This window comes from Nicotiana tabacum, chromosome 12 (genome assembly GCF_000715075.1).
Source record: "Nicotiana tabacum cultivar K326 chromosome 12, ASM71507v2, whole genome shotgun sequence".
Taxonomy (NCBI): Eukaryota; Viridiplantae; Streptophyta; class Magnoliopsida; order Solanales; family Solanaceae; genus Nicotiana; species Nicotiana tabacum.
The window spans coordinates 68,090,623-68,234,801 of NC_134091.1; the positions used below are offsets into that span (position 1 = coordinate 68,090,623).

A 144,179-nucleotide genomic window follows, 5' to 3' on the forward strand; every position below is an offset into this window, starting at 1 on the left:
GTTGTACGCCACAACAAGCCTTCGAGCTATATATATATATTTTATCGGATCGGGTTGCACGCCACAACAATATTGGATCGGGCTGCGCGCCGCAGCAATATAGCGCTTGGTCTGAAGGAGCCCCTCCGGAGTCTGTACACCCCCAATAAGCGCATGTACCTATTGAGAGTGTGTATTGAGGTCTAAGAGCCGAGAGTATGAGCCGTTGAGATGAGTTGAATGACTATTGCCTTGAGAGACTGTACTTGCTTTTATTTATTATTGCACTTAGTTGTTATCTGTTGTTGTGAAATTTCTCAAAGATTCATATCTGTTTTACTTGAGCTCAAACTAATTTGACTTGTACCACCGGATTTGAAAGCATGTTCACTATTTACTGAAAACCTTTGAAATGATCTGTATTTTTATAGTTCGTCACTACTTCTCAGTTCCTTATTTAATTCTGTTACTTGCTGAATTGGTTGTACTCATGCTATACCCTGCACTTCATGTCCAGATCCAGGTGTGTACGATTCTGGCGGTCGTTGCGTTTGTGCGCGGGCTGATTTTTCGAGATTTACGAGGTAGCTGTCGGCGTCCGCAATCCTTGTTTCTCCTTTCTTATTATCTTTTCTCTCTTGTATTGGCATTTGGCACAGACTGTAGTAGACTTTGTTTTCTAGATTGGTTGTTAGATGCTCATGACTTAGTGACACCCCGATGTCGAGCTATCATTTCGCACTTGTGTTTTGGGTTTTTACCCCGTTATTATGTAAATCTTCAGTTAGTTTAATTGCTTTAGCTCACTTCTGTTATATATTGAAAGCATATTGAGAATGTCGGCTTGCCTAGTTCCACGATATGCGCCATCACGACTGGTTAGGTATTTGGGTCGTAATAAATTGATATCAGAGCCTAGGTTGCATAGGTCTCACGAGTCATGAGCAGCTTTAGTAGAATCTTGCGGATCGGTACGGAGACGTTTGTACTTATCTTTGAAAGGCTGCAGAACCCTTAGGAAACTCCACATTCTTGAATTCTTGTCGTGTGAATATGTTGATTCTAGTAACTAAACATCTGTTGTTTTATTCTCTCACAAATGGTGAGGACTTGTACTACTGGGCAGGATGGACAACCACTAGTACCACCAGCCAGGGCCGTGAGAGGCCGAGGTTGCGGTAGAGGCCACAGTAGGGGCAGAGGTGCAGCCCACAGCAGCTGGGGCAGTACCTCCAGATCCACCAGTTGCCCCAGATCAGGACCAGATTCTAGTTGTTTGTGCACCAGCTAAGGCACCACCTGTGCCTATTGTGATTCCAGGGCTTCAGGAGGCCTTAGCTCAGATTCTGACCGCGTGTACTAGTCTTGCTCAGGCGGTCTCTGTTCCGGCCGCAACATCCACTTCTCAGGCCTGGGAAGGTGCTCAGACTCCCGCTGCCCGCACACCAGAGCAGGTGGTACAGGGATTTCAGACACCGAGGGCACCACCAGCCCAGCCGATTACAACTGCTCAGAACTATGTAGCTCCTGCTATGCCTGAGCATGAGCAGTGTAGATTGGAGAGGTTTGGGAGACTCCAACCTCCATCTTTTAGTGGTGCAGAGGGAGAGAATGCACAGAGTTTCTTGGACAGGTATCAGAGGATACTCCGTACATCAGGTATTCTGGAGACCAGTGAGGTGTTGTTCACTACCTTTCAGTTCTCTAGTGTTGCATTCAGTTGGTGGGAGGCTTACGAGAGGCGTAGGTCGGTCAGCTCAGTGCCCCTTACGTGGCAGCAGTTCTCCATTATCTTTCTGGTGTAGTTCGTGCCTCAATCCCGCATAGAGGATCTGCGCAGATAGTTTGAGCAACTTCGTCAGGGTGATATGTTTGTGACGTAGTATGAGATGCAATTCTCGGAGTTGGCCCGTCATGCTATCTGGTTGGTTCCCACAGACAGGGAGAGGATCAGGAGGTTTATAGATGGCCTCACTTATCAACTGTGGTTGCTTATGACCAAAGAGAGAGTGTCTGGTGCTACTTTTGATGAGGTTGTTGACATTGCTCGTCAGATTAAGATGGTTCGCAGTCAGGAGAGGGTTGAGAGGGAGGCCAAGAGGCCTCGTGGATAGGGAGGATTTAGCGGTGCTTCTTCTGGGGTCAGCTCCAGCACGGTAGAGGCCGTCCTTTCAGACATGCTCAGACGGCTCATCCAGTTTAGCGTGGTGCATCATCTGGCCATGGTTCTCACAGTTATCAGTAGGGGCATTTATCTCTCGATGCCCTCCCAGTGCAGAGTTTGTCCCGTGCTCCATCGGGTCAGGGTTCGTCTATGCCAGGTCCTTCTGCCAGTTATCCTAGTGCTCGGGTCTCCCTTCAGTCCCCTACACCAGCACCAGGGAGTTGTTATGAGTGTGGGGAGTTTGGTCACATGAGGAGAGAGTGTCCCCGTATGGTGGGAGGTCCAGCTCCGCAGAGGATCTAGTCTATGTCATCAGCACCAGCCCCTCCACCACCCGCTTAGCCAGCCCGGGGTGGAGCCCAGTCAGTTAGGGGTCGCCTGAGAGGGGGAGGTAGATTAGGGGGTGGCTAGGCCCATTTCTATGCCCTCCCTGCCAGACCAGAAGCCATTGTTTCAGATGCCGTGATTACAGGTATTGTTTCATTTTGCCATAGAGATGCCTCTGTATTATTTGACCCCCGTTCCACTTATTCATATGTTTCCTCGTATTTCGCTCATTTTCTGAATATGCCCCGTGAGTATTTGTTTTCATCTGTTTATGTATATACTCTTGTGGGTGATACCATTATTGTGGACCGCGTATATCGGTCATGTGTGGTGACTATTGGGGGTCTGGAGACCAGTGCGGATCTTTTACTGCTCAGTATGGTCAATTTTGATGTGATATTGGGTATGGATTGGTTTTCTCCATGTCATGTTGTCCTAGATTATCATGCTAAGACTATGATGTTGGCAATGCCGGGGTTGCCGAGGGTTGAGTGGAGCAATTCTATAGACTATGTTCCCAGTATAGTGATTTCATACTTGAAGGCTCATCAGGTGGTTGAGAAGGGTTGTCTATCATATTTTGCTTTTGTGAGGGAAGTTAGTGCAGAGACTCCTGCCATTGATTTTGTTCCGGTGGTGCGTGATATTCTGGATGTGTTTCCTGCAGACCTGTCGGGCATGCCACCTAACAGGGATATTTACTTCGGTATTGATTTGGTGTGGGGCACTCAGCCCATTTCTATTCCACCGTATCGTATGGAACCGGCAGAGTTGAAGGGACATCTTCAGGAACTCCTTGATAAGGGGTTTATTCAGTCTAGCGTGTCACCTTGGGGTGCACCGATTCTATTTGTAAAGAAGGAAGATGGTTATATAAGGATGTGCATTAACTACAGGCAGTTGAACAAGGTCACAGTCAAGAACAAGTATCCTTTGCCATGTATTGATGATCTATTTGACCAGCTTCAGGGGGAGAGGGTGTTCTCCAAGATTGATTTGAGGTCAGGGTATCACCAGCTGAAGATTCGGGATTCGGATATTCTTAAGATAACTTTCAGGATCTGATATGGCTATTATGAGTTCCTTGTGATGTCTTTTGGGCTGACTAACTCCCCAACAATGTTCATGCATTTGATGTACAGTGTGTTTCTGTCTTATTTAGACTCATTCATTGTTGTATTCATTGATGACATCCTGGTGTACTCTCGTAGCCAGAAGGAGCACGCTCAGCATTTGAGGATTGTATTACAGAGATTGAGGGAGGAGAAGCTTTATGCAAAGTTCTCCAAATGTGAGTTTTGGCTCAGTTCAGTAGCATTCTTGGGGCACGTGGTGTCCAGCGAGGGTATTCAGGTGGATCCGAAGAAGATAGAGGCGGTGCAGAGTTGGCCCAGACCGTCCTCAGCAACAGAGATTAGGAGATTTCTTGGTTTGGCGAGCTATTACCGTCGTTTTGTGGAGGGCTTTCATTTATTGCATCGCCCTTGACCAAATTTACCAAAAGGGTACTCCATTCAGGTGGTCGGATGAGTGCGAGGAGAGCTTTTAGAAGCTCAAGACTGCTTTGACCAAGGCCCCAGTTCTAGTTCTGCCATCAGTTTCTAGTTCGTACATAATGTATTGTGATGCCTCGCGGATAGGTATTGGATGTGTTCTGATGCAGGAGGGTAGAGTGATTGCTTATGGTTTGCGTCAATTGAAGACCCATGAGAAGAACTATCCTGTCCATGATCTTAAGTTAGCAACTATTGTTCACGCCTTGAATATTTGGCGGAACTATTTGTACGGAGTTCATTGTGAGATCTACACTGATCACTAGAGTTTGCAGCATCTATTCAAGCAGAAGGATCTTAACTTGCGTCATCGGAGGTGGTTGGAGCTTCTCAAGGACTATGATATCACCATTTTGTACCATCCCGAGAAGGTCAATGTAGTGGCCGATACCTTGAGTCGCTGGGCAGAGAGTTTGGGGAGTTTAGCGTATCTACCAGCAACAGAGAGACCCTTGGCATTGGATGTTCAGGCCTTAGCTAGCCAGCTTGTCATATTGGATATTTTGGAGCCGAGTCGGGTATTGGCTTATGTGGTCTCTAGGTCTTCTCTTTAGGATCGTATCAGGGAGCGTCAGTATGATGCCCCCATCTGCTCGTCCTCTACGACAGGGTTCGGCGAGGTGATGCTAGAGATGTAACTATTGGTGATGATGGCGTGTTGAGGATGCATGGCCGGATATGTGTGCACAATGTGGATGGACTTCGGGAGTTGATTCTTGAGGAGGCCCACAACTCACGGTATTCCATTCATCCAGGTGCCGCGAAGATGTATCGGGATTTGAGACAACACTATTGGTGGAGGAGGATGAAGAAGGATATAGTTGGGTTTGTGGCTCGGTGTCTCAACTGTCAGCAGGTTAAGTATGAGCATCAAAGACAGGGTGGCTTGCTTCAGAGGTTAGAGATCCCAGAGTGGAAGTGGGAGCGGATCACCATGGATTTTCTAGTTGGGCTCCCACGGACTTCGAGGAAGTTCGATGCTATTTGGGTGATTGTGGATCGGCTGACCAAGTCCGCGCACTTCATTCCAGTTGGTACTACTTTTTCTTCAGAGCGGTTGGCTGAGATTTACATCCGAGAGATTGTTCGCCTTCATGGTGTCCCAGTTTCCATCATTTCAGATAGAGGCACACAGTTTACATCGCAGTTTTGGAGGGCTGTGCAGCGAGAGTTGGGTACTTAGCTTGAGTTGAGCACAACCTTTCACCCTCAGACAGACGGGCAGTCCGAGCGCACTATCCAGATATTGGGCCTCTACTTTGCTATCATCACTCGACTATCGTCATCTTTCACTATCTGGTTTGAATTTGAGAAACCATAGAGCCTTAAATGGCACTATAAAAGGGGTCTTAAATGCTCTCACCTAACACACACACACATGAACTCTACGACCTTACAGTGATATCATCTGAGAGTAATTTTAGGTTCAAAAATCCTAGGGTTCCTTATTGTTCTTTCTTTTCATTTTTTGAATGTTGTCGCTGATTCAAACTTGAAGTTCCTGGGGTCTTAAGCAACTAAGAAAGAGTTTTTGTTTGGTCAGTTTCCCTTAAAAAGGTCAGCACATCTCTCATCCTTCTCTTTTGTTCATCTCCTTTGAATGCTACAAATATGTTAGTTATATTCTGAGGATTACAGTTATTTTATGGTGTTTGTGACTGGGTATGTGAGTGCTTATGTTATGTTAGTCTAATGTCCACTTGTGATTATTTGTCCTTCTTTTGAGTCATTAATCGATGATTGACCAAACCATTAAGTGATTCCTGCTATTTTTTGTTCTTGAGTTTCCAATAGTCTATATGTTTGAGTTATAATGTGTTCATGTTCACACGAACTTCATAGCCTTCATTGATCTACAACGACCTTTATACTTATCTGTGGCTTCTCTATAGTTTGTGAGTCTTGGAGTTGAGTTTATTATTTGATAACCATGACTGAAATGAATCTGAAGGTGCTTAAGTTTTTATCATATACCATTTAGCCTAAACATGAAGTTCTAAGTGTTTATATGTTTCTCTTCTCTATACCTATGTCTGTTAAATTGTGAGGACCATTTCTAGTTTGTCACTATGACATTTTCATAATCACATCTAGTTATGGTTGCATATATTGATCTGGTTTTTGTTTGAATTGAACCGTCTTCTTTTTCATGAATCTTTACTGTACATTCTATTGAGATTAATTTATCTTTCCCCCACAAAACAATCATAATCCTGTTTCTTTTTCTTTGTCATAAATGGCTGATAATTTGTTATTAAGTTGAAATTGGTTGTTTCTTGATTAGTTAACATTTTCACCTGCATGTTCAATTCAAAGCTTATTTAGTATAGTACCTCCCTATCTCTAATCCTTTTAAGTTATTATTGGTCTTTAAAAAATTAAGATGCATTTATCTTTAAGATTATCCTCTCTAAAATATAGGACTTAATTACTTTGTTATAATCAAGTGATAATTTGTGAAAACAGAGGCATGATCATTCCATACTTAGATACTAATCTAGACTTATGTTTAAGTTAAACTTGTTTTAATGCAATGCCTTTCCTTTATCTGTAACTCTTTCTCCTCATGTCATGCTTAACCTGATTCTATAAATGTGTAAAGCACCCATGTCCATATGAAGTTATTACTTCATTTGAAGTGTTCATGTAGCTAACTGGATCCTGTATGTTCCTATTTGATTTCTGATTTCATAACTTTACTAGAACCACACCAGTCCTTTCTCTACTGTTAATTTGAAACCAAATCTGATCCTTAAATATTATAAGAACCTTTGTTGACGCTACCTGAACATGATGATTTATTTGAAGCTAACACTATTAGGAGTATGACTTTGTTGAAGACTTTAGGGATTCATGTTTTAACTTGTAAACTTGCAGACCTATTAAGAGATTTGATCATGTCCTAGATATCTTTGATAACCTTTGTAAATGTTTAGCCATGACTGTTTGGTCTGAATCTTCATTGGTGACCTTTAAAGTGTTAAGTGGTATTATCAACCCATGTATGTGCTAGAAGCAAACCAATCAGTTCACATTTGGTTTTCCAGAAACAAGAACTTCTGTATCTGTTGAGTTGTTGCAAGTATGACCCTGTATAGCTTGCCTTTCATTTGAATGTGTTCTTCTCTAATGTTCAGACCTTTATAGCATGCTTGTGATGTTTCTGCTCCTCACCTATGTGTTTTTGAAAGTCAGACCTCTAAATTCACTTGATATATGTTTGTTTGGTATCCAATATAGACTATATGTTCTTATGTTAGGAGGGAAAGTACATTTTTATGGTAAGTAATGCCATGGCATTTAATTTACATTGAAAGGGCCTCATTGGCACTTAAACCTGTAAGGAAAATATGTTTTTAGTGTTTAAGAGTATGTGGGAGCTGAGTTGAACTCTAGGTTGGGCTACTCTCCCCAGCACAAGCATTGCCCTGGGCCTTGAATCCCTTGGAAACTTTGAAGTATCGGGGGATTCAAAGGGAGCATCGACCTTGACTGTAACTTCCTCCTTAACCCTTAACTCATTGACGCATTTAGTTCTTTAGGGGTTTAATGTTTAATGACAACGAAAGATTTTCAATGTGAATTATTTGCCAAGTAGAATTGCCACATTAATATAATTTCCCACAGTATTCAAATTATTGTTTATTTTCTTGTTCCAATTGTTTGTCTATATATATTTCATACATGTTTTGAATATGTTGAGTATATGGGATATACTTCTAATGACCTTCTTTCTTTTTGTGCATGTATACATTTGGGTCTGCTGAGTTCCTAAGGAACTCAGGCCCAAACCAGCTTTGTTGCATTTTTTGAAGGATCCAATCAACTATAGCCGCACCTTTTAATCGCTGGGCCTACCCTCTTGAGGCCTAACCATCAAAGTCCAATCTTTTCTCCCTTATTTCTTTCGTTACTATGCATTGCTTCCATAGCCTAGTTTACTGCTTCATTAGTTTTGCTTACTGCCTTTGTCGTTTTATCATATTTCATTATCATGTATTTAACACTCATATATTAGATTATGTGTTTACATTCATGCTTTAATATCACATGAAACATAGGCAAACTTTAACTAATATATAACTTAAAGAGAATTAGTTAGTAATTAATCTTCGCTCTGCTAATTATAACTTGTTCATCTTGTACACTCACCTCTCTTAAATTTTTTTGAAGTCCAGACTCTAATCAGAAACATCAACCTATTTTCAAAGGAAATCAGAAAAGAATCGCTGGTCTTTGCTAATATGGAATGAAACCAGATTTTTCATAAAAAACAGTAAAGTACTGTCACCTAAATGAATTTTCAAAGATTTGCCATTCTTCAGATTTTTTTAAACCAAGTTACATTTAGAATCACTTTCTTACAAACATCTTTAAAATTATACAGGCATCTATTCTCTAAGTTAATTACTTCCATAACTTAATAATTACAAGCCTTAAAATATGGACTACTTTCAGAACTCTTCTATGATATCACGTCCATCCTAAGTCTTACATCCTTTATATATATACACTCCCTTAATATAGAGTAAGCCATGCCATAGTAGTAATTAAGAATAGTATAAATAACTGATTTCTTAAAATTAGTCTAAGTCCTATGGAGCTACCTCAGGCTGATTTTAAGGGGTTCCTAACACCTTCCTTTTAGAATAACAAGAACCCTTACCCATAATCTCACTGGTTTGCAGACCTACAAGGAATACGACTTGGTAATTAAATAGGTACCCTATTATACCTTTAAATATTAGGTGGCGACTCTCTTTCATCAATAACAGAGAAACCACAAGTTGAATCTTGTCTTGACTAGTGCAAAATAGAGTGAAACAACATGGCGACTCTATTGGGGATTCACACTTAGGTTCTAACCTTAGCAGACTTAGACTAATTTGGCATCTAGATTTATTTATACATTGCTTTGATTATAGTTGAAATTGCAATTACATGCTTACCTGCTTTATTTGCTCTTTATAATTATTTGCTCTTTATGATTATCATGCTTATTGTTGCTACACATTTTCCTTTTACTGCTTTATATATACTGTCATCATATTTCTTCCAATCGAGTCTCGACCGTACACAACCACACATAATGGCACGCGGGGGTTGTCTATTACACCCCTTAGAACCTTCTTTTCAAAGCTCTGTAGTTTCAGAGAATGGCTTTGTCAGGTCAACTAACATAACTTCTCGCAGCCTTCAGTCCAATTCAAAAGTCGAAAACACTCTACTCTAGTAAAATAGGTCATACTGCATAAACCTTAGGTGAGTTGGTCCTTGGCACCGACACACAATTAGGAAAGCCACCTTAATGTCAACAGGTCATGCACCCAACAACATAACTTTTGTGGAAAGACAAACAAACATGACAAGACGCTTAAGGATCCGCAGAAAATACTCACTCAAACATATTTCTTTTACCCACCTCAGAAAATGAAAAACAACTGAAACATCCCTGAAATAGGCATGGTAATGGGAGCACCACATAAGTTGAAACAATGGTGGAAGAATATTCATCGGGAATACGGAGATGAGGTTCGGATTCACCTAGGGGCATTAACTACATTGATGAACATCCAAGCAGATAAGGTGCTCACTCGCCTGTTGATAGAATTTTGGGATCCGGGTAAGGTGATGTTCAGATTTTCCAATTGTGAGTTAGTACCGACATTGGAAGAAGTCACAAGTTTCACGGAGCTGCCATTCAATGAAAGAAAGCCAGTATTGCCAGTAACTATGCCCGGTTACCGGTTCTTGGATGCCTTAGGCCTTGCCAACAGCAGAGGTCTCAGAAGTATCATGGATGGATGGGTGAGCCTCGACTAGCTGTTTGACAGATTTGGGCACCGCGAAAGCTACGAATGGTATTCAGGGGAGTTTCAATGTGACCAAGCAACGTGGGAGAGTCTCAGGCCTATCACTTTTGCAATGGCACTATTAGGATTATTGGTCTTCCCGCAATGAAAGGGTCGTATCAACATCAACTTGTTACTAGTGGTTCTGGCAAACTTCTGTGGCAATATTCAAACTACTTTGGTGCCGATGGTGTTGGCTGATACGTTGAGGGTTTTGTCCGCATGTACACGAGGGTATGCTTTCTTTAAAGATTATAACTTTTTACTTCAGATCTGGGCTACTGAACATTTCTTCCAACGAAAGGCCACCATCGACTACTTCGTGGGCGTCAGCAATATGATCCGCAGCCACAATGAAAGAATGAGACATTGGGTCTCCCCACATGGGCAAGAAGAATGGAGCGAAACGCTGACCAATCTGACAGGATAATGGATCAACTGGAAGATCTCTTGGTTAGGTGGAAGGGCGTCTTGATGACTCCTCATAATTACTTCATTGAGTTGATCATATTTGAAGGCATTCAACCATACTCACCTATGTGGATCCTTAGACAATTTGGTATGATCCAAGATGTGCCTCTGTGGACAAGGACAATGCTATACGAGGATGAGTACAATGGACAGATCCCAATTCCCAAGATAAGAAGCCTGCAAGAAGAGTGGAATGTCCTGGTAACAAGGCCTATGGGTCAAAACTCATGGTGTACTCCTGAGTATTACGTCTGGATTAACGAAGAAGAAGAACTGGCCTGGCCAAGCAGAGAGAGTATAGCCTGGTTAGAGGACCTGGTGGTTGCTTTGCAAATTTATCATGAGATCCTACCACATTACCTGGTGACCACTGCAATGCACCGTTAGGTGATCTCAGGATCCATTGACCATATGTTGCCACCTACAGAAGACGATGACCAGGTAGTAGAGTGCATCCAGATAGAGTCGAGCACAGAGCCAGAAGAAGATCCAGAGGAAGAGTCTGAATTAAACGATGAGGAGGAGGAGTTTGAGGAAAACCCGGAGGAGGATCTGGAAGAGGATCCAAAAGAAGAGAAGGACGTGGGAAACAACTCAGGGGATAGTTACTAGAGTTGGTTGATTTCCCCTCTTTCCCACTTTGTACCTTTATCCCTAGTTTTCTCTTTTACTTTGCAAAAGGGCAAGTTGTCCAAGCCCATGCAGTTCTATGAAACAGTGATGTAACCCTTGTTCCCACTTGTATAAGTCCAAATTATCAATGAAAAAAAATTGCTTCGGATCTAAACGTGTCAAGTCTAAATGTTTGTCAAATATCTGTGAATTAGGCCTACCTCCGACAATGAGAGGTCCCCGTGAATTCTAGGAATACACTAGCTGTAATGCACGAATTATCTACTCTGTGTGATTTCCTGCTCATATAAATGAGGAAACTGGCTCTTGTTCATTTTTCTTTTATTTCTTCTTAATTTTCTTTTGCTTTATTATTAACCCCAAAAAGAAAAGAAAGTTGGTTTGTGTCGACCAAAACTGGCAGAACCACCATACAATCTAAGGTCAAAAGGAAAGATGTCAGCCGCAGAAGACCCAACTAAACATGCTCTGGTCATAGCTGACAGCCTGAGTCGATCAGGGGAAAAAGACAACACTAGGAATGATGAACACGTGGCTAGGATGGCCCAGGAAATGGAGTCCTTAAGGGAGGAGGTACAAATATCAGAGAACGCACCTGGCTGTGACAACACTTCCTCAACTACCTAGATTCCCTTCTTTGGATTCACTTCCTGACCACTTTCCTTCCACATCATGCCAAAATAACAACACCCTAACTTCAACTCCCACCACTCAAGTCATACCTCTGGTGACCTCGGCTAACCCATGAAATCCCCATATACACACTCCTTATGTACCACAATACACTCAGACATCACAGAAAATGCCTATTACCACTAATGCGACTACCCCTCCTTGTCACAGAGTCACTTTTGCTACAAACTAGCACATATATGTGGCACATGCTGCCACCTATGAGCGGTACACTCCCCCTGTATATGCCATTTCTGAACCTACCTTTACAACACCTGTCATGATCAGGGTGCCTTATGAGATTGACCAATACACCGAGATGGAGAGAGAAGCCAGGCGTAAGAAAGAAGAATCAATATCTGAGCAGTTGAAAATGTTGAGAAGGCAAATGAAAAGCCTCCAAGTTGCCCGAGGAAGTGAAAGTTTGTACTACGAGGATCTGTGTATTCATCCAGATGTGGATATGCCAGCAAGGTACAAACCCCCAAAGTTTGATATCTTTGATGGGACGGGGGACCCTCACACATATTTGAGGGCATATTGTGACAAGTTAGTTGGAGTGGGGAGCAACGAGAAGATAAGGATGAATTTATCTATAAGATATTTGACGGGAGAAGCACTCACCTGGTATACTCGACAGGATACGCGAAATTGGAGAACTTGGCAAGATATGGTAGAGGACTTCATGAATCGTTTTCGATTCAACACAGAGATCACTCCAGATCGGTTCGCACTGGTGAACCTGCAGAAAAATCCATTTGAGTCATTCCAAGAATATGTACGACGATGGAGGTTGGAGGCTGCCAGGGCGCAACCTCCGCTAGACAACAGTGAACTAACAAAGTATTTCATCAGAGCCTAGGAGGGAATATACTTTGAAAAGATGATGGGAATGATGGGATAGAAGTTCCCCGAGCTGGTCAAGATGGAGATTTCTTAGAAGAAGGCATAAAAACTGGCAAAGTACAATCCATGGTAGCATTGCAAGCAGCAAGCAAGGCTATCCAGTCAGGGTCAATCGGTAGCGGAAAGAAGAAGAAAGAGGAGGTCTCAGCAGTCGTCCCTTACTACCAACCCAATTTACATCACGGAAGCACCTCTTATTCCTCAAATAACTACTCATCACCACCCACTTATGCTCCAGTCTATAATACCCACCCATATTACCACCCTCATCCATAGTACAACCCTCCTCGAGCCAACAACAACCAAAACCCACAATGATCGTACGCTCCTTTCCAAACCACTACTCATCAGAACCGACTTGCTTATGCACCAGGCCCTCGTCCCAACTTTGAAGAGAGGGGCTCTAGAATGTGTACCTTGATTGCTAAGCCTCTGGCCCAATTGTTCGAAAGATTGAAAAGAGCAGGATTGTATATCCAATCGAGGGAAGGGTTCCTGAACATCCCTCCAAGTATTTTGATGCCACTAAAATATACGTGTACCATTCCAATGTACTCAGGCATGATACTAAAGATTGTTTCAAGTTAAAAAATGAAATTGAAACCCTGATCAAGAGCGGATCCATTCAGTGCACTCCGGCACCACCCAATGTGAATCGCAATCCACTGCCAAATCATCGAAACCAGGGAGATAACATGATCACATTAGACGAAGAGTATGACCTGAAGCGAACAATTATCACTATAGGAAATGCAGAAGCCGCTAGGGTCCCACCTTAAAAGGCTCCGATCATTATAGTACAACTGAGGCTACAGTGACTGTTCTAACTGATCCGCTGCAACCTGCCACTGTTACAGGAGACAAATAAATTCGGGAATACAAAACTATCCCATGGACGTACCAATAAAAAGAAAAGGCCAAAATGATAGACTTTGTTATGGCACATGGTATGACTAGGTCTGGGAGATGCTACGCTCCAGAAGATGTCAATCGAGGGAACACGGGGGGAGAAAAAATTCCAAGGAAGAACATAGCAGACCTAGAAGCCACAAAGTTTTGGAAGAGAATGTCAAGAAAAGAGTATTCTATAGAGGAGCAGCTGAAGAAATCTCCAACACATATATCAATCATTTATCTGTTAATGAGTTCCGACAGTTATAAGGATGCCCTGTTGAAAGTACTAAGCGGGGTAAGCGTACCAAGTAACACCACCAGTGAGGCGTTGGCCGTGACAATCGGGAAAATGGTCAAAGCAAATATGATCACTTTCAGAAGAGACAAACTCCATGTCAAAGGCGCAAGTCACAACAAGGCTCTTCATATCACTATCAAATGCGAGGACAAAGTAGTGTCCCAGGTGTTGGTCGATGGAAAATCAGGAGTCAATATTTGTTTGCTCTCCACCCTGCGGGAGTTAGGAATTTATTTGAGGGAAGTCAAGGAAAGCCGCGTAAGGGTGAGAGCCTTTGATGGTTCACAAAAGGATGTTATTGGAGAAATTTATTTAGCCTAACAAATCGGGCCGGTCGATTTTCAGGTGTTGTTTCAAGTAATGGACATCTCCTCTTCCTACAACTTGCTGCTGGGCAAGCCCTGGATACATAAGGCAGGGGTCGTGCCATCCACTTTGCACCAATGCATAATATTTGAGTGGGGATGCCAGGAGATAGTGGTTCATGGCGAGTGGGGTCACTCCGCCTATTTGGAGTATGTTGTTCCATTCATTGTAGGGATGGACTGAGGTGCCTTCCACACTGTGGAAATCATGCAGACTACCGAGATGAAAAAGACTGAACAAAACTTGGGAATGCAGTCACCATATAGATCCAAGATGGATATGAGGTAGATGATGAAATATGGATACACACCAGGAACAGGGTTAGGGGCCAAGTCAGATGGAATCATGGAGCCAATTGAACATAATGGGCAGAAAGGAAGGGCTGGCATAGGATATCAGCCTCCGAAGGGGAAAGTGCGCACTGTTAGCTCTGGGAAAAAGGTTTTTGTGCCAGAGCATGTTGCAAGTCCGAGAGAGAGTTCAGTACCCGAAGATGACATCATCGACGGGATGTGAAAGCTATTCGTGAATATGATTGAAGAATGTTATGAAGGTACTGACATCAAGACACCGACTATCATGTATGTCAAACCAGGGGAAGAGCTGCAGAATTGGACCGCCAGTCCATATTTGGTTAACCGGGAGTCTTGGTAGTATGGAACTATAAAAGTTTCCTTTTGAAAAGAGCACGGTCAATTGAGTCATGTACCGTGTCTGTACCTTTTTATCACTTGCCTCTTGTGAATGCTTAATACGTTCCCCTTTTGATGAAATAAAAATAATCATTTTCCTAAATATTGCAACTTTATTTACCGTTCTATTTATACTTAGCTTCTCTTTTCAGTAACCAAACCGCAAAAAACTGCATTTCACGATTATGACAAATAACTAAACTGTTGAGCGCAATGACCCAAATTACGAGTATTATGACGAAAGCATAATGCCCGACAATCTCCCGCGAGAAATCGAGCAGTTGGAGAGTTAGAAAAATCCCAACCTTGAAGAAATAGAAGTGGTCAATCTTGGAAGTGAAGAAGATGTAAAAAAACCAGAACCAGCATTCATCTAGAAGATGAGCAAAAGGAAAATATGATTGAGCTCCTCCGACAGTATGTCGATGTGTTCGCATGGTCCTATGATGACATGCCGGGATTAAGCACTAACATTGTCTCGCATCGACTACCCACCAATCATACCAGACTGCCGGTCAAGCAAAAACCAAGAAAGTTCAAACCTGATTTAAGTCTGAGGATAAAGGAAGAAGTGACCAAACAGATAGAAGCAAATGTGGTAAGGGTCACCAACTATCCAAGTTGGTTGGCAAACAACGTCCCAGTACCTAAGAAAGACAGAAATATCATAATATGTGTGGACTACCGAGATCTCAATAAAGATAGTCCAAAGGATGATTTCTCTCTGCCAAATATCCACATCCTCTTCGACAACTGTGCAAAGCATGAACTGCAGTCATTTGTGGATTGTTTCACTAGATACCATCAATTCTTAATGCATGAGGATGATGCAGAGAAGACGGCTTTCACCACACCTTGGGGAGTCTACTATTATAGAGTTATGTCGTTCGGTCTCAATAATGTCGGTGCCACCTACATAAGGGCCATGACGACCCTCTTTCACAACATGATTCATAAGGAGATTGAAGTGTATGTGGATGACGTCATCATAAAGCCACGAAAGAGCTCGGAGCACTTGGACGACTTGAGGAAATTTTTGAATGCCTGCAAAGGTATAGTTTGAAGTTGAACCCAGCAAAGTACGCATTTAGAGTCCCCGCCGAAAAATTATTGGGCTTCATTGTAAGCAGGAAGGGAATAGAACTGGACCCATCAAAAATCAAATCCAAGAATTACCGCCACCGAAGAGCAAGAATGATGTCATGAGTTTCCTGGGCAGATTGAATTACATCAGTCATTTCATAGCCCAGTCCAAGGTAATATGTGAACCCATTTTCAAGCTGCTAAAGAAGGATGCTGCCACAAAATAGACAGAAGAGTGCTAGAAAGCCTTCGACAGAATCAAAGAGTACCTTTCAAATCCACCAAAGTATTGGTACCCCGAACCAGGGAAGCCATTGTTGCTCTATTTGTCAGTCTTGGATAACGCCTTCGGCTGTGTGGTTGGGAAGCATGATGAAACTGGGAGAAAGGAGCAGGCCATTTACTACTTAAGCAAGAAGTTCACGCCATGCGAGGCCAAGTATACCCTGATAGAACGCATTTGTTGTGCCCTGACTTGGATTGCTCAGAAGCTAAGGTATTACATGTTAGCGTACACCATGCATCTGATATCTCGGCTCGACCCTCTCAAGTACATTTTTCAGAAGCCAATGCCTACCGGAAAGCTAGCTAAATTGCAAATTCTCCTCAGCAAATTTGACATTGTGTACATAACTCATAAGGCTATCAAAGTACAAGCTTTAGCTGACCACCTCGTGGAGAATCTAGTGGATGGGAATTACAAACCTCTTACCACATATTTCCGAGATGAAGAAGTACTATTTGTCGGAGAAGATATTGCAGAATCATACACTATGTGGAGAATGTTTTTCGATGGAGTAGCAAATTTCAAAGGAGTCAAAATTGGGGCAGTCCTGATTTCGAAATCTGCACAACACTATCCAGCATCGACAAAGATAAGATTCCCTTGTACCAATAATATGGCTAAATACAAAGCGTGCATTCTCGAGATCAAAATGGCAGTCGACATGAACATCAAAGAACTTTTGGTCATACGAGATTTCGATTTGCTAATACACCAAGTCCAAGGAGAATGGTCCTCCAAGAATGTCAAGATACTGCCATACCTACACTGCGTGAAAGAGTTGTGCAAGAAGTTCACAAAGATTGAGTTCAAGCACGTCCCCAGGATTCAGAACGAGTTCGTCATCGCCCTTGCAACCATATCGTCTATGATTCAACATCCAGACAAGAACTGTATCGACCCTATCGAGGTAGAGATCAGGGATCGACATGCCTATTGCTTCTATATAGATGAAGAACCCGATGGTAAACCATGGTATCATGACATCAAGAGATTCCTTGCGACTAGAGAGTACCCGTAGAATGCTACTAATGGTCAAAAGTGAGCCCTCAAAAGGCTGGCAAACCATGTTTTCCTCAATGGGGAAGTCCTGTACAGGAGGACCCCTTAGGTTTGTTGAGATGTGTAGACGCTGCTGAAGCAACCCGTCTATTGAAGGAAATACATGCAGGGACATGCGGACCCCACATGAATGGGTTCACATTAGCCAAGAAGATTTGAGAACTGGATACTTTTGGATGACCATGGAAAGCGACAACATCCGCTATGTGCAGACATGTCACCAGTGCCAGATTCACGGGGATTTCATCCGGTTTCCACCAAATGAGCTAAACGTAATGGGTTCACCTTGGTTGTTCACTGCTTGGGCATGGGCGTGATTGGATCTATAGAGCTCGCAACATCGAATGGACATCGTTTCATTTTGGTAGCTATCGACTACTTCACCAAATGGATTGAGGCATCTACTTACAACGCCGTTACGAAGAAGGTAGTGGCGGATTTTGTCCGAAATAATATTGTCTACAGTTTTGGGATACCGGAGTCTATCAATACTAAAGATGCTGCTAACCTCAATAGCGACCTCATGAGAGAAATCTGCAAGAAGTTCAAAATCGTCCACCACAATTCCACAGACTATAGAACACAAATGAATGGGGCAGATGAGGTAGCCAACAAGAATATCAAGAGAATTCTGCAAAAGATAGTGGACAATCATAGACAATGGCACGAGAAACTACCTTTCACTTTACTGGGTTATCGAACTACCATGAGGACATCCAGTGGGGGAAACGCCGTACATGTTGGTATACGGCATTGAAGCAGTGATATCCGCAGAGGTTGACATACCATATTTAATATTCATTCAAGAGGAAAAATTAGACGACACAGAGTGGATACATGTCAGACAGGAATAACTCATGCTCATTGACGAGAAAAGAATGGATGCATTATATCATGGTCAGTTATACCAGAATAGGATGGCCAGTGCATTTAACAATAGAGTGAAGCCTCGCCAATTCACATCGGGGCAGTTGGTTCTGAAGAAAATCTTTCCCCATCAAGAAGAAGCCAAAGGAAAGTTCGCACAAAACTAGCAAGGTCTTTACATGGTTCACCGAGCACTATCGGGTGGAGCTCTAATATTGGAAGAAATGGATGGAGAAGTCAACACAAAGCCTATCAACTCAGACGCAATCAAGAGATAATATGTCTGTAGATAAATAGAGTTAGGTTTTTTATGTAACAGAACTACGTTCAACCTGACTTCCCACGGAGGGATACGTAGGCAACCCATGTAGGGTTCGGTTTCTCTTCCCCCTTCTCTTGTAATAGAAAAACCGAATATCACTTTTGTATGTTGCTCAGGAACTATGCCGACTTGACTTCCTCAAAAAGGAATATGTAGGCAATCCTCATCGGATTCAGTCATCTTTTGTAATTGAACTACGTTCTGACCTGATTCCACTTGGATACGTAGGTTGTTTGAGTCCTACTCGGCTATTTTCATTCTTAATCTCATCATTTTGCATCTGTTGTAATCGAACTACGCTTTGTCCTGATTCCATTTGGATATGTAGGCCTCCTGAGTCAGGCTCGGTCCTCTTCATCATATTTCATCATAACCCACGAACTACGTTCAGACCTGATTCTATTTGGGATACGTAGGCAACCTGAAAAGGTTCGGTCTTAACCTTAGGAAACCCTTGTAATGCATTAGTTCAAATTAGGACGCAGTCGCAACAGCAAGCAGACGCGTTGTCAGAAGCATCATAGAAGATCTACATCAGCAGAACGAGCTCTTCAAGAAGATACGCTTACATGTGGAAAAACTTTCGTGACATGTCATAATCCAGAACGATGGCATTTGCCTTAAAAACACGTTATTTTGAAATGTTTTCTAAAGAAAAATATATGTATATACAGTAATCTTTCCATCTACCAAACTTTGCAGCGCAACCATGTCCCAGACCGGGGCAAACCAACAATGTGGTTACCCGAACCAACTCCCCCCCTCCCCCCACTAAGAATTTTTCTTTAAGTGTAGGGTCAGTAGGGACTAAGGAAGCACTAAGACCACACCGAGGAAAATGACGGACCCGCCACTTGCTTAAGATTATCCCTCTTCCTCCTTTACTTGAATTTTTCTGGTAGAGCTAAGGCTAATATTTGAACCATTTGCACGTACCTCGGAATTACACAGCTGGTACGGAAAAACTGTACATAGAAAACCATCTGCTCACCTAATCAGAGCCCCTTGTACAAAACGAACCGTCAACTTCACCAATTAAAGTCATGTATATAGAAAATCATCATCTCAATCAATCGGAGCGCCCTGTACAAATCGAACGTCGGCTTCGCCAATCACAGTCCTGTATGTAGCAAACCGTCAGCTCAATCAATCGGAGCACCCTGTACAAATCGAATGTTAGCTTCACCAATTGGATCCTCGTATATAGCAAACTTCGCCAACAAATCAATTCACATCACCGCTCCGGAGCAAAAGATGCCAGAATAGACAGTCGCAAACCTCGTCATCGATGTTCTACCAATCGATGGCCGCAACTTAGCTTCGCAGTCAAGAGTATCTCTTGAGCATGCTTTTATATCATTTTCTATTATTTTGAATGTTTTGACGTTTTGGTCATGCAGCTTCAGGCATGATTATAGTTTAGTCAATCACTCCCAAGCGGAGACATTTCTCAGTGCAAAGCTCTCCCAACAAGCAGAGATGCACTTTACAAATCAAGCTCTCCCAATAAGCGGAGACAATTTTCAAATGCTCCGATAGCTGAGGAACGGTACACAGCCTGGCTAACAAATCGAGTAAATATCGAGTATCCCGCCATCCCAATCCCAAATAACGGCTCGCCGACAGCCAGGCATCATCATTCCTGTATCATTTACACCACAACCTAATATATTCTGTATTACAATATGTTGGTATGCATGTATTTCGTTTGTTTTGCAGGAACAAACAGTACAACGTGGAACTTTTCTTAGCAGGAGACCGAACTACAATGCTAAAGGGACAACCAACCCAGTAGCGGGCCTAAGATCCCAGCTCAAGATGATCAGCGAAACTAAAAATTTCGAATCATTCAAATCATGCCGCAAAATTCAAGCTACCATAAGTGACTAATCTTCCGTCTTGCCGTATCATCACAATACGACACTGGGAAATTCCTGCAAGTGTCAATTCCCCAAAGTCTCTACTCCAGAACTACATGAGGCCTGATCCTCATTAAACCCGAGGTATGTAAGCAATTCAAAGCCACAATTCAGCCCAATATTCCCAAGTTTTTCTTGATTCTTCCTTAACTCAATCCTGCAATTCACCATCCCCGTTTCCTACAATACTTGCCTAAAAGTAAGGACAAAATTGGCTTTGGTTCAATTTTTTTGCCAGAAAACTCTTTGACTATCTCTGGTCAAAGAGAGGCAGTTATTGACGGCCAATTTTGACACTCCCCTTTTAAATTAATTTATTTACAATAAATATTTTCAAAGTATTTTTCAGCAATGAATATCTATTTTTTACAAATTAACCAAGCATTAGTTTTAAAATTAATCACAAAGCATTAACATTATGTAGTTACAAATATATTTACTATCTTAAGATTATTAAAATAATTTTTATATATACATTACGTAGGTTCTATAATTAATTTAATAAATTACTCTTTAATTTCTCGTTAATTAGATTATTATGTGAAATTCGAAGTTAGTGTTACAATTTAGGAAAATGAATATTCTTTTATAAATAATTAGATTGAAATAATTAGTAGTATATAATAATTGTAATTTTTACCACATTTATTAAAAACTATTAAGTTTATTTAAATTAAATTGAAAAGGGGTTAAAAGACCAAAAGGCCACAATTGCAATTCTTGAATCAAAGGTAAAATGACCATTTTTAAAATTAATCTTGGCCCAATTGACAAGCCCAGTCCGAAAATACACCCAACCCAAACACCCATCTCTTTCCATCATGGCAATCCAAGTGATCCCATTTGCACCAATCACAACACGCCATATCACCCTCCCTCATCACTCACACAAGAAGCACAAACGAATCTGAGTCATCTGTTCCACATATCAGCGACTCACATTTATTCCCTGACATTCCATTAAATCTAAATACCCGCCCCTAGAGATCAAATCCCAACCATCCAAATTATTTTGATCTAACGGCCACTAATTTTTCCACTTAAATCATTTATAAAAAACCTAATTACAAAATAATTGGAGTCGTTGATCAACAGATCCAACGACTCTCGTTCCGTCTCCCATTCTTAACTTGGAGACACCCCAAACCCTATCTCATTTTTCCAAAACAGCTGCCCTAGTTTCCCTTTTCTCTATTCCGTCTCTCAAGCACCATCAACCCTAATCAATCATAGACTTTGCACCAATTCGTGCAAGATCTCAAATCTGGTCTTCAAATCATCCCCTTTGCCCCCTACATCTGTGAATCTAGCCGATTTTTCCATTTTCATTGATTGAATTCGAAATCCCTAAATCTAAAACCCTAGACTTAGAGACGAAAGTTCGAATCATCTGGTTCCTCTTATGTTCTTTCAAATCGAACCATGCATGAAGATTTTCTCTGTACTCATCATCAATATTCATCGTCCAGAGGTCAGACGCAATGACCTCTGGACAATCGAGCTTTGACCGATGAATTTTTAAGTTCAACAGTCGATTTCCCATACCCATGTAAACTCCTCGCTATTTTCCCTCTGTGTTCATTGATTTTACCTCTACTTTGCTATCATCACTCGACTATCGTCATCTTTCACTATCTGGTTTGAATTTGAGAAACCCTAGAGCCTTAAATGGAAATATAAAAGGGGTCTTCAATTCTCTCACCTAACACACATAGACACGAACTCTACGACCTATTACTGATATCATCTGAAAGCAATTTTAAGTTAAAAAATCCTAGGGTTCCTTACTGTTCTTTCTTTTCATTTTTTGAGTGATGTCGTTGATTCGAACTTGAAGTTCCTGGGGTATTATGCAACTGAGAAAGAGCCTTTATTTGGTCTGTTGCCCTTAAAAAGGTCAGCACATCTCTCATCCTTCTCTTTTGTTCGTCTCCTTTGAATGTTACAAATATGTTAATTATATTCTAAGGATTACAGTTGTTTTATGGTGTTTGTGATTGGTATGTGAGTGCTTATGTTCTGTTAGTCTAATGTACACTTGTGATTATTTGTCCTTCTTTTGAGTCTTTAATCGATGATTGATCAAACCATTAAGTGATTCCTGCTGATTTTTGTTCCCGAGTTTCCAACAGTCTACATGTTTGAGTTATAATGTGTTCTTGTTCACACGAACTTCATAGCCTTTCATTGATCTGCAGTGACCTTTACACTTATTTGTTGCTTCTCTATAGTTTGTGAGTCTTGGAGTTGAGCTTATTATTTGATAGTCATGGCTGAGATGAATCTGAAGGTGCTTAAGTTTATATCCTCTACCCTTTAGCCTAAACATGAAGTTCTAAGTGTTTATATGTTTCTTTTCTCTATACTTATGTCTGTTAAACTGTGAGGACCATTTCTGGGTTGTCACTATGATATTTTCATGATCTCATCTAGTTATGGTTACATCTGTTGACTTGGTTTTGTTTGAATTGAACTGTCTTCTTTTTCATGAATCTTTATTGTACATTTTGTTGAGATTAATTTATCTTTCCCCCACAAAACAATCATGATCCTGTTTCTTTTTCTTTATCATAAATGGATGATAATTTGTTATTAAGTTGAACTTGGTTGTTTCTTGATTAGTTAACATTTTCAGCTGAATATTCAATTTAAAGCTTACTCAGTATAGTACCTCCTTGTCTCTAATCCTTTTAAGTTATTATTGGTCTTTAAAAAATTGAGATGCATTTTATCTTTAAGATTATCCTCTCTATACTATAAGACTTAATTACTCTGTTATAATCAAGTGATAATTTGTGAAAACAGAGGAATGATCACTCCATACTTAGATACTAATCTAGACTTAGGTTTAAGTTAAACCTATTTTAATGAAATGCCTTCCTTTATCTGTAACTCTTTCTCTTCATGTCATACTTAACCTAATTCTATAAATGTGTAAAGTACCCCTATCCATATGAAGTTATTACTTCATTTTAAGTGTTCAGGTAGCTAAGTGGATCCTGTATGTTCCTGTTTGATTCCTGATTTCATACCTTTACCAGAACCACACCAGTCCTTTCCCTACTGTTAATTTGAAACCAAATATGATCCTTAAATCTTATAAGAACCTTTGCTGATGCTATCCGAACATGATGATTTATTTGAAGCTAACACTATTAGGAGTATGACTATGTTGAAGTCTTTAGGGACTCCATGTTTTAACCTATAAACTTGCAGACCTATTGAGAGATTTGATCATGTCCCAGATATCTTTGATAACCTCTGTAAATGTTTAGCCATGACTGTTTGTTTTGAATCTTTATTGGTGACCTTTAAAGTGTTAAGTGGAATTATCAACCCATGTATGTGCTAGAAGCAAACCAATCAGTTCACATTTGGTTTGCTAGAAATAAGAACATATGTATTTGTTGAGTTGTTGCATATATGACCATGTATAGCTTGCCTTTCCTTTGAATGTGTTCTTCTCTAATGTTCAGACCTTTATAGCATGGTTGTGATGTTTCTGCTCCTCAACTATGTGTGTTTGAAAGTCAGACCTCTAAATTCACTTGATATATGTTTGTTTGGTATCCAATGTAGACTATATGTTCTTATGTTAGGATGGAAAGTATATTTTTGTGGTAAGTAATGCCATGGCATTTAATTTACATTGAAAGGGCCTTATTGGCACTTAGACCTGTAAGGAAAATATGTTGTTTGTGTTAAGGGCATTTGGGAGTGGAGTTTAACTCTAGGTTGGGCTGCCCTCCCCGGCACAAGCATTGCCCTGGACCTTGAGTCCCTTGGGAACTTTGAAGTGTCAGGAGATTCAAAGGGAGTATCGACCTTGAGTGGAACTTCCTCCTTAGCCCTTAATTCATTGACGCATTTAGTTCTTTAGGGGTTTAATGTTAAATGACAACGAAAGGTTTTCAATGTGAATTATTTGCCGAGTAGAACTGCCACATTAATATAATTTCCCACGGTATTCAAATTATTGATTACTTTCTTGTTCCAATTGATTGTCTATATACATTTCATACATGTTTTGAATATTTTGTGTACGTGGGATATACTTATAATGACCTTCTTTCTTTTTGGGCATGTATACATTTGGGCCTGCTGAGCTCCTAAGGAACTCAGGCCCAAACTTGCTTTGTTGCATTTTATGAAGGATCCAGTCAGCTATAGCCGCGCCTTTTAATCGCTGGGCCTACCTTCTTGAGGCCCAACCATCAGAGTCCAGTCTCCTCTCCATTATTTCTTTCATTACGATGCATTTCTTCCATAGCCTAGTTTACTACTTCATTATTTTCGCTTACTGCCTTTGTCGTTTTATTATATTTCATTATCATGTATTTAACATTCATATATTAGATTATGTGTTTACCTTCATGCTTTAATATCACATGAAACATAGGCAAACTTTAACTAATATAGTACTTAAAGAGAATTAGTTAGTAATTAATCTTCGCTCCTCTAATTATAACTTGTTCATCTTGTACACTCACCTCTCTTAAAGATTTTTGAATCCCAGACTCTAATCACAAACAACATCCTGTTTTCAAAGGAAATCAGAAAAGAAGCACTGATCTTTGCTAACATGGAATGAAACCAAATTTTTCATTAAAAACAGTAAGGTACTGTCACCCAAATAAATTTTCAAAGATTTGCCCTTTTTCAGTTTTTTTAAACCAAGGTACATTTAGAATCACTTTCTTACAAGCATCTTTTAAAATTATACAAGCATCTATTCTCTAAGTTAATTACTTCCATAACTGATGAGTGGTGATTTTACCACTTATTTTAGTCTCTTTTCTTTAGATTTTGCGTCCTTTAATTATAATATGAGGTTGTTTATGGTGTGTATTGCTAGATTTTCAGGTAAATGATGCCATGAAGAGAGTTAAATTCAATTAAAGTGGAATTGAGCAAAAAAGAGTTGAAACAATACAAAAGCCTTAAGATATCTCGCATCTGCGGAAGACAGGTCGCTTATGCGATCTCGCATCTGCGGGACAAGACATAGCTGGCAGAAATCGCTTTTGCGATCGTCTAATTGCATCTGTGGGCAGTGCTTCTGCGCTTAATGATCACATCTGCGATTGCGCGTCTGCGCGTGCAATTCCGCTTCTACAGAGCCAGAGTTTTCCTTCTAAATTCGCTTATGCGACAAGCTATCCGCATTTGCAGAGCCGCACCTGCGAGGATTCTTCCGCAAGTGCGGTCAACAGGCTTCAGACATGGACATAATTTACAATTCACATTTTCTCAACTCCAAACCCACAAATACACGACCTAACTTATTTGAAACAGATCTTTTGGTAGGATCTTTGGCTTATTTTCAGTCCATATACTAGAGAGAACAAGTTTTGGAAGCTAGGGTTCTTGCACACACACTTGGGTCTTGAAGATTTGAAGCTTTTGGTTGAGAATTTCTTACTCATTTGTGCTCATTTCTTCATTTCCTTGCTTTGTATTGTATATCTAAGTGTGTAGTATTTATTTCCAACACTTGAATCTTGTTTATTGAAATATTCATATTTAAAGTATGGATTAAATACCTTGTTGTGCTTATGTATTGAACTATTTTTATTTATTATGAAGCGAGTTGTTGTTTCTTTAATTATTCTTGTTCTTTAATATTTCCAAAGGGATTAGCTAACCCTAGGACTCGCCCATTAACTTTGAATTAATTTTAAAAAAGATAATTTGGGATTGGGAAAGATTAATTAACAAGAACTTGAGACTTTAATCCTCATTTTATAGATTCTACCTAGGGATAGGATTGAACTACTTGTAGCCATATCCGGGTGTGCTTAATCTCTTAATTGTTTTAGGGATAATTCAATTAGGAAGTCTTGTTAGTCTTCGGAAGAAGCTAATTTAGAATTATTACCCGTGGCTAATTAACATAAACTCGCTCATATTTGTTAAATCGTGAAATACATTGGATCGTTACTTGAGTGTAATTCCCGATGCATCCATACTTGTAGTCATTGATCATTTTACTTGCTTTCTAGGCTAGTTTATATTTTCGCATTTAGTTATAGACATTTTCACAATCAAATTCTAAGTGTTTGGCATTGTATAACAAGTGATAATTCTCTTGTATTCCTAATCGCCTACATATTGTTCTCTGTGGGATTCGACCCCGACTCATAGTTGGGTAATTTATATTGCATGCGACCGTGTCCATTTACTTTTTAGTAGTAGATTTGGACGTCATCAAAATTGGCATCGTTGCCGAGGACTAAAATAAGTGGTAAAATCACCACTCATCAACACCCCCAACTTAAAGCTTTTGCTTGTCCTCAAGCAAATCAAGACCACCAATTCAATGAGGTTCTACCATTTAAAGCACAAGTGGCATTGCTATCATAAACAAATCACATTCTCTAATTAAGCACCATACATATGGATTTGGTTGGTACTAATAATTAGGCTCAAGCATGTGATACTCAACCAAACAACTCCCTCATTTAAAATCAACTTTAAGAAATGCAAAGGAGTTTCAAAATAAACAAGTGACAACAAAAAGCCTCAAGAAGTGACTCAAAAGCACTAGTCTACTACATATGCTCAATTTACTCATTTCGGGATACATCAATGTCACCAATCCATCCTAATTCATGTGCTCTCACAAGAAAGAAAGTCCCAAAATCACCATATTTACAATAACACAAGGGGCAAATGCGCAAAGACACTCACTCTCAACAAAGAATTTCAAGTGGTACAAAATATCATGCCATAAGCTTGCCTTTATTTTAATTCACCGCCTATTCAAGAATATTCGGTTAGAGATCCCATAAGGACTTTTTAAGCTTGTAATATAGGTTTAGGGAAGGGTAGGATAAGCATTTAGGATACAAGTGACTACACCCTCCTTGAACACTACTCACATTTATCTTTCTTTTTGCACTTTGCTTCTTTTTAAACCACATCGCCCCTATTGGCATCTAGTTACCAACATAGAACCACCTTAAGGTACCTCTCTAATCTTCTCAAGACTCCATATTTATATATATACATATTTTTCTCTCCCTTTTTTTTATACTATTTTCTTTTGGAGCTTGAGTAACTTCATATGAACAACTTTGAGGTATATGTTTCTACCCTCAATGTACAACCTTACCAATTTCCAACTTGACACCAACACCCCCAACTTAGGCTTTTAGCCTCATTCTCAATATTCAAGGAGGGACAAGTTCAAAATAGGGGATTATTTCACAAAAGGGTAAAGGTTTGTTATGAGGTGGCCAAAGAAAAAGTTAAAGGCTCAAATGGGGTAAACTAGTGATAATATTTATATTAATGCAATGGTAGACTTGAAAGGCTAAAGAGGCTTTTTCAAAGATTACAAAGAATGCCTAAGGTCATCCCTCCAACCAAACATAATTAACATTAGCATTGAAAGACCAACCAGGCAAGTTCTAGATGATAGAAGTAAACACAAGAATTATTCATAACAAAAACTAGCACACATGACACATGAACTAATCAAGACAGATCAATTTCCCTTCTTAACAAGAGCATTTAGAGCAATATCATGCCAACTAGTGGGCAAGGAGTCACCAAATGAGCCAAAAGGTTGTCTCAAAAATTATTCTTCCCCATGCAACTTATTTTTTAAATTTAAAACCAAATAACGGAGGGGTATTCTTAATTCACACTTCACATACAAGAGATTAATTTTGCTAGTCCCAAATAATCCAAAAAGTCTCCACATAACAAAACAAGACTAATTCCCTTAAGAAAGTCATCACGCCATCCATCATAGGGATAAGTCACCCGGTTCAACAAATAAATATTCCTTGGGAAAGAACCGTAGGATAAAGAAAACCCAATGACATTTATTGAAAAGTATATTACTATTAAAAGAGATAAAAATAATATAAACTAAAACTACTGAACAGGATAAAATAAATACTATAGAAATAAAAATAAAAGAACAAAACTACTAAAAGAAGCTAAAATAACAAAAGCAACTAATACTAAATGAACAAAAATAATATAAACTAAAAACTACTAAAGAAAATAAGTAAAGAAAAAAAAATATAAAATAAAATAGAATAACAAAAGTGACTAATCTTGACTATATACAACCAATCACAACTACGCTCGGCAAGAGCACGTGATAATCAATAACAAAATAAGTCCGGCAAGGGCACACAATATTCATACCATAACATACACTCGGCAAGGGCAAATATATAGCATCCATGTACTAAAAAGTATACTCCCTAAATAGTATACTCCCTAAAGCCACCCCCAACTAAAATATTGTAGTATCCTCACTGCACAATATCAAAATAAAATAAGAGTAGTTTGAGAGTCTCCCTGAGGTCTGCATCAGACTAGTAGACTGCAGGAAAAGGGCTAATCACTGCCGTTGAGATCTCTCGGCCTCATCATCCTCAGTGTCATTAGCATCATCATCAGCAGCACTCGACATGAAAGAGTACTCCTCACACTCCCAGCCCCCAACTTAAAGCTTTTGCTTGTCCTCAAGCAAATCAAGACCAACAATTCAATGAGGTTCTACCATTTAAAGCACAAGTGGCATTGCTATCATAAACAAATCACATTCTCCAATTAAGCACAAATAACTTAATAATTACAAGCCTTAAAATATGGACTACTTTCAGAACTCTTCTATGATCTCACGTTCATCCTAAGTCTTACATGCTTTATATATATATACATACATACATACACACACACACTCCCTTAATATAGAGTAAGACATTCCTTAGTAGTAATTAAGCATAGTATAAATAACTTATTCCTTAAAATTAGTCTTAGTCCTATGGAACTACCTCAGGTAGATTTTAAGGGGTACCTAACACCTTCCCCTTAGAATATCAAGAAACCTTACGCATAATCTCACCGGTTTGCAGACCTACACGGAATACGACTTAGTAATAAATAGGTACCCTAGTATACCTTTAAATATTAGGTGGCAACACTCTATTATCAACAACACAGAAACCCACAAGTTGAATCTTGTCTTGACTAGTGCAAAATAGAATGCAACAATGGGTAGTTGTTTTTGATAGTAACCTTGTTCAACTGCTTGTAGTTAATACATCCTCATAAAGTCGTCTTTATTCTTCACAAATAGAACTGGAACACCCCAAGGAGAGATACTCGGTCTGATGTAACCCTTATCAAGCAGCTTCTAAAGTTGTTCCTTTAATTCCTTCAACTCCATTAGTGCCATGCGATATGGTGAATAGAGATGGGCTGAGTGCCCGGCACCAAGTCAATACCAAAATCAATATCCCTATCAAGTGGCATACCCGGTAGGTCTGATGGAAACACATCTAGAAATTCCCTCACTACCGGAACTGACTCAACGGTAGGAGTATCAGCACTAACATCCCTCACAAAGGCAAAGTAGGCCAAGCACCCCTTCCTAACCATTCATTGTGTCTTCAGAAAATACACCACCCTACTAGGAACATGACCCAATGAACCTCTCCACTCCATCCTCGGCAACCCCGGCATAGCCAAATCGCGGTCTTAGCGTGACAATCAAGAAAAGCGTGATATGGTGACAATCAATCCACGCCCAAAATCACATCAAAATCCACCATATTGAGTAGCAGAAGGTCAACTCTAGTCTCATAACCCCCGGACCAAATAGGTATGATAGACACGGTCAACCATAATAGAATCCCCAACATGCATAGACACATAAATAGGGGTACTTAAGGAATTGAAAGAAATATCAAAATATGAAGCAAAATAGGATGACACATACGAATAACTGGAACCCGGATCAAATAAAACTGATGCATCCCTATGACAAATTGGATTAATACATGTGATGACAGCATCTGATATAACAGCCTCAGTCCTACCAGGGAAAGCATAACAACAGGCCTGACCTCCCCCACTAGGACGTCCTCTACCCGCCTATCCTCCACCCGTAGCTGGTTGTGCAGGTGGAGTAGTAACTAGAGCAGAAACTATAGCCTGAGCACCCTGCATAGGTCCACCCCTCCTAGGTCTGGGATTATCCCACACCATGTGCCTAGTATCACCACACTCAAAAAAACCTCTCTACGGGCGTGACTACTGGTAGTGAGTCTGACCCGGTCGACTAGAGTAACCACTATAGGAACCCCGTGCAGAAGGTGCACTGAATGATGGATGTCGCATTTGAGTACCCTGAGATCCCTAATTAGCTGGAGCACCACGAGTAACCTGGAGTTCAGACTGAATTGGTCAACTGGTAAAACCACTGCCATGATGGATCTTGCCCCCAGAGTAGGAGTCCCCGAATCCTCCAAAACCACAAGGCTTCTTAGCCTCCCTATCCTCCCTCTCCTAGCCACGGATACGCTCCAACCTCCTCTTAGTGGTCTCCACAACCTATAAAATGGAGTATTAGTCTCTAACTCCCGCGCCATCCCAAATCCGAGACCATAACTGAGCACCTCAATGAATCTGCGGACTCTCTCTCTTGCAGTAAAAACCAAAGCAGGTGCATGACGAGACAACTCAGCAAAGCTCATAGCCTAGTCATACACAATCATAGTCCCCTGGTGCAACTGCTCGAACTCGGTGTGTAACGCATCCCTGAGTGTCCGGGGGACAAACTCCCTTAAAATTAGATCAGTGAACTGAGCCCAAGTAAGTGGCGCTGCATCAGCTGGCCTACTTTCCTCATAATTATACCACCATCTATAGGCCAGCCCTATCAGCTAAAAGTAGTAAGGTTGACCCCGTTCACCTCCACTATGCCCGTAGTGCGCAGAATACAATGACACTGATCTAGAAAACCATGTGCATCCTAAGAAGTTGTGCCACTAAAATTAGGAAGAAAATACTTCTTAAATCTCTCTAACCTTTTCTGCTACTCCTCCGACGCCACCGGCCTAACCTCGAGCTGAACCGCAATCGCAGGTTGTACTGCATAACACCCAGGGCCTGATCAATATGAGCCCTCTTCTTGGGAGTACGAGCGGTAGGTGTCTGAGCTCTTCCCCTAGCCTGAGAAGTAGCTAGTGTAACTGGGATCAATCCCGCTTGAGCCAAGGTACCAAACATGCTAAGGAAATGTTCCAAAGTCTCTTGAAGTCCTAGGGTGGCAACAGGCACCTCAGGTGCCTGCTCCCCTACCGTAGCTACTGGTGTCTCCTCAACTACTACTCTGGCAGGTGCTCTAGTTGTAGCACATGCACCACTCAATCCTCTGCCTTTACCCCGGCCCCAAGCAACATCGGCCTTGGGAGCAGTATCATCAGTATTAGTAGCACGTGTCCTCACCATTTATGAGAGAATAGATATACAAAGGCTCAAATTCCAAAATCAACAAATTCTGCACGACAGGAATGAAAGAAGTGGAAATTTCCTAATAGTTTTGTAGCCTCTCGAAGATAAGTACAGACGTCTACATACCGATCTGCAAGACTCTACTAGACTCGTTCGTGACTCGTAGAACCTATGAACCTAGGGCTATGATACCAACTTGTCATGACCAAAAATCCCACCTTGAGGATCGTGATGGCACCTAGTCTTCAAACTAGGTAAACTGGTCACTTAGCATTATTTAAAACAACAGAAGCATGATATAATGAAACATAGTTTAACATAATTGAATAAATAGAAATAATACAAGCCAGAGTGGCATCACTCAACATAACTCCCCAGAACTAGGTAGTACAGAGTCATGAGCTCTAATTGAATACATAAGAATATCTCAAAATACAATACTATTCAGATATAAAAAATAACAGTATCAATATAAGGATAGGACTCCAAGGGACTGCGATGGTCAATGTAGCTCTACCTTGAAGTCTCCGACGTACAAAATGCCTCACTGATGATTAGCCCAATCCGAAGTACCTGGATCTGCACAAAAATATGCAGAAGCGTGAGTACACCACAATTGGTACCTAGTAAGTATCAAGACTAACCTCGGTAGAGTAGTGACGATGTTCAAGTCGTTTGATGCTCACTAGAAAAATAACATGTGCAATGAATATATCAAAGAAAATTGATAACAGATATATAACTGAAAACAGTAACAACAATCCTTTTAGAACGTGCAATAACAACTCAGTGTAATAAAACCCATTTTTTATCCCAAAACATCAAATAAAGATGAGGCATGTGATAACACGCAAATGCAGTCATTAACTCATATAAGTGCAAAATAGGAGCTTTTAGAAATAGTTATGTAATAAAAATATCAACCCCGTCACAACACAATCACAACAACAAAAGGACACCCCAAAATATCACATAACATCATTAACTATGCCACCTTTATTCCGACGCATGTGCACACAACAATTATATGCCTCCCTTGTTTCGTAACATGTGCATATAGCCACCTTTATTTCACCACGTGGGTAGCTCGAGATAACGCTACCCTTATTTTTTCCCCATGCACACATCAATAGACACAATCGCATAGCAAAATCCTCGTGCTGACACCCCCAATCTATCCACTCAACATGTTCACAAGTGCCACAATGCCACAAAATAATGATACTAAGTGCCACGATATCACAAACATTGATACCAAAGTTTCACCAAGATATAAGCTCACAACTTTCAACAATAGTGCACATCGACAAAACAATAATCATAAAAAGCGGAGGGGTGTTCAATAAATAAAGCATGACTGTGGCTAAGTCAATGTAATGATCGTGATCAAATAGTCATAAAATGATTTAAACATGTTTCATATAAACTTCATTATCACAAAAAAGGCATATTAATAACCTACGGTCTATTCCTGTCAAAATCACACATAGTGCATGTATACACGCTCGTCACCTCATGTCCACGTCACTTTCACATTATAGAATTCAACAAATTAGGACTAGCACCAAAGGGGTATTTTTCCACACAAGGTTAGGCAAGATACTTACCTCAAATAAGCCGAAGTACTCTAAAAATCCCTTCCCGCATGAATCAACCTCCGGACGACTCGAAGCTAGCTAAAATAACTTAATAATATCAATAGAAGCTAGAGAAAATAAACCCGAACAATAAAGCTTCAGTCTTGAAAAAAAATCTAGAAGTCAACTCGAGCCTGCCTCCTAGAACCCATCAAAAATTATAAATTCTGAACACCCTTTTGAATACGAGTCCAAATATATGTGTTTTATCCAATTCCGACCTCAAACCGACCTTCAAATCACCAATTTTTACTTTAGAAAAGTTTTTACTAAAATCCTCAATTTCATCAACTAGATTCATCAATCAAACACTAAAATCGAGGTTGGAAACATGAAATATAAATAAATCCGAGTCAAAAACATAGGGAGTGACAACCTACACTAAGCTAAGCGAACTAGAAGCTAAAGTGAATCTTTTTTGGCATCTTTTTCTTTGCTTTGACAACGGCTTTGGTTGGTCTTCCTCTTTCCTTCGGACCATGTTTCAAATCTAGCAAAACGTTCGAGCCTTCGGGATCTCTCTTGAACGGCGATCGGTCAGTCCTTTTCTTCTGTTAATGTTGAGACTGGTACACATATTGGAATTCGACTAATCCGGATTCACGTCGCATAGGGCCCATTTGGGGAAAACACTACTTACTAAGGATTTATCCATTCCCATGGATCGAAACTGAGACCTCTGGTTAAAGGCAGAGCAGACTCATCCACTGCACCATATCCTTTGGTGGAACCATATTATCATGCATTCCTTAAACCTTTGTAGTGAGTCGTGTAGGTGACGTTTCTTAATTAGGACCATACATTGGGATTATTTTCTCTCATCGCTAGCCAGTTGGGATGCTATCTCTCTTCTTCTTCATCACATACTTACCCCAATCCAAAATGTGAAAAACTCCCTCCAAAATCGCCCAATTTCAAGCTCTTTAACTCAAAATGTGATAAATGGAATTAATCCCCCATTCAAGATATATTCTGCCCAGCCTTTTCGCTTCTATCGTCCCTCAGTCACATCTGCAACACTACATTTGCAGATGCAGACTCCTCTTAAGTCCCAAAATTCCGCTTCTGCGAACCATCACACGCTCATGTGGAGCCGCTTTTGTGGACAAATACGCGCACATGCGATCGTGCTTCTACGCACACACTGCCGCACCTGCAAAAACTCCCTAAGCTCAACCAATACCGCACATGCGGTCCCATGTCCGCTTCTGCAGACTCGCGCCTGCGGACAAAATGTCGCAGGTGCGAAAGTACTAGAAATGAGCTGCCAACACAACCCCAAATAATCTGAATCCCATCTAAAACTCATCTGAGACCACGTCCATTCACACCAACCAATACCAAAACATAACATGAACCTAATCGAGGTCTCCAATCACAAAAAGCAACATCGAAATCACGAATCGCACCCCAATTCAAGCCTAATGAACTAATAAACTTTCAACTTCCAAAACTCATGTCGAACCATATCAAATCAACTCGGAATGACCTCAAATTTGGCATGCAATTCCCAAATGACACAACGGGACTATACCAACTCCCATAACCACAATCCAAATCAGACATCAATAAAATCAACTCTTGGCCAAACCTATCAACCTTACAAATCTTCAACTTTTCAACTTTCGTGAATTCAAATCAAAATAACCTAGGAACCTCCAAATCCATATTCGGACATATGCCTAATTTTAAAATCATCATACAAAGCTATTGGAACCTTCAAAATACCATTCTGGAGTCGTCTATGCCAAAGTCAAATTCCAGTCAACTCTTACGATTTAAGCCTCCAACCAAGGGACTAAGTATCCCAAATCAATTCAAAACTCTTCCACAAGCAAACCAACCCTCCGGCAAGTCCCCAAATCACAAATACATATATGTATAGCATTAAATAGGGAAATCGGGGCTAAATATTCAAAATGACCGGTTGAGTCGTTACAGATTTGGCATTACTTGCAGAGCAATTATAGATCCTCTAGGTGTAATGTACAGAAAAAAGAGTAATAGTGGCAATAAATAGGCAAGATGCTTGGGGGACGGCTACGAATCGTACTATTTAAACTCCCACTTTATATCTTGTAATGATCTAACCGGTCGTTTTGAGTCCTAATACCATGTTATATGGTTTGAGACCTGGAGTAGGTTCATATAATATTTTATGATTTGCTTGTATGGTTGTTTCGGGTCCCGGGAGGTTCGGGAGTGATTTAGAATATGTAGTTCCTAACTAGAGGCTTAAAGTTAAGAGAGTTGATCAAAGTCAACATTTTAGGTAAACGGATTTGGAATCATGATTTAAAAGTTCTTATAGGTTCGTGTGATATTTTGGACTTATACATATATTTGGATTAGGATCCGACGGGCTCGGGTGCGAATCGGAACTATTGCATGAAAATTAGAAGTTTAAGGTTCATAACCTTGACTTGAGAGTTGACTTTGTGTTGCAGTATTTTCATTTGTATTTTGAGCCTTTGGACAAGTTCATATAGGGTATATGTACTTGTTGGGATGGTTTGGAGGGGACTCAAAGGGTTCGAGTGAGTTATGGCGCATTTGGAGCAAGTTTTTGAAAGATTTGAAGTGCTAAAACGTGATTTTCTACACTTAACCTAATTTCACAAGAGAACTGACCGCAATCTATTAAGAATTTGGAGATGATTCAAAAATGAAAGTTATAGCCTTTTAAATCTAGTTTTCAAAAAATTAACCATTCGTTATTCTAATATATGTATTAAAAGTTATGACTATTTTACTAAAGGAAAGCCAATACTATCATTTTGTAAAATCAGCACTAAAATTTCTACACTTGTGTATAATAACTTCATTTAGTTTCTGGACTTTATTTTATCATTTTGGGAGCTAGAGAGCTCAAATTGAGGCAATGTTTTAGGCAATTATCATCTAAGATGATAGAGTAAGTGGTTCTCCTTCAAATTTATGATTATAACATAAATCTATCATTAGTTTTTCCTTCGACGGGATTCAAAATGGAAAAAGAGGATTTTTGACTTGAAAGTTAAAAAAGTATATTTTGGAGTTTTGAACACCGATTTGGACTTGATTTTAGAAAGTAATTATATATTTGGACTTATGAAGTTATGGGATAACAGGATCCGACTTTAGTTTTGGGTTTGACCACGTAGGCCCGGGTTGACTTTTTGTTTAATTTAAAACATCGAAGCTTTATCATTTAGAGTTAACTTCTATAGATTTATTTGACTTCTTTGAGTACTCTTTAGGCTAGATTGGGCTCATTTGATAGATTTGGAGCTAGAAAAGGCAAATTGTAAAGAATAAAGCTATTTTGCTTAACCTCGATTTTAGGGAATTTTTCTGAAATAGACTTATATGCTAGATGCTACGTGTTAGGGAGTAACACATATGCGAGGTAACGCGCATATATGTGGATACCGAGGTTATACTATACTTGGAATAGATTTTAGGTTTCTCTATGCCTTGTTTTGATACATGTTCTACTTGTTACACACTTTACTTATTTATATGAATATTTGAGCATTATTACTGTTATGCGGCGCCTTCTTGAGATTCTTTGGAAGGGCGACGTAAGGCTAAGTAATTGATGTCAGTGCGATTGTTGTCCGCCAACTGAGGTCCCCTCTATACGCTAGACTAGATTGTCAGTGCCGTACAGGAAAACCAATATCATGAGCAATTGAGAGAGAGCAAAAAAGAGAATTGAGAATGAAAGAAAGCCTGATTGCATTGAATGAAAGCTATTATAGAAAATAACACGGTGTTGGGGGGGAGAGACACCAGTACAGAGAATTGTTTGCTTGCTAGAAATTTTGATTTCTTGGTCCCTCTTAATAATGCTTAAAAACTATAATCCAAAGTTACATGACTTGACCTAAATAAGCTGTAAAATCACACTGAAAGAAAATGCAGTAAAACTACTCTATATTTACAATGAAAAGGACTTAGTCTTCTACAAAGTAGAAACAAGTCCGTTGGCAGCAACTTTTTCTTTAGCATCAAGGTCGGCGTGCGCGGCGCTGTTGGTATCTGCCTGTGACCGGGCACTGGTGATGGCTATCGGTGGGGCGACAACGGCATATGCGCGCTTATCACTTGGAGCTGCCAAGACCACAGGGCTGACCGTGGCGTTAGGCATTGGAAGGCTTGCCAGGACGCCACGGGGCGCGTCCAAGGGGTCATGGGGCATGGCTGGAAAGCTGCCCATGACATTCTCCCCCCACCTGAGTTGGCGACGTCCTCGGCGCCTTACTTACAAGATAATCATCAATTAGGCTCTTGTAGTCTTTGAGGTTTGTTCCCCTCTCCCAGGTGTTCTCCTCTGCATCACATCCCTGCCATTTCACCAAGAACTCTTGGTGATCTTTCCTTGAGGTGTGAATCACTCGATCATCAAGAATAGCTTCAGCACGCCTTTTTCCGGTTGAATTGGGGCCTCGAATACTTGGTATTGTGAGTTGTCTTCGTGAAGGATCCTCCATATCTTCCCAAAAAGGTTACTGGAGACTGGCATGGAAAACAGGATAGATTTTCCACCAAGCTGGGGTATCCACCCGGTAAGCAACTTTCCCAATACGTCTTTCAATGGACAAGGGTCCAATATATTTTTGCAATAGGCGAGGGTCATGGACCCCTGCAAACAAGTATCGCTTTGGGATTTTGACCATCACTTTGACTCCCACTTGGTATTCAACAAAATGGCGATTCTGATCAGCATGCCTCTTCATCCGCTTTTGGGCTTTGACAAGATAGCTGTGCACTATATCCAAATTTTGCTGCCATTCTTTTGAGAAGCTAGCAGCCCGAGGAGATTTTGACATGTTAGGTGCATTCACAGTATGTGGGAGTAGCAGTTGTTGTCCGATAACAATTTCAAAAGTGCTTTTGTTGGTACTTGAACTCTTTTGTGAATTGAAACACAGTTAAGCAGCATCCAGAAGCTTCACCTAGTTCTTCTGCGATCCGGTTACAAAGTGCCGGAGATATTCCTCTAGCATGCCATTGAATCGCTCCGTTTGGCCATCAGATTGCAGATGAAAACTTGAGCTATGACTCAATTTTGACTTGAGGCACTTAAAGAGTTGGGTCCAAAAGTTGCTAGTGAAGCGTGAGTCGCGATCACTAACGATGTCTTTAGGCAGGCCCCAATATTTGACGACATGAGAGAAGAAGAGTCGAGCTGTATCTTCTGTTGATATATATTGTGGGGCTGCTATAAAGATAGCATACTTGGAAAACAGATCCACCACAACCAAGATAGCTGTGAGATCTATGACCTTGGGCAATCCGGTGATGAAGTCTAGGAAAATGCTTTCCCAAGGTCTTTTTGGGACAGCTAGTGGTTCCAAGAGTCCTGGATGCGTCAAGCGGTCTAACTTGTCCTTCTGGCATACTAGACAAGTCTTCACATACTGAGCGACGTCGTCGACCATTTGGGTCCAATAATATGCACGACGAAGCAATGCCATGGTGCGTTCCTCACCGGGATGACCGGCCCACAAAGTATCGTGGCATTTTGCCAGAAGAGCCCTTCGTAGATCACCTCCTTTAGGAACATAAAGTCGGTTCCCTTTTACTTTCAGGAAACCATCTTCTGTGTAGAACTGGCGAGTCTTGCCCTCTCCTACCAAATCAACCAAATACTATGCAGCAGGATCCTTGATGAGTAGATCATGTATCTAGTCTTTTATGGCGGTGGTTACTTCGCTTCCCCTTAGGGTGGCGAGTACGCACACCGATGCTAGATCAGCCCTCCGACTGAGCGCATCAGCAACATGATTAGTCTTCCCACTTCGGTACTCCAGGTTGAAGTGAAATTTCTCTAGGAGTTCCTGCCACCTAGCCTGTCGAACATTCAGCTTTGGCTGGGTCATGAAATGGCTAATAGCTGTGTTGTCTGTCTTGACCACGAACGGGTTTCCCAGTAGATAATGCCTCCAAAGGCGTAAGCAATGAATGACAACCAATAATTCTTTCTCGTGGGCGGCATAGCGTCGCTCTGCATCCTTCAGTTTTCGGCTCTCATACGCTACAGGATGCCCTTCTTGTAGCAAGACTCCACCTGCATAGTCGGAGGCATACGTTTGTACCTCAAATGGATTAGCCAAATCAGGGAGGGCCAAGACGGGGCTACTAGACATAGCCATTTTCAATGCGTTGAAGGCCTCTGCTCGCTTGGGACCCCAATCCCAAGGTGTGACCTTCTTGAGAAGTTCTATCAGCGGCACTGCAATAAGGGAGTAACTTTTCACAAAACACCGATAGAAGTTGCATAGGCCAAGGAATGACCTCAAGGCGTGGATATCCTTAGGTGGCAGCTATTATGTGATGGCCTAAATCTTCTGTTGGTCCATCTTGATCCGCCCTTCCTCGATGACATGTCCGAGAAATTCAATTTGTTTCTGAACAAAGGAGTACTTGGATAGCTTCGCATATAATTCGTGCTCCCGAAATCGGGCTAGGACCTTCCGCAAGTGCTCCAGGTGTTCTTCCAGTGTCTAGCTATATACCACAATGTCATCCAAATAGACCAGGATGAATTCGTCAATGTATTCTCGGAAGACTTGGTTCATTAGGGTGCAAAATGCGGCTGGCGTATTAGTCAAGCCGAATGGCATAACAAGGAAGACGTACGACCCATATCTCGTCATACAGGTCGTCTAGTGTTCATCACCCTCTGCAATCCAAACTTGCCAATAACCCATCCTCAGGTCTATTTTGGTGAACACCGTCGCACCACCCAGTCTGTCGAACAAGTCTTCCATTAGCGGAATAGGGTACTTATTCTTAGTGGTGATTTTGTTTAGAGCCCAATAATCCACACAGAGTTGTAAACTACCATCATGTTTCTTTTGGAATAGCACATGGGACCTGTATGGGGAGTTGGAGGGCACAATGATCCCTGTGTCTAGAATTTCCGTCAATTGTCTCCGAAGCTCGGTGAGTTCGGGTTGTGACATTTTGTACGGTGCCCGGGCAGGTGGCTTCGCACCCGGTACCAACTCAATCTCATGGTCCACAGTGCGCCTAGGCAGGAGTCGCTTTGGCATGTCTTGTGGCATTATGTCTTCAAATTCCAGAAGCAGCTCCTTCACGTGTGCAGGAATAGGACCCGAAGAGCATTCTATATATTCCATGCGGAGGGTAGCCAGGAACGTGGGTTCATATCTTTTGACCCCCTTCTTCAATTGCAAGACCAAGATGTTCTCGGTGGCCATCTTCATGGGCATGCACGGAATAATGCAGGGCTTGGCCCTATTTGCTCCCATCATTAGTAGCATGTCTGCATACGGTACGGGCATGGTGTTGGTCTATCTCAGGAATTCCATCCCCACTTTCAACTCGAAGTCATCTATGATAACCACGCGCAGGTTGAACTTTCCTTCATAAGGGCCAAGCCTCACAGGTATTTCTTTGGCTATTCCTCCCACTGGCTGAGGAGGTGAGTTGATAGCCTTGACACGACCTTTGCCCTTTCCTACAACTAGACCAAGGCGCTCCACCTGAGTCGAGGCTAATAGTTGTGGGTAGCACCCATGTCTATCATCGCCCGAATAGGCTTGCCATTTACCTTCATGTCGACGAACATTAAGGTCCTCTCTTGATGAAGAGGAGTCCTCTCATTCGCTTTTTTTTTCCTTTCTTGGCGATTGGACAGGGGTCCTTCTTCTTACAGATACCAGCATTGGTTCCCGCTAAGGACTCAGAAATAGAGCCAATAATTGCATTGAATACACCTATTGGTTCAGTCTGGTCCGCATCATCGGTAGCGTCATCCGTCACATCCTCAAAAGCTTGATGGGCGTTCATCTGTGCATGTGGGCATTCATTACTCTAATGTGGTCCGCCGCAATGACGGCATCCTGAGGGGGGTTTCTTCCCCCGATCATTGTTGTTAAATGCAGCGCTAGTACTGCCTGAGGAGGGAGCCTTAGATTTGGTTGTGCTCTGGTCTCCTCCACTTCTGCTAGGGCCACCAGTGTTCGGTTGGCCCCCTTTGTATCCTCCTTGGACATGCTGTTGAGGCCTGTCGTTCCGGGCTTCCACTTGATAATCCCCAAGGCACTCTGCTGCTTGGATCGCCTTAGGTAACGTGTCTACCCTTTGTCTTTGCAACTCCATACGGGCATAAGGTTTCAACCCTTCTAGGAAGGTAAAGAGTTTGTCTTTGTCCCACATGTCACGGATGCTCAGCATGAGTGCAGAGAATTATCGCACAAAATCCCGCACTGATTTGGTCTGGCGGAGCGCATTGTACTCAACATTTTCGGGGAAGAACTGTAAGCGTATGGCTGCCTTCAGTTCTGCCCATGTCTCGAGGGCATCTTCACCGGCCTTGATGGCTTCGTATTTCACCCGCCACTAGAGTTTGGCATCACCCTAAAGATACATGGCAGCAGTTGCTACCTTCTTAGCTTCTTCTAGGCCTCCCACGGCATCGAAGTATTGTTCAATGTCGAAGATGAAGTTTTCCACTTCTTTGGCATTTCGAGCTGCATTGTATGGCTTTGGCTCATGAGTTTTCAGTTTTTGTTCCACATGGGCGAGGTTCACAACACCCCCGATTTGGTTTCCACCTCCTCGAAACAGGCCTTGTACAGCAGCATTGACAACGTTGAGCTGGCCTGTCAAGTTGTCTATAGTTTGTTGCATGACAGTCACCCTGTCTGCCTCTTGTTCCCTATTGGCTAAATCCTCGGCACGCTCCTATTGGAGGACCTCGAATTTACCAAAAATCTCGGCTGCCTCTGTGGCTGCCATTTGCCGGTCTCCTTCAGAGTCGCGACTGATGTTTTCTATGTCAACTTCAGCCTAGAGCAGTCTGCAGTCCAGGTCATCCAACCTTTGCACTAGGCTGGTCTTTAGGTCAAGCACCATTTCCACGATGGGCCGTAATACGTCAACCGCCTCCTCAAGGATCGTGATGCGATCCCCATGATTCACCATGGTCAGAAATGGTGGTAATTGCAATATAATCCCTCGTCCGATGTCGAGCCTAGGCTCTGATACCAACTGTTACTCGGCGCCTTTCTGAGATTCTTTAGAAGGGCGACGTAAGGCTAAGCAATCGATGTCAGTGCGATTGTTGTCCGCCAACTGAGGTCCCCTCCGCACGCTAGACTAGATTGTCAGTGTCGTACGGGAAAACCAATGTCATGAGCAATTGAGAGAGGGCAGAAAAGAGGATTGAGAATGAAAGAAAGCTTGATTGCATTGAATGAAAGCTATTACAGAAAACAACACGGTGTCAAGGGGAGAGACACTGGTACAGAGAATTGTTTGCTTGCTAGAAATTTTGATTTCTTGGTCCCTCTTAATAATGCTTAAAAACTATAATCCAAAGTTACATGACTTGACCTAAATAAGCTGTAAAATCACACTGAAAGAAAATGCAGTAAAACTACTCTATATTTACAATGAAAAGGACTTAGTCTTCTACAAAGTAGAAACAAGTCCGTTGGAAGCAACTTTGTCTTTAGCATCAAGGTCGGCACGCGCGACGTTGTCTGCGCGCGCGTCGCTGTTGGCATCTGCCTCTGGCTGGCCGCTGGTGATGGCTATTGGTGGGGCGACAACGGCATATGCGTGTTTGTCAATTGGAGTTGCCGAGACCACGGGGCCGACCATGGCGTTAGGCGTTGGGAGGCTTGCCGGGACACCACGGGGCGCATTCAAGGTTTAAGTGTTCAATAGGAACAAAGGTTAGTTTAGATGTCCAAATAAAAAAAAGGGACAAGTTTGAGGGCCTACATGTATTTGGCCTATTATAGTTGTGGTAATACATTGTGCATATGTATACAACATGCATATTGAGTATTTCTTGTCATATGCATTGCATCATGCATGTTAGTCTTTCATGTACATGCATGGTGAGAATAAACGTGATATTGGCACTACGGGTATTTTTATGCGGATTGATATATATGCGTGATGAGGATGAGAGGAATACACACACACACACACACACATATATATATATATATATATATATATATATATATATATATATATATATATATATATATATATATATATATGAGAGAGATGAATGGCACAATGGGTGTTTTTGTGCAAGTGAGGATGAGATGCATGATCAGGACAAGAGGGATATTAGAACGATGGATATTTTTGTGGGAATTGATGATTGATTGTAGAGCTATTATGCTCGGATATGGCGCATGGATTAGATCCATCCCTCCGAAGTCACGTGTTACCCATGTTACCTTGGGACATGGGTACATAGGTTGTAAGAAACCGACAAGTTTCTAGTTTGGCATGAGATATGCATATTCATGCATTCTTACATGCAGCATTCATGCATATATCCTCATATTTTACTCGATGCATTTTACATATGTATTGAACTTATTACCAAGTTGTTTGATACTTAGAGAATATCGGTTGATGTAAAGTTTGAGTTTTTATCATGCATATACACTCTAGATTCATGTAGAAGCATTCGAATAAATATTGCTTGACATATATCTTTTTTATATGCGGATTTGGTGCATTAATATACGTTGTTGATCATGAAATCTAAGAAAAAATATGCTTCTTATATTCTACTTTGACTGTGTACCTTATTATTCATACTTGTTGCTCCTTGATTTTTAATTTTTTTGTATATGCTTATGAACAGGACATGTTATATAAATTGAGTCTCTTTTGACTAAACCTTGCTACTACTTTGTTGAGGTTAGTTTTGATACTTACTGAGTACATGAGGTCGGTTGTACTCATACTACACTTCTCACCTTGTGTGCATATTCTAGATTTGAGCTGTTGCAGGGTTCGAGAACGAGCACTGAAGATATATTAGTGTTTCAGTTATCAGTTGTCATTTGTTCATGACGGCCTAAGATCTTATAATTATGTTTATGTATATCCAAATAGATAATGTACTTTCTCATATCCGCATTGAAGTCATATTTTTAGTTGCTCATGACTTGTGACACCAGTTCTTGGGGTAGTTTGTATTAAATTTTGCGTTCTTATTTTATTATTTATTTGATGAACTTCAAATTGGGTTGTCTTGTATGTTTGTTGGTTCACCTAGTAGGTTAAGTTAGTTGTCAACATGACTTGGTGAAATTTGGATTGTGACATATTCTATGGGAGATACTCTAGAATACCTTCTATTGTTGTACTGAATTGATACTAAGAAAAACGAGATCTTTGAGAAGATGCTATTTCAATAAGAATTTCTCTTCGCGCTCTCTACATCTGATTTTATCATTTACTTCTTTTTTTACTGTTCTTCTGTTTATATTTGAGAAAGTGAACCAAATTGATTGCTTGTGGCCTTGAAATATAAATTTAATTAGTTTAGCTTATAAATCTAATTTTAGGTTAAGCACTTAGTTTATGCTTTAGTTATATATAGATTATAATTATTTAAGGGATATATAATAGTGTATGTAATATTAAATTAAGGATTACCTACTTTATTGCATACTCCCTCTGATTTAATTTATATGACAGTGTCACGACCCCAAAACCAACCGTCGTGATGGCGCCTATTGTGGAACTAGACAAGCCAACTACTCAGCCATGATCACTCATTAAAACTTTGAAAAAAATAAAACGGAAGCAGTAAATATTTAAGAAACCATTTAAAATCGAAATAAAACCACAACACAATATAACCCCCTCCCAAAAATCAGGGTGTCATCGAGTACATGAGCATCTACGTTAGAATTCAGTCTACTACAATGTCTAAGGAGTAAAAACTGAAGTACAGATAAAGATAATGAGGGAGATTCAAGGCTTGCGAACGCCATGCAGCTACCTCGATAATCTCTGAGATCCTGTCTCCCCAATCAGCAGTTACCGTCACCGAAAATACCTGGATATGCACATGAGGTACATGGTGTAGCGTGAGTATAACCAACCCAGTAAGTAACAAACCCAAACTGCGGGGTAAAAGTAGTGACGAACTCAATCGGCACAATTCACTATATAAAATAACAGTGCAGAAATGTAGACATGCTTTCAAGTTCAATAGATATCTTAAAACAGTAAAAATGGATCAATCTGAATGATATGAAAGTATAACTCCTCTACTTCTACCATGCCAATGCACAGGTTGTATAAGATGCACCATGCTGACAGCCTCATGTGCTCACACTCTCAATTGCTCAATCACTCGGTACTGTATATGGCCCAAACGGCCCAGGGAAGATCCATCTCGGAATATATACCTCACTGACCATCAGTCACCCAGTACCGAGTAGGGAAAATCCAGCCCGTGGAGAAGATCCATCTACAGGTATAAAATGCTTCGGACAAGATCCATTTTCAGGGAAGATCCATCCCTCAATAATATCAACCGCGCTCACTGGGGGTGTGTGCAGACTCCGGAGGGGCTCCTACATCCCAAGTGCCATCACAAATCAGTATAACCGCTGCGGCATGTAGCCCGATCCCATAACTGTCACTCATAGTCAGGCTCTCGGCCTCACTCAGTCAGAAATCTCTCCAGTCTCACTCACGGGCTCACAATGTCATGAAAACTAGCCCGAAACAATGATATGATGTATCAACAAATAACCACACATACTGAGATATGATATGAAATGCATGAATATGACTGAGTACAAAATATCATTGAAATCAGTAAGATGACAGCAAGAACAACTACTATGGGTCCCAACAGTACCGGCATAAAGCCTACGCATGATATCTAACATTAGTGACAGTTCAATTACTTTATCACATGATGAAAACACGGATATCAACAAGATAGAACCACTATACGGTGCCATGGAGTCAATCAGATCACAATTCTCATGGTGCACGCCCGCACGCCCGTCACTTGGCATGTGTGTCACTTCAATACCAATCACATAACACATAATTCGGGGTTTTGAACCCTTAGAACCAAGTTTGAAAATGTTACTTACCTCAATTCGGGATAAATTCTACTCCAAAATGCCCTTGCCTCTTAAATTCGTCTCCAAACGTCCCGAATCTAGCCACAAGCAGTACAATACAATTAATATAGGTTAAAGGAATCAATTCCACAAGAAAATAATAAATTATAGCCAAAATCCGAAATCGGCTCAAACCGGGCCCCGAGCCCACGACTCAAAATCCGACAAAAGTCACAAAACCCGAAAACCCATTCACTCACGAGTCTAACCATATCAAATTTACGAAAATCCGACAACAAAATCCCATTCAAAACCTCAAAAATCTAACTCACGTAGCCCATCCACATTGCGCACATAAATCCGACCCTGCATCCTCAATACCCTGTCATCTCCAATAGTCGCATCTCTGGCATCACCGTGCTGAACCATGTCCTTAAGGACAAGCAAATGGGGATCATCATACCGGCACTCTCTGATGCGATCATATAAGGAAGATCGAGAAACCACACAAGCTAGAACTCGACTGGGCTCTGAAATATCCAATCTCACGAACTGGTTGGCCAAAGCCTGAACATCGACTGCATGAGGTCTCTCCCCAATGGGAATGAATGCAAGACTACTCATACTCACCGCTTTTCTACTCAAGGCATCAGCCACCACATTGACCTTCCCGGGATGATACAGAATGGTGATATCATAGTCTTTTAGTAGCTCCAACCATCTCCGTTGTCTCAAATTTAGATCCTTTTGTTTGAACAAGTGCTGGAGACTCCGATGATCCGTAAATACCTCACAAGACACACCATAGAGATAATGCCTCCAAATCTTCAATGCATGAACGATGGCAGCTAACTCCAAATCATGAACATGGTAGTTTTTCTCATGAGGATTTAACTGGCGCGAAGCATAAGCAATCACTCTACCCCCCTACATCAACACACACCCAATTCCTATCCGAGAAGCATCACAATACACTGTATAAGAGCCTGAAGCTGACGGTAAAACTAGAACTGGAGTTGTGGTCAAGGAAGTCTTGAGCTTCTAAAAGCTCTCCTCATACTCATCCGACCACCTGAAAGAAGCACCATTTTGGGTCAATTTGGTCAAGGGCGGCGCAATAGACGAGAAGACCTCCACGAAGCGACGATAATAACCTGCCAAACCAAGAAAACTCTGAATCTCTATAGCTGAGGACGGCCTAGGCCAACTCTGAACCGCCTCTATCTTCTTCGGATCCACCTGAATAAACTCATTGGACATCACGTGCCCCAAGAATGCCATTGAATTGAGCCAAAACTCACACTTGGAGAACTTGACATAAAGCTTCTCCTCCCTCAACCGCTGCAACACAATCCGCAGATACTGGGCATGCTCCTCCTAGCTACGAGAGTACACCAGGATGTCATCAATGAACACTATGACAAATGAGTTGAGATAAGGCAGAAACACATTGTTCATCAGATGCATGAACATTGATGGGGCGTTGGTCAGCCCAAAAGACATCACAAGGAACTCATAATGACCATAACGGGTTATGAAGGCTGTATTTAGAATATCCAAGTCCCGAATCTTCAACTGGTGATACCCAGACCTGAAATCAATCTTGGAGAACACCCTCGCTCCTTGAAGCTGGTCGAACAGATCATCAATACGCGGCAAAGGATACTTGTTCTTGATTGTAACTTTGTTCAACTGCCTGTAATCAATGCACATTCTCATAGTACCATCCTTCTTCTTCACAAACAACACCGGTACATCCCAAAGTGACACACTAGGCCTAATAAACCCCTTATCAAGGAGTTCCTGAAGCTGCTCCTTCAATTCCTTCAATTCAGTTGGTGCCATGCGATATGGTGGAATAGAAATGGGCAGAGTGCCCGGCACCAAGTCAATACCGAAGTCAATATCCTTGTTAGGCGGCATGCCCGGCAAGTCTGCAGGAAACACATCCAGAAATTCCCGCGCTACCAGAACAGAATCAATAGTAGGAGCATCAGCACTAACATCCCTCACAAAGGCCAAATAAGATAAACAACCCTTCCCAACCATCCGCTGGGCCTTCAAATAGGAAATCACTCTACTGGAAACACAATCTAGAGAACCTCTCCACTCAATCCTCGGCAACCCCGGCATCGCCAACGTCATAGTCTTAGCGTGACAATCCAAAATAGCATGACATGGAGACAACCAATCCATACCCAATATCACATCAAAATCAATCATACTAAGCATCAAGAGATCAACTCTGGTCTCCAATCCCCCAATAGTCACTACACACGACCGATACACATGGTCCACAATAATAGTATTACCCACCGGTGTAGATACATGAACAGATGAAGCAAAAGACTCATGGGGCGTATCCAGATAATGAGCAAAATAGGATCATACATATGAATAGGTGGAACCAGGGTCAAATAATACATAAGCATCTCGCAGACATATTGAGACAATACATGTGATCACTGTGTCTGAAGCAATAGCATCTGATCTGGTAGGAATAGCATAGAATCGGTCCTGACTGCCACCTGATCGGCCTCCCCCTCTAGGGCAACCCCTAACTGGATGAGCTCCACCTCGAGCTGACTGAGCGGGCGGTGAAGTAACGGGAGCTGACGACTGACTCCTCTGCTGAGCTGGACCTCCTATAAGGCGGGGACAATACCTTTTGATGTGACCCATATCTCCACACTCAAAACAACCCCTCCCTGCGAATGGCGGTGGGTACTGGAGAGAGCCCTGAACACCAAGATACCCGCTAGAAGAACCCGGTGCCGATGAGCCTTGAACTGAAGGTGCATGGGATGAACTCTGAGCTGGTAGGGCACTGAGAGATGACTGGCCCTGATAATAACTATATGAACCATGGCTGGATGATGCACCATGGTGAACTGGACGACCCGTCTGAGCGTGCATGTAAGGTCGATTCTGCCGCGGTAAAACTGACCCCCTGAAAGAACACTGCTGAAATCACCTGATCCATGAGGCCTCTTGGCCTCCCTCTCACCCCGCTTCTAACTGCGGACTATCTCTATCTACCGAGCAATGTCAAAAACCTCATCAAAAGTAGCACCAGATACCCTCTCCCTAGTCATAAGCAACTGCAACTGATATGTGAGGCCATCGACGAACCTCTGAATCCTCTCCCTAGTCATAAGCAACTGCAACTAATATGTGAGGCCATCAACGAACCTCTGAATCCTCTACCTATTAGTGGGAATTAGACAAAGTGCGTGACAATCAACTCAAAAAACCTCATCTCGTACTGCGTCACAGACATGCCATCCTAACGAAGCTGCTCAAACTATCTACGCATCTCCTCTGTGCGAGATTGCAGCACGAACTTCTCCAAGAAGAGAACGGAGAACTCCTACCATGTAAGTGGTGCTGCACCGACCGGTCTGCGCCTCTCATAAGCCTCCCACCATTTGAAGGTAGCCCCAGAAAACTGAAAAATAGTGAACGAGACCCTACTGGTCTCCAGAATATTCGTTGTCCGAAGCATCCGCTCGCACCTATCCAGAAAACCCTGAGCATCCTATGACTTGGCACCACTAAATGATGGAGGTCGAAACCTCCCAAACCTTTCAAGCCTTCTATGCTCATCATCTGCCATAACGGGAACTACCGGGGCCTGAGCAGTTGCAGCCGGCTCGACTGGAAATGCCCTCGGTATCTAAAGTCCGTGCACTACCTGATCTGGAGTACAGGAAACAGGGGTATGAGTACCTCCCCCGGCCTGAGAAGTGGCAGGTGCAGCCTAAGCCGAACCCACCTGAGCAAGACCAGTGCAAACTATCAATATATGGGCCAAAGCCTCCTGAATGCCTAGAATCACAATGGGCATAGCTGGTGCCTGAGCTGGTCCAACAGGCTCGTCCACAACTGCAACCTGCTACTGAACTGGGGCAACCGGTGTATCAGCAGGTGCTGCCCTAGCTGTTGTGCGAGTTGCGCCTCTGCCCCTACCGCAACCTCTACCGTGACCTCGGCCTATCGCGGCCCTAGCTGGTGGTACTGGTGGTTGTCGACCCTGCCCAGTAGTACATGTCCCCGCCATCTGTGAGAGAATAGAATAACAGAAATTTAGTTACCGGAACCAACAATCTGCACGGTAGCCTCTCGAAGATTAAGTACAGACGTCTCCGTACCGATCCGCAAGACTCTACTATCATGACTCGTGAGACCTATGTAACCGAGGCTCTGATACTAACTTGTCACGACCACAAAACCAACCGTCGTGATGGCGCTTATCGTGGAACTAGGCAAGCCAACTACTCAGCCATGATCACTCAGTAAAACTTTGAAAAAAATAAAACGAAAGCAGTAAATATTTAAGAAACTATTTAAAACCGAAATAAAATCACAACGCAATATAACTCCCTCCCAAAAATCGGGGTGTCACCGAGTACATGAGCATCTAACTCAAGAATTCTTCCTCTTTTTTTCCAATTTTCCATCTCAAATCACAAATTAGATGGTAAAATTAAAGGCATAATCATGGGATTTGACCAAAATTGGATAGGAATCACTTACCCCAAACACTCACGCAAGAATCTTTCCAAAAATCGCCTTCTACCGAGCTCTCACTTCAATTTTATGATATGAACTCGAAACCCTCGTTTCTAATCTTTTAAATATGCCCAGATGCACTTTCATCGCGAACGCGACCACAGCTTCGCGAACGCGGAGCTTTACCAACATCTCCCTTTTGCGAATGCGACGCCTGCCCTGCGAACGCATAGAGCAAGGGCCTGGAGTCCCCAGCTATCTCAACATCTCTTCGTGAACGCGACACCTCACCCGCGTTCGCGATGCACACACAACCATACCTTCGCATTCGCGCCCCATTATTCGCGAATGCGTAGAACACAACCTTTTCAGCTCACAAACACCCTTCGCGAATGCGATGCTCCTCTCGCGAACGCGTAAGAGGAAACCAGCACAAATACACCAGCAATTATCAGCCAACGACCAAAGTCCAAAAATGATCCATTAACCCTCTGAAACTCACCCGAGGCCCCCGGGACCTCAACCAAACATATCATCAAGTCCCAAAACATGATACGAACTTAGTCGAATCCTCAAACCACCTCAAACAACATCAAAAATATGAATTACACACGGATTCAAGCCTAATAAACTTTGAAATTTCCAAATTCTACAAACGACGCCGAAACTATCAAATCACGTCTGATTGACCTTAAATTTTGCACACAAGTCATATATGGCATTACGGACCTACTCCAACTTTCGAAATCCGAATCTGATCCCGATATTAAAAATTCCACTACCAGTCAAACTTTTCAAAATTCCAACTTTCGCCATTTCAATGCTAATTCTACTCTCGACCTCCAAATCACAATCCGGACACGCTACTAAGTCCAGAATCACCCAACAGAGCTAACAGAACTATCAAAATTCAAATCCGAGGTCGTTTACACATAAGTCGACATCCGATCGACTTTTCCAACTTAAGCTTTCAATTAAGAGACTAAGTGTCTCAATTCACCCTGAGTTCACTCCGGACCCGAACCAACTAACCCGATAAGTCATATAACAGCTATAAAGCACAAAAAAAGTAGAAAATAGGGGAATAGGGCTACAACTCTCGAAACGACCGGTCGGGTCGTTACAGACAGCTTTCGCTTATCGAGAGTCAATTTGACTAATATTAAATTGATAGCTAAATTGAATTAGTTCAACTTAGTATTTTAAAATTAAAATTTAGTTATTCAAAAATTAAAGAAAAATACTATCAATAGCAATTCTTCTCATTTAAATATAATAAACACAATATATTTTAAAATGTTGGTCAAACTCCACATAGTTTGAATTTCGAGAAGGAAAATACGTTACATAAATTAAAATGGAGGAAATATTTATCTTTAAATATTCTTTTCACAGTCTTGTTCAAACACATATTCTTATAGTGTATTTTATTCTGCATAAAATAATTAGTATAAAAATTTTCGCACAGATTATACAGGTATTAATTTAATATTGGTACGAAACTCTAAGTAGTTAGAAGGAGGTTAAATTTTTAAATGACCAACCAAATACAGTATTAGATATGCATAGATTATCGTTCTTTTTTTTTTAAACATTAACTTAAATATTATAGTATTATTTTATGGAGAACCTTATATATATTGGAATTATTTTATTAATACATCCAACCAAACACCCATTAGGGTCGTTTGGTTTGCAGTTACGTTTAACCGAGATTATGCTATACAGATTGATAATAATATAGAGGTTGTTACACAATGAATCATAAACAAAAGATTGTTATGTAGGAATTGCATACTTTAAGGAAAGTATTGTCTTTAGTTACTCTTATCCATATATTGCACACATGTTGTTATTCTAATTTAATCTCATATCTAATACATATATATTCTTACAGGTGGAGCCAGGATTTCAACTTCATGAGTTCCGGATTTTTGGACCACGATTTCAAATGTTAATGACTGAGTTGTAGATTTAATATTTATACATATTTCATGAATTCAAAACATCAAATACACTGTTTGAGTAAAAGCTACTGGGTTCGGTGCCTCCGCCCCTGCCCCTGTATATTCGTATATAAATAATACTTAATGAATTTATACCAAAATTAAGCATCTCTACCCCTCAAACCAAACTAATCCCAGAAGTGTGTTAACTTTTGAGAGATATAATAGTGAGGAATTAAGGATGGGTTTTTTTCCACTTATTTGGCAATGCATGTGGACGGTTATTTGGGTTAATTCTTATAAAATAATAAATGAAAATGTAGTATAGTGACCTTCTGGGCCGAGTGAAGAATAAGAAGCGGAGAAGAAGAAATAGGTTTCGTACTTAATTTAGGGTATTTTTTTCTTTCTGGAGGGGTATTTTTCCAACTAATTATAAAGTGGCTAAATACTGATTAGGTTTGCAATTGTGGCTAACTTTTTATTAGCGGCATAAAAAGTAGCTATTTGTCCATTTTTTTCCATTTTCTCATAGATCATAGATGGGTTAGGTTTGATCCAATTTACACATTGGTTTACTCAGATGTTAGACAGGTGGGTGAAATTCAAAAATAGTCAAATTTACTAGTGGTAATTGAAAAATAGCCACAATTTCAAAAGTAATCGAAATTTAGCCACTTTTCATGTAAAGATAAATATGAATGAAAATACTTTTCAAATTTTCGGAAAATATTCCACATAATATACTGGAGTTCGAATTTTTTACATGTGAACTTCCAGCATAATATACTGGAGTTCCAGCATAATATACTGGTCCAGTATAATATGTTGGAAGTTCATACATAGGTGCTCCAATCTCCAGTATATTGTACTGGAACTTTCCGTGTACTGGAGTTCCAGCATAATATGCTGGAAGTATACACAGTTGCACCAATATCCAGTATAATATGCAGGAACTTTCCGTGTTGCAGCAAAATAATGTGCTATTTTTCAATGACTTTACAAATATTGACTATTTTTCAATTACCAATTCGAAAACTGACTAGCCCGTACTATTTACGCTAACAGGTTGGATTGTAGTCCAATGTTTATGAACTCATTCTGGCACACTTATAAGCCCAAGCTAGCGAATCTTAGCACTAATTAAATAAGGAAAACTATCAGTTTTGTCATTTATAAGTAGTTTATTATAAAAATTGGTCAATTTATCAAATATTATTGATATTAATCAAATATTATAAATATTAGTTAATTAGCTATTTGTATCTAAAAAGGGTAAAATTTTTGCTTTTTGAGTGAGTGTTATTAGAATAGATTGGGTACATCTTAAGGATCTAGGGATGGTTTTGTGGAGTTTTGATGTAGTTTGAATTAAAAATTTAAAGTAGAAAATGAAATTAAAAAAAAAAATGATATACTATGTATCACACGTAGCTAAGAAGAATTAACCCAAATAGTTAAATCAATAAAGAAACTAAGTGTTACCATTATTAGCCAGCCAGGCAAGATCTTCCAGGGGACCTTAACACGAAATTTTGCCTCGTTCTCATTGGCATATGGTTACTTATTTCCATATTGCTAGCTATTATCTTCAGATAATTGAGCATCATTACAACAAAATTTCAATACACCAGCTTCAAAAAATATCTACTGCCATAATAAGTAGGAAATTAATTAAGCAAAGGTCAACAACTAATCCTAATTATTAGACTAAACCTATCAAAAATGTAAGTCAAACAACTTAAGCTTATTTTGTTGGAGTTGGCGGCCCCAATCGCTAGGCTAGATTCAAATCTCTAGAGCATGTGGACAATGTGCCTTTTGTTACCCTTTTGTATTCCTACTGCTCTTCGGATATAATTTTATTTTTCTACGGCCAAATCTCATTTTGTGGAAAGCCTTCAAGGGCATAAATCAAGTTCCACTTCTACATGCAATGAGAGCGCCATATAAGTATTTCTAAAATTTTGTACCACCAAGGGCATAAATCTTATGTAGAAAATTGGCAGTGATTTCTTTGGATCATCACAGATGCTCATGAATCTTAACTGATTAAACACGATCTCATGTAGAGAGAAAAGTAAGAATTGATCTTAGCCCAAAATATCACTCCACTATTCTTATTCTTTAATAATGTTTTTAACTTTTTATTGAAAATTTTAAGAAGGCAAAGCAACAGTTCACAAATAAACAAGATCGAGTTGTTGCAAATGCACGTACTTAACCCATGTTTGTCAAATTTAAAAAGCGTAGGTATGTTGACCAAAAAAGGCAAAATTAACGAGATTCTCATCAGTATTATATATGATAAAGTTAATCTAGTTCAAAATTCTCACTATTTCTTCGAAAAGCAGAAATTAATGTTCATATAATACTAAAGGCCATGCAGATTGCAGAAAAAAATTCAATTTTTTTTTTTTTTGTGAATGTGAAAAGAAGAAATCTTATTAATCACCTACTAAAACAGTCTCAATTACAAAAAACCTGTTCTAACCGTAACTGTTGGAAAAAATAATAATTCCGCCCAAAAATAATATCTACGGAAAATAATAATAACACAAAAGAGTAACAACATCACCAACTCTTTTATCGAGGTAAATACAATACCCGAGCGGAGCAATATTACCACTATAATATTACAACTTAGTAGTGTCAAAAGACTATTATAATTTTTAAAGAAATAACACTCTTTATTTAAAATACTTCACTACAATATTACTAACACACTATTTATCTCACAGACTACAATCTGTGAATTACTCTCTCTAACTTCTATTGATTCTCTTTGTTTTGAGTGCTTACACTGAACAAACGAGGCTCCTATTTATAGTATTGCACGGTTCTGCAACTCGCAACTTGCAATTTACAGCTTGCAAATTGCAAGTCTTGTTACAATTTAAACCAACTACACAAATTGGTTTTGCAATTATGTTTCAGCCACCCATTGCAACTTGTTATCATTTTCTTTTATTTATTTTTATTTAAGTGGGTTCCACAGTAACTAGTCAGTCCAATTAAAGGAGTAATCAGTTCATCTATCTACTTCTTCCTGTCTAAACCTATCTATCTGTACAAGTTTTGAATCCATTCCATCTGTATTTTGCTTCTATTTCTAAGCTAAGGGTTCTGTATCTACACTCCTCTTTGATTTGCTTGCAAATTACATGAGATCTTGTTACCCGGTCTTTCCATATTGCTTCATTCCTGACTCTCCATATTGCGTAGATTAAAGCTGCATAGGCTGCAAGAGCAAATTTTTGACAGTCTCCCTTTTACTGATCTGTACACGCTCTTCCAAGCCCCCTCAAGTGTGGTTGGAGTTGCTGCAATTCCCAGCCAATTCATTATCTCTTGAAAGCAAGTTTTTGATATCACACAGTCAAAGTATAAATGCTCTATTGTTTCCTCCTGTATCCTACAAATTCGACAGTCAGTGTTTATGCTAATACCAATTCTTTGCAGTCTGTCCAATGTCATCAATCTCTTATGAGCTGCGATCCAACATATGTAACTGTGTTTTGGTATATGTTCCAGGTATTCCAGACCCAACTCCATTCTTGCCAGTTTGCTCCTTGTTTCTTCCATTTGTAACCACTTGCTACTGAGTAGACTCCATTTGCTCTGAGCCATCCATTGTTTATGTATCCATCTATGAACTTATCTCTTATAGAGCATATTTTCTTCCAATACCAGCTATAGTCATTCAGAGCCTTATAGTTTCACCAATTGGCATCTTTTATATAGATGTGGTTGATCCACCTTACCCATAGGTTCTCAGCGTTGTTAGCTATGTGCCACACATATTTAGCTAGGGCTGCTTCATTCCATACCATGCAGTCATATATGCCTAGCCTCCCTTTATTTGTATCTTTACATACAGTTTCCCATGCTACCAGCGGCACTCTGTTGCTGTTTACTTTTCCATCCCATAGGTAGTTCCTGCACATAGTTATTATGGCCTTGAGTACTTTTTTTGGCAGAATGAAGATCGATAACCAGTATATATGTAATTGCATTAGCACAGAATTAATCATCCGTGCCCGGCCAGCATAGGATAGGTTTCTTGTCCCCCACGCATTAACCCTGCTCATCACCTTCTCCACTAATCCTTCACAATCCATCACTGATAGTCTTCTCGGTGATATAGGCACCCCAAGATGCTTAAAGGCAACTTACCTTCTTTGTATCCTGATATTTCACATATGTTTTTAATGCATTTCTTCTCCATATTTGCAGAGTACACATTTGATTTTTCATTGTTTATTGTCAGACCAGATGCCATAGAGAAAGTCTTGAGTCCTCTTAGTACGCAGTAACATTGTTGCCTGCCATTCTCCTTTGCAGAATACTAGTACATCATCCGCAAAACATAAATAATTTAGCTGCATGCTCTTACATTTGGGGTGATATAAAAATCCTTGATGTTGCCCAACTGACTCCAAAATTCATGACAGATACTCCATGCATATTACAAAAATTAGTGGGGATATAGGGTCTTCTTATCTTAATCCCCTCTTCCCCATAATGTCCCCATATGTGACCCGATTCATTGTTATAGTGTACCTAGTTGTAGTGATGCATTCTATTATCCATTGTATAAATCTTGGAGGAAAATTTAATGCAATTAGCATTTCCCGAACAAATTTCCACTCCACACTATCATTTGCTTTTCTCAGATCCAATTTGATCATCCAGCTCCTTGTAGCAGCCTTCCTGTTATACATTCTTACCAGATCTTGACAGACTAGAATATTCTAAACAATTGTTCTCCCCTTAACAAAGCACTTTGGCATGGGGAGATGATATTTGGCAGCACATTCTTCAGTCTATTATACATCACCTTGGATATCACTTTGTACATTGTATTACAGCAAGCAATTGGTCTGTAGTCACCTACTCCTGTTGCATGTTTTCCTTTTGGTATCAAGGTTATGACAGTATTGTTCAGCATTTTGATCAGTTTTCCATTTGTAAAGAATTCCTTCACACGTCCTATTACATCTGATCCTACAATTTCCCATGCATCTTTATAGAATTGGCTTTCATATCCATCCTTCCCAGGTGATTTGTCCCCTGATATACTCCACACTGCCTGCTTTATCTCTTTGTCTGTAACTTCTCCAATCAGCATAGTTCTTTGCTGCCCTTAGAGTATTGCCCCTTTCCTTACAAGTGCACTGTTTACATGTGTTCTCTCTTCTGATGCAGTCCCTAATAATTTTGTGTAAAACTGTATGAAGGCCTCTGCTATTCCATCTGGGCTGGTCTGTTCATTCTCATCACTGTCTGTTACTGAGAATATTCTATTGTTACTTCTTCTAGCTTTCATGTAGCCATGGAAAAGTTTGGTGTTTTTATCCCCATATTACAGCCAATTAATCTTGCTCTTTCACCTCAAGAATGCTTCAGTAGCCTGCTGCCAGTATTTACATTCTTTGCTCAATGTTACTTCTTTTATAATGAGGTCCCTGTTGTAAGGATCCTTTTGTATTTCATATTGACACTGTTTCGGCTTCATCATTGCCTCTTCATTCTTCACCTCCACTTCTGCAAATTTATCCATATTCAGCTGCCTCAATACTATTTTCAATCTGTTCAGCTTTCCTACCACCTGGTACATTTTGGTTCCTTTGATTTTTTTTTTCCCAATTTTCCTTGACTTTTGCTTTGAACTCCGTGGCTAGACTCCACATATTAAAATACCTGAATATTTTCTGTCTTATTTGGTTATCATCCCCCCATCAGATTATTGTTGGACAATGGTTAAAAAGCCCTTCATTCTGAAAATGCACTTCTGATTCTGGCATGTAAGCAGTCCAGTCATCATTGATTAGGACTCTATCAATTCTACTCAGCACCCTATCTTCCCCTTATCGCTTGTTACTCCATGTGAAAAATGATCCTGATGATTTCATTCCTTGCAACTCACATTTTGCTATGCATTCTTTGAATTCTCTAACTTCAGCTAATGTTATGGGTCTATGGGTCTCCCTATTCTTTCCTCTACATATAGTACATTGTTGAAATCCCCCATGATGGTCCATGTCCTTTTTACCCTTCTGTATACCTCCTCTATGTTTTTCCACAATTGTCTCCTCATGCCCAGATCATTGAATCCATATATCTAAGATATCTCAAACTCTTTCTTAAGGCCAATATGCTTTACCACACAGTGAATCAGCTGTCCAGTAGTTACTTTAATATCAATCTCATAGATATATGTCTTTCTAGAATACCCATATTCTTCCCCCTGGATGTTTATCCAGATTAGTAACAAACGACCAGTCCCTACAAAGATTAAGAGAGGCTTTGTGAGCCTTGTTCCTCTTAATCCTTGTCTCTAGGAGCCTAAACATCCCAACATGAGAGTTATGCATGTGTAGTTGCACATCTCTTTGTTTAGTTGGTTTGTTTAGGCCCTTCACATTCCAAAACCCAATCTTATTCATGAGGAGGGGGGCAGTCTCACTCCTCCCACTCAATGTATCTTTTCCTACTTGTTGTAAACTTTTATCTTGGTGATTAGCCTCCTTCCTCTGCCCCTCCATTACATCCACTTCATGTTCTAGTGCTTCAAATGTATTGCCAATTGTGATTGGTTTCCTCTGCCAATTCAGTTGCATTTGGGACCTTCCTTTTGTTGGTTGTTTGCCTTTCTCTATTGCTTTCTCAGCTATTTGTCCTTTTGCCCCTCTCATCTGCATATGTTCTCCCTTTTCTTGATTATTTATTATGCTTTCTTGTATCTCTGTTGCTACACCTAGCTTCCTTACATCCCCTACTACAATCTGTTGTCTTCCCTGTTGTTTTTCCTGATCCCCTACTCTTTGCCCTTCGTTGTTTACTTTTTTTTCTTCTTCCTTTCCATCGCATTCCTTTTACAGTCATTCATCGAGTGCCCAAAGTTACTACACTTTGTGCACAAAACTGGTTTCCATTCATATATGACTTCTTGTTGGATTATCTTCCCCTTTTCATTTTCAAACATGACCATGGATGGTTACTGCTGATTTGGGGCCAATTCAACAAGTACTCTTGCAAATGTTACCTCTCCTTCTTTGTTGTAGCACTATCAGCCTTTAATGGTTTCCCTATCAACCCTACAACCTTTGTCAATGCGTTTTTCCCCCAATACTTGATGTCTAGGCTATTCAATCTCGCCCAAACTGGTATCTTCTCCACAGATTCCTTGTTGCATTCAACCTCCTGGCTCCATGGTTTCACAGCTATCGGCTTACGATCAAACATTCTAACCCTTTGGGCAATTTTATCAATCCCTAATGCACCCCATATCCGTTTAAAATAACCCTCCATGACTACTTGAGGCGGGTTAGAGCCCAACATATAACAGATTACCGCCGTATTTCAGTACTCCGCTTCCTCTTGAATATCCTCCATTGTAATTTTAACATTAACATGTTCCTCTTCATTTTGTTTCAAATCGAATCCCTTTGTACTTGGTATGTCCCCTACGATTCTGCTCCATGAACCATTAGTTAGGGTTTGTGTATTACCTTTGTTTGAACTCTCAGCTTCCTCTTCTACCATATCTGCCCAGGATTTTTGTGAGTTCTGGGTCCCCATAATTACTTAGTCTTGCTTCTGTTGCTGCACCATCGGTGGCGTGACTAGTTGCTCGCTCTAACGGTAGGGTTGTTATCCCTTGAATCACATTAGTGTTCTTAAATTTCTTGGCATCTGCAGTGTGAGGGCCGGTTCGAATTTGTTGTTCCCTTCCACTTTGATTGTTCTTCCCCCCCTTGATTTTCCGTTCCTCGCCATCGTTAGTTCACACTGAAAGGAGCACTCATTCTAGAGAGAGAACGTGAAATTCTTTTTAATTCAATTTTATTTTCTTCTTCTTTTCTGCATTGTATCATAATTCATAACTATGCTATAGCTAGGCCATGATTGGCTTGCTCCTTTGTCCCTAGCCCTTCATTCTTCTTTAGTTCACCTTTTTCAACACAGCTAGAAAATAGGCAAAGACCGACCACAGGCGACTCGGTCAAAAAACCGGCCAAAAAAGATCAAAGTTAGTCGATTTTTTAAAATATTTTATTTTTAATTTTTTTTACGAAATCGACCAACTTTGGTCAATTTTCTTTGGCGCAAAGATGCGGAAAATTATTTTTGAGTCCCGCAAAATTTATTTTATAAGAAACCGACCAACTTTGGTCGGTTTTTCATTTAAAATAAATTAAAATTAATATTAAAAAAATCGACCGAAATCGGTCGGTTAATTCGGCCGGTCATTTTAAAAAACCGACCGAAATCGGTCGGTTAATTCGGTCGGTCATTTTAAAAAACCGACCGAATGCGGTTGGTAATTTTATTTTTTAATAAAACCGACCAACTTTGGTCGGTTATTTTCGTGCGAAAATACAATTAAAGAGTATAAATGAAATAAAAGATAGTCTTAAAACAAAATACAACAATGGTCTAGTAGTAGAATAATATCCTGCCATAGTACAGACCCGGTTCGATTCCCAGATGGTGCATTTTTTAATTACATAATTAAAATACCGACCAACTTTGGTCGGTTTTTTCGGTAATTTTTTTATTTTTGAATTTAATTGACCAACCAAAGTTGGTCGGTAATTTTCGACCAACTTTGGTCAGTATGCCCTTCCGACCTTCAAAATACCGTCCACACGTAAATGGTCGCATTTTGGACGGTTATTGGCTATTACCGACCCACATTGGTCAGTTATTTTTGGACGGTTTTGCCCGAATTTTTAGTAGTGCAAGTAGAAAGGATTACAAGAAAATACACGTGATTTCACACCATAACAAAAAAATGGCCCATATTTTTAAATTTTACCCGACCTAGCCCACACTGTACATATTTTGAAAGTACTATCAAATTCAAAATTTGTGTTCGTACAACCATTGTTTCTAAAAGTTGTGGAGTTAATTTTGTATTCTCACAACTATTGCTTTCACTCTCTCTTCTTCTCACATCTTCTACTTATGCTTCAAGGGTCCGTCCGCCATTACTGTTTCTCCCCCTGTATCACCTGGTTACAATGTAAGAAAATTGAATAGTAGAAGTCCACCATTGAAGGCCATTCAAAGCTTTGCTTTTGAAAATAGGATTTTTTGAGTTTGTTAGTTATTTGGATTTGGTGTTGTTCCAATTGATTGAAAATATCAAAAGGAGTTCAAAATTTAAATTTGAAGTGATTTTGGAGTAGATTTGAGTTAAATTTCAGAAAAGACGCAAGGAAGAAGACGAAGTCAATTTTTTGTATAATTATGTATAATCTTGTATAATAGTGTATAAGAGTGTATAAACACATCTTATACACTATTATACACCTTTATACAGGCGTCTGTAGGCGCACTTTTTTCACGATTTTCAGTTGCAATTCTTATTCAAAACCAATCCAAATCTTCATTAAATGACTTCAAATTTTATATACAACCTCCTTATACTATTTCTAATAAGTCTAAATAACAACCACTCCAAATTTCTCACAAAATCAAATTCGAAATTTAAACCCACATATTTAAGCTTGTAAAAATCTAATTTTCACCCCCAAATGGATTTGGTTTGTTGAACTAATATTTGAGTCACAGTTACTTATTCAAAAATTAACATAAAAGCTTGATCAATATTTTTTTAAAATTAAATAGTAATTTCGAGAACTTATTGAAGTTGAATGTTGAATCTTAACCTATTGATTTTGGGTTAGTTGATTGTAAATTAAAATATGGGTTATAAAATTAAAAAGTAGGGAGCCCAGATTTTCCCTTTCAAGTATGATGGCATATCTTACAAGCTTTAGAAAATATCTGTTGCTCTTTGCTAACCTAATCAAGTGAGAATTATTTCTGTTGGCGATGTGCTCATTATCAGCTAAAAAAGAGATTACTCAAAATCTTTTGATGTTAATATGCTCAAGTCAAGAAAAAAGAAATGCTCAAGTCGCAACGGTTTAGACTTGGAAAACCTTGAAATCTTGGTTTTACGCATCTATTATACTGGAGTTACTTGTTCATGATAACTGTTGCGACAATTGTTTTTATGACTACAACAAAGATTAAATTGTTAGAAAAGGGGCAAATCTATCTATATATAATCTATATATAATAAAAGGAGTGGCAAACGCATAATATTAAGATAAGTAACATTGAAGTAAACCAAACTTTTGATAGCAACTAATAGGGGAATTTGATTCAACAACTGAAAGGAAATTACAAACTTGAAGGAAATTGAAAAGCTGCAACAGAAGGGTAAGAGGTGAGAAGGGATTACACCAAGAAAGTGGGGAAGAGATAGACAAAGAGATGCAACATTACACATTAACCATACCACTACTGATACTAGATATGTATATTATAACAATATAATATTCCCCTATAACCAACCAGCTATTGACACTTGCCTCATCCAGCTTACCATATAAAATCCCCCAAAAGCCTATTGGGCTGTTTCAATCTTCTGCTCCTACGCAGCTGATCCCCAGGCCCAAGTTTTTCTCCCATTTGGTCTTTCAGCCCAACTGCATCATTATCCAACACTGGGTCCAATGAAGGGTTCATAACATTACTCCCTCCTGAAAAGAGAACCTTGTCCCCAAGGTTCTGAGCAGCTGAATCTTGAAGTTGTAATGGTGTAATCTGTTCATCTGGCTGCCCCTTACAGCGCTTGAGTAAGGAAATGTGGAACACTGAATGAATCCTAGCTTCTTCAGGTAATTGAAGCTTGTATGCCACAGAGCCAATCCGCTTCAATACCTTGTAAGGTCCAAAGTACTTCCTACTTAGCTTGTGTTGGTGAGCGCTCCTCAAAGACTGTTGCTTATATGGCTGCAATTTCACGAACACCCAGTCACCTTCCTCAAAATGATCATCAGTTCGCCCCTTATCAGCATCTTTTTTCATGCGGGATTGTGACTTGGACAGATTAAACTTCAGGATCCCCAGTACTTCATCTCGCCGTAGCATGTACTGCTCAATCAAATCATCGGAACCACTGCCCAACACATAGCGAGCGATAGTGGGAGGCTCTCTGCCATATAATGCTTGGAAGGGTGTCATCCCCGCTAAAGTTTGAAAAGCTGTATTATATCAAAACTCGGCCCATGGTAACGTGGGTACCCATTCATGCGGGCTGTCAGCCACAAAACACCTTAAATATTGCTCCACACACTTATTTAATGCCTCAGATTGCCCGTCGGTTTGGGGATGGTAAGCAATACTCATGGCTAGAATAGTCCCCTGTAAACGATGAAGCTCTTGCCAAAATAAATGTAGGAAGCGAGGGTCTCGATCCGTCACAATTGTTCGAGGAGGACCATGCAACTTAATTATATGGACTACAAAAGCTTCAGCCATGGACTGGGAAGTGAAAGTTGTTGGTAAAGGAATAAAGTGCCCGTACTTAGAAAGTCTGTCAAACACGGTCATAATGGTGGCTTTTTCCTTAGAGCTCGGCAAGCAAGTGATGAAATCCATAGCTATCTCCTCAAAAACCATTTTGGGAACGGTTAACGATTGTAAAAGACCTGCAGGTAGCTTATTGATGTCCTTGGATCATTGGCAAATTTGGCAAGAGGCAATGTATACCTTAACATCATTACGCATTGCTGGCCAGTAAAAGTTCGAGGATAAGCGATGAAAAGTACGAGCAACACCAGCATGTCCGCCTATCTTTGAATCATGAAATTCCTGAAGCAAAAGTTGCTTTAAGGAAGAATCGTGTGGTATGACCAGACGACCTTTGTAAAAGAGCAACCCTTTGCGAAAAGAGTAAGCTGCATAATCCGTAGGTTTGTTTTCCATGCCCTGCTGGATGGCCAACAACTCATGATGAATTTTGTTTGCCTCTATCAACTCAGCGAGCCGCTCAAATGAACGCTCAGAAATAGCATAAAATGTGCCAACCTCATGTGGTCTAGACAGGGCATCTGCAGCCTTATTCTGTTTTTCCGGTCGATAATTGATGGTGAAATCATACCCAACTAATTTTCCTAGCCACTTTTGTTGTTCTGAGGTCTGAATTATCTGAGTTGTGAGGTTTTTGAGGGACTGCTGGTCAGTGATTATTGTGAAACGTCGCCCTAAGAGATATTGCCTCCATTTTGCCACAACTTGCGTGATGGCATACATCTCTCGATGGTAAGTTGAGGCTTTTTGCATCCTAGGACATAATTTTTGACTATAAAAGGCAATGGGGTGCCCTTTCTGTGACAGGATTGCCTCAATCCCTACGCCAGAGGCATCAGTCTCCAGAGTAAAATCATCATCGAAGTTGGGCAGGGCGAGAACTGGAGTAGAGCTAAGCCTAGACTTCAGGTCCTCAAAGGCTTATTGAGCTTGCTAATTCCAAACAAAGGCGTCTTTCCGGAGTAAATCAAACAATGGACTAGCCACAGTGGCAAAGTGACGAATAAAGCGCCTATAATAACCCGCAAGGCCCAAGAAACTGCGGACCTCTTTAACTGACTTAGGTGTGGACCATTGTTGTACAATAGAAATTTTTGAGGGGTCGACGGCAAGCCCATCTGAAGATATAACATGGCCCAAATAATCCACCTTGGTCTGCCCAAACTGACATTTATTGCGCTTTGCAACCAATTGGTGTCGTTGGAGCAATTTGAGGACTAACTCCAAATGCTCCAAATGCAACGACCAGGATGAACTATAGATGAGAATATCATCAAAGAATACGAGTACAAATTTGCGAAGATGAGGCCGAAAAATGTCATTCATGGTTGCTTGAAAGGTCGATGGGGCATTGGATAAACCGAACGGCATATCCAAAAACTCGTAATGGCCATCATGTGTCCGGAATGCCGTTTTAGGAACATCAACAGGGCGAACACGGATCTGATGATAACCAGACAAGAGATCCAACTTTGAGAAAAATTAAGCGCCATATAATTCATCAAACAACTCGTCAACTGAGAGAATTGGAAATCTATCACGCACGGTAATGGCATTAAGGGCCCTATAGTCAACACAGAAGCGCCATGATCCATCCTTCTTTCGCACCAACAAGACTGGTGATGAGAACGGACTTGTACTAGGTTGTATTACTCCGTCCCTTAACATATCAGATATGAGTTATTTCATTATTTGCTTCTGAAAATGAGGGTATCGATAGGGCTTGACATTGACTGGATGAGCCTCGGGGGCAAGATGAATGGAATGATCAGTTGTTCGCACTAGTGGAAGTCCGTGTGGTTTAGTGAAGATAGCAGCATGTGAATCCAGTAATGCCTCTAACTCTGAAGGTATATCCTGTGGTGCCCCAGAATCTTCGTGCACTAGAAACAGAAAAAAAACAAGTAGCAATGGCATCAGTGGCATGATATCGGCGTAATGTTTGTAATTGAGCCGGTTGCAGATCATCCGGGGGGTCACCCACCCACTTAACTTGCTGGCCTTCCAAATAAAACTCCATTTGGCGAGTGGAATGGTGGGTCAGTACCGGACCTAGAGTGGCTAGCCAAGCGCCGCCCAGAACAATATTCGCGCCATGAAAACCCAAGAGATATAAGTCCATTATGAGGTCTGTTCCCTCGACAGTAAACGAAACAACACGAATTACTCCTTCACAACGCAAACGCTGGCTATTTCCCACAACCACCGAAAAATTAGTGGTGGGTTCAACTGTAAGATTCAGGAATTTGGCTGCTCGTGTCTGAATAAAATTATGTGTACTCCCACCATCAACCAAGACAGCAACAGGGGAACCATGGACATGACCCTTGAAGTGAAGAATTGTTGGAGAATGACCACTAGCTAAGGCGTGATAAGACATTGTCGATTGGGCCTCTAACTCCAAGCACTGAAGTTCCTCTGCCAACATTTCATCCGACGTGATTTGTGCGGATTCGGAAATGAGTGGTTCAAAATTGTCTTCAAGAAAAATGATTTGGGGTAGGGATTTGCATTTGTGATTTGCCACGTATTTCTCATCACAATAATAACACAACCCCTTATCGCAACGTTGCTGCATCTCCGCCGGTGTTAGCCATTTGACGGGCACTCGAGGGCCCGATGTGGAGGCATTGCGTGCTGGCACTATAACTTTGGACAGAGGAGTAGGCAGTAAGGGTTGGGTTCTAGAAAAAGCAGGTTGCATGGGCCCTCTTTCTATCTGCAAACGCTGCTCATGAGTTTGGGCCAAAGAAATGGCCTCATCAAGTGTTTTGGGCCTGTGAACCAAAACTGACGTTTTAATATCCGAACGGAGCCTAGACACAAATAACTTGAGCATCAAGGATTCAGAAACATCTTCCGTTTCATTAGCTATTGCTTCGAACCGAGCCTGGTAGTCGGCAACGGTGGAAAACTGACAGAGCTTGGCCAAGCGACCTTCAGGTTCTTCCAGCTCTTTTTTTAAAAATCAAATTACCAACTTAGCCGCAAAATGAGGCCAGTCAACCAGTTGTTTGTTACGGAAGAGCCAGCGATACCATTCGAGAGCCTCCCCGTCTAAGTAAAACGAAGTAATCGTTAGCCTCTGTTCTAGAAGAATTTTGTAGAACGAAAAATACCTGTCAACCTGAAAAACCTAAGTATCTGGGTGATCGCCGGAGAACCGACTCAACTCCACAGAAGCAGGTTTGTGCCGGAGCACGACAGAGTTACCACCACTATCGTTTGTGGACAGAACCAGCTCAGTCGTCTTCGAACGAGACGTCTCTGCTACGGACCCGTTCAACTGAGATCCAATGGAAGCCACCTGAGAAAGAACCTCTTGCATCAATTTATGCTGACCATCAAATGCTATGCGGAGTTCCGACATCTCCCGGGCCATGCCCGTTTGCGCGTCTTCCAGTTGCTTGAGTCGAGTATCCACCATTTGGCAGATAACAATGAAAGCACCAATGAAGTAAACCAAACTTTTGATAGCAACTAATAGGGGAATTTGATTCAACAACTGAAAGGAAATTACAAACTTGAAGGAAATTGAAAAGCTGCAACATAAGGGTAAGAGGTGAGAAGGGATTACACCAAGAAAGTGGGGAAGAGATAGAGAAAGAGATGCAACATTACACATTAACCATACCACTACTGATACTAGACATGTCTATTATAACAATATAATATTCCCCTATAACCAACCAGCTATTGACACTTGCCTCATCCAGCTTGCCATATAAAATCCCTCAAAAGCCTATTGGGCTGTTTCAATCTTCTGCTCCTACGCAGTTGATCCCCAGGCCCAAGTTTTTCTCCCATTTGGTCTTTCAGCCCAACTACATCATTATCCAACATTGGGTCCAATGACGGGTTCATAACAGACATAACCACAAAAAATCAAGTGACATTAGGACAAAACAAACTACATTCTTAACTAAAAAACCTTTTGAATTTTAAATTTTGAATTAATTGGTTGGTTACTCTATTTGAATTAATAAATATGCATATCTTATAACTAACTATAATAAAAAAAATGAAAAAAATATGTATAAAAAACAAATTCTCATTTAAAGTGGGGAGTAGTTTCAAGTTGAAGTTTTAAAATTATTTTAAAATAAAAAAAACTAAAATAAGAAAAAACTAAAATTAGCTATAATAAAAAAACGAAAATATATAATTAAAAAACCTACCAATTCACATTGGGGAGTAGTTTCAAGTTGGAGTTTTAAAAATATTTTAAAATAAAAAACGAAAATAAAAAATAAAAAAACTTTCAAATTAAATTGGGGAGTAGTTTCAAGTTAGGAGTTTTAAAATTATTTTAAAATAAAAAAACAAAAATAAAGAAATAAAAAACTTTTAATTCAATTTGGGGAGTAGTTTCTTCCTAATATAGTAGTCTATATAAAGAACTATTTTATTTTATATATATAAAAAATAAGTAAATAATTAAATGATGCCAAGTGATATAACCATAAGACGACAAGTGTAGATTTTTAGGACAAAGCTCCAACAAAGTTGGAGTTTTAAAATTATTTTAAAATAAAAAATGAAATAAAAAAATAAAAATTGCCAATTCAAATTGGGAATTAGTTTCAAGTTAGAGTTTTAAGACAAAATAAACTTCTTTTCTAACTAAAATAACCTTTTGAATTTTAAATTTTGAATTAATTGGTTATTCTATTTGAATGATATAAATATAGGTATCTTATAATTAGCTATAATAAAAAATAAAAATATAAAAATCAAATACCCATTCAAATTGGGGAGTAGTTTCAAGTTGGAGTTTTAAAATTATTTATATAAAAAAATTGGATGTAAAAAAAAGAGGAAAACATATATATTAAAAAAACTACCCAATAAAATTAGGGAGTAGTTTCAAGTTGGGGTTTCAATATTATTTTACAATAAAAAACGAAATTAAAAATAAAATAAAATTGCCAATTCAAATTGGTGAGTAGTTTCAAGTTGGAGTTCTAAGACAAAATAAATTATATTTCTAACTAAAAGACCTTTTGAATTTTTAAAATTTTAAATTAATTGGTTACTCTATTTGAATTAAAAAAATATAGATATCTTATAATTAGCTACAATAAGAAAAAAAAAAAAAACTACCCATTAAAATTGGGGAGTAGTTTCAATTTGGAGTTATAGAGTTCTTTTAAAGAAAATGCCAATTCAAATTGGGGAATAGTTTTTACTAGGAGTTTTAAAATTATTTTAAAATAATTAAAACGAAAATAAAGAAATAATAAAAACTTTCAATTCAAATTGGGTAGTAGTTTTTTCCTAATATAGTAGTCTCTCTCTCTCTCTCTCTCTCTCTCTCTCTCTCATATATATATATATATATATATATATATATAGATAGAGAGAGAGAGAGAGAGAGAGAGAGAGAGAGATTAATAATTTAAATTAAATTAAACATAATTATACATATCGGTAGTTTTTTGATAAAAATAATAAAAAGTCTTATATCTTTATACTTTTGATGAATTTAAAATTATAATTTGGTAAAAATATTACATTATTTAAATTTTCAGTAAATTTCAAAATAAGAAAACTAATCAAATATTATAGTAGAAAAGAATGTACGAAAAGATAGAGATAAAAACAATTTTATGATATTTATAGACTTAATTAATAAATAATGAATAAATAAATAAATAACACTAAATAAAATTATTGATAAATTTAGACAATTGAAGAATTTTTAAAAATATAACACAAGTTTTAAAAAAAAATATATTTACAGAGTAATAAAAATATATCTATATTATAATAAAAGAGAATTAATTTCAAAATATACAAATAATTGACAAGTTAATAATTGACAAGTTAGTAAATATATAGTACTAAGTACTTACTAATTTAATAATAATACAGAGTAATAAGGAACAAATAATTTTTTTGATTACTATTTAATGTGCATTCTTTTGTTTTTTTATAGATCTTTTAATATTTCTGTACACTACATGAAATAATAAAATTGTGAGTACCTAATTTTTGACCATCTATAGATAATAAAAGGAGAGGCAAAAGCATAATATTAAGACAAGTGACATAACCACAAAAAGCCAAGTGGTATTAGGACAAAACAAACTACCTTTCTAACTAAAAAACCTTTTGAATTTTAAACTTTGAATTAATTGGTTGGTTACTCTATTTGAATTAATAAATATGCATTTCTTATAACTAGCTATAATAAAAAACGAAAAAATATATATAAAAAACAAATTCCCTTTCAAAGTGGGGAGTAGCTTCAAGTTGAAGTTTAAAATTATTTTAAAATAAAAAAAACAAAAATAAGAAAAAAATAAAATTAGCTATAATAAAAAGCTAAAATATATAATAAAAAAACCTACCAATTCACATTGGGGAGTAGTTTCAAGTTGGAGTTTTAAAAATATTTTAAAATAAAAAACGAAAATAAAAAATAAAAAAACTTTCAATTTAAATTGGGGAGTAGTTTCAAGTTGGAATTTTAAAATTATTTTAAAATAAAAACAAAAATAAAGAAATAAAAAACATTCAATTCAATTTGGGGAGTAGTTTCTTCCTAATATAGTAGTCTATATATATAACTATTTTATTGTATATATATAAAAAAGAAGTAAATAATTAAATGATGCCAAGTGATATAACCATAAGACGACAAGTGTAGATTTTTAGGACAAAGCTCCAACGAAGTTGGAGTTTTAAAATTATTTTAAAATAAAAAATGAAATAAAAAAATAAAAATTGCCAATTCAAATTGGGAATTAGTTTCAAGTTGGAGTTTTAAGACAAAATATATTTCTTTTCTAGCTAAAAAACCCTTTTGAATTTTAAATTTTGAATTAATTGGTTATTCTATTTGAATGATATAAATATAGGTATCTTATAATTAGCTATAATAAAAAATAAAAATATAAAAATCAAATACCCATTCAAATTGGGGAGTAGTTTCAAGTTGGAGTTTTAAAATTATTTATCAAAAAAACATTAGATGTAACAAAAAGAGGAAAACATATATATTAAAAAAACTACCCAATCAAATTAGAGAGGAGTTTCAAGTTGGGGTTTCAAAATTATTTTTCAATAAAAAATGAAATTAAAAATAAAATAAAATTGCCAATTCAAATTGGGGAGTAGTTTCAAGTTGGAGTTCTAAGACAAAATAAACTACATTTCTAACTAAAAAACCTTTTGAATTTTTAAATTTTAAATTAATTGGTTACTCTATTTGAATTAAAAGTTATAGATATCTTATAATTAGCTACAATAAGAAAAAACAAAAAAAAAAAAGCTACCCATTCAAATTAGGGTGTAGTTTCAAGTTGGAGTTATAGAATTCGTTTTTTAAAAAAATGCCAATTCAAATTGGAAAATAGTTTTTACTTGGAGTTTTAAAATTATTTTAAAATAATTAAAATGAATATAAAGAAATAAAAAAACTTTCAATTCAAATTGGGGAGTAGTTTTTTCCTAATATAGTAGTCTCTCTCTCTCTCTCTCTCTCTCTCTCTCTCTCTCTATATATATATATATATATATATATATATATATATATATATATATATAAATTAAATTAAAAATAATTATACATATTGGTAGTTTTTTGATAAAAATAATAAAAAGGCTTATATATTTATACTTTTTATGAATTTAAAATTATCATTTAGTAAAACATATTACATTATTTAAATTTTCAGTAAATTTCAAAATAAGAAAACTAATCAAATATTACAGTAGAAAAGAATGTACGAAAAGATGGAGATAAAGACAATTTTATGATATTTATAGACTTAATTAATAAATAATGAATAAATAATAAATAATAAATAAATAAATAAATAACACTCAATAAATTAATAAATTTAGACAATTGAAGAATTTTGAACAATATAACATAAGTATTAAAAAAAATATTTTCGGAATAAAGAGTAATAAATATATATATCTATATTATAATAAAAGAGAATTAATTTCAAAATATAAAAATAATTGACAAGTTACTAAATGTATAGTACTAAGTACTTGCTAATTTAATAATAATAAAGAGTAATAAGGAACAAATAATTTATCGATTACTATTTTATGTGTATTCTTTTGTTTTGTATAAATCTTTTAATATTTCTATACACTATATAAAATAATAAAATTGTAAGCACCTAATGTTTGACTATATTTGAATTTTTATCACCTTATACATACATATATATATATAGAGAGAGAGAGAGAGAGAGAGAGAGAAATTATTAATAATTTAAAAGGTCAATTATTACTATTAGTATTATTATTATTATTTTTTATCTTTATCTTTATTTTTAAATAAAATAAAACAGAAAAAAGAAATTTAAATATTTTTAAAAAAAAATTCGGATGGGAATAAAAAAATAGGAAAAGTAGAAGTATGTAATTAAAAAGTAAAAGTAAAAGTAGGTGGAAATTGTTTAATAAAAAAGTAAAAGAAAGTGGAAAATTTAAAAAACAATAAAGTAAAAGAATTAAAATTCAAAAATTAAAAGTAAAATAAAGTTGGAATTAAAAAATAAAAGTAAATGTAGATAATTGTTTTTGTTAGAAAAAAAAGTAAAAGAGAGTGGGAATTTAAAAAAAGTAAAGTAAAATAAGTGGAAAATAAAAAAAAAAAAGAAAAGTAAAAAAGTGGGAATTTAAATATAACAAAAGTAAAAAAGTGAGAAATTAAAAAATAAAAGTAAAGGAAAGTGGGGAATTATTTTTTTTAAAAGAAGAAAAATGGGAAGTGAGAATTATTTATTATTAAAAAATAAAAAAATATAAAAAATATTAAAAAATCTGAAACAAATCCGTAAAATTTTCTATAAATAGAAGAGAAATGTGAGGAGAAAAAGAGGGAGAGAAGGAGAAAAAAAAGAGGGAGGAGGGAATTGAGAGAAATTTATTCCTTTTTCTTCCTCTAGAATAAGAAAATTTCTACTCGTGTCATTTTTTCTTCGTCTTTCTTTCGAAAAATCCAGCAAAAGCACCCCCCAAAAACAGCTTTAAACCCAGCAAAAACAAGCCACTAAATCACCGATTTTGCAAGGTCGATCGGGGTTGCAAGTCGCGATTTTTCGTTCGAGGTTCCGTGGCCGGTGAAAGCTCCGGTCAATACTCGTCGAATTGTTTAGCTCTGTTGTAATTTCAACTCTGTTAATTTATATCAAAGGTCCGTTTGTTACCCTTTCTTCACTGATTATTTTGTCCATTTACCTTCTTGTCTGTCAGTGTGATTATTGGGTAGCATGAAGTAGTAGTTCACTCTATTGATATTTGGATTATTTGAATCTGATTGTTTCCTTGTTCCTTGTTCTAGGTTGATTTAACCGGATAAAGAGTCTATTGAATCACTATAATTTGGCTTGTTTACTAATTTTGTTCATGAGATTGTGGTGTCATTGATTTTGTTTAAGAAATATACTGTAATGACCCAACCGGTCATTTTAATATTTAGAACCTCGTTCCCTAAAATAAAACTTCCCGTATGTGCTTTTAATGATTATGGACTTGCGGGGATGGTTGGTTCGGGATTTGGAAGTGTGTGGGTTGAAATCGGAACACTTGGTTCCTTAAGTTAGCTTTAAATGGACAAGTTTGACTTCGGTCAACATTTTGAGAAAATGACCCCGAAATCGGGATTTGATGGTTCCAATAGGTTTGTATGGTGATTTTGGACTTAGGAGCGTGTTCGAAATTTTATTTGGAAGTCCGTAGTTAAATTAGGCTTGAAATGGCTAAAGCAAGTATTTGAAGGTTTAAAATTCTTTAAATTTTGTTTAGAGTAGGATTTTGAGTAATTGAAGTCCGTTTGGAATTTCGAGTTTGGGAATAGTTCCGTATAGTGATTTAAAACTTGCACGCAAATTTTTGTGTCATTCCGAGTAGTTTAAGTATATTTCGGCGCATTGGAAGCAAATTGAAGAACTTGAAATTCTAAAGTTTGAATCAATTTGGTTTAGGGTATGATTCTTAGATTTGATATTGTTTTATGCGTTTCGAGAGTTTGAGCGAGTCCGTTTTATAATTTCAAACTTGTTGGTATGTTCAGGTGGGGCTCTGGGGGTCCCGAGTGTTAACCGGACGAGGCTCGGACCAATTTTGGACTTGGGAGAAAAATGCTGAAGCTTTCTGCTTCTGGTACATTCGCACCTGCGCTTGGACAGCCGCAGGTGCGACCCTCGCAGATGTGAGCTTCAATCGCAGAAGCGGAAAGGGGGAAAGAAGGCCTGCCATCGCATGTGCGGAACATTGGGCGCACCTGCGAACGCGCATGTGCGAGAATTTTTGCGCAAATGCGACCTTGGCCCAGGCGAGCGGAACTCGCACTTGCGAGGAATTTCTGCAAGTGCGAAAGCCGCATGTGCAGTAGCCCTCCGCAGGTGCGAAAAGGATGTTCGGGCAGAATGTTAAAAAGGGGCGAGGCTGAGCCATTTTTGTCCGTGTTTCCTCCATTTTTGGGCGATTTTGGAGCTGTTCGAGAGAGGATTTTAACTAGCAACATGAAGGTAAGTTAATTCTACATACTTGAGTTAAATACATAGATTATATGTAGATTATAACAAGTAAATCTTAGAAATCAAAAATTTAGATAAAAAACCTAGATTTTTATAAAAATGAGATTTTAATAACGAAAATAGTTATGGAATTGGGTAGAAATTATATATTTAAGTTCTTGAGATTATGGGTAACGTTTTTATCCAAAAATTTCCAGAATCCGAGTACGGGGGCCCGGGGTAAATTTTAGGAATTTTACTATTTTGGATAAGGTAATTTATTTGATAGATAAATTTCGAATCATTTAGCATATATTAATTATTTTGTATAATATTTGGATAGTTTTTGATTTTACGGCATCGAATCGAGAATTCAACGCGACATGGTAATCGAAAAATAGACTTTGAGACGAGGTAAGTCTCTTGTCTAATCTTGTGAGGGAGAAATTACCCCATAGGGATTAAATTGAATATTGTTGTTAATTGCAGGGGCTACATACGCACGAGGTGACGAGAGTCCGTGCGTAGCTACTATAAATGCTAAAGTCCGGGTAGTTTAGGATTCAAAGCATGAATTACTTGTGTAAATTGTATTCCTTGATTAATTAATATTAATTAAATCAATTAATTGTTAAAAAGAAATTGTTCTCCTCCCGAATTTATCTTATAATAAAAATACTCTCCTTCCGGAGGTACATAAGAAAATGTCCTCCTTTCTTGTGGAGCGGGCCAAACGCTTCGGCAGGATAGATGCATCTATGGATCGCGCCGCACGTCCCTTGATAGTGTACACGACACTCTAGATCTGGTCGTACGTCCTCGGCAGAAATCATGCTTAATAATAATAATTACACGATACTTTAATACTTTATTTCAGCTTGCGAAGCTAATTAATAAATTGAAAAATCCTTGGAATTTAATGAATTATTATTTTTGCTTGTTAAGGAATTAATTGTTATTCCTGTAAATGAGATTTAATTGATAAATTAAAAATTTATTGAAATTGAATTGCAACTTGTAAAGCTATTTGATAAATTGGAAGTTTTATTGAAATTGCATGATTTTAATTAATAAATTGGAAAATTGTTGCATTTGAAGGATTCTTATTATTTCTGCTAATTGAATAAAATTATTGTTAACTCTGTGAACCATGCTGATTTGAATAATTATAATTTATTCCAATTATTATTATTGACCCATAGTGAGTGTCAAAGTCGGCTATCTCCTCTCTACCACTTCGAGATTAGGCTTGATACTTACTGGGTACACGTTATTTTCATACTCATACTGCACTTGCTGCACATTTTATTGTGCAAGTACATATATGTATAGCAGCCTTGTGGGCGTAGAGGTGTGGTTAATAATTGTGGGGACGTGGGTGAGCTACATTCCATATTACGATCCGCAACTAACAGAGTCTCTTTCAGAGTTATTATATTTTCCTGTCTAATTTGTATTCTGGACAGATGCTGTATTTTATTTTTAATTCCCTAGTAAATGCTCATGCACTTGTGACACCGGTTTTTGGGAATGGTTGTGAATTGTTTAGAAATTTAGTTGCTAAAAATATTTATCATTTACTCTATGAGTTTTATCTTTACAATTTCATTGAAGAAAATTTTATTTCAAAAATACTAAAATGGGTAATTAAGTTAATGGATTATGGTTGGCTTGCCTGACAGTGGTGTCCGGCGCCACCATGGCCTTTAATTGGATTTTGGGTCGTGACAACATGGTATCAGAGCACTAGGTTCACTTAGGTCTCACGAGTCATGAGCGAGTCTAGTAGAGTCTTGCGGATCGGTACAGAGACACCTGTGCTTATCTTTGAGAGGCTACAGGGCTATTAGGAATACTTCCCTTCTTGATTTCTCATCGTGCGATTCGATTCCTTTGAGGCTTATGCCTACATTTCCTTCCTATTCAATCTTATGCGACGTGAAGCACTTTTTATACATTGAGGATCGAGGAAATTTTTAATGGTACTACAGATGTATTGCAGGATGCTTCTCCCTGTGTAATTAATTGGGCTATTTTCATCGCCTTGCGGAAGGACGCTCTGTCATTTCAAGTTAAGTATCAATACTACCTAAGGTTTTGAAATTTGGCATTGATTTTTACGACAATTCGTGCATTGTTATTGCACAGTGTTTATGAAATGGTAAAATGCTCGTCTATGTGTCAGGGCAGTAAACGACTTGAAAGAAGGTTTTCTCAGTACATGATTCATAGGTTCCATGTTTTAATTTCAGCGGAGGAAAGGCAATCGGACTATGAATGTTCAGGTTTGGAGTTGATGGAGTAACAAAGCTTGATATTTTTTGAGTGTGGTAGAGTTCTCAATTTTGATATGGTATCGTCGCCTTGTAAAATGCGTTAAGGTTCGCCAGTGTTATGGTTTTCTTCAACTCGCCTTCACGACGGGGTGTTAGGAATTGGTATAGGGGAAGCAGTCGTTAGAGATCGCGGTGCACAGTGATTTAGGATCAAAGCAGCGTTTCTAGTATTGATGTCTCGAGAAGGATGATCGTCAGAAAGGTTTAAAATTGGTAACGAGCTATTGGTTAAAGTGCTATAGAGACAGATTTTGAGTTAAGGAAACAACTGGGCAGCGAAGGATGAGGAAGGACATGTGGAAGGTGCCTTGCGGTGGTTAGGTTCCGAAAAGGCCAAGTGTAAGAAAACAGAAGTCGAGTAGTTGCTTAAAGGAGAAGGGTTTAACCAAAGTGGGAGAGTGGCAAAGTAGCATATGAGTTACGTGGTAGGATGATTACACATCTTGAGGAAACATTTGGAGTGATTTGGGATGCAGAATGGACAGTGACTAGGTCTACGGACTTAACTTGTAATATTAGCCGCTATATTGAGGAAGATTGGATACAACAGGAGGGAGTTGCTTGATATGAAGAAGGATACAACATGACTTTGGATTAGAATGTATTGTCGCACCTTTAGCTGATGTCCATGAGGAGTGAATGGACTGATGCATCTGGTGAATGAACTTGGACTCAGGATGATCTACTGATTTCGCAGTAATTGCACCCAGTGCAGTGACGTTGGATTGTGTCAGCTTGTAATTTCCACAGGTGGGTTATCTCCTGTGAGCAGGTTAGCGGTTGCGTGGTGTTGACGAAGCTTCTGTGAAGAATTCTACTGGCTACCTGGTAAGAGATTTAATATGTAAATGTAGCTAGTGGTTTAGAGTGTTTATTAAAGGTTAATAGAAGGATTTCGAGAAAATTTGGTGAGTTGCGTGTACAAGATCATGTCAACAATGAAGAAAGAATCTCGGTGGATTCCAAAATTTTGTAATTGTAGCTTCAAGCTAAGTGGGAGAGCCCCACCGTCTATGATTGGATTGCATAGTGTCAACTTGTGCGGTTTCTGGTTATCGGTGTATTGATGGGTCATTGCAACTAAGGAAAGAAAATATCAGTGGTAATTTGAGCAAAGTATTTGAGGAATGTGCGCCATATTTGGCCTTATTAATTCATATTCAGGTTTTTGGAAGACTCAGAGTTTATGCTTCGTGTAGATGTAATGCACAGGAAAGTGAAATAGTCGGATGTTTCCTTGATAAAGTGTCCATGTGCTAGCAAGGCCTTGGAATTGATCATGTTTGGGAACAAGTCAGAGCAAGTGACTCTCAATAACGGTCTTAGTGGATTCAAAAATTTAAAGTGTGGTGTCTAAGGATCTCGAGTCTATAGTATGGTTGAGCATCGAGCTTTTGCAGCAGATTATGAAACTGGGCTTGGAGTACTCTATGTTATCTTCAGGTTGTGGTGTAGCATTGGAAAAATGGAAGAAAATAACTTCGGATTCATAAAAGATGTATCAGAATGGGTGTACCAGTTGAAGATGTAAAAAGTGCGCACAAGAAGGGATATGAAATAATTAGTGGGTTTTGAAATAGCGTGGTCTCGTGAAATAAGGTCACTTGGGATGAGTGCGGATTTGAGTTCGTGATGTAATGAATTGAGCTATTATTATTTCTAAGGCAAGTTGAGAGTAAATTGAGAAAAGACGGATCGGCTAACAATGGTTGAATCGGCATGATGGTGGCAATGATCAGTTCCTTCAGCGCATTGAATTATGCATGTGATTTGTGGCGGTACGTGCGAGGCTTGACGGCCGCCGTAATTGATTTTATTTGGAGGAATTCAAGTATTATGACATGTTATGTGTAAAGGGATCCCAGAAGAGTTATGGTGGTTTAGACCACTACCTGAGGCCGGTATTTTCTGCGGATATGGGAATTCAGTCACGTGTTGCAATGGTTCTCTTGAAATGAGTTAAGAAGAAGGTTTCTATATTATGAAGTGTTTACCCTATTAGTGGTTCGGGAGTTATGATAGAATTCTTGTACTCCTTCGCTTTGGCATGGTTAAGTGCACTAAGTAGCTTGGAATTCAAAAGTTGAGGATTTAAGATTTCGGTTCGGTGTTGACAAGGATGTCATGAGCTCGGATGAGTAGGAAAGAGATTTAGATGTTTAAAGTAAGATGGTATTGTTTTTGACATCATCTAAGGTCGATGTCAGGTGTAAGAGACCTTGTGTATTGATTTGTGGATTCTTGATATGCTTTACATCATTAGTGTAACCGGTAGCATGGATGTGCAAACTTGTTACTTGGTGCGGAAGGTCATGGGAGCGTGTCTCACGGAAGATTGTGTAAGAGTGACATGTAGTCACTTGATTGAGTGAAGATTGAAAACAAGTATGAAGATTGTGGTAATATCGCTGATTCGAGAATTTATGCCTGGAGGGCACTCGGTTCATTTGGTTGTCGATTGTGGAAGAATTGTTCCGGTTATGATGGCTATTCTTGTATGTTATGGGAAAAAGTTGTTATTATGGATACTTGAAAGGTTATTAGCCTAATACGATGCGATCAGAATCGACTTGAGGTCTATGGATGGATTTGAATATGAATATGGGCTCTATATCAGGACGGATGTGTTCATTTCAGCATAACCGCTCCCTATGGAGGAATATTCAGACGTTGGATGTCGTTTTGTCGTCGGTTATTTCATATAATACTATATTGTGCCACGTGAGTTGCGAAACGGCTTAATAATTTTCTTATGTGTTGAGGTTCCGCATAGCGATGGTGTTATGTGAGCAGGATGGCTCTCGAGATTCAGATCATATATCGCACCTTAGTTATGCTTGAGTTTTGTAGCGTATGGCGCTGTCGGTCCTTCCAAGGATGGTATTATGCACTTAGCGTGCTTGTGTCCGATGTTCGGGTATTTTGTAAGTAATGAGCTTGGTAAGTATTTTTTTATATATTCTTTTTGTGCGGATCGGGTTGCACGCCGCAAGAGTGTGATGTTGAGTACAGTTCCCTATATTCTATTTTGTGTGTTTTGTGTCCTATTTTCTGAGGAAGGTTCATGACACCTTTTCAGTTGTTTAATTAGTCACGTGGGTTGAGTAATCCTTTCCATAGTTTGTTTTCCTTATGTATCGCAATCGAGTCCGTAGCTTATTAGCTCATTGTGGCATCATATGAGCCTTTTTGTCATGTCTGAGTTGGCTTATTGCCTGAGTAGCTTATATAGTGAGACGAGATTATTGGATCCAGAATCAGTACGATCGGATTATATGAAGTATAATAAAGAGCAAATACCATTATTTTGTCCATAATGAGGCAATGGTTCTTGTCAGAAGGAGAAACTCAATAATTTGTTGACTCAGCAGTTGGTTATGAATTTCTACACATTTCTTCCATCGTGGAAGCAGTTCAAGAGTTGGAACAGGAATTATATGTATCATGAGGTGTGTTGTGAACAACAGATTCGTGGAATTTCGGCTATTGTTATCGGAGGATGATATTATGATCATGTGAATGGTGCGGTGCATGGTCTAAATTCAACCAAGGTATGCAACCCTGTATTGGTGCATCGTGTAGTGATTGATACGGTGTTCGTAGGTTGGAAACATGCATGGTGGAGAATTTTGGATGTTAGAATTGGGCTCTAAGGCTTAATCGACTAAATAAAGGGGAGAATTTTCAGATTGGCTCGAGTTAATGTGCTCAACTGTGTGTGGTAGCAAGGGTAGGTACACGAGGTGTTAAACAATAATTTTGGATAACTCCAGAACACTCCTCGACACGTTCGAGGACAAACATATATTTAAGTGGGAGAGAATGTAATGACCTAACCGGTCGTTTTGACTTTTAGAAACACGTTCCCTAAAATAAAACTCCCCGAACATGCTTTTATTAATTTATGACTCGCGGGGATGGTTGGTTCGGGATTTGGAAGTGTGTGGATTGAAATCGGAATACTTGGTTCCTTAAGTTAGCTTTAAATGGACACGTTTGACTTCGGTCAACCTTTTGAGAAAACGACCCCGAAATCAGGATTTGACAGTTCCAATAGGTTTGTATGATGATTTTGGACTTGGGCGTATGTCCGAATCGGGTTTTGGATAACCCGGGAGCGTTTTGACGCTTAATAGTAAAAATTAACCATTTGAAGGTTTACAATTCTTTAAATTTGGTTTGGAGTAGGATTTTGAGTAATTGAAGTCCTTTTGGAATTCCGAGTTTGATAATAGTTCCATATAATGATTTAAGACTTGCACGGAAATTTTCGTGTCATTCCGAGTAGTTTAAGTATATTTCGGTGCATTGGAAGTAAATTGAAGAACTTGAAATTCTTAAGTTTGAATCAATTTGGTTTAGGGTATGATTCTTAGATTTGATGTTGTTTTACGTGTTCCAAGAGTTCGAGAGAGCCCTTTTTATGATTTCAAACCTGTTGGTATGTTCGGGCGGGGCCCCGGGGGTCCCGAGTGTTAACCAAATGTGGCTCGGACCAATTTCGGACTTGGGAGAAAAATGATGAAGCTTTCTGATTCTGGTACGTTCGCACCTGCGCTTGGACAGCCGCAGGTGCGACCCTCGCAGATGTGAGCTTCAATCGCAGAAGTGGAAGGGGGGAAAGAAGGCCTGCCATCGCAGGTGCGTAACATTGGGAGCACCTGCGAACGCGCAAGTGCGAGAATTTTTGCGCAAATGCGACCTTGGCCCAGGCGAGTGGAACTCGCACCTGCGAGGAATTTCCGTAGGTGCGAAAGCCGCATGTGCGGTAGCCCTCCGCAGGTGCGAAAAAGTTGTTCGGGCAGAATATTAAAAAGGGGCAAGGCTGAGCCATTTTTGTCCGTGTTTCCTCCATTTTTGGGCAATTTTGGAGCTGTTCGAGAGAGGATTTCAACTAGCAACATGAAGGTAGGTTAATTCTACATACTTGAGTTAAATACATAGATTATAGGTAGATTATAACTAGTAAATCTTAGAAATCAAAGATTTAGATGAAAAACCTAGATTTTTATAAAAATGAGAATTTAATCACGAAAATAGTTATGGAATTGGGTAGAAATTATATATTTAAGTTCTTGAGATTATGGGTAACGTTTTCATCCAAATATTTTCAGAATCCGAGCACGTGGGTCCGGGGTGAATTTTAGGAATTTTACCATTTTGGATAAGGTAATTTATTTGATAGATAAATTTCGAATCATTTAGCATATATTAATTATTTTGTATAATATTTGGATAGTTTGGATTTATGGCGTCGAATCGAGAATTCAACGCGACGTGGTAATCGGAAAGTGGACTTTGAGACGAGGTAAATCTCTTGTCTAATCTTGTGAGGGGGAAATTACCCCATAGGGATTAAATTGAATATTGTTGTTAATTGCGGGGGCTATATACGCACGAGGTGACGAGAGTCCGCGCGTAGCTACTATAAATGCTAATGTCCAAGTAGTTTAGGACTCAAAGCAGGAATTACTTGTGTAAATTGTATTCCTTGATTAATTCATATTAATTGATATATGTGAATATATTGTGAATTGTTAGATAAATATATTAAAAGATGGAAATCTCAAATGCTTGATTTTTTGTTTAAATCAATTAATTGTTAAAAAGAAATTGTTCTCCTCCCGAATTTATCTTATAATAAAAATACTCTCCTTCCGGAGGTACATAAGAAAATGTCCTCCTTTCTTGTGGAGCGGGCCGAATGCCTCGGCAGGATAGATGCATCTACGGATCGCGCCGCACGTCCCTGGCAGTGTACACGACACTTTGGATCGGTCCGTACGTCTTCGGCAGAAATCGTGCTTAATAATTATAATTACACGATACTTTAATAATTTATTTCAGCTTGCGAGGCTAATTGATAAATTTAAAAATCCTTGGAATTTAATGAATTATTATTTTTGCTTGTTAAGGAATTAATTGTTATTCCTGTAAATGAGATTTAATTGATAAATTAAAAATTTATTGAAACTAAATTGCAACTTGTAAAGCTATTGATAAATTGGAAGTTTTATTGAAATTGCATGATTTTAATTAATAAATTGGAAAATTGTTACATTTGAAGGATTCTTATTATTTCTGCTAATTGAATAAAATTAGTGTTAACTCTGTGAACCATGCTGATTTGAATAATTATAATTTATTCCAATTATTATTATTGACCCATAGTAAGTGTCAAAGTCAGCTATCTCGTCTCTACCACTTCGAGATTAGGCTTGATACTTACTGGGTACACGTTATTTTCGTACTCATACTGCACTTGTTGCACATTTTATTGTGCAGGTACATATATGTATAACGGCCTTGTGGGCACAGAGGTGTGGTTAATAATTGTGGGGATATGGGTGAGCTGCATTCTATATTACGATCCGCAGCTAACAGAGTCTCTTTCAGAGTTATTATATTTTCCTGTCTAATTTGTATTCTGGACAGATGCTGTATTTTATTTTTAATTCCCTAGTAAATGCTCATGCACTTGTGACACCAGGTTTTGGGAATGGTTGTGAATTGTTTAGAAATTTAGTTGCTAAAAATATTTATTATTTACTCTATGAGTTTTATCTTTACAATTTCATTGAAGAAATATTTATTTCAAAAATACTAAAATGGGTAATTAAGTTAATTGATTATGGTTGTCTTGCCTGACAGTGGTGTCCGGCGCCATCACAGCCTTTAATTGGATTTTGGGTCGTGACATGTACAGAATATGGGATATTGGGTTGGATAATTTGCTTGGGCCACGATTTGCTTCTAAGGAAATTGGTTTTTGGGCTGTTGGAGAAGAAAAGATTTTAGGCAAAAATATTTAGTATCATCAGGCCCAAAGTAATAAATAACATAGCTAGCCCATCTTTTTCTAAGCTAGCCCACTTTTCTATAAATAATAAATTCGATTCTTCCACAAATAATTCCATAATTCATGACCTTACAACAATTTCAAAATAGTTTGAGTAAACAACTTATAAACATCGTAGCCTGCTTCAGGCGCATTTAAATGAATCATCGTAACTATGGGTACGGTTCCCGTAGCATAGTCATGATACGTAAATTCCAACTCACGTGAGCGTTCACGCGACTTGACCACAACTTCAAATAATAATAAAATAAACATTTCGTAGATTGCGGGTGCGTTCGTGGCGTGATTTGCGATGTGTGCAAAAATGATAAGTGCACGACATCCTGACTTGTTTAAATAAATTTCATAAATACTAAAAGTGTTAAAAATAATTAAAAGCGGTTAAAAAGTAAAAAATGCAGAATAGGTTGTAGACATGTAATAAATCAGATAGTTAAGCCAGGTATTAATTGTTAAGCGACCGTGCTAAAACCACGGAACTCGGAAGTGCCTCACACCTTCTCCCGAGTTAATAGAATTTCTTATCCGGTCTTCTGTGTTCGCGGACCATAAATAAGAGTCAATTTCCTCGATTTAGGATTTTAAAATAAATCGGTGACTTGGGACACCATAACAATTATTCCAAGTGGCGACTCTGAATTAAATAAATAATTTTCATTTCGATTAATGTCACTTTAATTGGAAAAACTCCTCTATCCCCCGGGAAAAAGGAGGTGTGATAGCTCTGGCGACTCTGCTGGGGAACAAGAACCCAGAATCTCTGATTCAGGGTTTAGAATTCGAGTTTAGATGACTTTTATACTTGACTTTTGTTTATTATCTGATTTTTTACGTGTTTGAGCCTAATGTGCTAAATGCCATTTTTTACCGCTTTGATATTTTGTGAACTGTATATAAACTGTTACAAAAACCCTTCTTCTCTTCGAGTCTTCTAAATCTTCTGAGAAGCGTGCGCTTCACGTGGTTTTTTTTTTGTTAGAGTCATACCTTTATTTTAGAACGAGGATCGAACAAGTTGCAAAGTCGGTGAAGCTTCTGTATTCCCGGTACGCTGCCCCCCTCGGCTCGAGTTGTCCACTCGAGTAAGCCAGGTCTAGAACAATACACCCATGATTTAAACTTAGAATGACATAACCTCATGCTAAATCCCTAGTAGGTACATTTGTTTGTATCACGTGCATTTGACTTTGGGGACTCAACACAGGGGTTGGGTCCGTCTAGGACAAGTGTACCAAAATCAAAAGACTATCATGATGCATTTTTACGTGCTACTTGTGCATTTATTTGCTTCGGCTTGTATGTTGACCGGTTTCTAGAATAGGGAAAGAAAATCAAGAAAAACTAAGAGTGAGGTAGGAAAGAAAAATGCCCGGTTCTGAAAATTCCGGTATTCAAAATATCCCGAAACTCTGCCAAAAATTTGAAACAAAAGAAGAAGAAGTCATTTCAAAATAAGTCATATTTTCCTGTGTGTCAAAACTTACCAAACTACGCGGGTCTGATTCTCACTGGATGTGAGATACGTAGGCAAACCTCATCGGTTCCGGCCCCAATTTTTAAAAAAATCCAAAAATATTTTCCTTTAATTTCTTCTTTAGAAGTCTTTCCTTAGAAAATCCCAAATAAATAAAATTTTAAAACCAAAAATATTTTCTTTCTTTTTAGAAGTCTTTCATTCGAAAAAGAAAATCAAATCAAAATCCAAAAATATGTTTTTTTATTTTTCTTTCCTTCTTTAGAAGTCTTTCTCCGAAAAATATAAATCTAATTTCAAAAAAAAAAAATCTTTCTTCTTTAGAAGTCTTTGTTTTCAAAAATTATCAAAAAATAAAAAACAAACAAATCGAAATCCAAAAATATTTTCTTTCTTCTTTATAAGTCTTTCTTTCGGATTTTTTTTAAAAAAAAAGAAAAAGAAAAAATTTAAAATCCAAAAGAATAGGAGTTAGTTTATTTCCTTTATTCCTGATCTTTCCCCGAACTACGTAAGATCTGATTCATGCGGCGTTATGATACATAGTCAATCCCCATCGAATTCGATCATAGACAATAAATAAATCGAGTGAAAAAAAAGAGAAGAAAGAAAAAGAAATAAAGGAGTGACAAAAATAACAAAGAAAAACAAAGAGCGAAAAACAACCAAAAGAAAAAAGCAAGAGTGAAAAAAATCCAAAAAGAGAACGCTTTGTCCAATTTGAAAATAAATATCGCGGAAAGTTTCCGTGAATATGCTGTCAAATGCCGCGAGCAAGCCGCCAGGGTAAAGCCTCCAATGGACAAAGCATAAATGGTTACGATTTTCCTACAGGCCCAAGAGGCGGACTACTTCCAGAACATAATGTCTGCTATGGGTAGACCGTTCGCCGAGGCTATCAAAATTGGGGAGATGGTCGAAAATGGTTTAAAAACGGGCCGAATCTCGAGTCATGCTGCCTTTAAGGCCACATCACATGCCGTTCAGAGTGGTTCAGAGGGTTTGATGAACAGAAATTAGAGAGATGAGGAATTTGATCCGGCACTAAAGGTCATTGCAGCCATTACCGAGACAGAAAAAAAGCCGAAAAACGGTCGCCAAGCCTGAAAGTTCCCCATTATACGGGAGTTTTAGTAGCCGGTGTTGCTATCCTTTCTGTGTCTGGATTATCTCAGGGTGTGATCCAGATGTTTTACTTTACTGTATTACTTTCCGATGTAAACCCTTTTATCTTTAAAATTTTAAAAAAAAATCAAATAAAATTAATATTTCATTGCCCAAGAATGTCTCTTTTCTTAATTTTGTCACTTTTTCTAATTCACTTTTCAGTTCTGTTAGTGTAGATTTTAATAACATGACATGCTTGCGGACTTCATGTCTAGATCCTAAAATGCTGCCAGACCTCGAAATAATGAATCAAGAAGCAGGATGTTTTGAAGACAAGGCATGTAAGAAAATAAACAAAAAATTGGAATGAAGTTGAGATTCCCTCTCTTTGGATAATTGTTGAAGTTGCGATTGAGGATAAAAATTGGGTCTAGAACCGATTGGAATAATTGACACTAATTAATGACAAATGATTGACTGCAGTTTGCCACGGGCAGTTGTACCAACAAAGAATGGCCCGTATCTACGACAAGAAAGTGAGGCCTGGAAAATTTGAAGTGGGGCAACTCGTTCTGAGACGTATTTTCCCGCATCATGAAGAAGTCAAAGGGAAATTTGCTCCTAATTGGAAAGGTCCATACATTATAAGAAGAGTGTTGCTGAAGAGAGCGTTCTATTTGGGAGACATCGAAGGAAATGATCCTGAGACAGCTGTCAATGCAGATGCGGTCAAAAGGTATTACGTTTGACTACTTTCACATCTTTAACATGCTCCGATTGGGATGACGAAGGCTTTCTTTCTCACTATTCAAACACTACAAATCCTTTGCAAAACCTTTGAGCCGGTTCCCTTTCTTTGATTACCCTCTTTGGAACCTAAAAGTGTTATAAAAAAAAAAGCAAAATGAAAAAAGAAAAAAAAGAAAAAAGAAAAAAAAGAAAAACAAAACAAAATCAGAAACAAAGTTTCTTGAACTACGTTCGACTTGATTTCAAAAGGATACGTAGGCAGCCTCTCTCTGGGGTTCAGTCACGCTAAAACAAAAATTCAAATTCCTCCAAAAGTGAAACTGGGGCAGATGTTATAATGGTTCGGCGATGGTTTCGCCTGAAAGGTTCCAAAGATGTAATTCAATCCAAATTCTTTTTACCCCAAATCCTGTCCAAGTCCTTCCGATCAATTGGCAAAGAGGTTCAAAATGGGAGGATACAGTTACTTGGATCTGATGCAATCAAATGAGAGAAATTAAAATGAGAGAGTCTTTTTAGTGAAAACTCGCAAAAAATACTATAAGGCGATGGTAAGAAGAGAAATGAGAGAGGTCAGTTGGTGAAAACTCGCAAAGGGCACCACTGATCGAAAAAGAAGATTCTCATAGTTTTTGGCATCGACACAGTACAAAAGGCATGTCGTGTTCATTGAAGTCCGCATGTACTCCAGATAAGTCCTTCTTCCCTTTCCCTGAAAGGGATACCTCTTGTCTTAATTCATTTGTCCATTACATTGTTTGTTTTTCTTTGAATCCCTTTTGGTCTAACTCTATTCCAAAACTAAGGCAAAGAAGGGATGGCAAGACTGATTTACAGGGCCTTCGTTTGATACAATCTAATATATGCAAAAGGCACCCAGCCTTGGCAGGGGCATCAAGTTGACCCCGACTGGCCATAGTAGTCAATGCTTCGAAATCAAAAAGCTCTCAAAAGAAGAAAATCAAATTGAAGTGCCTATAAGGGCGAAATGAAATTGAAAAGGTTTAGTCCCACGTGGCTAACAGTCATGGAAAAGTGTGAACGAATGTCAAATGCCCACAGAGGCAAAATAAAGATTGAAAAGGTTAGGTCCCGCGTGACCAACCGTCATGGTAAAGTTTTGGAAAATCCAAAGGTTCTCCGGGGCTAGAAATTAAATTGGTCTCTAGGAAACCACCAGTTGCAGTTGAAATCATCATTAAAGAAGCCGGCCAAGATAAAGTGGTTGAAACACTCAAGGCCATAAAACCAACCACCGTTTCAAACTAACAATTGTTCTTTGTTTGAAAACATGAAACATGTGCAATCCAAAGGCAACCCTGTAAAAAGCAGGTGCAACCAAAAAGCAATCGCACGGAGACTAAAATAGCTCTACAGCAACAACCGCTCAAACAAAAAGGGGAAGTCTTCTCCTTTACTCATTCTCTTAATAAAAATAAAAAATAAAAAATAAAAAATAAAAAAGAGAAAAAGAAAGTTCAAAATCACGGTAGTATAGGCTCTCTAATCCCTAGCTGCATTTTTCAACATAGGGTCACCACTCCCTAGTTGATATTATTTTAGACATAGGGTCTCCACTCCCTTGTCGATTTTCCAACATAGGGTCTCTACTCCCTAGTTGAAATTATTTTAGACACAAGGTCTCCATTCCCTAGTCGTTTTTCCAACATAGGGTCTTCACTCCCTAGTTGATTTTATTTTAGACATAGGGTCTCCACTCCCTAGTCTCTTTTCCAACATAGGGTCTCCACTCCCTAATTGATATTATTTTAGACACAGGGTCTCCAATCCCTAGTCTCTTCTCCAACATAGGGTCTCCACTCCCTAGTTGGTGTTATTTTAGACATAGGGTCTCCACTCCCTAGTCACCCTTTCCAACATAGGGTCTTCACTCCCTAGTTTATTTTATTTTAGAAATAGAGTCTTCACTCCCTAGTCGCTTTTTTAACATAGGGTCTCCACTCCTTAGTTGATTTTATTTTAGACATAGGGTCTCTACTCCCTAGTTGATGATAGTTTAGACATAGGGTCTCCACTCCCTAGTCTTTTTCCAACATAGGGTCTCCATTCCCTAGGTTATTTTATTTTAGACATAGGGTATCCACTGCCTAGTCACTTTTCCAACATAGGGTCTCCACTCCATAATTAATTTTATTTTAGACAAAGGGTTTCCACTCTCTAGTCTGCTTTTCCAACATAGGGTCTCCACTCCCTAGTCGCTTTTCCAACATAGGGTCTACACTCCATAGTTGATGATGTTTTTAGACATAGGGTCTCCACTCCCTAGTCGCTTTTTCCAACATAGGGTCTCCACTCCCTAGTTGATGATATTTTAGACAAAGGGTCTCCACTCCCTAGTCTCTTTTCCAATATATGGTCTCCACTCCCTATTTGATGATATTTTAGACATAGGGCCTCCACTCCTTAGTTGATGATATTTTAGACATAGGGTCTCCACTCCTGAGTCGCTTTTCCCACACAGGGTGTCAACTCCCTAGTTGATGATATTATAGACATAGGGTCTCGACTCCGTAGTCGTTTTTCCAACATAGGGTCTCCACTCCCTAGTTGATTTTGTTTTAGACATAGGGTCTCCACTACATAGTCGCTTTTCCAACATAGGTTCTCCACTCTCTAGTTGATTTTGTTTTAGATATAGGGTCTCCACTATGTACTCGCTTTTCCAACATAGGGTCTCCACTCCCTAGTTGAATTTATTTTAGAAATAGGATCTCCACTCCATAGTCGCTTTTCCAACATAGGGTCTGCACTCCCTTATTGACTTTATTATAGACATAGGATCTACACTCCCTAGTCATTTTTCCAACATAGGGTCTTCACTCCCTAGTTGAAGTTATTTTAGACATAGGGTCTCCACTCCTTACTCGTTTTTTTAACATAGGGTTTTCACTCCCTAGTTGAAGTTATTTTAGACATAGGGTCTCCACTCCCTAGTCGTTTTTCAAACATAGGATCTCCACTTCCTAGTTGATTTTATTTTAGATATAGGGACTCCACTACCTAGTCTGCTTTTACAACATAGGGTCTCCACTCCCTAGTTGATGATATTTTAGACATAGGGTCTCCACTCCTTAGTCTCTTTTCCAACATAGGGTCTCCACTCCCTAGTTGATTTTAATTTAAGACATAGGGTCTCCACTCCCTAGTCGCTTTTCAAACATATGGTCTCTACTCCCTAGTTGATTTTATTTTAGACATAAGGTATCCACTCCCTAGTCGCTTTTCCAATATAGGGTTTCCACTCCTTAGTTGATTTTTTTTAGACATAGGGTCTACACTTCCTAGTCGCTTTTCCAACATAGGGTCTCCACTCCCTAGTTGACTTTATTTTAGACATAGGGTCTCCACTCCCTAGTCGCTTTTCCAACATAGGGTCCCGACTCCCTAGTTGATTTTATTTAAGATATAGAGTTTCCACTCCCTAGTCGGTTTTTCAACATAGGGTCTCCTCTCCCTAGTTGACTTTATCTTAGATATAGGGTCTACACTCCCTAGTCTCTTTTCCAACATAGGGTCTCCACTCCCTAGTTGATGATATTTTAGACATAGGGTCTCCACGCCCTAGTCATTTTTCCAACATAAGATCTCCACTCCCTAGTCGTGTTTCCAACATAGGGTCTCCACTCCCTAGTTGAGGTTATTTTAGACATAGGGCCTACACTCCCTAGTCTATTTTCCAACATAGGGTCTCCACTCCCTAGTTGATTTTATTTTAGACATTGGTTCTCAACTCCCTAGTCTGCTTTTCCAACATAGGGTCTCCACTACCTAGTTGATGATATTTTAGACATAGGGTCTCCACTCCCTAGTCTCTTTTCCAACATAGGGTCTCGACTCCTTCGTTGATTTTACTTTAAGACATAGGGTCTCCACTCCCTAGTCTCTTTTCCAACATAGGGTCTCCACTCCCTAGTTGATTTTAATTTAAGACATAGGGTCTCCACTCCCTAGTCGCTTTTCAAACATATGGTCTCTACTCCCTAGTTGATTTTATTTTAGACATAATGTATCCACTCCCTAGTCTCTTTTCCAATATAGGGTTTCCACTCCTTAGTTGATTTTTTTTAGACATAGGGTCTACACTTCCTAGTCGCTTTTCCAACATAGGGTCTCCACTCCCCAGTTGACTTTATTTTAGACATAGGGTCTCCACTCCCTAGTCGCTTTTCCAACATAGGGTCCCGACTCCCTAGTTGATTTTATTTAAGATATAGAGTTTCCACTCCCTAGTCGGTTTTCCAACATAGGGTCTCCACTCCCTAGTTGACTTTATCTTAGATATAGGGTCTACACTCCCTAGTCTCTTTTCCAACATAGGGTCTCCACTCCCTAGTTGATGATATTTTAGACATATGGTCTCCACGCCCTAGTCATTTTTCCAACATAAGATCTCCACTCCCTAGTCGTGTTTCCAACATAGGGTCTCCACTCCCTAGTTGAGGTTATTTTAGACATAGGGCCTACACTCCCTAGTCTATTTTCCAACATAGGGTCTCCACTCCCTAGTTGATTTTATTTTAGACATTGGTTCTCAACTCCCTAGTCTGCTTTTCCAACATAGGGTCTCCACTACCTAGTTGATGATATTTTAGACATAGGGTCTCCATTCCCTAGTCTCTTTTCCAACATAGGGTCTCGACTCCTTCGTTGATTTTACTTTAAGACATAGGGTCTCCACTCCCTAGTCGCTTTTCCAACATATGGTCTCCACACCTTAGTTGATTTTGTTTAGATATAAGGTCGACACTCCCTAGTCGCTTTTCCAACATAGGGTCTCCACTCCATAGTTGAAGTCAATTTAGACATATGGTCTCCACTCCCTAGTCTTTTTTCTAACATAGGGTCTCCACTCCCTAGTTGATTTTATTTTAGACATAGGCTTTCCACTCCCTAGTCTGCTTTTCGAACATAGGGTCTCCAGTCCCTAGTTGATGATATTTTAGACACATGGTCTCCACTCCCTAGTCTCTTTTTCAACATTGGATCTCTACTCCCTAGTTGATTTTATTATAAGACATAAGGTCTCCACTTCCTAGTCGGTTTTCCAATATAGGTTCTCCACTCCCTTGTTGAGTTTATATTAGACATAGGGTATCCACTCCCTAGTAGTTTTTCCAACATAGGGTCTCCACTCCCTAGCTGATGAAATTTTAGACATAGGGTCTCTACTCCCTAGTCTCTTTTCCAACATAGGGTCTCGACTCCTTCGTTGATTTTACTTTAAGACATAGGGTCTCCACTCCCTAGTCTCTTTTCCAACATAGGGTCTCCACTCCCTAGTTGATTTTAATTTAAGACATAGGGTCTCCACTCCCTAGTCGCTTTTCAAACATATGGTCTCTACTCCCTAGTTGATTTTATTTTAGACATAAGGTATCCACTCCCTAGTCGCTTTTCCAATATAGGGTTTCCACTCCTTAGTTGATTTTTTTTAGACATAGGGTCTACACTTCCTAGTCGCTTTTCCAACATAGGGTCTCCACTCCCTAGTTGACTTTATTTTAGACATAGGGTCTCCACTCCCTAGTCGCTTTTCCAACATAGGGTCCCGACTTCCTAGTTGATTTTATTTAAGATATAGAGTTTCCACTCCCTAGTCGGTTTTCCAACATAGGGTCTCCACTCCCTAGTTGACTTTATCTTAGATATAGGGTCTACACTCCCTAGTCTCTTTTCCAACATAGGGTCTCCACTCCCTAGTTGATGATATTTTAGACATATGGTCTCCACGCCCTAGTCATTTTTCCAACATAAGATCTCCACTCCCTAGTCGTGTTTCCAACATAGGGTCTCCACTCCCTAGTTGAGGTTATTTTAGACATAGGGCCTACACTCCCTAGTCTATTTTCCAACATAGGGTCTCCACTCCCTAGTTGATTTTATTTTAGACATTGGTTCTCAACTCCCTAGTCTGCTTTTCCAACATAGGGTCTCCACTACCTAGTTGATGAGATTTTAGACATAGGGTCTCCACTCCCTAGTCTCTTTTCCAACATAGGGTCTCGACTCCTTCGTTGATTTTACTTTAAGACATAGGGTCTCCACTCCCTAGTCGCTTTTCCAACATATGGTCTCCACACCTTAGTTGATTTTGTTTAGATATAGGGTCGACACTCCCTAGTCGCTTTTCCAACATAGGGTCTCCACTCCATAGTTGAAGTCAATTTAGACATATGGTCTCCACTACCTAGTCTTTTTTCTAACATAGGGTCTCCACTCCCTAGTTGATTTTATTTTAGACATAGGCTTTCCACTCCCTAGTCTGCTTTTCCAACATAGGGTCTCCAGTCCCTAGTTGATGATATTTTAGACACATGGTCTCCACTCCCTAGTCTCTTTTTCAACATTGGATCTCTACTCCCTAGTTGATTTTATTATAAGACATAAGGTCTCCACTTCCTAGTCGGTTTTCCAATATAGGTTCTCCACTCCCTTGTTGAGTTTATATTAGACATAGGGTATCCACTCCCTAGTAGTTTTTCCAACATAGGGTCTCCACTCCCTAGCTGATGATATTTTAGACATAGGGTCTCCACTCCCTAGTCCTTTTTCCAACATAGGCTCTCCACTCCCTAGTCATTTTTCCAGCATTGGGTCTCCACTTCCTTGTTGAAGTTATTTTAGACATAGGGTCTCCACTCCCTAGTCTTATTCCAACATATGGTCTTCACTCCCTAGCTGATTTTATTTTAGACATAGTGTCTCCACTCCCTAGTCTGCTTTTCAAACATAGGGTATCCACTCCTTAGTTGATGATATTTTAGACATATGGTCTCTACTCCCTAGTCTCTTTTTCAACATAGGGTCTCCACTCCCTATTTAATTTTATTTTAAGACATAGGGTCTCCACTCCCTAGTCGCTTTTCCAACATAGGGTCCCGACTCCCTAGTGGATTTTATTTAAGATATAGAGTCTCCACTCCCTAGTCGGTTTTCCAACATAGGGTCTCCACTCCCTAATTGACTTTATTTTGGACATAGGGTCTACACTCCCTAGTCTCTTTTCTAACATAGGGTCTCCACTTCCTAGTTGATGATATTTTAGACATAGGGTCTCCACTCCCTAGTCATTTTTCCAACATAAGATTTCCACTCCCCAGTCGTGTTTCCAACATAGGGTCTCCATTCCCTAGTTGAGGTTATTTTAGACATAGGGCCTACACTCCAACATAGGGTCTCCACTCCCTAGTTGATTTTATTTTAGACATAGGTTCTCCACTCCTTAGTCTGCTTTTCTAACATAGGGTCTCCACTACCTAGTTGATGATATTTTTGACATAGGGTCTCCACTCCCTAGTCTCTTTTCCAACATAGGGTCTCCACTTCTTAGTTGATTTTATTTTAAGACATAGGGTCTCCACTCCCTAGTCGCTTTTCCAATATATGATTTCCACTCCTTAGTTTATTTTGTTTAGATATAGGGTCGACACTCCCTAGTCGCTTTTCCAACATAGGGTCACCACTCCATAGTTGAAGTCAATTTAGACATATGGTCTCCACTCCCTAGTCTTTTTTCTAACATAGGGTCTCCACTCCCTAGTTGATTTTATTTTAGACATAGGCTTTCCACTCCCTAGTCTGCTTTTCCAACATAGGGTCTCCACTCCCTAGTTGATGATATTTTAGACATAGGGTCTCCACTCCCTAGTCTCTTTTTCAACATAGGATCTCTACTCCCTAGTTGATTTTATTATAAGACATAGGGTCTCCACTACCTAGTTGGTTTTCCAATATAGGTTCTCCACTCCCTAGTTGATTTTAGTTTAGACATAGGGTATCCACTCCCTAGTAGTTTTTCCAAAATAGGGTGTCCACTCCCTAGCTGATGATATTTTAGACATAGGGTCTCCACTCCCTAGTCCTTTTTCCAACATAGGCTCCCCACTCCCTAGTCATTTTTCCAGCATTGGGTCTCCACTTCCTTGTTGAAGTTATTTTAGACATAGGGTCTCCACTCCCTAGTCTTATTCCAACACAGGGTCTTCACTCCCTAGCTGATTTTATTTTAGACATAGTGTCTCCACTCCCTAGTCTACTTTTCAAACATAGGGTATCCACTCCCTAGTTGATGATATTTTAGACATATGGTCTCCTCTCCCTAGTCTCTTTTTCAACATAGGGTCTCCACTCCCTAGTTAAATTTATTTTAAGACATAGGGTCTCCACTCCCTAGTTGCTTTTTCAACATAGCATCTCCACTCCCTAGTGGAATTTATTTTAAGACATATGGTCTCCACTCCCTAGTCGCTTTTCCAACATAGGATCTCCACTCCCTAGTTGATAGTTTAAGACATAGGGTCTACACTCCACAGTCACTTTTACAACATAGGGTCACCAGTCCCCAGTTGAAGTTATTTTAGACATAGGGTCTCCACTCCCTAGTCTTTTTCTAACATAGGGTCTGCACTCCCTAGTTTGCTTTTCCAACATAGGGTCTCCACTCCCTAGTTGATCATATTTTAGACATAGGGTCTCCACTCCCTAGTTAATTATATTTTAGACATAGGGTCTCCACTCCCTAGTTGATTTTATTTTAAGACATAGGGACTCCACTCCCTGGGTGACTTTATTTTAGACATAGGGTCTCCACTCCCTAGTCGCTTTTCTAACATAGGGTCTCCACTCCTTAAGTTGATGATATTTTAGACATAGGGTCTCCCCTCCCTAGTCACTTTTCCAACATAGGGTCTCCACTCCGTAGTTGACTTTATTTTAGATATAGGGTCTCCAGTCCCTTGTCACCTTTTCCAACATAGGGACTTCACTCCCTAGTTGATTTTATTTTAGACATAGGGTCTCCCCTCCCTAGTTGATAATATTTTTGACATATGGTCTCCATTCCCTAGTCTCTTTTCCAACATAGGGTCTCCACTCCCTAGTTGATTTTATTTTAAGACATAGAGTCTCCACTCCCTAGTCGCTTCTCCAATATAGGGTCTCCACTCCCTAGTGAATTTTATTTTAAGACATAGGGTCTCCACTCCCTAGTCGCTTTTCCAACATCGGGTCTCCACTCCCTAGTTGATAGATTTAGACATAGAGTCTACACTCCTTAGTCACTTTTCCAACATAGGGTCTCCACTCCCTAGTTGAAGTTATTTAGACATAGGGTCTCCACTCCCTAGTCTTTTTGCTAACACAGGGTCTCCACTCCCTAGTTGATTTTATTTTAGACATAGGGTCTCTACTCCCTAGTTGATTTTATTTTAAGACATAGGGTCTCCACTCCCTAGTCGCTTTTCCAACATAGTGTCTCTACTCCCTAGTTGATTTTATTTTAGACATAAGGTATCCACTCCCTAGTCGCTTTTCCAACATAGGGTCTCCACTCCTTAGTTTAGGTTTTTAGACATAGGGTCTACACTCCCTAGTCTCTTTCCCAACATAGGTTCTCCACTCCCTAGTTGACTTTATTTTAGACATAGGGTCTCCACTCTCTAGTCGCTTTTCCAACATTGGGTCTCCACTCCCTAATTTATTTTATTTTAGACATAGAGTCTTTACTCCATAGTCGCTATTCTAACATAGGGTCTCCACTCCCTAGTTGACTTTATTTTAGATATAGGGTCTCTAGTCCCTAGTCGCCTTTTCCAAAATAGGGACTTCACTCCCTAGTTAATTTTGTTTTAGACATAGGGTCTCCACTCCCTAGTTGATAATATTTTAGACATATGGTCTCTATTCCTTAGTCTCTTTTCCAACATAGGGTCTCCACTCCCTAGTTGATTTTATTTTAAGACATAGGGTCTCCACTCCCTAGTCGCTTTTCCAATATAGGGTCTCCAATCCCTAGTGAATTGTATTTTAAGACATAGGGTCTCCACTCCCTAGTCGCGGTATCCACTCCCTAGTCTCCATTCCAACATAGGCTCTCCACTCCCTAGTTGATGTTATTTTAGACATACGGTCTCCACTCCCTAGTTGATTTTATTTTAGAGTTAGGGTCTCCACTCCCTAGTCTCTTTTCTAACATAGGGTCTCCTCTCCCTAGTTGATTTTATTTTAGACATAGGGTCTCCACTCCCTAGTCTGCTTTTCCAACATAGGGTCTCCACTTCATAGTTGATGATATTTTAGACATAGGGTCTCCACTCCCTAGTCCCTTTTCCAATATATGGTCTCCACTCCCTATTTGATGATATTTTAGACGTAGGGCCTCCACTCTCTAGTTGATGATATTTTAGACATAGGGTCTCCACTCCTGAGTCGCTTTTCCAACATAGGGTGTCAACTCCCTTTGCTGATATTATTGACATAGGGTCTCGACTCCGTAGTCATTTTTCCAACATAGGGTCTCCACTCCCTAGTTGATTTTGCTTTAGACCTAGGGTCTCCTCTCTCTAGTTGTTTTTCCAACATAGGGTCTTCACTCCCTAGTTGATTTTGTTTTAGACATAGGGTCTCCACTACATAGTCGCTTTTCCAACATAGGGTCTCCACTCCCTAGTTGAATTTATTTTAGACATAGGATCTCCACTCCCTAGTCTCTTTTCCAACATAGGGTCTGCACTCCCTTATTGACTTTATTTTAGACATAGGATCTACACTCCCTAGTCGTTTTTCCAACATAGGGTCTTCACTCCCTAGTTGAAGTTATTTTAGACATAGGGTCTCCACTCCCTACTCGTTTTTCCAACATAGGGTCTCCATTCCCTAGTCTTTTTTCCAATATAGGATCTCCATTCCCTAGTTGATTTTATTTTAGACATAGGGTCTCCACTCCCTAGTCTGCTTTTACAACATAGGATCTCCACCCTCTAGTTAATGATATTTTAGACATAGGGTCTCCACTCCTTAGTCTCTTTTCCAACATAGGGTCTCCACTCCCTAGTTGATTTTATTTTAGACATAAGGTCTCCACTCCCTATTCGCTTTTCCAACATAGGGTCTCCAATCCCTAGTTGATTTTTTTAGGCATAGGGTCTACACTCCATAGTCTCTTTTCCAACATAGGGTCTCCACTCCCCAGTTGAAGTTAATTTAGACATAGGGTCTCCACTCCCTTGTCATTTTTCTAACATAGGGTCTCCCCTCCCTCGTTGATTTTATTTTAGAAATAGGGTCTCCACTCCCATGTCTGCTTTTCCAAGATAGGGTCTCCACTCCCTAGTTAATCATATTTTAGACATAGGGTCTCCACTCCCTAGTCTCTTTTCCAACATAGGGTCTCCACTCCCTAGTTGATTTTATTTTAAGACATAGGGTCTCCACTCCCTAGTCGCTTTTCCAACATAGGGTCTCTACTCCCTAGTTAATTGTTTTTAGGTATAGGGTCTACACTCCATAGTCTCTTTTCCAACATAGGGTCTCCACTCCCCAGTTGAAGTTATTTTAGAAATAGGGTCTCCACTCCCTAGTCATTTTTCTAACATAGGGTCTCCCCTCCCTAGTTTGCTTTTCCAACATAGGGTCTCCACTCCCTAGTCCGCTTTTCCAACATAGGGTCTCCACTCCCTAGTTGATCATATTTTAGACATAGGGTCTCCACTCCTAGTCTCTTTTCCAACATAGGGTCTCCACTCCCTTGTTGATTTTATTTTAAGACATAGGGTCTCCACACCCTAGTTGCTTTTCCAACATAGGGTCTCTACTCCCTAGTTGATTTTATTTTAGACATAAGGTATCCACTCCCTAGTCGCTTTTCCAATATAGGGTTTCCACTCCATAGTTAATTTTTTTTAGACATAGGTTCTACACTCCCTAGTCGCTTTTCCAACATAGGGTCTCCACTCCTTAGTTTATTTTTTTTAGACACAGGGTCTACACTCCCTAGTCGCTTTTCCAACATAGGGTCTCCACTCCCTAGTTGACTTTATTTTAAACATAGGGTCTCCACTCCCTAGTCGCTTTTCCAACATAGGGTCCCGACTCCCTAGTTGATTTAATTTAAGATATAGAGTCTCAACTCCCAAGTCAGTTTTCCAACATAGGGTCTCCACTCCCTAGTTGATGATATTTTAGATATAAGGTCTCCACTCCCTAATCATTTTTCCAACATAAGGTCTCCACTCCCAAGTCGTGTTTCCATCATAGAGTCTCCACTCCCTAGTCTATTTTCCAACATAGGGTCTCTACTCCCTAGTTGATTTTATTTTAGACATAGGTTCTCCACTCCCTAGTCTGCGTTTCCAACATAGGGTCTCCACTACCTAGTTGATGATATTTTAGGCATAGGGTGTCCACTCCCTAGTCTCTTTTCCAACATAGGGTCTCCACTCCCTAGTTGATTTTATTTTAAGACATAGGGTCTCCACTCCTTAGTCGCTTTTCAAACATAGGGTCTCCACTCCCTAGTTGATTTTATTTTATACATAAGGTCTCCACTCCCTAGTCGCTTTTCCAACATTAGGTCTCCACTCCCTAGTTGATTTTATTTTAGACATAGGATCTCTACTCCCTAGTCTGCTTTTCCAACATAGGGTCTCCACTCCCTAGTTGATCATATTTTAGACATAAGGTCTACACTCCCTAGTCTCTTTTCCAACATAGGGTCTCCGCTCCCTAGTTGATTTTATTTTAAGACATAGGGTCTCCACTCCCTAGTCGCTTTTCCAACATAGGGTCTCTACTCCCTAGTTGATTTTATTTTAGACATAAGGTATCCACTCCCTAGTCGCTTTTCCAATATAGGGTTTCCACTCCTTAGTTGATTTTTTTTAGACATAGGGTCTACACTTCCTAGTCGCTTTTCCAACATAGGGTCTCCACTCCCTAGTTGACTTTATTTTAGACATAGGGTCTCCACTCCCTAGTCGCTTTTCCAACATAGGGTCCCGACTCCCTAGTTGATTTAATTTAAGATATAGAGTCTCCACTCCCAAGTCAGTTTTCCAACATTGGGTCTTCACTCCCTAGTTGACTTTATTTTAGACATAGGGCCTACACTCCGTAGTATCTTTCCAATATAGGGTCTCCACTCCCTAGTTGATTTTATTTTAGACATAGGGTCTCAACTCCCTAGTCATTTTTCCAACATGAGGTCTCCACTCCCTAGTCGTGTTTCCAACATAGGGTCTCCACTCCCTAGTTGAGGGTAATTTAGACATAGGGCCTACACTCCCTCGTCTATTTTCCAACATAGGGTCTCCACTCCCTATTTGATTTTATTTTAGACATAGGTTCTCCACTCCCTAGTCTGCTTTTCCAACATAGGGTCTCCACTACCTAGTGGATGATATTTTAAACATAGGGTCTCCACTCCCTAGTCTCTTTTCCAACATATGGTCTCCACTCCTTAGTTGATTTTATTTTAAGACATAGGGTCTTCACTCCCTTGTCGCTTTTCCAACATAGGGTCTCCACTCCCTAGTTGATTTTTATTTTTAGACATAGGGTCTCCACTCTCTAGTCTCTTTTCTAACATAGGGTCTCCACTCCCTAGTTGATTTTATTTTAGACATAGGGTCTCTACTCCCTAGTCTGCTTTTCCAACATAGGGTCTCCACTCCCTAGTTGATGATATTTTAGACATAGGGTCTCTACTCCCTAGTCTTTTTTTCAACATAGGATCTCCACTCCCTACTTGATTTTATTATAAGACATAGGGTCTCCACTGCCTAGTCGGTTTTCCAATATAGGTTCTCCATTCCCTAGTTGATTTTATTTTAGACATAGGGTATCCACTCCCTAGTAGGTTTTCCAACATAGGGTCTCTACTCCCTAGCTGATGATATTTTAGACATAGGGTCTCCACTCCCTAGTCATTTTTCCAACATAGGCTCTCCACTCCCTAGTCATTTTTCCAGCATTGGGTCTCCATTTCCTTGTTGAAGTTATTTTAGACATAGGGTCTCCACTCCCTAGTCTTATTCCAACATAGGGTCTTCACTCCCTAGCTGATTTTATTTTAGACATAGTGTCTCCACTCCCTAGTTTTCTTTTCAAACATAGGGTATCCACTCCCTAGTTGATGATATTTTAGACATATGATCTCCACTCCCTAGATAATTTTATTTGAAGACATAGGGTATCAACTCCCCAGTTGCTTTTTCAACATAGCATCTCCACTCCCTAGTGGATTTTATTTTAAGACATATGGTCTCCACTCCCTAGTCGCTTTTCCAACATAGGATCTCTACTCCCTAGTTGATAGTTTAAGACATAGGGTCTACACTCCATAGTCACTTTTACATCATAGGGTCACCAGTCCCCAGTTGAAGTTATTTTAGACATAGGGTCTCCACTCCCCTAGTCTTTTTTCTAACATAGGGTCTGCACTCCCTAGTTTGCTTTTCCAACATAGGGTCTCCACTCCCTAGTTGATCATATTTTAGACATAGGGTCTCCACTCCCTAGTTAATTATATTTTAGACATAGGGTCTCCACTCCCTAGTTGATTTTATTTTAAGACATAGGGACTCCACTCCCTGGGTGACTTTATTTTAGACATAGGGTCTCCATTCCCTAGTTTAATTTATTTTAGACATAGAGTCTCCACTCCCTAGTCGCTATTCCAACGTAGGGTCTCCACTCCCTAGTTGACTTTATTTTCGATATAGGGTCTCCAGTCCCTAGTCACCTTTTCCAACATAGGGACTTCACTCCCTAGTTGATTTTATTTTAGACATAGGGTTTCCACTCCCTAGTTGATAATATTTTAGACATATGGTCTCCATTCCCTAGTCTCTTTTCCAACATAGGGTCTCCACTCCCTAGTTGATTTTATTTTAAAACATAGGGTCTCCACTCCCTAGTCGATTTTCCAATATAGGGTCTCCACTCCCTAGTGAATTTTAGTTTAAGACATAAGGTATCCACTCCCTTGTCGCTTTTCCAATATCGGGTCTCCACACCCTAGTTGATAGGTTTAGACATAGAGTCTACACTCCCTAGTCGCTTTTCCAACATAGGGTCTCCACTCCCTAGTTGAAATTATTTAGACATAGGGTCTCCACTCCCTAGTCTTTTTTCTAACACAGGGTCTCCACTCCCAAGTTGTTTTTATTTTAGACATAGGGTCTCCACTCCCTAGTTGATTTTATTTTACGACATAGGGTCTCCACTCCCTAGTCGCTTTTCCAACATAGTGTCTCAACTCCCTAGTTGATTTTATTTTAGACATAAGGTATCCACTCCCTAGCCACTTTTCCAACATAGGGTCTCCACTCCTTAGTTTATTTTTTTAGACATAGGGTCTACACTCCCTAGTCGCTTTCCAAACATAGGTTCTCCACTCCCTAGTTGACTTTATTTTAGACATAGGGTCTCCACTCCTTAGTTGCTTTTCCAACATAGAGTCTCCACTCCCTAGTTTAAGTTATTTTAGACATAGGGTCTCCACTTCCTAGGCTTTTTTCTAGCATAGGGTCTCCATTCCCTATTTGATATTATTTTAGACATTGGGTCTCCACTCCCTAGTCTGCTTTTCCAACAGAGGGTCTCAAATCGCTAGTTGATTTTATTTTAGACATAGGGTCTCCACTCCATAGTTGATAATATTTTAGACATAAGGTCTCCATTCCCTAGTCTCTTTTCCAACATAGGGTCTCCACTCCCTAGTTGATAGGTTTAGACATAGAGTCTGCATTCCCTAGTCGCTTTTCCAACATAGGGTCTCCACTCCCTAGGTGAAGTTATTTAGACATAGGATCTCTACTCCCTAGTCTTTTTTCTAACACAGAGTCTCCACTCCCTAGTTGATTTTATTTTAGACATAGGGTCTGCACTCCCTAGTCTGCTTTTCCAACATAGGGTCTCCACTCCGTAGTTGATGCTATTTTAGACATAGGTCTCCACTCCCTAGTCCCTTTTCCAATATAAGGTCTCCACTCCCTATTTGATGATATTTTAGACATAGGGCCTCCACTCCTTAGTTGATGATATTTTAGACATAGGGTCTCCACTCCTGAGTCGCTTTTCCCACACAGGGTGTCAACTCCCTAGTTGATGATATTATAGACATAGGGTCTCGACTCCGTAGTCGTTTTTCCAACATAGGGTCTCCACTCCCTAGTTGATTTTGTTTTAGACATAGGGTCTCCACTACATAGTCGCTTTTCCAACATAGGTTCTCCACTCCCTAGTTGAATTTATTTTAGACATAGGATCTCCACTCCCTAGTCGCTTTTCCAACATAGGGTCTGCACTCCCTTATTGACTTTATTTTAGACATAGGATCTACACTCTCTAGTCGTTTTTCCAACTTGGGTCTTCTCTCCCTCAATGAAGTTATTTTAGATATAGGGTCTCCACTCCCTACTCGTTTTTCAAACATAGGGTCTCCACTCCCTAGTTGAAGTTATTTTAGACATAGGGTCTCCACTCCCTAGTCGTTTTTCAAACATAGGATCTCTACTCCCTAGTTGATTTTATTTTAGACATAGGGTCTCCACTCCCTTGTCTTCTTTTACAACATAGGATCTCCACCCCCTAGTTAATGATATTTCAGACATAGGGTCTCCACTCCTTAGTCTCTTTTCCAACATAGGGTCTCCACTCCCTAGTTGATTTTATTTTAAGACATAGGGTCTCCACTCCTTAGTCGCTTTTCAAACATAGGGTCTCCACTCCCTAGTTGATTTTATTTTATACATAAGGTCTCCACTCCCTAGTCGCTTTTCCAACATTAGGTCTCCACTCCCTAGTTGATTTTTTTAGGCATAGGGTCTACATTCCATAGTCTCTATTCCAACATAGGGTCTCCACTCCCAAGTTGAAGTTTTTTTAGACATAGGGTTTCCACTCCCTAGTCAGTTTTCTAACATAGGGTCTCTCCTCCCTCGTTGATTTTATTTTAGACATAGGGTCTTCACTCCCTAGTCTGCTGTTCCAACATAGGGTCTTCACTCCCTAGTCTCTTTTCCAACATAGGGTCTCCACTCCCTAGTTGATTTTATTTTTAGACATAGGGTCTCCACTCCCTAGTCGCTTTTCCAACATAGGGTCTCCACTCCCTAGTCGCTTTTCCAACATAGGGTCTCTACTCCCTAGCTGATTTTATTTTAGACATAAGGTATCTACTCCCTAGTCGCTTTTCCAATATAGGATTTTCACTCCTTAGTTGATTTTTTAGACATAGGGTCTACACTCCCTAGTCGCTTTTCCAACATAGGGTCTCCACTCCCTAGTTGACTTTATTTTAGAAATAGGGTCTCCACTCTCTAGTCGCTTTTCCAACATAGGGTCTCCACTCCCTAGTTGATTTTATTTAAGATATAGAGTCTCCACTCCCAAGTCGGTTTTCCAACATAGGGTCTCCACTCCCTTGTTGACTTTATTTTAGACATAGGGTCTACACTCCCTAGTCTCTTTTCCAACATAGGGTCACCACTCCCTAGTTGATGATATTTTAGACATAGGGTCTCCACTCCCTAGTCATTTTTCAAACATAAGGTCTCCACTCCCTAGTCGTGTTTCCATAATATAGTCTCCACTCCCTAGTTGAGGTTATTTTAGACATAGGGCCTACACTCCCTAGTCTATTTTTCAACATAGGGTCTCCACTCCATAGTTAATTTATTTTAGACATAGGTTCTCCACTCCCTAGTCTGGTTTTCCAACATAGGGTCTCTACTACCTAGTTGATGATATTTTAGACATAGGGTCTCCACTCCCTAGTCTCTTTTCCACCATTGGGTCTCCACTCCCTAGTTGAATTTTTTTAGGCATAGGGTCTACACTCCATAGTCACTTTTCCAACATAGGGTCTCTACTCCCCAGTTGAAGTTATTTTAGACATAGGGTCTCCACTCCCTAGTCTTTTTTCTTACATAGGGGCTCCACTTCCTAGTTGATTTTATTTTAGACATAGGGTCTCTACTCCCTAGTCTGATTGTCCAGCATAGGGTCTCCACTCCCTAGTTGATCATATTTTAGACATAGGGTCTCCACTCCCTAGTCTTTTTTCCAACATAGGGTCTCCACTCCCTAGTTGATTTTATTTTAAGACATAGGGTCTCCACTCCCTAGTCGCTTTTCCAACATAGGGTCTCTACTCCCTAGTTGATTTTATTTTAGACATAAGGTATCCACTCCCTAGTCGCTTTTTCAATATAGGTTTCCACTCCTTAGTTGATTTTTTTAGACATAGGGTCTACACTCCCTAGTCGCTTTTCCAACATAGGGTCTCCACTCCCTAGTTGACTTTATTTTAAAAATAGGGTCTCCACTCCCTAGTCGATTTTCCAGACATAGGGTCTCCACTCCCTAGTCTTTTTTCTAACACAGGGTCTCCACTCCCAAGTTGTTTTTATTTTAGACATAGGGTCTCCACTCCCTAGTTGATTTTATTTTACGACATAGGGTCTCCACTCCCTAGTCGCTTTTCCAACATAGTGTCTCAACTCCCTAGTTGATTTTATTTTAGACATAAGGTATCCACTCCCTAGTCGCTTTTCCAACATAGGGTCTCCACTCCTTAGTTTATTTTTTTAGACATAGGGTCTACACTCCCTAGTCGCTTTCCAAACATAGGTTCTCCACTCCCTAGTTGACTTTATTTTAGACATAGGGTCTCCACTCCTTAGTTGCTTTTCCAACATAGAGTCTCCACTCCCTAGTTTAAGTTATTTTAGACATAGGGTCTCCACTTCCTAGGCTTTTTTCTAGCATAGGGTCTCCATTCCCTATTTGATATTATTTTAGACATTGGGTCTCCACTCCCTAGTCTGCTTTTCCAACAGAGGGTCTCAAATCGCTAGTTAATTTTATTTTAGACATAGGGTTTCCACTCCCTAGTTGATAATATTTTAGACATATGGTCTCCATTCCCTAGTCTCTTTTCCAACATAGGGTCTCCACTCCCTAGTTGATAGGTTTAGACATAGAGTCTGCATTCCCTAGTCGCTTTTCCAACATAGGGTCTCCACTCCCTAGGTGAAGTTATTTAGACATAGGATCTCTACTCCCTAGTCTTTTTTCTAACACAGGAGTCTCCACTCCCTAGTTGATTTTATTTTAGACATAGGGTCTGCACTCCCTAGTCTGCTTTTCCAACATAGGGTCTCCACTCCGTAGTTGATGCTATTTTAGACATAGGGTCTCCACTCCCTAGTCCCTTTTCCAATATAAGGTCTCCACTCCCTATTTGATGATATATTAGACATAGGGCCTCCACTCCTTAGTTGATGATATTTTAGACATAGGGTCTCCACTCCTGAGTCGCTTTTCCCACACAGGGTGTCAACTCCCTAGTAGATGATATTATAGACATAGGGTCTCGACTCCGTAGTCGTTTTTCCAACATAGGGTCTCCACTCCCTAGTTGATTTTGTTTTAGACATAGGGTCTCCACTACATAGTCGCTTTTCCAACATAGGTTCTCCACTCCCTAGTTGAATTTATTTTAGACATAGGATCTCCACTCCCTAGTCGCTTTTCCAACATAGGGTCTGCACTCCCTTATTGACTTTATTTTAGACATAGGATCTACACTCTCTAGTCGTTTTTCCAACTTGGGTCTTCACTCCCTCGATGAAGTTATTTTAGATATAGGGTCTCCACTCCCTACTCGTTTTTCAAACATAGGGTCTCCACTCCCTAGTTGAAGTTATTTTAGACATAGGGTCTCCACTCCCTAGTCGTTTTTCAAACATAGGATCTCTACTCCCTAGTTGATTTTATTTTAGACATAGGGTCTCCACTCCCTTGTCTTCTTTTACAACATAGGATCTCCACCCCCTAGTTAATGATATTTCAGACATAGGGTCTCCACTCCTTAGTCTCTTTTCCAACATAGGGTCTCCACTCCCTAGTTGATTTTATTTTAAGACATAGGGTCTCCACTCCTTAGTCGCTTTTCCAAACATAGGGTCTCCACTCCCTAGTTGATTTTATTTTATACATAAGGTCTCCACTCCCTAGTCGCTTTTCCAACATTAGGTCTCCACTCCCTAGTTGATTTTTTTAGGCATAGGGTCTACATTCCATAGTCTCTATTCCAACATAGGGTCTCCACTCCCAAGTTGAAGTTTTTTTAGACATAGGGTTTCCACTCCCTAGTCAGTTTTCTAACATAGGGTCTCTCCTCCCTCGTTGATTTTATTTTAGACATAGGGTCTTCACTCCCTAGTCTGCTGTTCCAACATAGGGTCTTCACTCCCTAGTCTCTTTTCCAACATAGGGTCTCCACTCCCTAGTTGATTTTATTTTTAGACATAGGGTCTCCACTCCCTAGTCGCTTTTCCAACATAGGGTCTCTACTCCCTAGCTTATTTTATTTTAGACATAAGGTATCCACTCCCTAGTCGCTTTTCCAATATAGGATTTCCACTCCTTAGTTGATTTTTTTTAGACATAGGGTCTACACTCCCTAGTCGCTTTTCCAACATAGGGTCTCCACTCCCTAGTTGACTTTATTTTAGAAATAGGGTCTCCACTCTCTAGTCGCTTTTCCAACATAGCATCTCGACTCCCTAGTTGATTTTATTTAAGATATAGAGTCTCCACTCCCAAGTCGGTTTTCCAACATAGGGTCTCCACTCCCTTGTTGACTTTATTTTAGACATAGGGTCTACACTCCCTAGTCTCTTTTCCAACATAGGGTCACCACTCCCTAGTTGATGATATTTTAGACATAGGGTCTCCACTCCCTAGTCATTTTTCAAACATAAGGTCTCCACTCCCTAGTCGTGTTTCCATAATATAGTCTCCACTCCCTAGTTGAGGTTATTTTAGACATAGGGGCTACACTCCCTAGTCTATTTTTCAACATAGGGTCTCCACTCCATAGTTAATTTATTTTAGACATAGGTTCTCCACTCCCTAGTCTGGTTTTCCAACACAGGGTCTCTACTACCTAGTTGATGATATTTTAGACATAGGGTCTCCACTCCCTAGTCTCTTTTCCACCATTGGGTCTCCACTCCCTAGTTGAATTTTTTTAGGCATAGGGTCTACACTCCATAGTCACTTTTCCAACATAGGGTCTCTACTCCCCAGTTGAAGTTATTTTAGACATAGGGTCTCCACTCCCTAGTCTTTTTTCTTACATAGGGGCTCCACTTCCTAGTAGATTTTATTTTAGACATAGGGTCTCTACTCCCTAGTCTGATTGTCCAGCATAGGGTCTCCACTCCCTAGTTGATCATATTTTAGACATAGGGTCTCCACTCCCTAGTCTTTTTTCCAACATAGGGTCTCCACTCCCTAGTTGATTTTATTTTGAGACATAGGGTCTCCACTCCCTAGTCGCTTTTCAAACATATGGTCTCTACTCCCTAGTTGATTTTATTTTAGACATAAGGTATCCACTCCCTAGTCGCTTTTCCAATATAGGGTTTCCACTCCTTAGTTGATTTTTTTTAGACATAGGGTCTACACTTCCTAGTCGCTTTTCCAACATAGGGTCTCCACTCCCTAGTTGACTTTATTTTAAAAATAGGGTCTCCACTCCCTAGTCGCTTTTCCAACATAGCATCTCGACTCCCTAGTTGATTTTATTTAAGATATAGAGTCTCCACTCCCAAGTTGGTTTTCCAACATAGGGTCTCCACTCCCTTGTTGACTTTATTTTAGACACAGGGTCTACACTCCCTTGTCTCTTTTCCAACATAGGGTCTCCACTCCCTAGTTGATGATATTTTAGACATAGGGTCTCCACTCCCTAGTTATTTTTCCAACATAAGGTCTCCACTCCCTAGTCGTGTTTCCATCATATAGTCTACACTCCCTAGTTGAGGTTATTTTAGACATAGGGCCTACACTCCCTAGTCTATTTTTCAACATAGGGTCTCCACTCCATAGTTAATTTATTTTAGACATAGGTTCTCCACTCCCTAGTCTGGTTTTCCAACATAGGGTCTCTACTACCTAGTTGATGATATATTAGGAATAGGGTCTCCACTCCCTCGTCTCTTTTCCACCATAGGGTCTCCACTCACTAGTTGAATTTTTTTAGGCATAGGGTCTACACTCCATAGTTACTTTTCCAACATAGGGTCTCTACTCCCCAGTTGAAGTTATTTTAGACATATGGTCTCCACTCCCTAGTCTTTTTTCTTACATAGGGGCTCCACTCCCTAGTTGATTTTATTTTAGACATAGGGTCTCTACTCCCTAGTCTGATTGTCCAACATAGGGTCTCCACTCCTTAGTTGATCATATTTTAGACATAGGATCTCCACTCCCTAGTCTCTTTTCCAACATAGGGTCTCCACTCCCTAGTTGATTTTATTTTAAGACATAGGGTCTCCACTCCCTAGTCGCTTTTCCAACATAGGGTCTCTACTCCCTAGTTGATTTTATTTTAGACATAAGGTATCCACTCCCTAGTCGCTTTTCCAATATAGGGTTTCCACTCCTTAGTAGATTTTTTTAGACATAGGGTCTACACTCCCTAGTCGCTTTTCCAACATAGGGGCTCCACTCCCTAGTTGATTGTGTTTTAGAAATAGGGTATCCACTACGTAGTCGCTTTTCCAACATAGGGTCTCCACTCCCTAGTTGAATTTATTTAGACATAGGATCTCCATTCCCTAGTCTCTTTTCCAACATAGGGTCTCCACTCCCTAGTTGATAGGTTTAGACATAGAGTCTGCATTCCCTAGTCGCTTTTCCAACATAGGGTCTCCACTCCCTAGTTGAAGTTATTTAGGCATAGGGTCTCTACTCCCTAGTCTTTTTTCTAACATAGGGTCTCCACTCCCTAGTTGATTTTATTTTAGACATAGGGTCTCCACTCCCTAGTCTGCTTTTCCAACATAGGGTCTCCACTCCGTAGTTGATGCTATTTTAGACATAGGGTCTCCACTCCCTAGTCCCTTTTCCAATATAAGGTCTCCACTCCCTATTTGATGATATTTTAGACATAGGGCCTCCACTCCCTAGTTGATGATATTTTAGACATAGGGTCTCCACTCCTGAGTCGCTTTTCCCACACAGGGTGCAACTCCCTAGTTGATGATATTATAGACATAGGGTCTCGACTCCGTAGTCATTTTTCCAACATATGGTCTCCACTCCCTAGTTGATTTTGCTTTATACATAGGGTCTCCACTGTCTAGTCATTTTTCTAACATAGGGTCTCCATTCCCTAGTTATTTTTCCAACATAAGGTCTCCACTCCCTAGTCGTGTTTCCATCATATAATCTCCACTCTCTAGTTGAGGTTATTTTAGATATAGGGCCTACACTCCTTAGTCTATTTTCCAACATAGGGTCTCCACTACATAGTTAATTTATTTTAGACATAGGTTCTCCACTCCCTAGTCTGGTTTTCCAACATAGGGTCTTTACTACCTAGTTGATGATATTTTAGACATAGGGTCTCCACTCCCTAGTCTCTTTTCCACCATAGGGTGTCCACTCCCTAGTTGAATTTTTTTAGGCATAGGGTCTACACTCCATAGTCACTTTTTCAACATAGGGTCTCTACTCCCCAGTTGAAGTTATTTTAGACATATGGTCTCCACTCCCTAGTCTTTTTTCTTACATAGGGGCTCCACTCCCTAGTTGATTTTATTTTAGACATAGGGTCTCTACTCCCTAGTCTAATTGTCCAATATATGGTCTCCACTCCCTAGTTGATCATATTTTAGACATAGGATCTCCACTCCCTAGTCTCTTTTCCAACATAGGGTCTCCACTCCCTAGTTGATTTTATTTTAAGACATAGGGTCTCCACTCCGTAGTCGCTTTTCCAACATAGGGTCTCTACTCCTTAGTTGATTTTATTTTAGACATAAGGTATCCACTCCATAGTCGCTTTTCCAATATAGGGTTTTCACTCCTTAGTAGATTTTTTTAGACATAGGGTCTACACTCCCTAGTCGCTTTTCCAACATAGGGGCTCCACTCCCTAGTTGATTGTGTTTTAGAAATAGGGTATCCACTACGTAGTCGCTTTTCCAACATAGGGTCTCCACTCCCTAGTTGAATTTATTTTAGACATAGGATCTCCATCGCTAGTCTCTTTTCCAACATAGGGTCTCCACTCCCTAGTTGATAGGTTTAGACAAAGAGTCTGCATTCCCTAGTCGCTTTTCCAACATAGGGTCTCCACTCCCTAGTTGAAGTTATTTAGACATAAGGTCTCTACTCCCTAGTCTTTTTTCTAACATAGGGTCTCCACTCCATAGTTGATTTTATTTTAGACATAGGGTCTCCACTCCCTAGTCTGCTTTTCCAACATAGGGTCTCCACTCCGTAGTTGATGCTATTTTAGACATAGGGTCTCCACTCCCTAGTCCCTTTTCCAATATAAGGTCTCCACTCCCTATTTGATGATATTTTAGACATAGGGCCTCCACTCCCTAGTTGATGATATTTTAGACATAGGGTCTCCACTCCTGAGTCACTTTTCCCACACAGGGTGTCAACTCCCTAGTTGATGATATTATAGACATAGGGTCTCGACTCCCTAGTTGATGATATTATAGACATAGGGTCTCGACTCCGTAGTCGTTTTTCCAACATAGGGTCTCCACTCCCTAGTTGATTTTGTTTTAGACATAGGGTCTCCACTACATAGTCGCTTTTCCAACATAGGTTCTCCACTCCCTAGTTGAATTTATTTTAGACATAGGATCTCCACTCCCTAGTCGCTTTTCCAACATAGGGTCTGCACTCCCTTATTGACTTTATTTTAGACATAGGATCTACACTCTCTAGTCGTTTTTCCAACTTGGGTCTTCACTCCCTAGTTGAAGTTATTTTAGACATAGGGTCTCCACTCCCTGCTCGTTTTTCCAACATAGGGTCTCCACTCCCTAGTTGAAGTTATTTTAGACATAGGGTCTCCACTCCCTAGTCATTTTTCCAACATAGGATCTCCACTCCCTTGTTGATTTTATTTTAGACATAGGGTCTCCACTCCCTAGTCTGCTTTTACAACATAGGATCTCCACCCCCTAGTTAATGATATTTTAGACATAGGGTCTCCACTCCTTAGTCTCTTTTCTAACATAGGGTCTCCACTCACTAGTTGATTTTGTTTTAAGACATAGGGTCTCCACTCCCTAGAAGCTTTTCAAATATAGGGTCTCCACTGCCTAGTTGATTTTATTTTAGACATAAGGTCTCCACTCCCTAGTCTGCTTTTCCAACATAGGGTCTCCACTCCCTAGTCTGCTTTTCCAACATTGGGCCTCCACTCCCTAGTTGATGATATTTTAGACATAGGGTCTCCACTCCCTAGTCGTTTTTCAAACAAAGGGTCTCCACTCCCTAGTCGTTTTTCCAACAAAGGGTCTTCACTCCCTACTTGAAGTTATTTTAGACATATGGTCTCCAATCCCTAGTCGTTTTTCCAACATAGGGTCTCCACTCCCTAGTCTGCTTTTCCAACATAGGGTCAACACTCCCTAGTTGATTTTATTTTAGACATAGAGTCTCCACTCCCTAGTCGCTTTTCCAACATAGGGTCTCCACTCCCTAGTTGACTTTATTTTAGACATAGGGTCTCCACTCCCTAGTCACTTTTCCAACATAGGGCCTCCACTCCTTTGTTGATAATAATTTAGACATATGTTCTCCACTCCCTAATCGTTTTACCAACATAGGGTCTCCACTCCCTTGTTTAAGTTATTGAAGATATAGGGTCTCCACTCCCTAGTCTTTTTTCCACCATAGGGTCTCCACTACCTAGTTGATGATATTTTAGACATAGGGTCTCCACTCCCTAGTCGTTTTTCCAACATAGGGTCTCCACTCCCTAGTTGATTTTTTTTAAGACATAGGGTCTCTACTCCCTAGTCGCTTTTCAAACATAGGGTCTCCACTCCCTAGTTGATTTTATTTTAGACATAAGGTCTCCACTCCCTATTCGCTTTTCCAACATAGGGTCTCCACTTCCTAGTTGATTTTTTTAGACATAGGGTCTACACTCCTTAGTTGATTTTATTTTAGACATAGAGTCTCCACTCCCTATTCTCTTTTCCAACATAGGGTCTCCACTCCCTAGTTGACTTTATTTTAGACATAAATTTTACACTTCCTAGTCACTTTTCCAACATATGGTCTCTACTCCTTAGTTGATGATATTTTAGACATAGGGTCTCCACACTCTAATCGTTTTTCCAACATAGGGTCTTCACTCCCTAGTTGAAGTTATTTAAGACATAAGGTCTCCACTCCATAGTCTTTTTTCCAACATAGGGTCTCCACTCCCTAGTTGATTTTTTAGACATAGGGTCTACACTCCATAGTCTCTTTTCCAACATAGGGTCTCCACTCCCTAGTTGAATTTATTTTGGACATAGGGTCTCCACTCCCTAGTCATTTTTCCAACATAGGGTCTCCACTCCCTATTCTGCTTTTCAACCATAGGATCTCCACTCCTTAGTTGATGATATTTTAGACATAGGGTCTCCACTCCCTTTTCTCTTTTCCAACATAGGGTCTCCACTCCCTAGTTGATTTTATTTTAAGCCATAGGGTCTCCACTTCCTAGTTGCTTTTCCAACATAGGGTCTCCACTACTTAGTTTATTATTTTTAGACATAGGGTCTACACTCCCTAGTCGCTTTCTCAACATAGGTTCTCCACTCCCTAGTTGACTTTATTTTAGACATAGGGTATCCACTCCCTAGTCACTTTTTCAACATAGGGTCTCCACTCCCTAGTTGATTTTATTTTAGACATAGAGTTTCCACTCCCTAGTCGCTTTTCCAACATAGGGTCTCTTCTCCCTTGTTGACTTTATTTTAGACATTGGGTCTACACTCCCTAGTCGCTTTTCCAACATAGGGTCTCCACTCCCTAGTTGATGATATTTTAGACATAGGGTCTCCACTCCCTAATTGATTTTCCAACATAGGGTCTCCACTCCCTAGTTGAAGTTATTTTAGACATAGGGTCTCCACTCCCTAGTCTTTTTTCAAACATAGGGTCTTCACTCTTTAGTTGAATTTATTTTAGATATAGAGTCTCCACTCCCTAGTCGCATTTCTAACATAGGGTCTCCACTCCCTAGTTGACTTTATTTTAGACATAGGGTCTACACTCCCTAGTTGCTTTTCCAACATATGGTCTCCACTCCCTAGTTGAAGTTATTTTAGACATAGGGTCTCCACTCCCTAATCGCTTTTCCAACATAGGGTCTCCACTCCCTAGTCGTTTTTCCAACATAGGGTCTCCAGTCCCTAGTCGTTTTTCCAACATAGGGTCGCCACTCCCTAGTTGAAGTAATTTTAGACATAGGGTCCCCGTTCCCTAGTCGCTTTCCCAATATAGGTTCTTCACTCCCTAGCTGATGATATTTTAGACATAGGTTCTCCCCTCCCTAGTCCTTTTTCTAACAAAGGGTCTCCACTCCCTAGTCCTTTTTCCAACATAGGGTCTCCACTCCCTAGTTGACTTTAATTTAGACATATGGTCTACACTCCCTAGTAGCTTTTCCAACATAGGGTATCCACCTAGTTGATGATATTTTAGACATAGGGTCTCCACTCCTTAATCGTTATTCCATCATAGGGTCTCCACTCCCTAGTTGAAGTTATTTTAGACATAGGGTCTCCACTCTCTTGTCATTTTTCCAACATATGGTCTCCACTCCCTAGTTGATTTTATTTTAGACATAGAGTCTCCAATCCCTAGTCGCTTTTTCAACATAGGGTCTCTACTCCCTAGTTGACTTTATTTTAGACATAAAGTCTACACTACCTAGTCGCTTTTCCAACATAGGGTCTCCACTCCCTAGTTGATGATATTTTTGACATATGGTCTCCACTCCCTAATCTTTTCTCCTACATAGAGTCTCCACTCCCTAGTTGAAGTTATTTAAGACATAGGGTCTCCACTCCCTAGTATTTTTTCCAACATAGGGTCTCCACTCCTTAGTTGATGATATTTTAGACATAGGGTCTCCAGTCCCCAGTCGTTTTTCCAACATAGGGCCTCCACTCCCTAGTTAATCTTATTTTAAGACATAGGGTCTCCATTCCCTAGTTGATTTTATTTTAGACATAAGGTCTCCACTCCCTATTCGCTTTTCCAACATAGGGTCTCCACTCCCTAGTTGATTTTTTTAGATATAGGGTCTACACTCCTTAGTTGATTTTATTTTAGACATAGAGTCCCCACTCCCTATTCACTTTTCCAACATAGGGTTTCCACTCCCTAGTTTACTTTATTTTAGACATAAAGTTTACACTTCCTAGTCACTTTTCAGACATATGGTCTCCACTCCTTAGTTGATGATATTTTAGACATATGGTCTCCACTCCCTAATCGTTTTTCCAACATAGGGTCTCCACTCCCCAGTTGAAGTTATTTAAGACATAGGGTCTCCACTCCCTAGTTGATGATATTTTAGACTTAGGGTCTCCACACTATAATCGTTTTTCCAACATACGGTCATCACTCCCTAGTTGAAGTTATTTAAGACATAAGGTCTCCACTCCATAGTCTTTTTTCCAACATAGGGTCTCCACTCCCTAGTTGATTTTTTAGACATAGGGTCTACACTCCATAGTCGCTTTTCCAACATAGGGTCTCCACTCCCTAGTTGAATTTATTTTAGACATAGGGTCTCCACTCCCTAGTCATTTTTCCAATATAGGGTCTGCACTCCCTATTCTGCTTTTCAACCATAGGATCTCCACTCCTTAGTTGATGATATTTTAGACATAGGGTCTCCACTCCCTAGTCTCTTTTCCAACATAGGGTCTCTACTCCCTAGTTGATTTTATTTTAAGCCATAGGGTCTCCACTTCCTAGTCGCTTTTCCAACATAGGGTCTCCACTACTTAGTTTATTATTTTTAGACATAGGGTCTACACTCCCTAGTCGCTTTCCCAACATAGGTTCTCCATTCCCTAGTTGACTTTATTTTAGACATAGTGTCTCCACTCCCTAGTCACTTTTCCAACATAGGGTCTCCACTCCCTAGTTGATTTTATTTTAGACATAGAGTCTCCACTCCCTAGTCATTTTTCCAACATAGGGTCTCCACTCCCTAGTTGATTTTATTTTAGACATAGGGTCTACACTCCCTAGTCGCTTTTCCAACATAGGGTCTCCACTCCCTAGTTGATGATATTTTAGACATAGGGTCTCCACTCCCTAATTGATTTTCCAACATAGGGTCTCCACTCCCTAGTTGAAGTTATTTTAGACATAGGGTCTCCACTCCCTAGTCTTTTTTCCAACATAGGGTCTCCACTCCTTAGTTGATTTTATTTTAGACATAGAGTCTCCACTCCCTAGTCGGTTTTCCAACATAGGGTCTCTACTCCCTTGTTGACTTTATTTTACACATAGGGTCTACACTCCCTAGTCGCTTTTCCAACGTAGGGTCTCCACTCCCTAGTTGATGATATTTTAGACATAGGGTCTCCACTCCCTAATCGTTTTTCCAACATAGGGTCTCCACTCCCTAATCGTTTTTCCAACATAGGGTCTCCACTCCCTAGTTGAAGTTATTTTAGACATAGGGTCTCTACTCCCTAGTCTTTTTTCCAACATAGGGTCTCCATTCCCTAGTTGACTTTATTTTAGACATAGGGTCTCCACTCCCTATTATATTTTCCAACGTAGGGTACACCATTCCCTAGTTGATGATATTTTAGACATAGGGTACACCACTCCCTAGTCGTTTTTCCAACATAGGATCTCCACTCCCTAGTTGAAGTTATTTTAGACATTGGGTCTCCACTCCCTAGTCGTTTTTCCAACATAGGGTCTCCACTCCCTAGTCATTTTTCCAACATAGGGTCTCCAGTCCCTAGTCGTTTTCCAACATAGGGTCTCCACTCCCTAGTTGAAGTAATTTTAGACATAGGGTCTCCATTCCCTAGTCGCTTTCCCAATATAGGTTCTCCACTCCCTAGCTGATGATATTTTAGACATAGGGTCTCCCCTCCCTAGTCCTTTTTCCAACAAAGGGTCTCCACTCCCTATTCCTTTTTCCAACATAGGGTCTCCACTCCCTAGTTGACTTTATTTTAGGCATATGGTCTACACTCCCTAGTAGCTTTTCCAACATAGGGTATCCACTCCCTAGTTGATGATATTTTAGACATAGGGTCTCCACTCCTTAATCGTTATTGCATCATAGGGTCTCCACTCCCTAGTTGAAGTTATTTTAGACATAGGGTCTCCACCTTTTTGTCATTTTTCCAACATATGGTCTCCACTCCCTAGTTGATTTTATTTTAGACATAGAGTCTCCAATCCCTAGTCGCTTTTTCAACATAGGGTCTCTACTCCCTAGTTGACTTTATTTTAGACATAAAGTCTACACTACCTAGTCGCTTTTCCAACATAGGGTCTCCACTCCCTAGTTGATGATATTTTAGACATATGGTCTCCACTCCCTAATTTTTTTTCATACATAGAGTCTCCACTCCCTAGTTGAAGTTATTTAAGACATAGGGTCTCCACTCCCTAGTATTTTTTCCAACACAGTGTCTTCACTGCTTAGTTGATGATATTTTAGACATAGGGTCTCCACTCCCTAGTCGTTTTTCCAACATAGGGTCTCCACTCCCTAGTTGATTTTATTTTAAGACATAGGGTCTCCACTCCCTAGTCGCTTTTCAAACATAGGGTCTCCACTCCCTAGTTGATTTTATTTTAGACATAAGGTCTCCACTCCCTATTCGCTTTTCAAACATAGGGTCTCCACTTCCTAGTTGATTTTTTTAGACATATGGTCTACACTCCTTAGTTGATTTTATTTTAGACATAGAGTCTCCACTCCCTATTCGCTTTTCCAACATAGGGTCTCCACTCCCTAGTTAACTTTATTTTAGACATAAATTTTTCACTTCCTAGTCACTTTTCCAACATATGGTCTCTACTCCTTAGTTGATGATATTTTAGACATATGGTCTCCACTCCCTAAACGTTTTTCCAACATAGGGTCTCCACTCCCTAGTTGAAGTTATTAAAGACATAGGGTCTCCACTCCCTAGTTGATGATATTTTAGACATAAGGTCTCCACACTCTAATCGTTTTTCCAACATAGGGTCTTCACTCCCTAGTTGAAGTTATTTAAGACATAAGGTCTCCACTCCATAGACTTTTTTCCAACATAGGGTCTCCACTCCCTAGTTGATTTTTTAGACATAGGGTCTACACTCCATAGTCGCTTTTCCAACATAGGGTCTCCACTCCCTAGTTGAATTTATTTTGGACATAGGGTCTCCACTCCCTAGTCATTTTTCCAACATAGGGTCTCCACTCCCTATTCTGCTTTTCAACCATAGGATCTCCACTCCTTAGTTGATGATATTTTAGACATAGGGTCTCCACTCCCTAGTCTCTTTTCCAACATAGGGTCTCTACTCCCTAGTTGATTTTATTTTAGACCATTGGGTCTCCACTCCCTAGTCGCTTTTCAAACATAGGGTCTCCACTCCCTAGTTGATTTTATTTTAGACATAAGGTCTCCACTCCCTATTCGCTTTTCAAACATAGGGTCTCCACTCCCTAGTGAATTTTATTTTAAGACATTGGGTGTCCACTCCCTTGTCGCTTTTCCAACATAGGGTCTCCACTCCCTAATTTATAGGTTTAGACATAGAGTCTATGCTCCCTAGTCGCTTTTACCACATAGGGTCTCCACTCCCTCGTTGATTTTATTTTATACAGAGGGTCTCCACTCCATAGTCTGCATTTCCAACATAGGGTCTCCACTCCCTAGTTGATGATATTTTAGACATAGTGTCTCCACTCCCTAGTCTATTTTCCAACATAGGGTCTCCACTCCCTAGTTGATTTTATTATAAGACATAGGGTCTCCACTCCCTAGTCGCATTTGCAACATAGGGTCTCTACTCCCTAGTTCATTTTATTTTAGACATAGGGTATCCACTCCCTAGTCGCTTTTCCAACATAGGTTCTCCACTCCTTAGTTTATTTTTTTAGACATAGGGTCTACATTCCCTAGTCGCTTTTCCAACATAGGTTCTCCACTCCATTGTTGACTTTATTTTAGACATAGGGTCTCCACTCCCTAGTTGATTTTATTTTAGACATAGAGTCTCCACTCCCTAGTCGCTATTCCAACATAGGGTCTCCACTCCATAGTTGACTTTATTATAGACATAGGGTCTACACTCCCTAGTCAATTTTTCAACAGAGGGTCTCCACTCCCTAGTTGATGTTATTTTAGAAATAGGGTCTCCACTCTCTAATCGTTTTTTTAACATAGGGTCTCCAATCCCTAGTTGAAGTTATTTTAGACATTGGGTCTCCACTCCCTAGTCTTTTTTCCAACATAGGGTCTCCACTCCCTAGTTGATTTTATTTTAGACATACAGTCTCCACTCCCTAGTCGATTTTCCAACATAGGGTCTTCACTCCCTAGTTGACTTTATTTTAGACATAGGGTCTCCACTCCCTAGTCGCTTTTCCAACATAGGGTCTCCACTCCGTAGTTGATGATATTTTCAACATAGGGTCTACACTCCCTAGTCGCTTTTCAAACATAGGGTCTCCACTCCCTAGTTGAAGTTATTTTGGACATAGGGTCTCCACTCCCTAGTTATTTTTCCAACATAGGGTCTCCACTCCCTAGTTGATTTTATTTTAAACATAGGGTCTCTACTCCCTAGTCTGGTTTTCAACCATAGGGTCTCCACTCTCTAGTTGATGATATTTTAGACATAGAGTCTCCACTCCCTAGTCTATTTTCCAATATAGGGTCTCCACTTCCTAGTGAATTTTATTTTAAGACATAGGGTCTACACTCCCTAGTCGCTTTTCCAACTTAGGGTCTCCACTCCCTAGTGAATTTTATTTTCTGACATAGGGTCTCCACTCCCTTGTCGCTTTTCCAACATAGGGTCTCCACTCCCAAGTTGATAGTTTTAGACATAGGGTCTACATTCCCTAGTCGCTTTTCCAACATAGGGTCTCCACTCCCTATTTGATGTTATTTTAGACTTAGGATCTCCACTCCCTAGTCTTTTTTCTAACATAGGGTCTCCACTCCCTAGTTGATTTTATTTTAGACACAGGGTATCAACTCCCTAGTCGCTTTTCTAACATAGGGTCTCCACTCCTTCGTTTATTTTTTTTAGACATAGGTTCTACAGTTCCTAGTCGCTTTCCCAACATAGGTTCTCCACTCCCTAGTTCACTTTATTTTTGACATAGGGTCTCCACTCCCTAGTCGCTTTTCCAACATAGGGTCTTCACTCCCTAGTTGAGTTGATATTATATTAGACATAGGTTGTCCACTCCCTAGTATCTTTTCCAACATAGGGTCTCCACTCCCTTGTTGATGATATTTTAGACATAGGGTTTCCACTCCCTAGTCATTTTCCAACAAATAAGCCTCCACTCCGTAGTCGTTTTTCCAACATAGGGTCTCCACTCCCTAGTTGAAGTCATTCTAGACATAGGTTTTCCACTCCCTAGTCGCTTTTCCAACATAGGGTCTACACTCCCTAGTTGATTTTATTAGACATAGGGTCTACACTCCCTAGTCGCTTTTCCAACATAGGGTCTCAACTCCCTAGTTGATTTTATTTTAGACATAGGGTCTACACTCCCTAGTCACTTTTGCAACATAGGGTCTCCACTCCCTAGTTGATGAAATTTAAGACATAGGCTCTCCACTCCCTAATCGTTTTTCCAACATAGGGTCTCCACACCCTAGTTGAAGTTATTTTAGACATAGGGTCTCCACTCCCTAGTCTTGTTTCCAATATAGGGTCTCCACTCCCTAGTTGATTTTATATAAGACATAGAGTCTCCACTCCCTAGTCGCTTTTCCATCATAGGGTCTCCACTCCCTAGTTGACTTTACTTTAGACATAGGGTCTACACTCCATAGTCGCTTTTCCAACATAGGGTCTCCACTCCCTAGTTGATTATATTTTAGACATAGGGTCTCCACTCCCTAATCATTTTTCAAACATAAAGTCTCCACTCCCTAATCGTTTTTCCAGCATAAAGTCTCCACTGCCTAGTTGAAGTTATTCTACATATAGGGTCTCCACTCCCTAGTGAATTTTCTTTTGAGACATAGGGTCTCCCCTCCCTTGTCGCTTTTCCAACATAGGGTCTCCATTCCCTAGTTGATAGGTTTAGACATAGGGTCTCCAATCCCTAGTCATTTTTTCAACATAGGGTCTCCGCTCCCTAGTTGATTTTATTTTTAACATCGGGTCTCCACTCCTAGTTGATTTTATTTTAACACATAGGGTCTCCACTCCCTAGTCGCTTTTCCAACATAGGGTCTCCACTCCCTAGTTGATTTAATTTTAGACATAAGGTATCCAATACCTAGTCGCTTTTACAACATAGGTTCTCCACTCCTTAGTTTATTTTTTTAGACATAGGGTCTACACTCCCTAGTCGCTTTTCCAACTTAGGTTCTCCACTCCATAGTTGACATTATTTTAGACATAGGGTCTCCACTCCCTAGTTGATTTTATTTTAGACATAGAGTCTCCACTCCCTAGTCGCTATTCCAACATAGGGTCTCCACTCCATAGTTGACTTTATTATAGACATAGGGTCTACACTCCCTAGTCAATTCTCCAACAGAGGGTCTCCACTCCCTAGTTGATGTTATTTTAGACATAGTGTCTCCACTCTCTAATCGTTTTTTTAACATAGGGTCTCCACTCCCTAGTTGAAGTTATTTTAGACATTGGGTCTCCACTCCCTAGTCTTTTTTCCAACATAGGGTCTCCACTCCCTAGTTGACTTTATTTTAGACATAGTGTCTCCACTCCCTAGTCGATTTTCCAACATAGGGTCTGCACTCCCTAGTTGACTTTATTTTAGACATAGGGTCTCCACTCCGTAGTTGATGATATTTTCAACATAGGGTCTTCACTCCCTAATTATTTTTCCAACATAAGGTCTCCACTCCCTAGTTGAAGTTATTTTAGACATAGGGTCTCCACTTCCTAGTCTTTTTTCCAACATAAGGTCTCCACACCCTAGTTTAAGTTATTTTAGACATAGGGTCTCCACTCCCTAGTCTTTTTTCTAACATAGGGTCGCCAGTCCCTAGTCGTTTTTCCAACATAGGGTCTCCACTCCCTAGTTGAAATTATTTTAGACATAGGGTCTCCAATCGCTAGTCGCTTTTCCAACATAGGGTTTCCACTCCCTAGTTGAGTTTTTAAGACATAGGGTCTACACTCCCTAGTCGCTTTTCAAACATAGGGCTTTTACTCCCTAGTTGAAGTTTTTCCAACATAAGGTCTCCACTCCCTAGTCATTTTTCCAACATAGGGTCTCCACTCCCTAGTTGATTTTATTTTAAACATAGGGTCTCCACTCCCTAGTCTGCTTTTCTACCATAGGGTCTCCACTCTCTAGTTGATGATATTTTAGACATACGGTCTCCACTCCCAAGTCTATTTTACAATATAGGGTCTCCACTTCCTAGTGAATTTTATTTTAAGACATAAGGTCTCCACTCCCTAGTGAATTTTATTTTAAGACATAGGGTCTCCACTCCCTTTTCGCTTTTCCAACATAGGGTCTCCACTCCCTAGTTGATAGTTTTAGACATAGGGTCTACACACCCTAGTCGCTTTTCCAACATAGGGTCTCCATTCCCTAGTTGAAGTTATTTTAGACATAGGGTCTCCACTCCCTAGTCGCGTTCCCGATATAGGTTCTTCACTCCTTAGATGATGATATTTTAGGCATAGGGTCTCCACACCCTAGTCCTTTTTCCAACATAGGGTCTCCACTCCCTAGTCCTTTTTCCAATATAGGGTCTCCACTCCCTAGTTGAAGTTATTTTAGACATAAGGTCTCCACTCCCTAGTATATTTTCCAACATAGGGTCTTCACTCCCTAGTTGATTTTATTTTAGACATAGGGTTTCCTCTCCCTAGTTGATGATATTTTAGACATATCGTCTCCACTTCCTAGTCTCTTTTTCAACATAGGGTCTCCACTCCCTAGTTGATTTTATTTTAGACATAGGGTCTCCTCTCCCTAGTTGATGATATTTTAGACATATCGTTTCCACTCTGTAGTCTCTTTTTCAACATAGGGTCTCCACTCCCTAGTTGATTTTATTTTAAGACATAGGGTCTCCACTCATTAGTCGCTTTTCCAACATAGGGTCTCCACTCCCTAGTGAATTTTATTTTAAGACAATGGGTCTCCACTCCCTTGTCGCTTTTCCAACATAGGGTCTCCACTCCGTAGTTTATAGGTTTAGACATAGGGTCTCCACTCTCTAATCGTTTTTTTAACATAGGGTCTCCACTCCCTAGTTGAAGTTATTTTAGACATTGGGTCTCCACTCCCTAGTCTTTTTTCCAACATAGGGTCTCCACTCCCTAGTTGATTTTATTTTAGACATAGTGTCTCCACTCCCTAGTCGCTTTTCCAACATAGGGTCTCCACTCCCTAGTTGACTTTATTTTAGACATAGGGTCTCCACTCCCTAGTCGCTTTTCCAACATAGGGTCTCCACTCCGTAGTTGATGATATTTTCAACATAGGGTCTTCACTCCCTAATCGTTTTTCTAACATAAGGTCTCCACTCCCTAGTTGAAGTTATTTTAGACATAGGGTCTCCACTTCCTAGTCTTTTTTCCAACATAAGGTCTCCATTCCCTAGTTGAAGTTATTTTAGACATAGGGTCTCTACTCCCTTCTCTTTTTTCTAACATAGGGTCGCCAGTCCCTAGTCGTTTTTCCAACATAGGGTCTCCACTCCCTAGTTGAAGTTATTTTAGACATAGGGTTTCCAATCGCTAGTCGCTTTTCCAACATAGGGTTTCCACTCCCTAGTTGAGTTTTTAAGACATAGGGTCTACACTCCCTAGTCGCTTTTCAAACATAGGGTCTCCACTCCCTAGTTGAAGTTATTTTGGACATAGGGTCTCCACTCCCTAGTTATTTTTCCAACATAGGGTCTCCACTCCCTAGTTGATTTTATTTTAAACATAGGGTCTCCACTCCCTAGTCTGCTTTTCAACCATAGGGTCTCCACTCTCTAGTTGATGATATTTTAGACATAGAGTCTCCACTCCCTAGTCTATTATCCAATATAGGGTCTCCACTTCCTAGTGAATTTTATTTTAAGACATAGGGTCTACACTCCCTAGTCGCTTTTCCAACTTAGGGTCTCCACTCCCTAGTGAATTTTATTTTCTGACATAGGGTCTCCACTCCATTGTCGCTTTTCCAACATAGGGTCTCCACTCCCAAGTTGATAGTTTTAGACATAGGGTCTACACTCCCTAGTCGCTTTTTCTAACATAGGGTCTCCACTCCCTAGTTGATTTAATTTTAGACATAAGGTATCCACTCCCTAGTCGCTTTTCCAACATAGGGTCTCCACTCCCTTGTTGATGTTATTTTGTACATAGGGTCTCCAATCGCTAGTCATTTTTTCAACATAGGGTCTCCGCTCCCTAGTTTATTTTATTTTAAACATCGGGTCTCCACTCCCTAGTCTGGTTTTTCAACATATGGTCTCCACTCCCTAGTTGATGCCATTTTAGACATAGGGTATCCACTCCCTAGTCTCTTTTCCAACATAGGGTCTCCACTCTCTAGTTGATTTTATTTTAACACATAGGGTCTCCACTCCCTAGTCGCTTTTCCAACATAGGGTCTCCACTCCCTAGTTGATTTAATTTTAGACATAAGGTATCCACTCCCTAGTCGCTTTTCCAACATAGGGTCTCCACTCCTTAGTTGATATTTTTAGACATAGGGTCTACATTCCCTAGTCGCTTTTCCAACAAAGGGTCTCCACTCCCTTGTTGATTTTATTTTAGACATAGGGTTTCCACTCCCTAGTCGCTTTTCCAACATAGGGTCTCCACTCCCTAGTTGATAGTTTTAGACATAAGGTCTACATTCCCTTGTCGCTTTTCCAACTTAGGGTCTCCACTCCCTAGTTGAAATTATTTTAGACATAAGGTCTCCACTTCCTAGGCATTTTTCTAACATAGGGTCTCCACTCCCTAGTTGATTTTATTTTAGACATAGGGTCTCCACTTCCTAGGCTTTTTTCTAACATATGGTCTCCACTCCCTAGTTGATTTTATTTTAGACATAAGGTCTCCACTCCGTAGTCTTCATTTCCAACATAGGGTCTCCACTCCCTAGTTGAATTTATTTTGGACATAGGGTCTCCAATCCCTTGTCATTTTTTTTAACATAGGTTCTCCGCTCCCTAGTGGATTTTATTTTAAACATCGGGTATGCACTCCCTAGTCTGCTTTTCCAACATAGGGTCTCCACTCCCTAGTTGATTTTATTTTAGATATAGGGTCTCCACTCCCTAGTCTCTTTTCCAACATAGTGTTTCCACTCCTTAGTTAATTCTATTTTAAACATAAGGTCTCCACTCCCAAGTCTCTGCTCCAACATAGGGTCTCCACTCCCTAGTCGTTTTTAAGACATAGGGTCTCCACCCCTAGTCATCTTTCCAACATAGGGTCTCCACTCCCAAGTTGATAGTTTTAGACATAGGGTCTACACTCCCTATTCGCTTTTCCAACATAGGGTCTCCACTCCCTAGTTGACTTTATTTTAAAAATAGGGTCTCCACTCCCTAGTCGCTTTTCCAACATAGCATCTCGACTCCCTAGTTGATTTTATTTAAGATATAGAGTCTCCACTCCCAAGTCAATTTTCCAACAGAGGGTCTCCACTCCCTAGTTGATGTTATATTAGACATACGGTCTCCACTCTCTAATCATTTTTTCAACATAGGGTCTCCACTCCCTAGTTGATGTTATTTTAGACATAGGGTCTCAACTCCCTAGTCTTTTTTCCAACATAGGGTCTCCACTCCCTAGTTGATTTTATTTTAGACACAGGGTATCAACTCCCTAGTCGCTTTTCTAACATAGGGTCTCCACTCCTTAGTTTATTTTTTTTAGACATATGTTCTACACTTCCTAGTCACTTTTCCAACATAGGTTCTCCACTCCCTAGTTCACTTTATTTTTGACATAGGGTCTCCACTCCCTAGTCGCTTTTCCAACATAGGGTCTCCACTCCCTAGTTGAGTTGATATTATATTAGACATAGGTTGTCCACTCCCTAGTATCTTTTCCAACATAGGGTCTCCACTCCCTTGTTGATGATATTTTAGACATAGGGTTTCCACTCCCTAGTCATTTTCCAACAAATGAGCCTCCACTCCGTAGTCGTTTTTCCAACATAGGGTCTCCTCTCCCTAGTTGAAGTTATTCTAGACATAGGTTTTCCACTCCCTAGTCGCTTTTCCAACATAGGGTCTCCACTCCCTAGTTGATTTTATTAGACATAGGGTCTACACTCCCTAGTCGCTTTTCCAACATAGGGTCTCAACTCCCTAGTTGATTTTATTATAGACATAGGGTCTACACTCCCTAGTCGCTTTTGCAACATAGGGTCTCCACTCCCTAGTTGATGAAATTTAAGACAAAGGATCTCCACTCCCTAATCGTTTTTCCAACATAGGGTCTCCACACCCTAGTTGAAGTTATTTTAGACATAGGGTCTCCATTCCCTAGTCTTTTTTCCAACATAGGGTCTCCACTCCCTAGTTGATTTTATATAAGACATAGAGTCTCCACTCCCTAGTCGCTTTTCCATCATAGGGTCTCCACTCCCTAGTTGACTTTACTTTAGACATAGGGTCTACACTCTCTAGTCGCTTTTCCAACATAGGGTCTCCACTCCCTAGTTGATTATATTTTAGACATAGGGTCTCCACTCCCTAATCGTTTTTCCAACATAAAGTCTCCACTGCCTAGTTGAAGTTATTCTACACACAGGGTCTCCACTCCCTAGTGAATTTTCTTTTAAGACATAGGGTCTCCACTCCCTTGTCGTTTTTCCAACATAGGGTCTCCATTCCCTAGTTGATAGGTTTAGACATAGGGTCCCCAATCCCTAGTCTTTTTTTCAACATAGGGTCTCCGCTCCCTAGTTGATTTTATTTTTAACATCGGGTCTCCACTTCCTAGTCTGGTTTTTCAACAAAGGGTCTCCACTCCCTAGTCGCTTTTCCAACATAGGGTCTCCACTCCCTAGTTGATTTAATTTTAGACATAAGGTATCCAATCCCTAGTCGCTTTTCCAACATAGGGTCTCCACTCCATAGTTGATATTTTTAGACATAGGGTCTACATTCCCTAGTCGCTTTTCCAACATAGGGTCTCAACTCCCTAGTTGACTTTATTTTAGACATAGGTTTTCCACCCCCTAGTTGATGATATTTTATACATAGGGTCTCCACTACCTAATCGTTTTTCAAAGATAAGGTCTTCACTGCCTAGTCTTTTTTCCAACATAGGGTCTCCACTCCCTAGTCGTTTTTCAACATAGGGTCTTCACTCCCTAGTCGATTTTCCAACATAGGGTCTCCACTCCCTAGTTGAAGTTATTTTTGATATCGGGTCTCCACTCTCTAGTCGCTTTTCCAACATAGGGTCTCCACTCCCTAGTTGATTTTTTTAGACATAGGTTCTACACACCGTAGTCGCTTTTCCTACATAGGGTCTCCAATCCCTAGTTGATGTTATTTTGGAGATAGGGTCTCCAATCCCTAGTCATTCTTTCAACATAGGGTCTCCGCTCCCTAGTTGATTTTATTTTAAACATCGGGTCTCCACTCCCTAGTCCGGTTTTTCAACATATGGTCTCCACTCCCTAGTTGATCATATTTTAGACATAGGGTCTCCACTCCCTAGTCTCTTTTCCAACATAGAGTCTCCACTCCCTAGTTTATTTTATTTTAACACATAGGGTCTCCACTCCCTAGTCACTTTACCAACATAGGGTCTCCACTACCTAGTTGACTTTATTTTAGACATAGGGTTTCCACTCCCTAGTCGCTTTTCCAACATAGGGTCTCCACTCCCTAGTTGATAGTTTTAGACATAGGGTCTACACTCCCTTGTTGCTTTTCCAACATAGGGTCTCTACTCCCTAGTTGAAGTTATTTTAGACCTAAAGTCTCCACTTCCTAGGCTTTTTTCTTACATAGGGTCTCCACTCCCTAGTTGATTTTATTTTAGACATAGGGTCTCCACTTCCTAGGCTTTTTTCTAACATATGGTCTCCACTCCCTAGTTGATTTTATTTTAGACATAAGGTCTCCACTCCCTAGTCTGCTTTTCCAACATAGGGTCTCCACTCCCTAGTTGAAGTTATTTTGGACATAGTGTCTCCAATACCTAGTCATTTTTTCAACATAGGGTCTCCGCTCCCTAGTGGATTTTATTTTAAACATCGGGTCTCCACTCCCTAGTCTGCTTTTCCAACATAGGGTCTCCACTTCCTAGTTGATTGTATTTTAGATATAGGGTCTCCACTCCCTAGTCTCTTTTCCAACATAGGGTTTCCACTCCCTTGTCGATTTTCCAACATAGGGTCTCCACTCCATAGTTGAAGTTATTTTCGACATCGGTTCTCCACTCTCTAGTTGCTTTTCCAACATAGGGTCTCCACTCCCTAGTTGATTTTTTTAAACATAGGGTCTACACACCGTAGTCGCTTTTCCTACATAGGGTCTCCACTCCCTAGTTGATGTTATTTTGGACATAGGGTCTCCAATCCCTAGTTGATGATATTTTAGACATAGGGTATCCACTCCCTAGTCTCTTTTCCAACATAGGGTCTCCACTCCCTAGTTGATTTTATTTTAACACATAGGGTCTCCACTCCCTAGTCGCTTTTCCAACATAGGGTCTCCACTCCCTAGTTGATTTAATTTTAGACATAAGGTATCCAATCCCTAGTCGCTTTTCCAACATAGGGTCTCCACTCCATAGTTGATATTTTTAGACATAGGGTCTACATTCCCTAGTCGCTTTTCCAACATAGGGTCTCAACTCCCTAGTTGACTTTATTTTAGACATAGGTTTTCCACCCCCTAGTTGATGATATTTTATACATAGGGTCTCCACTACCTAATCGTTTTTCAAAGATAAGGTCTTCACTGCCTAGTCTTTTTTCCAACATAGGGTCTCCACTCCCTAGTCGTTTTTCAACATAGGGTCTTCACTCCCTAGTCGATTTTCCAACATAGGGTCTCCACTCCCTAGTTGAAGTTATTTTTGATATCGGGTCTCCACTCTCTAGTCGCTTTTCCAACATAGGGTCTCCACTCCCTAGTTGATTTTTTTAGACATAGGTTCTACACACCGTAGTCGCTTTTCCTACATAGGGTCTCCAATCCCTAGTTGATGTTATTTTGGAGATAGGGTCTCCAATCCCTAGTCATTCTTTCAACATAGGGTCTCCGCTCCCTAGTTGATTTTATTTTAAACATCGGGTCTCCACTCCCTAGTCCGGTTTTTCAACATATGGTCTCCACTCCCTAGTTGATCATATTTTAGACATAGGGTCTCCACTCCCTAGTCTCTTTTCCAACATAGAGTCTCCACTCCCTAGTTTATTTTATTTTAACACATAGGGTCTCCACTCCCTAGTCACTTTACCAACATAGGGTCTCCACTACCTAGTTGACTTTATTTTAGACATAGGGTTTCCACTCCCTAGTCGCTTTTCCAACATAGGGTCTCCACTCCCTAGTTGATAGTTTTAGACATAGGGTCTACACTCCCTTGTTGCTTTTCCAACATAGGGTCTCTACTCCCTAGTTGAAGTTATTTTAGACCTAAAGTCTCCACTTCCTAGGCTTTTTTCTTACATAGGGTCTCCACTCCCTAGTTGATTTTATTTTAGACATAGGGTCTCCACTTCCTAGGCTTTTTTCTAACATATGGTCTCCACTCCCTAGTTGATTTTATTTTAGACATAAGGTCTCCACTCCCTAGTCTGCTTTTCCAACATAGGGTCTCCACTCCCTAGTTGAAGTTATTTTGGACATAGTGTCTCCAATACCTAGTCATTTTTTCAACATAGGGTCTCCGCTCCCTAGTGGATTTTATTTTAAACATCGGGTCTCCACTCCCTAGTCTGCTTTTCCAACATAGGGTCTCCACTTCCTAGTTGATTGTATTTTAGATATAGGGTCTCCACTCCCTAGTCTCTTTTCCAACATAGGGTTTCCACTCCCTTGTCGATTTTCCAACATAGGGTCTCCACTCCATAGTTGAAGTTATTTTCGACATCGGTTCTCCACTCTCTAGTTGCTTTTCCAACATAGGGTCTCCACTCCCTAGTTGATTTTTTTAAACATAGGGTCTACACACCGTAGTCGCTTTTCCTACATAGGGTCTCCACTCCCTAGTTGATGTTATTTTGGACATAGGGTCTCCAATCCCTAGTTGATGATATTTTAGACATAGGGTATCCACTCCCTAGTCTCTTTTCCAACATAGGGTCTCCACTCCCTAGTTGATTTTATTTTAACACATAGGGTCTCCATTCCCTAGTCGCTTTTCCAACATAGGGTCTCCACTCCCTAGTTGATTTAATTTTAGACATAAGGTATCCACTCCCTAGTCTCTTTTCCAATATAGGGTCTCCACTCCCTTGTTGATTTAATTTTAGACATAAGGTAACCACTCCCTAGTTGCTTTTCCAACATAGAGTCTCCACTCCCTAGTCGCTTTTCCATAATAGGGTCTCCACTCCCTAGTTGACTTTACTTTAGACATAGGGTCTACACTCCCTAGTCGCTTTTCCAACATAGGGTCTCCACTCCCTAGTTGATTATATTTTAGACATAGGGTCTCCACTCCCTAATCGTTTTTCAAACATAAGGTCTCCACTGCCTAGTCTTTTTTTCCAACATAGGGTCTCCACTCCCTAGTCGTTTTTCCAACATAGGGTCTTCACTCCCTAGTCGATTTTCCAACATAGGGTCTCCACTCCCTAGTTGAAGTTATTTTCGACGTCGGGTCTCCACTCTGTAGTCGCTTTTCCAACATAGGGTCTCCACTCCTTAGTTGATTTTTTTAGACATAGGTTCTACACACCGTAGTCGCTTTTCCTACATAGGGTCTCCACTCCCTAGTTGATGTTATTTTTGAGATAGGGTCTCCAATCCCTAGTCATTTTTTCAACATAGGGTCTCCGCTCCCTAGTTGATTTTATTTTAAACATCGGGTCTCCACTCCCTAGTCCGGTTTTTCAACATATGGTCTCCACTCCCTAGTTGATCATATTTTAGACATAGGGTCTCCACTCCCTAGTCTCTTTTCCAACATAGAGTCTCCACTCCCTAGTTTATTTTATTATAACACATAGGGTCTCCACTCCCTAGTCGCTTTTCCAACATAGAGTCTCCACTCCCTAGTTGATTTTATTTTAACACATAGGGTCTCTATTCCCTAGTCGCTTTTCCAACATAGGGTATCCACTCCCTAGTTGATTTAATTTTAGACATAAGGTATCCACTCCCTAGTCGCTTTTCCAACATAGGGTCTCCACTCCCTTGTTGATTTAATTTTAGACATAAGGTATCCACTCCCTAGTCGCTTTTCCAACATAGGGTCTCCACTCCCTTGTTGATTTAATTTCAGACATAGGGTCTACACACCGTAGTCGCTTTTCCTACATAGGGCCTCCACTCCCTAGTTGATGTTATTTTGGACATAGGGTCTCCAATCCCTAGTCATTTTTTCAACATAGGGTCTCCGCACCCTAGTTGATTTTATTTTAAACATGGGGTCTCCACTCCCTAGTCTGGTTTTTCAACATAGGGTCTCCACTCCCTAGTTGATGTTATTTTAGACATAGGGTCTCAACTCCCTAGTCTTTTTTCCAACATAGGGTCTCCACTCCCTAGTTGATTTTATTTTAGACACAGGGTATCAACTCCCTAGTCGCTTTTCTAACATAGGGTCTCCACTCCCTAGTTTATTTTTTTTAGACATAGGTTCTACACTTCCTAGTCGCTTTCCCAACATAGGTTCTCCACTCCCTAGTTCACTTTATTTTTGACATAGGGTCTCCACTCCCTAGTCGCTTTTCCAACATAGGGTCTCCACTCCCTAGTTGAGTTGATATTATATTAGACATAGGTTGTCCACTCCCTAGTATCTTTTCCAACATAGGGTCTCCACTCCCTTCTTGATGATATTTTAGACATAGGGTTTCCACTCCCTAGTCATTTTCCAACAAATGAGCCTCCACTCCGTAGTCGTTTTTCCAACATAGGGTCTCCTCTCCCTAGTTGAAGTTATTCTAGACATAGGTTTTCCACTCCCTAGTCACTTTTCCAACATAGGGTCTCCACTCCCTAGTTGATTTTATTAGACATAGGGTCTACACTCCCTAGTCGCTTTTCCAACATAGGGTCTCAACTCCCTAGTTGATTTTATTATAGACATAGGGTCTACACTCCCTAGTCGCTTTTGCAACATAGGGTCTCCACTCCCTAGTTGATGAAATTTAAGACAAAGGATCTCCACTCCCTAATCGTTTTTCCAACATAGGGTCTCCACACCCTAGTTGAAGTTATTTTAGACATAGGGTCTCCATTCCCTAGTCTTTTTTCCAACATAGGGTCTCCACTCCCTAGTTGATTTTATATAAGACATAGAGTCTCCACTCCCTAGTCGCTTTTCCATCATAGGGTCTCCACTCCCTAGTTGACTTTACTTTAGACATAGGGTCTACACTCTCTAGTCGCTTTTCCAACATAGGGTCTCCACTCCCTAGTTGATTATATTTTAGACATAGGGTCTCCACTCCCTAATCGTTTTTCCAACATAAAGTCTCCACTGCCTAGTTGAAGTTATTCTACACACAGGGTCTCCACTCCCTAGTGAATTTTCTTTTAAGACATAGGGTCTCCACTCCCTTGTCGTTTTTCCAACATAGGGTCTCCATTCCCTAGTTGATAGGTTTAGACATAGGGTCCCCAATCCCTAGTCATTTTTTCAACATAGGGTCTCCGCTCCCTAGTTGATTTTATTTTTAACATCGGGTCTCCACTTCCTAGTCTGGTTTTTCAACAAAGGGTCTCCACTCCCTAGTCGCTTTTCCAACATAGGGTCTCCACTCCCTAGTTGATTTAATTTTAGACATAAGGTATCCAATCCCTAGTCGCTTTTCCAACATAGGGTCTCCACTCCTTAGTTGATATTTTAACACATAGGGTCTCCACTCCCTAGTCACTTTACCAACATAGGGTCTCCACTACCTAGTTGACTTTATTTTAGACATAGGGTTTCCACTCCCTAGTCGCTTTTCCAACATAGGGTCTCCACTCCCTAGTTGATAGTTTTAGACATAGGGTCTACATTCCCTTGTCGCTTTTCCAACATAGGGTCTCCACTCCCTAGTTGAAATTATTTTAGACATAAGGTCTCCACTTCCTTGGCGTTTTTCTAACATAGGGTCTCCACTCCCTAGTTGATTTTATTTTAGACATAGGGTCTCTACTTCCTAGGCTTTTTTCTAACATATGGTCTCCACGCCCTAGTTGATTTTATTTTAGACATAAGGTCTCCACTCCCTAGTCTGCTTTTACAACATAGGATCTCCACCCCCTAGTTAATGATATTTTAGACATAGGGTCTCCACTCCTTAGTCTCTTTTCTAACATAGGGTCTCCACTCACTAGTTGATTTTGTTTTAAGACATAGGGTCTCCACTCCCTAGAAGCTTTTCAAATATAGGGTCTCCACTGCCTAGTCTTTTTTCTAACATAGGGTCTCCATTCCCGAGTTGATTTTATTTTAGACATAGGGTCTTCACTCACTAGTCTGCTTTTCCAACATAGGGTCTCCACTCCCTAGTTGATGATATTTTAGATATAGGGTCTCCACTCCCTAGTCTATTTTCAAACATAGGGTCTCCACTCCCTAGTTGATTTTATTATAAGACATAGGGTCTCCACTCTCTAGTCACTTTTCCAACATAGGGTCTCCACTCCATAGTTGATTTTTTTAGACATAGGTTCTACACACCGTAGTTGCTTTTCCTACATAGGGTCTCCACTCCCTAGTTGATGTTATTTTGGAGATAGGGTCTCCAATCCCTAGTCATTTTTTCAACATAGGGTCTCCGCTCCCTAGTTGATTATATTTTAAACATCGGGTCTCCACTCCCTAGTCCGGTTTTTCAACATATGGTCTCCACTCCTTAGTTTATTTTTTTTAGACATAGGTTCTACACTTCCTAGTCGCTTTCCCAACATAGGTTCTCCACTCCCTAGTTGACTTTATTTTTGACATAGGGTCTTCACTCCCTAGTCGCTTAACCAACATAGGGTCTCCAATCCCTAGTTGATTGATATTATTTTAGACATAGGGTGTCCACTCCCTAGTATCTGTTCCAACATAGGGTCTCCACTCCCTTGTTGATGATATTTTAGACATAGGGTTTCCACTCCCTAGTCATTTTCCAACAAATGAGCCTCCACTCCGTAGTCGTTTTTCCAACATAGGGTCTCCTCTCCCTAGTTGAAGTTATTCTAGACATAGGTTTTCCACTCCCTAGTCGCTTTTCCAACATAGGGTTTCCACTCCTTAGTTGATTTTTTTAGACATAGGGTCTACACTCCCTAGTCGCTTTTCCAACATAGGTCTCAACTCCTTAGTTGATTTTATTTTAGACATATGGTCTATACTCCCTAGTCGCTTTTGCAACATAGGGTCTCCACTCCCTAGTTGATGAAATTTAAGACATAGGCTTTCCACTTCCTAATCGTTTATCCAACATAGGGTCTCCACACCCTAGTTGAAGTTATTTTAGACATAGGGACTCCATCCCTAGTCTTTTTTCCAGCATAGGGTCTCCACTCCCTAGTTGATTTTATATAAGACATAGAGTCTCCACTCCCTAGTCGCTTTTCCATCATAGGGTCTCCACTCCCTAGTTGACTTTACTTTAGACATAGGGTCTACACTCCCTAGTCGCTTTTCCAACATAGGGTCTCCAGTCCATAGTTGATGATATTTTAGACATAGGGTCTCCACTTCCTAATCGTTTTTCAAACATAAGGTCTCCACTGCCTAGTCTTTTTTCCAACATAGGGTCTCCACTCCCTAGTCATTTTTCCAACATAGGGTCTCCATTCCCTAGTCGATTTTCCAACATAGGGTCTCCACACCCTAGTTGAAGTTATTTTCGACAACGTGTCTCCACTCTCTAGTCGTTTTTCCAACATAGGGTCTCCACTCCCTAGTTGATTTTTTTAGACATAGGGTCTATACACACCGTAGTCGCTTTTCCTACATAGGGTCTCCACTCCCTAGTTGATATTATTTTGGACATAGGGTCTCCAATCCCAAGTCATTTTTTCAACATAGGGTCTCCGCTCCCTAGTTGATTTTATTTTTAAGATCGGGTCTCCACTTCCTAGTCTGGTTTTTCAACAAAGGGTCTCCACTCCCTAGTTGATTTTATTTTAACACATAGGGTCTCCACTCCCTAGTCGCTTTTCCAACATTGGGTCTCCACTCCCTAGTTGATTTAATTTTAGACATAAGGTATCCACTCCCTAGTCGCTTTTCCAACATAGGGTCTCCACTCCTTAGTTGATATTTTTAGACATAGGGTCTACATTCCCTAGTCGCTTTTCCAACATAGGGTCTCAACTCCCTAGTTGACTTTATTTTAGACATAGGGTTTCTACTCCCTAGTCGCTTTTCCAACATAGGGTCTCCACTCCCTAGTTGATGATATTTTAGACATAGGGTCTCCACTCCCTAATCGTTTTTCAAACATAAGGTCTCCACTGCCTAGTCTTTTTTCCAACATAGGGTCTCCACTCCCTAGTCGTTTTTCCAACATAGGGTCTTCACTCCCTAGTCGATTTTCCAACATAGGGTCTCCACTCCCTAGTTGAAGTTATTTTCGACGTCGGGTCTCCACTCTGTAGTCGCTTTTCCAACATAGGGTCTCCACTCCTTAGTTGATTTTTTTAGACATAGGTTCTACACACCGTAGTCGCTTTTCCTACATAGGGTCTCCACTCCCTAGTTGATGTTATTTTTGAGATAGGGTCTCCAATCCCTAGTCATTTTTTCAACATAGGGTCTCCGCTCCCTAGTTGATTTTATTTTAAACATCGGGTCTCCACTCCCTAGTCCGGTTTTTCAACATATGGTCTCCACTCCCTAGTTGATCATATTTTAGACATAGGGTCTCCACTCCCTAGTCTCTTTTCCAACATAGAGTCTCCACTCCCTAGTTTATTTTATTATAACACATAGGGTCTCCACTCCCTAGTCGCTTTTCCAACATAGAGTCTCCACTCCCTAGTTGATTTTATTTTAACACATAGGGTCTCTATTCCCTAGTCGCTTTTCCAACATAGGGTATCCACTCCCTAGTTGATTTAATTTTAGACATAAGGTATCCACTCCCTAGTCGCTTTTCCAACATAGGGTCTCCACTCCCTTGTTGATTTAATTTTAGACATAAGGTAACCACTCCCTAGTCGTTTTTCCAACATAGGGTCTCCACTCCCTAGTTGATTTTTTTAGACATAGGGTCTACACACCGTAGTCGCTTTTCCTACATAGGGCCTCCACTCCCTAGTTGATGTTATTTTGGACATAGGGTCTCCAATCCCTAGTCATTTTTTCAACATAGGGTCTCCGCACCCTAGTTGATTTTATTTTAAACATGGGGTCTCCACTCCCTAGTCTGGTTTTTCAACATAGGGTCTCCACTCCCTAGTTGATGTCATTTTAGACATAGGGTATCCACTCCCTAGTCTCTTTTCCAACATAGGGTCTCCACTCCCTAGTTGATTTTATTTTAACGCATAGGGTCTCCACTCCCTAGTAGCTTTTCCAACATAGGGACACCACTCCCTAGTTGATTTAATTTTAGACATAAGGTATCCACTCCCTAGTCGCTTTTCCAGCATAGGGTATCCACTCCTTAGTTGATATTTTTAGACATAGGGTCTACATTCCCTAGTTGCTTTTCCAACATAGGGTCTCCACTCCCTAGTTGACTTTATTTTAGACATAGGGTTTCCACTTCCTAGTCGCTTTTCCAACATAGGGTCTCCACTCCCTAGTTGATAGTTTTAGACATAGGGACTACATTCCCTTGTCGCTTTTCCAACATAGGGTCTCCCCTCCCTAGTTGAAATTATTTTAGACATAAGGTATCCACCTCCTAGGCGTTTTTCTAACATAGGGTCTCCACTCCCTAGTTGATTTTATTTTTGACATATGGTCTCCACTTCCAAGGCTTTTTTCTAACATATGGTCTCCACTCCCTAGTTGATTTTATTTTAGACATAAGTTCTCCATTCCCTTGTCATCATTTCCAACATAGGGTCTCCACTCCCTAGTTGAAGTTATTTTGGACATAGGGTCTCCAATCCCTAGTCATTTTTTCAACATAGGGTCTCCGCTCCCTAGTGGATTTTATTTTAAACATCGGGTCTTCACTCCCTAGTCTACTTTTCAAACATAGGGTCTCCACTCCCTAGTTGGTTGTATTTTAGATATAGGGTCTCCACTCCCTAATCTCTTTTCCAACATAGGGTTTCCACTCCCTTGTCGATTTTCCAACATAGGGTCTCCACTCCGTAGTTGAAGTTATTTTCGACATCGGGTCTCCACTCTCTAGTCGCTTTTCCAACATAGGGTCTCCACTCCCTAGTTGATTTTTTTAGACGTAGGGTTTACACACCGTAGTCACTTTTCCTACATAGGGTCTCCACTCCCTAGTTGATGTTATTTTGGACATAGGGTCTCCAATCCCTAGTTGATGATATTTTAGACATAGGGTCTCCACTCCCAAGTCTCTTTTCCAATATAGGGTCTCCACTCCCTAGTTGATTTTATTTTAACACATAGGGTCTCCATTCCCTAGTCGCTTTTCCAACATAGGGTGTCCACTCCCTAGTCTGGTTTTTCAACATAGGTTCTCCACTCCGTAGTTGATGACATTTTAGACATAGGGTATCCACTCCCTAGTCTCTTTTCCAACATGGGGTCTCCACTCCCTAGTTGATTTTATTTTAACACATAGGGTCTCCACTCCCTAGTCGCTTTTCCAACATAGGGTCTCCACTCCCTAGTTGATTTAATTTTAGACATTAAGTATCCACTCCCTAGTTGCTTTTCCAACATAGGGTCTCCACTCCGTAGTTGATATTTTTAGACATAGGGTCTACATTCCCTAGTCGCTTTTCCAACATAGGGTCTCCACTCCCTAGTTGACTTTATTTTAGACATAGGGTTTCCACTCCCTAGTCGCTTTTCCAACACAGGGTCTCCACTCCCTAGTTGATAGTTTTAGAGATAGGGTCTACATTCCCTTGTCGCTTTTCCAACATAGGGTCTCCACTCCCTAGTTGAAATTATTTTAGACATAAGGTCTTCACTTCCTAGGCGTTTTTCTAGCATAGGGTCTCCACTCCCTAGTTGATTTTATTTTATACATAGGGTCTCCACTTCCTAGGCTTTTTTCTCAACATAGGGTCTCCACTCCCTAGTTGATTTTATTTTAGACATAAGGTCTCCACTCCCTAGTCTTCATTTACAACATAGGGTCTCCACTCCCTAGTTGAAGTTATTTTGGACATAGGGTCTCCAATCCCTAGTCATTTTTTCAACATAGGGTCTCCGCTCCCTAGTGGATTTTATTTTAAACATCGGGTCTCCACTCCCTAGTCTGCTTTTCCAACATAGGGTCTCCACTCCCTAGTTGATTGTATTTTAGATATAGGGTCTCCACTCCCTAGTCTCTTTTCCAACATAGGGTTTCCACTCCCTTGTCGATTTTCCATCATATGGTCTCCACTCCGTAGTTGAAGTTATTTTCGACATCGGGTCTCCACTCACTAGTCGCTTTTCCAACATAGGGTCTCCACTCCCTAGTTGATTTTTTTAGACATAGGGTCTCCACTCCCTAGTCGCTTTTCCAACATAGAGTCTCCACTCCCTAGTTGATTTTATTTTAACACATAGGGTCTCTATTCCCTAGTCGCTTTTCCAACATAGGGTATCCACTCCCTAGTTGATTTAATTTTAGACATAAGGTATCCACTCCCTAGTCGCTTTTCCAACATAGGGTCTCCACTCCCTTGTTGATTTAATTTTAGACATAAGGTAACCACTCCCTAGTCGTTTTTCCAACATAGGGTCTCCACTCCCTAGTTGATTTTTTTAGACATAGGGTCTACACACCGTAGTCGCTTTTCCTACATAGGGCCTCCACTCCCTAGTTGATGTTATTTTGGACATAGGGTCTCCAATCCCTAGTCATTTTTTCAACATAGGGTCTCCGCACCCTAGTTGATTTTATTTTAAACATGGGGTCTCCACTCCCTAGTCTGGTTTTTCAACATAGGGTCTCCACTCCCTAGTTGATGTCATTTTAGACATAGGGTATCCACTCCCTAGTCTCTTTTCCAACATAGGGTCTCCACTCCCTAGTTGATTTTATTTTAACGCATAGGGTCTCCACTCCCTAGTAGCTTTTCCAACATAGGGACACCACTCCCTAGTTGATTTAATTTTAGACATAAGGTATCCACTCCCTAGTCGCTTTTCCAGCATAGGGTATCCACTCCTTAGTTGATATTTTTAGACATAGGGTCTACATTCCCTAGTTGCTTTTCCAACATAGGGTCTCCACTCCCTAGTTGACTTTATTTTAGACATAGGGTTTCCACTTCCTAGTCGCTTTTCCAACATAGGGTCTCCACTCCCTAGTTGATAGTTTTAGACATAGGGACTACATTCCCTTGTCGCTTTTCCAACATAGGGTCTCCCCTCCCTAGTTGAAATTATTTTAGACATAAGGTATCCACCTCCTAGGCGTTTTTCTAACATAGGGTCTCCACTCCCTAGTTGATTTTATTTTTGACATATGGTCTCCACTTCCAAGGCTTTTTTCTAACATATGGTCTCCACTCCCTAGTTGATTTTATTTTAGACATAAGTTCTCCATTCCCTTGTCATCATTTCCAACATAGGGTCTCCACTCCCTAGTTGAAGTTATTTTGGACATAGGGTCTCCAATCCCTAGTCATTTTTTCAACATAGGGTCTCCGCTCCCTAGTGGATTTTATTTTAAACATCGGGTCTTCACTCCCTAGTCTACTTTTCAAACATAGGGTCTCCACTCCCTAGTTGGTTGTATTTTAGATATAGGGTCTCCACTCCCTAATCTCTTTTCCAACATAGGGTTTCCACTCCCTTGTCGATTTTCCAACATAGGGTCTCCACTCCGTAGTTGAAGTTATTTTCGACATCGGGTCTCCACTCTCTAGTCGCTTTTCCAACATAGGGTCTCCACTCCCTAGTTGATTTTTTTAGACGTAGGGTTTACACACCGTAGTCACTTTTCCTACATAGGGTCTCCACTCCCTAGTTGATGTTATTTTGGACATAGGGTCTCCAATCCCTAGTTGATGATATTTTAGACATAGGGTCTCCACTCCCAAGTCTCTTTTCCAATATAGGGTCTCCACTCCCTAGTTGATTTTATTTTAACACATAGGGTCTCCATTCCCTAGTCGCTTTTCCAACATAGGGTGTCCACTCCCTAGTCTGGTTTTTCAACATAGGTTCTCCACTCCGTAGTTGATGACATTTTAGACATAGGGTATCCACTCCCTAGTCTCTTTTCCAACATGGGGTCTCCACTCCCTAGTTGATTTTATTTTAACACATAGGGTCTCCACTCCCTAGTCGCTTTTCCAACATAGGGTCTCCACTCCCTAGTTGATTTAATTTTAGACATTAAGTATCCACTCCCTAGTTGCTTTTCCAACATAGGGTCTCCACTCCGTAGTTGATATTTTTAGACATAGGGTCTACATTCCCTAGTCGCTTTTCCAACATAGGGTCTCCACTCCCTAGTTGACTTTATTTTAGACATAGGGTTTCCACTCCCTAGTCGCTTTTCCAACACAGGGTCTCCACTCCCTAGTTGATAGTTTTAGAGATAGGGTCTACATTCCCTTGTCGCTTTTCCAACATAGGGTCTCCACTCCCTAGTTGAAATTATTTTAGACATAAGGTCTTCACTTCCTAGGCGTTTTTCTAGCATAGGGTCTCCACTCCCTAGTTGATTTTATTTTATACATAGGGTCTCCACTTCCTAGGCTTTTTTCTAACAGGGTCTCCACTCCCTAGTTGATTTTATTTTAGACATAAGGTCTCCACTCCCTAGTCTTCATTTACAACATAGGGTCTCCACTCCCTAGTTGAAGTTATTTTGGACATAGGGTCTCCAATCCCTAGTCATTTTTTCAACATAGGGTCTCCGCTCCCTAGTGGATTTTATTTTAAACATCGGGTCTCCACTCCCTAGTCTGCTTTTCCAACATAGGGTCTCCACTCCCTAGTTGATTGTATTTTAGATATAGGGTCTCCACTCCCTAGTCTCTTTTCCAACATTGGGTTTCCACTCCCTTGTCGATTTTCCATCATATGGTCTCCACTCCGTAGTTGAAGTTATTTTCGACATCGGGTCTCCATGCCCTAGTCGCTTTTCCAACATAGGGTCTCCACTCCCTAGTTGAGTTTTTAGATATAGGGTCTCCACTCCCTAGTCTCATTTTCAACATAGGGTCTCCACTCCCTAGTTGATTTTATTTTAAACACAAGGTCTGTACTCCCTATTCTCTTTTCCAACACAGGGTCTCCACTCCCTAGTTGATATTATTTTAGACAGAGGGCCGCCACTCCCTAGTCTATTTTCAAACAAAGGGTCTCCAATCCCTAGTTGATTTTATTTTAGATATAGGGTCTCCACTCCGTATTGTGCTTTCCAACATAGGGTCTCCCCTCCCTAGTTGATGTTATTTTAGACATAGGGTCTCCACTCCTTAGTCTACACTCCATAGTTGATTTTAGATATAGGGTCTCCACTCCCTAGTTAATTTTATTTTAGACATAGGGTCTACACTCCGTAGTCGCTTTTCCTACATAGGGTCTCCGCTCCTTAGTTGAAGTTATTTTGGACATAGGGTCTCCAATCCCTAGTCATTTTTTCAACATATGGTTCTTCGCTCCCTAGTGGATTTTATTTTAAACATCGGGTCTCCACTCCCTAGTCTGCTTTTCCAACATAGGTTCCCACTCCCTAGTTGATGATATTTTAGACATAGGGTCTCCACTCCCTAGTTGATTTTATTTTAACACATAGGGTCTCTACTCCCTAGTTGGTTTTTCTAACATAGGGTCTCCACTCCCTAGTTGATTTAATTTTAGACATAAGGTATCCACTCCCTAGTCGCTTTTCCAACATAGGGTATCCACTCCTTAGTTGATCTTTTTTGACGTAGGGTCTACATTCCCTAGTCGCTTTTCCAACATAGGGTCTCCACTCCCTAGTTGATGTTTTTAGACATAGGGTCTACACTCCCTAGTCGCTTGTCCAACATAGGGTCTCCACTCCCTAGTTGAAGTTATTATGGACATAGGGTCTCCACCCCCTAGTCATCTTTCCAACATAGGTTCTCCGCTCCGTAGTTGATTTTATTTTAAATATCGGGTGTCCACTCCCTAGTCTACTTTTTCAACATAGGGTCTCCACTCCCTAGTTGATGATATTTTAGACATAGGGTCTCTACTACCTAGTCTCTTTTCGAACATATAATCTCCACTGCCTAGTTGATTTTAGTTTAACATATAGGGTCTCCACTCCCTAGTCGCTTTTCCAATATAGGGTCTCCACTCCCTAGTTGATTTAATTTTAGACATAAGGTTTCAACTCCCTAGTCGCTTTTCCAACATAGGGTATCCACTCCTTAGTTGATATTTTTAGACATAGGGTCTACATTCCCTAGTCGCTTTTCCAACATAGGGTCTCCACTCCCTAGTTGACTTTATTTTAGACATAGGGTTTCCACTCCCTAGTCGATTTTCAAATATAGGGTCGCCACTCCCTAGTTGATAGTCATAGACATAGGGTCTACATTCACTAGTCGCTTTTCCAACATATGGTCTCCACTCCCTAGTTGAAGTTATTTTAGACATAGGGTCTCCACTTCCTAGGCTTTTTTCTAACATAGGGTCTCCACTCCCTATTTGATTTTATTTTAGACATAGGGTCTCCACTCCCTAGTTTGCTTTTCCAACATAGGGTCTCCAATCCCTAGTTGATTTTATTTTAGACATAGGGTCTCCACTCCTTAGTCTCTTTTCCAACATAGGGTCTCTCCACTGCCTAGTTGATTTTATTTTAGACATAGGGTCTCCACTCCCTAGTCGCTTTTCCAACATAGGGTCTCCACTCCCTAGTTGATTTTATTTTAGACATAGGGTCTACACTCCCTAGTCGCTTTTCCAACATAGGGTCTCCACTCCCTAGTTGATTTAATTTTAGACATAAGGTATCCACTCCCTAGTCGCTTTTCCAACATAGGGTCTCCACTCCTTAGTTGATATTTTTAGACATAGGGTCTCCACTCCCTAGTTGATGCCATTTTAGACATAGGGTATCCACTCCCTAGTCTCTTTTCCAACATAGGGTCTCCACTCTCTAGTTGATTTTATTTTAACACATAGGGTCTCCACTCCCTAGTCGCTTTTCCAACATAGGGTCTCCACTCCCTAGTTGATTTAATTTTAGACATAAGGTATCCACTCCCTAGTCGCTTTTCCAACATAGGGTCTCCACTCCTTAGTTGATATTTTTAGACATAGGGTCTACATTCCCTAGTCGCTTTTCCAACAAAGGGTCTCCACTCCCTTGTTGATTTTATTTTAGACATAGGGTTTCCACTCCCTAGTCGCTTTTCCAACATAGGGTCTCCACTCCCTAGTTGATAGTTTTAGACATAAGGTCTACATTCCCTTGTCGCTTTTCCAACTTAGGGTCTCCACTCCCTAGTTGAAATTATTTTAGACATAAGGTCTCCACTTCCTAGGCATTTTTCTAACATAGGGTCTCCACTCCCTAGTTGATTTTATTTTAGACATAGGGTCTCCACTTCCTAGGCTTTTTTCTAACATATGGTCTCCACTCCCTAGTTGATTTTATTTTAGACATAAGGTCTCCACTCCGTAGTCTTCATTTCCAACATAGGGTCTCCACTCCCTAGTTGAATTTATTTTGGACATAGGGTCTCCAATCCCTTGTCATTTTGTTTAACATAGGTTCTCCGCTCCCTAGTGGATTTTATTTTAAACATCGGGTATGCACTCCCTAGTCTACTTTTCCAACATAGGGTCTCCACTCCCTAGTTGATTTTATTTTAGATATAGGGTCTCCACTCCCTAGTCTCTTTTCCAACATAGTGTTTCCACTCCTTAGTTAATTCTATTTTAAACATAAGGTCTCCACTCCCAAGTCTCTGCTCCAACATAGGGTCTCCACTCCCTAGTTAATACTATTTTAGACAGAGGGCCGTCACTCCCTAGTCTATTTTCAAACATAGGGTCTCCAATCCCTAGTTGATTTTATTTTAGATATAGGGTCTCCACTCCCTAGTCTGCTTTCCAACATAGGGTCTCCACTCCCTAGTTGATGTTATTATAGACATAGGGTCTCCACTCCCTAGTCTCTTTTCCAACAT

The 144,179-nt window shown here is 40.0% G+C and overlaps 1 protein-coding gene across 1 annotated transcript; it reads left to right on the forward strand.

Annotated features, from left to right (window-relative positions):
• Positions 1 to 15,204: 15,204 nt before the first annotated feature.
• On the forward strand, positions 15,205 to 17,194 carry LOC107831403 (uncharacterized). The gene is made up of 2 exons (XM_016659165.1): positions 15,205 to 15,859; positions 16,224 to 17,194. The coding sequence occupies exons 1-2, from the start codon at positions 15,205 to 15,207 to the stop codon at positions 17,192 to 17,194; spliced, it is 1,626 nt and encodes a 541-aa protein (XP_016514651.1).
• The last annotated feature ends 126,985 nt before the right edge of the window (positions 17,195 to 144,179 follow it).

Excerpts from the sequence above, each read along its gene's own strand:
- LOC107831403 (XM_016659165.1), top strand. The coding sequence starts at position 15,205 with ATGATTGAGCTCCTCCGACAGTATGTCGATGTGTTCGCATGGTCCTAT. Across the intron at positions 15,860-16,223 it reads ATTTTTGAATGCCTGCAAAG|TCTTGGATAACGCCTTCGGC; the intron begins GTATAGTTTGAA and ends TCTATTTGTCAG.